Source organism: Mirounga leonina, unplaced genomic scaffold, assembly GCF_011800145.1.
Source record: "Mirounga leonina isolate KUSES-001 unplaced genomic scaffold, KU_Mleo_1.0 Mir_165, whole genome shotgun sequence".
Classification (NCBI taxonomy): domain Eukaryota; kingdom Metazoa; phylum Chordata; class Mammalia; order Carnivora; family Phocidae; genus Mirounga; species Mirounga leonina.
The window spans coordinates 23625135-23769313 of NW_023270415.1; the positions used below are offsets into that span (position 1 = coordinate 23625135).

The 144179-nt window shown below is 42.1% G+C and overlaps 3 protein-coding genes and 1 pseudogene across 4 annotated transcripts; 2 read left to right on the top strand and 2 right to left on the bottom strand.

Annotated features, from left to right (window-relative positions):
- Window positions 1-53354: 53354 nt before the first annotated feature.
- CUNH8orf89 (chromosome unknown C8orf89 homolog) lies at window positions 53355-73960 on the bottom strand. The gene is made up of 6 exons (XM_035011343.1): window positions 73342-73960; window positions 63094-63260; window positions 60946-61099; window positions 58883-58978; window positions 57865-57920; window positions 53355-53545 (listed from the first exon to the last, which is right to left on the bottom strand). The coding sequence occupies exons 1-6, from the start codon at window positions 73398-73400 to the stop codon at window positions 53406-53408; spliced, it is 672 nt and encodes a 223-aa protein (XP_034867234.1). The 5' UTR covers window positions 73401-73960; the 3' UTR covers window positions 53355-53405.
- LOC118014923 lies at window positions 67620-68333 on the top strand (annotated as a pseudogene). The gene has a single exon (XR_004680420.1). The product of XR_004680420.1 is annotated as a peptidyl-prolyl cis-trans isomerase A-like (transcript).
- Window positions 73961-83055: 9095 nt separating the features above from the next.
- RPL7 (ribosomal protein L7) lies at window positions 83056-87250 on the bottom strand. Its single transcript, XM_035011344.1, has 7 exons — window positions 87088-87250; window positions 86201-86309; window positions 85725-85891; window positions 84322-84459; window positions 84092-84201; window positions 83607-83816; window positions 83056-83117 (listed from the first exon to the last, which is right to left on the bottom strand). Exons 1-6 carry the CDS (start codon window positions 87099-87101, stop codon window positions 83608-83610), a joined length of 747 nt encoding a protein of 248 aa, XP_034867235.1. The 5' UTR covers window positions 87102-87250; the 3' UTR covers window positions 83056-83117; window position 83607.
- Window positions 87251-88542: 1292 nt separating this feature from the next.
- On the top strand, window positions 88543-116296 carry RDH10 (retinol dehydrogenase 10). The gene is made up of 6 exons (XM_035011345.1): window positions 88543-89104; window positions 90727-90962; window positions 111408-111506; window positions 112742-112887; window positions 114681-114812; window positions 114916-116296. Exons 1-6 carry the CDS (start codon window positions 88816-88818, stop codon window positions 115037-115039), a joined length of 1026 nt encoding a protein of 341 aa, XP_034867236.1. The 5' UTR covers window positions 88543-88815; the 3' UTR covers window positions 115040-116296.
- The last annotated feature ends 27883 nt before the right edge of the window (window positions 116297-144179 follow it).

The following is a 144179-nucleotide window of genomic DNA, read 5'->3' on the forward strand; positions in this document are numbered from 1 at the left end:
TTGATCTCAGGGTCTTGAGTTCAAGCCCCATGTTGGGCATGGAGCTTACTTACTTCTTTACATACACACATACATGCATACATACATATATAAATAAAATAAAGAGAGAGCAAGCCTCGGGCTCAGTCTTTGGCAAGCAGTAGCTATTAGCTAGAATTTAATTGCATAATTTTGTTTTCATTTTATTTACTTTTGATCTATGGCAAGTCAGGTAGCTTTCCTTATATGGTAAGATAGAAAATACCCTTTAAAATAAATTTATATAATTAAAAATGAGTTCATGTAAAGAAAGACATGAATATAAAAATGCAGGTAGCGTTTGTAGGGTAAAGATATGATATTTAATCACAAATTTGCTGATGTTTAGGAAACACTGCTTTATTCTAATGGCCTGGTTTTATAGAAGGGAACCTGCAACTCTGGAAGCTAGGTGGCTTGTCTTAGATCACACAGTCCCTTGTGATGACAACGGGGCGGGAACACAGACTCGAGAGCTCTCCTGGCTATCGCCCATTCTACCACAGCCCATTGCTGTGTGACTAGAGACACAAGAGTGCCAACCCTACAATAAGAAACACACCTCAAGACACAACACACATAGATACGTTATCTACACATACTCACACCATCCACACAAACTAGGTCGCCATTTTGCAAATTAGGCACTCATAGCAAAAGCAACCCTCACTATTGGCTTAGACCTTTGACATTGAAACAGTCTTGTTTCTTCTTTTCTAATTTCCCAAGTGATCAATGAAGCAGAGTGAGTTGTTCCTATAGAGTTTATAGACAACTTCAAAACACTCTTTAAAAAAAAAACAAAAAAAAAAAACCCTGTACAGGTATGATCCTGGAATCCTGGAAGCTTGAAAGAACAGCTAGTTCAATCTTATTAATAATTTTAGGACTAGTTGAGGGAAGCAAAGCTGGGCATTCATATGTCCTGAGGTGGTGACCTTATATCCCAACTCTCACACTTAAAATTCCTGTAGTCGACAAACTATTTCCTTTTTCTCTAATGTTTTATTTGTCCTTCCACAAAAAATTTGAGCTACCATAGTGAGTGCTAATGTGTATGTCTGATCTAGTCCTTTTGCTACCGTCAGGGAATTCTGATCTCACTAGAAGAGAAGTCCTCTGCTTACCAGGGTGCCAGAGGAGGGCATTTGACAGCTTCCTTAGAATCATTCCAGGCTTTATTGCTCTGACTGGCAGGACTGCCTTCCTCCCACTAACTGAATCCATCTGAGCACGAGTGTGTGTCTGCATCTCCTCGTTAACTCTGTTGTGGAGAGTAAATGACCTCAGTCTTTGCAATATAATCATTGTGTGTTTGAAGATGATTACCAATCCTCCCTTTGACTATCTCTCCCCGATGTGAACTCACCCAGTTTTTCCATTTTCCCATCCACTCATCATCATGGCTCACCTCTGTGCTTTCCTGTTGTTTTTTCCTATCACTCTGAAGTTGTGGAGTCCAGAACAGAGCACAGTATTTTGAGGGTGTGTTCAGTCAGTGCAAAAAAGCCCAACATTCCTGCTTCCTTGGGAGGCCCAAACCTCCAGGGTATGCAGGGAACCCTTGGACTCTCCAGACCCCAACAAATCTATTCTGGGACCCTTGGAGTCCTAAAAGTACCTTTGGTTATTCAAGTTCCATCCACACAACGTTTTAGGTGAAAGGTGGTATGGGAGGAAATTTAGACCTACTCTATAACTTCATACATGGAAAGTTCTGTTTATTACTAGGATCCTGGTCTAAAGGACAACTGAAAGGTTGGCCAGGTCCTAAAGCCCCTGTAGAGAACCAAACTCACTGTTAGGGGAAATCAGGCATACAGGTCAATCTGGGGCTTGTCAAATTCCTACCAAAGTAACCTACTTATCTAAGGCTGCTATGTGGAATGATTCTAGGCACACTAAGAAATCACCGAGAGATGTCTCTCTCCCCAGTACCACGGGAGGAATTCTACACTGTGCCTGAAAATTTCAATTTACCTAATGCATTTGAGCTTCATTTAGCAGTTTTGTGTAATACTCTTGTCCTGCCCATCTTTTTTTTTTTTTTTTTTTTTTTTTACAGAGAGAGAGAGAGCGAGAGCAGGAACACAAGCAGGGGGAGTGGGAGAGGGAGAAGCAGGCTTCCTGCCGAGCAAGGGGCCCGATGTGGGACTCGATCCCAGGACCTGGGATCATGACCTGAGCCGAAGGCAGCCGCTTAACGACTGAGCCACCCAGGCGCCCTTATCCTGCCCATCTTGCAGTAATGTGAGAATACTATCACATATGAATCAATCACTCTGAAAACCATAAAAACAGAAAGACGACACAGGGAACTGGAGGTAGAGGATTTTAAGAGCAAGTTTTCACAAAGTCCTGTTTGAGGCAGTCTCAGAAGTGTCCCAGCACCTAACTGTCATGAGGCTAGTTCAGCACCTCAATAAACCACCTGGCAGATTTAGAATTGGGCCCTAAGTTCTGAGATACCTGCCCCCCGCAACCACCACCACGGGTTGAAGGGGATGGTGGTTGTCAGATGGCTGTATATTGGACAGTCTACCCAAATAACAAGAAAAGTACTCTCTAAACAGTTTTATGCTGATTGTTGGAGGCCAGTGAGTCTAGACTTCCACTATGTATGGGGAAACTGAGGCTCAGACAGGGTGCTTGGTCCATGGTCAGGCAACAAGTAATGGCAAAACCAGGACTAAAATTGACCTCTCTTTCCTTGGCCATTTTGGCCTTCTCTGAAAATACTACAGCATCAAACCACTAAATAGAATGGGAGAAATTCTTTCATCTCTTTATCTGGACATTTGTAATAAATGAGGGTATGTCAAGTGCCATTTTCTGGTTCAGCTCAGATGGCAAATGGAGGGTGGGTAAGTGGGAGGCAGGGTTGAACAGTGAGTGTGTGTAGATTTCAACTTCTTTCTTTGCATTTTGATTATATTTAACAATGTGTTACCTCTTCACAGAGTAGTTTATATCATTTCAGGATGCCAAGAATGACATCAACATCTGTTAAAACCTAATGTTTCACATTCTCAACTGTAAACATTAACATTGCTTCGTTTTCAGATATAAACTCAAAGTCATTCTGAAGTTGCATGGTTTCTTTCCAAGAAAGTTGGTGTTACTGTAATGAAATTTACCTAATTAATCTCCTTAAGGAGGGAAGGAATCCAATGATGACGGTTAATAAAGATCTCCACGTTCTTCTTACAATCAGAGCAAGGCAAGCTGTGGATTCATTTTGGGAGAGACCATAACTTTCCAAATAAATCTTAGTAAAGCTTTGCAGACAGGGCACTTGAGCTATTTCCCCCCTTGGCTGGCTTGCTTTCAGCCTTAACTAGTCCTGTGTAAACTTCTCTAGAACCTCTGGGTGTATTTATATCCCAATGTCCAGGGTCACTGTTCTTGAAGCCAGAGCTCATATAAAAGGTAAATTTGAATGAGCCATTGATGGAAACTCTTGGTCTGCCATATTGCAAAGCCCTTCTTGGGCATTGCCTGCTTGCTGTGTGCACGGGCCTACCCCTTGATAGTTGCATAACATTTTGGTTGCACCAAGCAGTGAGTATGAAGAAAAGCAGCAGTCACCTTCTGCCAGGGCCTCGTCTGAGGAGCTGTCTACATATATGTCACCAATAATTTCACCATTCAAAGGAGCACAGAATGTCACAGCTGGGTATAGGAAACCATACTGGGGAGTAAGGAGAACATTCTTGAGTCTCCTGGTCCTGACTTCAAGAGGGCTGGAGAAATGGCATCCACAAGAGTCTTCTGAGAGATAGCTTTCTGTGAAGATGCTGAGGGAGTAGTTGGGCCTATTAACCCTGGAACTGGGGGGGTCCACAGGTATAAAGGGAATCACTGGGTGGGAACCTTGGGAGGTTGGGTCAAAGTATGGGCATGAGGGTATAGAAGAACATTGAGGGTAATAGAGAAGGCCTAGGAATAGGCAGGAATTAAGTTTTCCAAGTTCGGGCAGCTGGTCATCAAGAGACAAATAGCCAAGGGTAATTTCATCCTCAGTCCCAAACACAGAGCTGGATCTGTTTAAGTCCTTACTGCTTCAGGACATGACTAGACAGGGAAGTGAGATGGGTTTGGGTTTGCAAGTGGCAAGTGGGACAAAAAATGTCAAGATAGGTAACATTTTAGGCCTTCTCAATAAAGAAGGCCATAAGGAGTCCCAGGAAGCCAGTGACCTGAGTAGAATTGTCGAGAACAAACTCTCTCCACCATTTCCCACCCCATCCATGGAAAAGTACTATTTAGGCCTTGATGTGGTAACAGAGCGTTCTATGCTCTGCAGCTTCCACTGCCCTTGAAAGAGGTCTGAAATCTGAGACTGGGCTCCAGCTTTATTGAAATTACTGGCTTTATCATTGGTGTCCCACACTGGATTATAAACTCCATGGGGGCAGGGAACAGATCTAATTCTATAGATCAATTTCCAGTACAATGCTGACACTCAATAAATATTTGACAAAAGAATGAATAACTGTATCCGATGGTATTACTGTGCTCAAGTATTCACTTCCTCCTTTCCTACAACACATCCCTTTGGGCTTGGCCATGTGACCTGCTTTTGCCAATGGAGTGCAAGTGGGCGTGACACAAGCCACTTCTGAACGGGCGATGGAAGTGGGATTGCATGGCTTGGCTCAGCCTTGTGCTTCTGCACTCTGCCACAAGGCTGCATGTTGCAGGTGGGGACTGCTTTTGTGGCCTGAGCCCCAGAAGAAAATGTGAGATGCTAACCCAGAGTCAGCCCACATCCTTGAAAAGAGCCACGGTCAATCCACCGCTCTGGTGTTGCATTATGGAGAAATGAATGTTTGCTGGTGTAAGCCACTTGGATTGGGGAGTTGTCTATTACCATGGCAAAAGCCCTGAGAGTAGAGGAATAGGTATGTCATTTACTTTCACCTAAGTGCTGGCACAGCTGCCTTCGATTTCTCTTTTTTGCCAAAACTGAGAGCAGATGGCAAACCCATTTGCCTTGCCCCCTGTACCATCTAGCAAGTGATCTTTCTGCTTCCGCTTTTCCAAAAGAACACACAGGGTTTCCTCCCTCCTCGAGAAACCTAATGGTTAACCATCAAGGCTACTTTGTAAAAGAAAGTTTACATATCATATTTTAAACATTTACACGGTTTTAAAATAAATACAAGCCTGAAGCCAGCTCCAACCCTCTCCCTTTCTTTACCTGCCATGGAAGCCTGTTCTTCCAGTTCTTCAAAAAGCCAGAGTGCTACTCAGGCTCTGATGCGGAATGCTGTCTAGAATCTGCAGATGATCTGGGTGAAATCTCCAGGGCTTCTCCTTCTGCACCCGTCTTCTATTTATTTTGGGAAGAACTTTGAGTATATAATGTGCATGGGACTTTAGGCACAAGAAAAAGCAGACTGAGGAAAATCCTGGAGACACTGTATTCCTTGCTCAGTTCTGTTATTACCCCCTGAAGCTTTCTCTATGGTATTTAAACTTTTGAAGAAAGGTGAAAAACTGCAGAGAGATCTATGAGATACTGGTCATCAAGAGCCAAATAGCCAAGGCTATTTGTAAACATCTGTAAACAACTTAATGGTTCATCTTTTTATCAGAGTCTGTAATGACATCTACCCTCCACGAATATGCTGAGAATTCCAAATTCTGCATTTCCGACCTCAGCTTTGCTCACAAAGTGCAGGTTCCTGGTAGCCACTTGATGGTGCGTAACACTTCAGATGCCATATGTTTGAAATCAAACGTTGGACAAGCCCCTGAGCGTGGGCTCCTGTCCCTTCATTTCCTGTATTGATGAATTGCCCTCTGTTCACCCCATCATCCAATCCAGAGACTGGGAATCTTATTGGGTGCTTTCTTCTCCCTCAGCCCCTGCACTCATCTGATCATCAAGTCCAGCAGTACAACTTCAAATCCTTTGCAGGAGAAAGTTCTCTATAAATTATTCATACCTACATATATAAATAAAGGTCCTACTTATAGTGTCTCTGAAATGTCCCTAAAACTCCCTTCCTCCACACCCCTTAGCGTGCCCCACCCTAATTGTCTCAGCTCATCTCTACTATTGCCAAAACCTCCTAACCAGGCCCTGCAACCAGTTTAGCTACTGTCCCCCCGACCCACCCACCCACAGTCTGTCCTTCAGACCAGAGTCCACTTCCTAAAACACAAGCCTAATGGTATCATTCCCTTCCTGGAAAGCCCACTGTGACTTTCCATGGGTTACAGAATAAAGTTCCAACTTGACTGACTCAGGAAGAATGTGGTGACCGGCTTCTGGGAATTTTCCATGTTCATCGCCCACAGTGTCCAAACTCTGAACGTCCTTTTTCCCTGGGAACACTGTGTTTACCTAGGGGACCCCTGCTTGTCCATCACGATTCAGCCCAGGGTTCCTATCCCCAGCCCCCGAAGAGCTAGGCAAACCTCTGCCCAACAAGTGTCCAAAGCTCTTCTACAACGCCAACAGCATTGTTGTCCGTGGCGTGTTCACGTGTTTGTCTCCTCTCTCAAAGGTCACTGATGTGAAAGTGGCTAACCTGCCTGAGCTCTCTCTCCAACCTCAGGACCAGGTGCATTGCAGGTGCTCTGTAACGTCACTGAATAAATGGAAGAATAAATTCTCTAGCCATGGCCTTAGTATCCTTAAATGGATAAATGACTTAGCATATGAATTTCCCTATCTGTAAATAAAAATGATAATAAGAATCAGCAGCCTGATATATTCTTCTAAATAGAAGGACAAAAAATTATGGTATCCCAGCATTATTTCTGTAAGGACAATGACATTTGCTGTCGAACTAGAACATGAGAACGTGGATACACGACGTCTAGCATGATGTCTCCCACGCAGTAATGTTAAAAGGGGGGATATTAAGGAGGAAGATGTTTAAAATGTAAGGTTTTTCCTTTGTATTGAGGAAGCAAAAAAAGCTTATTTTGCAGAGTTCCCCAGACCTTTCTTTTGTGGATTGCATAGTCACTAAGAACATGAACTTTGGAGACCAAACTCTAAAGGTTTCCGTCTCAGCTCCAGCACTTAATAGCTCTGGGATTGCAAGCTTTCCTTTCTGTGCCTCAGTTTCCCTGTTTTCAAAATTTATATGTTAATAGCACCTATCTCATAAATTATTCTAAGGATTAAATGAATTAATGCATATAAAGCACTTAAGACAATGTGGCATAATGTAAGAGCTAAGTAAGTCACGTGTTTTCCCCAAAATAGCAGAATGCATTTTCTAAGTATCAGAGATGATTGGATGCACTTGAAAAGACACGTCTCCTACATAATCAAGCAGTTTTGTATTTCTATGGTTCCTCGTCATTAGTTATTGCCCAGGGTTTTACAAAACCCACACAGTTTGCATGACGCGTACATGAAAATTTAGAGAAATAGACCCAAGATATAGAACTTCAGGGAGTTTATCCCCAGCTCCCTGCCTTTACTGTCCTTCAGTTTTCATTCAAGCCAGGAGCAGTGAGTGCAGGAGAACCAGAGCGCGCCATGATGTGTGAGCCCAGTGTCACTGTGCCATCTAGTGGACATAGAGCTCAGCCGCCCTTCGAATCCCTCTCAGAGGAGCTGGATCCCAGTGAAGGGTTTAACCATAACTGTTCTGGTCCATCTGGCCAGCTCCTGGGTGATCTCATCACACAACCCCCTTGATGTGCATCATCAGCACTAATCATCTGGGACGCCGGGAATCTCCTATAAGCTGACAGCCCTACCGATGAATTCAGCTTGTCCATCAGCCATAACAGCCATCTTTGCAAAAAGCAGGCGAGAAGAAAGGGCTGAAAATGGACACATCAGTATTTATACAAGTGAGAAAAAAGCTAGCCAGCATTCCCCTATGTTTTAATAAGGAGCTACCAAACAAACCGGCCAGCAAAGTATGCCAATGCTTAGTAACTTTTTGACCTCCGTTTCTGGCTTCGGTGCATATTGGCACAAGGAAATCTGGGGCTGACGAGGGCTGAACCGACTGAGGGCTGAATCCCACTTTATTGAAATGTTTTTAGGGGAGGCCAACTGCTCTTTGTAGGTGATTAAAAGCTTATCCCCAGAAGGCAAGTAAACACTCCCCCGCCAATAACTCAGCTCTGGCATGCAGAGCAAGGGGTATTGAACACCATAACGGGGAGAGAGTATCCACATAAAAACCCAATCAAAGGCAAGGTTTGCCTTTGAGGTGTGCTTGGGGGCCAATAATCCACCTCGTCTTTATTTTCCATTCAAAGTTCTTGGCCACAGTGACGGGGCGGACCAATATTAAACTTGAAAGACAATGGGTTTGGAATCAACAACTAACTGAAATCACTTGCTTGGGCACATTCGGCACATTCCGGCAACAGAAATATTAACCAGTAAGTTGGCAATGGGTGAATTTAGCTGCATCTTGCCCAGAATGGAAGTTCTTTGGGTAATCCATTTGTTTCATGGTCCTTCAAAAATTTTATACCATTGTTAGAAGAAAGTCTCTGGGACACTATTTGTCCCAGAACACCATTCTGATGAAAAGAAAAAGTCCAAATCAAGAAGATTTAAGTAGGAAAGATTTTTAAATATTTTAAAATAAAAGTTTTTGGTGTGTGTGTGTGTGTGTGTTTTTTTAAAGGGAGCTTGGAGAGGGAGTTATAGTGCAGGGAGAAAGTCTAGACACGTAGGTAGATTCTAATTACATTCTCTTTTGGTTAGTTCCAAATTTATAGAATCAAAGCACTGTCCCTTTTAAATTTATTTTATTTAATTTTAAAGTTTTTTTTTAATTTATTTAGGTAATCTCTACACCCACATGGGGTTCAAAGTCACGACCCCGAGTTCAAGCAAGGCATGGTCTTCTGACTGAGTTAGCCAGGCGCCCCAAAGTATCGTTCTTTTTAAAGATCTATTAGAGAAAATAAACTAAGTCAAAGCACCATTTTTAAAAATGCTAAAGAAACATAAAAAGGCTACTAAACAGTTCTGTAAACTGCAAAGGTTTACAGGAGGGAGGACGTCTTGCCCCATCTCTTTGGTGACTAGCCATCCTGAGCCAGGAAGCCCTGTTTAGGTCCTCTGATGGCACTATGTGGATGCAGGTCCTTAAGAGTCTAGAGCTAAGAAAGCAGAACTTCAGGCCACATACCCTCCAACCCCTAATCCTTCAGCCCACTCAACAAAGAATGCAGGCCCCAGAGAAATCAGGGTCACTCAGCTAGTGAGTGGCAGAGCTGCAGTTCAAGATTCTAAAGTTCATGTAAATAACTTCATTTCATTGCTCCTGCAATCGGAACCCATCCTGGAAGGGGTTCATTCATTCATATATTCTTCATTCATTCAAAAAATTTTGAGCTTCTACAAAATGTAAAGATACCACAGTGAATAAAATATCACCCTTGCTCACAGTAAATGTGTCATCCAGTAGAGAAATAAACAAACAAATCAACAGTTACAAAGCAGTGTGGTGAGCTCTCTAGGTGGGTCATATGCTCTGAGTACAGGACAGAGGTCATCCAAGTCAGCTGTCTAGGGTAGGGGAAGTCTTCATTAAGACACTTGACTCTGAATCCCAAAGGGTGACTAGGAGTCAATTAGAAGAGAGAGGGAATGGTGTTCTAGAAAGGCCTCCAGACTTGGGAGAATATGATAAATGCAGAAGATTGAAAAGTCTGGACATGGTTAGAGCATAGGGTGTCTGTATGCACATTGTGTGTGTGTGTATGTGTTGGTGTGCACTGTGTGGGGAAAGAAGTAATGTGGAATGGAAGAGGAGATGAGATGTTTGCAGCCAGATCATAAGGGTCGTGAATGCCATGCTAAGTAAGGAGTTAAAATTTCAGCCTGAAGGTAATGGAAAGTCACTGAAAGATTTTATCTTGATGTGATTTAATATCTACTTACAGACAACTTTCGCAGTAATGTGGAGCTTGAATTGAAAGGGGAAGGAGTAAAATTCATAGTGATTTCAAAAAAGAAATGGCCTGTTTCTCCAGTTAAAATAGTTTTCATAAATATTGACTTCATTAGACATCCTTTATAGGAAGAAGAAATAAGGTATACTGAGCCAGCAAACCCTCCTGAGACCCACATATCCTCAGGGGGTGCCAAAGGGTTTTCCCTGTAGGTGCCTTACCACTGCCTGGGACCCCTCCCAGGCAGTGGCTGAAGGAGCAGAAGTTGAACCAATTTACAAAAATAAAGACTGAGACTATCCGGTCACGGTTACAGGGCTCCCCTGCTACTGAGGGGGCCCCAGAATAACCTAGCCACTAGACCTTTCCGTTCCCAAACCACTTCCAATCTGGGTGAGCCCCAGCTCTCTAAGGCCGGGCTCTTTGTCCTTGTTTCTATGGCATTCTGACAACAGTGCCCTGTGAAGATGAGCGAGTGTGCCTCCGCTCCTGGTAACCACAGAAGGGCACTGAACACACACTGGTATCAAGGAAGACAGACCCAGGTTGAGATTTGTCGATGCGAAGTCAGACTCGCGAGCAGTGTAGTTAGTGACTGCTATTTAATCTCCCACTGTGCGGTTTCCTGGTCCTGTCTCAAGGAAGACAGTACAGCGTCCACACGTCTATGGAAGGTGTCACAGAAGCACCTCAGCAGGGTCAAGAAAACATGGAGCCAGTACAAGGGGCTAGAAGTCAACCCGTAGGTGCGGAAACAGCAGGCCCCACTCTTGCGGCCCCTCTGCGAAGAGCCAAGCACACAGGCGGTGGCCCGAAAGGTCTCCAGACCTGCACACCTGGAGCTCTTAGAGCATGGGACCCCAAGGCACCCCCAGGCTGTGAGATTCTGCCGGCGCACCAGCCAGCCCTTTCTCCCACTGACATTGCTGTCTGCTGACTGCAGGCGGCCGTGATCAGCACCCGCTAAACAAGAGACTTCTTTGGTGTCCGGGAATAGTACCGTCTACATCGCCTCCTCCCGTCTTCAATAAATATTAAGTTCCTGCTACACCTCGTGGGATTATTTTGAACCATTAAAGGGAGAACTGCCCCCTCCCCGCAAAGTATGAAGGTCTTCGAAAGGACAGATATGACTAATGATCCCAAAACACAGCCCAGGACACTTTATTCTTTAATGAAGTTATTTACCCTCATTCCTTTGGTTCTTGCAGGAAAGATAATCGCAGGAGATTGTTTTCCTCGCCTTTCCTTCTTTTTGCCCCTTTGGATAGCAGACGCCTGTTCTGAATTACCCAAATATGCCTAGAACTCAGAAGCATGCTTCTGATTATGCCCTTTCACACATTTAATGTGGAAAAACCTCACTAACAAGAAGATAGGACGGCGCGGAGATCACGAGCTTCCTTCCCCCCGCGAGCGAGCGAGCGCGGGGTGCGCCACTGTCCCTCCCAGCTCTGCCGCCCAGCTGTTCGGCAGCTGCCTGGGGGTGCCCAGCCCTGCGGGGGTAGTTCTTCCCACGCTGGCAGAGCCCCCCCGCCACCCCCCACCCCCCGAAGGCAAGCCTGGGTTTGTTGACATTTACTCTACAAAGGGTGGAAACGTAAGTCAATCAAGCGAGCAGAATTGACTCAGCTCGAACAGCTATTTTATGACCGGGACCGCACAAAGCTGAAGCCACGCGAGATGAAGCACTTCGAAGGCCACGCGGCCCCTTGGAGGGGCAGGGCTCGGGCGGCTGATGCGGCACCCCGCCCTGTGGTCGCCTCCTCTTCACCCTGCGGGTGAAGGAGGGAGTCCCGCCCTAGGGCTCGGGGGATGGCCACGCGCTCGCCCGCGACCCTAGACGGCTGAGATCGGCCCGCTTGTTGGTCCAGTGTTCTCCTCCGCGCAGGGGAAGACGACTCCGCCTGCCAAACTGAGCCTTGCAGGGGCTGCCTTCAGGCGGTGGACCAGCGGGGGGTGGGGGCGTGGGCCCGTGGAGGCGGGCTTTGTACTATCAAGAGGGTGGGCTGTCCCCGGATCCCAAGGGAGGATGCCATTGGCTTGTTGGCGTAATTCCGTGGGAACCAAAGCCTGGTAGTCAAGGCTAAGCAGGCACTGCGCCTCGCGCGGGCGACGGTGACGGTGACGCACGGGGCTGTTGCGCGAAGGCAGCTTAGCCACAGGAGCGGAGTGGGAAGGGGAACTTGTGGTTGGGCCGTTCAAGGGCCTTCTGGTTTCAGAGGTCAGGACAGCACATAGCAGTGGGCTGACTCTGAGGCCCATAGCACACACCTTCACCTCGTCTCCTTCCCTTCCGTCTTCTGGGTTCGGGAGATGGATTTCTCTGATACCTCTTTCTATATCCTGTTGCTTGTGCGATGTCATTGTTCATGGGCTATACCAGTCACTCTTGTATGAAAATTGTTTCCTAAATGGCAGGATGCCAAGCCCTCGGGGCAGGAGTATTTTCTAGGGGAAACTGAGACAGATGGTACACCCAGAGACCAAAAAAACACCTTTAAGGCAGAATTCCACAAGGGGGCTGCCTGCGTGCTGGAGTTTTGCCAGCTTGAAGCAACAGAATCTTTACTCTAATGTCAGGTAAGGCCCTTGCGAGTCAGAGCTAAATATAGCTTTACGTGGAGGCATTGTGGGAACTTCATTAAGATGCAACACGTTTGATGAGAATGACTTAGTCCTGCTCTATAGTTAGCTCTCATTTAATGTATCGTGCTTTGTTAATTCCAGTGAATTACACAGACACACACGGAACCAAAGGCACACGCGGCGCTATCAATGGCAAGATTTCTGTGCGGTGGAGTTAGGGGATTTCTTCTTTCTTTTACTTGTATTTGGAAATGATTATAGATTCGGAGGAAGTTGCAAAAATGGCACAGAGATGTCCCACGTACCCTTCACTAGGTTTCCCTCAATGGTACCCCCTTCTCTTTGCTTACCTTTCTTTTCTTCCCTTCTCTTTGTCCCCCTTCCCCCCCGCCCCCGCCTTCCTTCCTCCTTTCTCTCCTTTACAATCACCATATATCACCTGCATAACAAGGGAAAGAAATGATTAAGAGCAATGTCAACAACGTTAATCACCCCCACATGGCTGTTAGCTTCCCCCACTAAAGTCTGAACAGGGGCAGGGAGAGGAAAGGTTGGGCTGGGCTCTCACAGCTTCCCTCCACCCTCGGGCTGGGGGGTCTGCCACAGGCTCTGTTTGCACTTGATCTGTCCCCTAAGTGCTGAGTTGAAGGTCATCTCGCCCTTCCATGTGTCCTGCGCTTCTCCAGCTGCCTGCCCTGCTTTCTAGGCATGGTATCATGCTCTAGCTGCTGCATTTCTCTGTGTGTCTAGGTCCCCACCCCCATGGTGGCCAGGGCTCTATCGTCAGGGCAGAGCAGGGCAGGGCAGGAAGGCTCTCAACCCCTTTCAGTGGGATCATTCACTTCCAACCTAGACACTTTCTGTGCAACTTATTAACCAGACACCTCCTCTTGGTCTCCAAGAGCTCAGGGGGAGCTCTGTGCCACGCCAGCGGGATCACTGCCTGCCCCGGACTGCGGGAGTGACCAGAGTGACAGCAAATGACAATTCTCGTTTTCTTCTCTCCGTCGATACTGTGGGTAGTATCACCAGGCCCTCCTGGTGTGAAATTCAGGATGTTCTAGTTACTGTTCGGTCTTAACATTTTTCTATTCTTCCCGACTTTGATAGTTCTCAGGTTTGGGAACAACTTCTTAGGGAATTGTCCAAGAATCCTCTTTTCTAGCAGTCGCTCAGAACAAGACAGATCACCCCCTCTGGGACATCAGGACAGCTGGTGGTCTTGGAGGATGATGCTTCGGCCTTTGCCCTGTGCCCACAACGCCCTGTTGACACCAACACCAGCACCAGGCCGTAGCGCTGCAAAATGAGCCAGAATGTTAGTCTATGGGACACTGCCGGCCAGAGCCTGAAGAGGCTGAGCTCTTCCTTCGCCGCCCCTGCCAGGGCTCCTCTCGCACCCACTAAAACTTAATTTGCAAAAAGGAACTGAGAAAAAGAAAGGGCTTCTCAATTTTATTGTAAAGTGCTACAAAGGGGCTGCGTATGTCATGTGATTGAATCGCTAAGATTTTACAAGACCAAGAGGCTTGCTGTGGAAGGCATCCCGCACAATATCCTGCAGCTGCTCAGAGAGAGCCTGGCATATTGGCTAGGTTTCATCCTTCCAAGAGGATGAAAATCGCAGCCTCGGGATCAGACAGCTGGGTGACCTTGTGGATAGCACTCAAATCTCCAATTCCCCAGCCTTAAAAAGAAGCTGATAAGAATGCCTAGTGAGAGAGATTTGTACAAATCCAGGGAGATAAGCATATACTGGGCTTGATACATGGTGCCAGCACATGGTGGGCCCGCAAAAATGTTAGGTGTCGCCGTCTTAATAAGCACATGCTGATAATGCTGATGAGAGCAAAATCATAGGAAAAACTTCTCTGCCTCTCAGCAGTCACTGTCCTCGGCCCCTCTAGGGTTGGCCAGGAGTGAGGTATTTTGAGCTGGGGGCAGGAGGCAGAACTGAGCCAGGGCAGAAGCAAAGTACTACAGGGCATTCTCGCCAGCTTTCTAGGCTGCACGTGATAAACTCGCTGGATAAAAGGCAAACGTGAGTTGTACCTGCCTTTTCATTATCGATGATGCATCCTGAGAGATTGCAGGGAAAGCAAACTTTACACACAACCATATTTTAAACTCACAAAGGATTTTTCCATTTTTTAAGAGCCTCTTTCCAGTTAGTCTTTTTATAATATATATTATGAATAAGTTTATTAAATGCAAGTGATTGTTCCATTTCTTTAAGAGAGGATGTCCTGAAAGATTTTTTAAATTGCCACTACATTGATAGCATTCTTATAGATGTAACTGAGTGGGGAAAATGATCATCTTAACATCTGGACCCAGTACTCCTACGGAGGAAACATTTTTGCTCAGGAAAACACAATGGAAGCCACTTTGGGACACAAAACTAGACTCAGAAGATTCAACCAAAAAATTTCTGCTTAAAAATAAGCAGGCATAAGGGGCTCCTGGGTGGCTCAGTCGGTTAAGCGTCCGACTCTTGATTTCAGCTCAGGTCATGATCTCAGGGTCGTGAGATCGAGCCCCATGTTGGGCTCCGTGCTGCGTGTGGAGCCTGCTTAAGATTCTCTCTCTCCCTCTCTCTCTGCCTTTCCCGCCGCTCCTGTGCGTGCTCTCTCTCTCTCTCAAAAAAATAAAAAAATAAAAAATAAAAGTAAATAACTAATAAGCAGGCATTTGGAGGTAGGAGAAGAGCAGGGACTCTGGGGTTGTTGAGCAACTCGGTGTAGTAGGAATAGTAGGGGTGATGGTTAATTTTATGTGTCAGCTTGCCTGGGCAATTGGATTCCCAGATAGGTGGTCAAACATTATTCTGGATGTTTCCGTGATGGTGTTTTGGATAGATTAACATTAAAGTCAATGGGCTTTGAGTAAAGTACATTGCCCACGGTAATGTGGGTGGCTCTCTTTTTATCAGTTGAAGATCTGAATAGAACAAAAGACTGACAGTCCCTCCCCCACCCCAGCCAGAGAGAATTCCGCCAGCAGGTGGCCTTTGGACTTGAACTGCAACCTTAGTTCCTTCCTGAATCTCCAGTCTGATGGCCTTCAGCCTTAAACTGCAGATTCTGGACTTGCCAACCTCTGTAATCATATGAGCCAATTCCTTAAAATAAATTTCTCTCGATAGATCAATTGATCCTACTAGTTTTGTTTCTCTGAAGAACCAGATGTATAATATTACATGTGAAGTTGTGCTGCTGTGAAGTCTATCTCCACTCCATTTTCTCAAACACATTCAGTCTGCAACCCACCAACCCACCCGCATGCCTTGTTCAAGTGGTTTTGTGTGTATTTGTGTGTGTGTGCACGTATTTGTGCATGTGTGTGACCCAAAGGAATGATCTAAGTTCTGTGTCTGGGTTGTCGTAGCATAGAACAAAAATAACACCTGACAGATGGCAAGACGACCCTCAACCTGAACCAGTTCAGGAAAAGCAAGAATGTGAAACCAGAAGACTCCATGAGAAAGAGCCTTTCTTTTGTCTCGGCAGGAATTTTCGTACCTTCAGGGAGAGCAATAGGTCCACAATGTTCAGCCAAACTCAAGGAGCTCTTAAAAGATGGCGCAAGAAAATTGCCCCTCCCTCCGCCTCCACCAATCTGGACATCTGTGTTCCATAAAAACCAAAACATTTTTTGCTTTTAAATTCAGATTACTTTCATGTTAATCATCTTCAGCTAACATGCTAAGAAGCAAAGCTAGGTGATAAAACGTCGCTGGTGACCACAGCTTGCTTCTAATTATTCATACTCCTCTCTGAGATTAAGGGGGAAACACACCAGATAAATCAAACAAGTGAAATAAAACACGAAGAAAGGCAATGTGCCAAAAAGAATGAGTAAAGCATCTTGATTCTGTAAAAGAGGAAAGTGAAAAACGCCTCCCACTATGGTCCTGAGCACCTCACTGTGAATGCTGCGTTCCTGCTGGACACCTCAGTGGCCCCCTGGCCCAGGCAGGGATGGAAGGAGAGGAAGAGCCATCTTGGATATTGCTGGTATGGGGGCCACCCACCACAGGGCTAGCATGGGGGCCCATTCCCTGGGGTTAGCAGAGAGGACCAAGGTCCTTAAGGCGGCATGAGACAACAGAGATGCCCAAACTAACTAAAAGTAATTATCTGAAAAAAATGACACTGTAGGTGTCAAGGGGAAGGGCACAGATCAGGATGAACTTCAAATGTATGTATCTTGGGCGCCTTGGTGGCTCAGTTGGTTAAGCGGCTGCCTTTGGCTCAGGTCATGATCCTGGAGTCCCGGGATCGAGTCCCGCATCGGGCTCCCTGCTCGGCGGGGAGTCTGCTTCTCCCTCTGACCCTCCCCCCCTCATGCTCTCTCTCTCATTCTCTCTCTCTCTCTCAAATAAATAAATAAAATCTTTAAAAAAGAATGTATGTATCTTAAGGGAGGAAGAAACAGTCACCTGGGGACTGAACAGTGCTCTCTAGTCCAACAGAATTCATTTCCAAAGTGTGTCTTGACAGGTGCGTGGCTCAGTTTGCAGTATGCCAGGTGCCTACCACAACAGTGGCCTTTTCTAGTTGCTAGGAAACCAAAGTAGAAATGATGGTGTTTGGTGCTCTCAGACAAAAACTCGCCCTCCTCCATACAGCTTGTCGCATCATTCTCTCCATCCGGAAGTTTGAGAGGGGCGGAACACCATTCTTAACTGCCTGAAATTAAATCCAACCTCACACTAATATTTTTTTTTCTTTCTCTAAACCTTGTTACACAGAGTAAGTCTGTATGTGACTCAGAGGCCAAATGAAAGAAATGGGAGATTTATGACTTATTTTTAAAACCCCAAACAGCACATTCTCAGGGTTAAGTAGAAAGGTCACAACCAATAAAAGCATCTAATCAGTCTCATTAGTATGTTCCTTTAGCCACATTTCTCTTACTCAATAGAGCATGTCTCCCCTGAAGAACCGGATTTCACAATAACACATGCAAAGACCCGAGGAAGAATCTCTGTGATGCAGCCAGGAACCATCAGCCCAGGGAGCTTCTGCCTCAGAGGGAGAAGAAGGAGAGGCAAATGTTTAAAAAGGAGCTTCAAGCCTCTGACATGTGCACCTACCCACCAAGCTTAATAAAGTTTCAGCAAGGGGCGCCTGGGGGGCTCAGTCGTTAAGCGTCTGCCTTCGGCTCAGGTCATGATCCCAAGGTCCTGGGATCGAGCCCCGCATCGGGCTCCCTGCTCCGCGGGAAGCCTGCTTCTCCCTCTCCCCCTGCCTCTCCCCCTGCTCATGTTCTCTCTCTCTCTGTATCTCTGTGTCTCAAATGAATAAATAAAATCTTTTAAAAATAAATAAATAAAGTTTCAACAAGGTACCCTTACATGGAACTACAGGTGAGCTTGTACCGAGCTCCAAACGAAGGGCTCATTCTGATCCTGTGGGAGTTGGAGCAGGGTTTCTTTCAAGAACCAACTAGACTTTGTCTACAGTTGGTCTTGGAAAGAGAGAGACTCTGGGCCTCCCCTCAGCGATGGTAGACTTCTGCTTGGTACCATGAAAAGTCCTGCGCCCGAGAGTCCAGAAGCAATTGGCAGTCATTTGCCTAATAATCAAAAGAGTTAATACAGTTTTATTATCTCAAGTTTCTGTGGAATGAAATAGTGTTTTTGTGACTTACAGATTCTTACCAAATCTAAAATCTTCCTCCAAGGGATCACTGAAGTCTTTCCTCTGTGTTCCTGGCCACAGCTTCTCTGTCTTCTTTATGCTCCCTCCACCTCCTCCATCTTATGTCAAATGGGTGACCTCTTCTATCGCCATCCTTTTCCTAGGTAACCCCATCCAGGCCTGAGACCTTAAATATCATTTCTGCACTGTTAACTCCCACAGGTGAATTGTCAGACCAGGACTCTCCTCTGACTTTGGCTGTGAGTATCCAGCTTCTGACTTGATACCTCCACTTGTTGTAGAACTTCACATGTCCAACACAGAACTCTTGACTTTGCCTCCAGATCTGTTCTCCTATCAGGAGGTGACATCAGCATTCATTCCATTGCTCAGACTAAGCCTGGGAGGCATCCTCGAGTCCTCCCTTTCCCTCCCTGTCTTCATCTAGTCCATCCTCAGATCCTCTCGGCTCACTTCTAAAATGTGTCCCAAATCCCTCCTTTCCCTCTGGCGCCACCTGAGTCCAGACCAGCATGCTTTCCTGACTAAACCGCCTTGCTAGCCTCCTCAATGGTCTCCCCACTTCCACTCTTACCCACCCTAAAATGCATTCTCCACAAAGCAGTCGGAGGGAGTTTTTAAACATGTAAATGAGATCATAACACTCTGTTGCTTACAACCCTCCGGGGAAGCTCTGTTCCCACTGAGGTTGTAGAAAGCCACGGGAGAACTGAGGTCCCCTAACAATGCTCACATAGCAGATAATCCACACAATCATAATATTCTTGAACCCATCAAGGAGCTGAGGTCACAAGGCAATCAAATAAACGAAATCCTAAAGAGTGACAAGCCCTGTGAGGAAAGACGAGACACAAATACTGTTTCACATTCGACAGAGCAAGGATGGAGGAGGTGGCTGCCTTATAAGTATGTGGAAAAAAAGATCTAAAATTGTGACATATTCTTAAAAGCCAGTGTGGGCTAGCACGTCAGTTTGGAATAAGTAGGATCACCAGACACAAGGAAAGTTGGCACTCCCTCACAAGGTCTTTACCACTGGTCTCCACACGGGGTTCATGAGGAAAACTGGGGGAAGAGCAAGGGACCAGAAACAGACCCTCTTTGTCGTATGAGAATAGCTGAAGTCCCAACCAAAAAGATAAGAAAACTATATGCTGTCTATAAGAAACCCACTTTAAAAATAGGGAAATACAAACTGATTAAAAGTGAAAGGATGGAAAAAAAGATATACCATAAAATTACTACTCAAAATAATCAGAAGTGGTTACATTACTATTAGAATATCAGTATTTCAGAAGCAAAAGAAACTAACCTGGAATAAGGAAACACATTGCATAATGACAAAGTGGTCAATTCATCAAAAAGATATAACAATCCCACATGTGCATGCACCTCACAAAGCTTCAAAATACATAAGCTGATTGAACAAAAAGAAAAAAATAGGTAAGTATACAATTATACTTGGAGATTTTGACATTCCTCTCTCAATAATTGATAGAAAAAGTAGACAGAAAATCAGTAAGGCTATAACGAATGCTACTAAATAAATTGGCCTAATTACATTTAGAGAACACTTAAACTAACAACATCTGAATGCATATTCACTTGATGTGCTTAGGAAATATTCACCAAGACAGACCATATTCGAAGTCATAAAAAAAGCCTCAACAATTTTTTTTAAATTAAAATCACATAACTGTCTGTTCTCTGACCACAGTGAATTAAAAGTAGAAATCAATAACAGAAACATATTTAGAAAAATCACACAACACATTATATTAAACAATATCCTTCTAAATAATCCTTGGTTAAAAGAGGAATTCACAAGAAATGTTAGAAAATGTTTTAATAAGATTAAAAAGAAAACATATCAAAATTGAAGGGATGCAGTTAAAGTCATTCTTAGAGGGGAATTTATAACATTAAATGCTTACATTAAGAAATAAAAAAGACGGGCGCCTGGGTGGCTCAGTCCATTAAGCAACCGACTCTAGATTTTGGCTCAAGTCATGATCTCAGAGTTGTCAAGTTGAGCCCTGTGTCAGCTCCACACTGAGTGTGGACCCTGCTCAAGATTCTCTCTTTCCCTCTCTCCTGCCCTTCTCCATCCCCCTCTCCGCACCCACGCGCACTCTTTCTAAAAAAAAAAAAAAAAAAAGGTTTAAAAAAAGAAAAGAAAAATGATCTCAAATCAATAATGTAAGTTTTGACCTTGAGAGAGTAAAGAAAGGAGAGCAAATCAAGCTCAAGCAAGCAGAAGAAAGGAAACAATAAGAGCATATATCAAGTAAAATGAAAATCAATACAAATCATCAATGAAACCAACAGCTGGCTTTTTGAGAAGATCAATAAAATTGATAAACTTTGAACCAGTCCAATTAAGAGAAAACAGAGAAATTTTGAAAGACAACACAAACTGCTAATATCAGGAAGGAGAGATCACTGTAGATCTTACATATATTAAAAAGATAATAAAATATTGTGAACTATATATCAAAAAGTCTGATAAAGTCCTTGAGGGGCACCTGGGTGGCTCAGTCTGTTAAGCATCTGCCTTCGTCTCAGGTCATGATCCTGGGGTCCTGGGATCGAGCCCTGCATCGGGCTCCCTGCTCCGCGGGAAGTCTGCTTCTCCCTCTCCTCCTGCTCTCTCTCACGTGCGTTCTCTCAAATAAATAAGTAAAATCTTAAAAAAAAAAAAATGGAAGTGGAAAGAATATTTCCCAAACCATTTTATGAAGCCGGAATTACCCTGATACTAACCTAGACAAAGATATTACAAGAAAAGAAAGCTACAGGCCAGTATCCCTCATGAAGATAAATCCAAAATTTTAGCAAATCAAATCCAAAAATATATAAAAGGGATAATATATCATGATCAACTAAGGTTTATCCTTAGTTAAAGGGAATGGTCCAACAATAAAAACATCAATCAACTTAATCAATGCAATATTAAAAAGAAAACTGAAACTAAAACAAATCTATGATTATCTTAATAGATGCACCCAAAAAAGGGGACGAGCACTTTACAAAATCCAATACTCACTCCTGAGAAAAGATCTCAACAATCCAGGAATAGAAGGGAACTTCCACATTCTGATAAAGGGTATCAGTGAAAGACCTACAGCTAACACCAAAATGGATGATGGAAGACTGAATGCTCTCCCCATAAGGTCAGGAACAGGCAAGAATGTCTTCTCACACCGATGTACTGTAGCCAGTTCAATAAAACAAGACAAAATATAAAAGATTGGAAAAGAAGGAGCAAAGTCCTTTTGCAAAAATGTTATTAGAATAAGTGAGTTTAGCAATGTGGCAGGTGCAAGGTCAATATGCAAAAGTCAATTGTATTTCTATATCCTAGCAACGAATAATCAGAAATCGGAATTATAAAGAACAAAATCATTCATAATCGCATCCCCCAAAATGAAATATTTAAGGATAAAAGTGACAGAACGTGTAAAACTTGTAGCCTCAAAATTACAAAGTATTGCTGAGAGAAATTTCAAAAGATATAAACCAATGGAGAGACATATGTCTATGGATTGAAAAAAAAGTTGATGTCAATTCATCCCAAATTATCTATAGATTTGATGCAATCTCATTCAAAATTCCAGCAGATTTCTTTTGTAGAAATTAACAAGCTGATTCTAAAATCTATATGGAGATTTGAAGTACTTAGAAAACAACTTTGAAAAAGAACGAAGTTGGAGGACTAACACTATCTGACCTCAAGACTTTTTATAAAGCTACAATAATCAAGACAGTGTGGTATCATGTCAACATGGACAAATAGATCAATGAAACTGAATACAAGTTCCAGATATAGGCCGCTATATATGTTTAACTGATTTTTGACAAAAGTGCTAAGGCAATTCTGTGGAGAAAAGATAGTCTTTTCAACAAATGGATATCCATATGCAAAAATGTACTTAGATTCACACCTCAGATCATATACAAAAATTAACTCAAAATGGATTATGGATCAAAATGTAAAACCTAAGACTATAATACTCCTAGAAGAAAACATAGAGGAAAATTTTCACAACCCTGAACTAGGTAAAGAGTTCTTAGATATGATACCAAAATCTCAATCCATAAAAGAAAAAAAAAAAATGGTATGTTGAATGTTATCAAAATTAGGAACGGCTTTTCAAAAGACACTGGGAATAAAAATTAAAAGATAAACCATGGACTGGGAAAAATCTACACCTGATAAAAGAATTGTATGCAGAATATATAAAGAATTCTCAACACCTTATAAAAAGGAAACAATCCAGCTTAAAAAAAAAAAAAATGGGCAAGAGAGTTGAAGACCCAGTTTGCCAAAGAACAAATATGGACATCATAGAAGCACATGAAAATATGCTCAGTAACATTAGTCATTAGAGAAATGCAAGTTAAAAACACAATTAGATACCACTATATACCTATCAGAATGGCTAAAATTAAAAATCTTACACAAAAGATCTTACCAAGTGCATCTAAAATGTTGTGATTATCAACTGCTGGTGAGAATGTGAGCACCTGGAATTTTCTTACTTGCTGGTAGGTATGAAAAATGGTACAGCCACTTTGGAAAAGTTTGGTAGTTTCTTATAAGGTTAAACGAACTCTTACAATATGCCCAAGCAATCCCAGTCGTAGGTATTTATCCTAGAGAATGGAGAGCACATGTTCACGAAAAAATCTGAGTTATGTTATAGCAGCTTTAGTCACAACCAACAAAAACTGAAAGTAACAGAAATGCCCATCAACTGGTGAACAGATAAACAAATTGTGCCCTATCCATACAATGGAATACCACTTGGCAATCAAAAGGGGCAAGCATGCAACAACATGGATGAAAAGCATTATGCTAAGTCAAAGAAGCCAGACACAAAGGGTGACATCCTGTAGGATTCCATTTATAGGACTTTCTGGAAAAAGAAAAACTAAAAAGCCAGATTACAGTGGTTGCAAGGGTGAAGTTGGGGAGAGGGGATTGACTACAAAGGGTCACAAGGGAACTTTTTGTGGCAATGGAAATATATCTCTTAGTTGTGGTGATATATTATGTGACGTATGTACACTCATCAAACTTGTCACATCGTACGCCCCACATTTCCCAAAGAATACGATGGACGAGGGTGGGATTGACTCCAGGTTAGCCGCTTGCAAGGGGTATAAGGGACAAGAGGCTGAGGAACTGGGGATGCTGCAGGAGAAATTCAGTCAGGGCTTCTGAGAACCCAGCCCATAGCTCGTAAGATGACCAGAAGTCCTTACCAGAAGCTTTGTTCCTGTGTTCCCAGTGTAGTTAGAGACACCTCAACCCAAGGGAGGGAGCACTGCCCAGTGAGAGCGAGAATCACATTACTTTCCTCTTGGTCTTTGATTCACAGTTAAATTTAATCCTAATGCTTTGATAATGTTGCTGATAAATGTGTTGCAGCCCTTTCATAAAATAGGGATCTAACTCATCTGAACTTTACTTCCTGATGTGTGGACCAACAAGACAATGGGCAACAGTGAATTGATGTCATTTCTAACCAGGATTTGTGAAATCTAAATAAGTATAAAGGATAAGATGATCTAAAAAGGAAGGCCTCATCATATCTGATGAAATTATTAATGTCTAAAAGACTACCTTTAAAAACTAATGACAACGGAGAGGTAATTTGGTAACAACATTAGGAATCAGACGACTTGGGTTTTAGGTTTGGCTCCATAATTAACAAGCTGTATGACCTTGAGAAAACCACTCATCGATATACGGAGCAAAAGGATCAGGCAAGGTGCTGGTTAAAATTCCTTCCAATTTTACGGATTTATCTTTTTGAGGATTTGTATCAAATCTCAGGCCCATCTCAGTACAGACGTATAACAAGAACTTCATAAATGGTATTGAACCAAACTGAGGTGAACATTAGGAAACCACGCAGAAAATACATAGTTACCCTTGAGAGAAGTCATGGGTCACACCTGTGCACACATGTGAAGCCGGAGACCGTCACAGAGAGAGAGTATCACCAGGCTCCTCAGTGTCTCTCCCCCTCTCCCTTCCTCCCTCTCCCTCCCTCTCCCTCTTTCTCTCTCTGGTCTCTCTCTCTATCTCTCTCAGGTCTCTCTTTAAAAGCCTTCCAACTGATTAGGTCAGACCCACCCAGGATACTCTAACTTGAAGGCAACTGATGAGGTACTTTAATTGCATCTTTAAAACCTCGTCACAGCAGCTCTTTCTGCCCACAGGTCCTATCCCCATGCTGTAGTAAAACCACCTTTGTGCACCAAAAGAAAAATTTTTTTAATTAAATTAAAAAAACAAATCTCTTCACAGTAGCATCTTGATTAGGTTTGGTTGAATAACTGGGGAGCAGTGTGTGTGTGTGTGTGTGTTACAGAAGTTTCCCTTCTATTTTCCAACTCTCGTGAGAGAATATCTCTTGTAACCTGGTCTACTAGAAGCATCCTAGAGAAGGAATTCTGGATATGGTTGTAGTTTAGCCCAGCCAGTCTCTCTCCCACCACAGAGCCATCCCAGTGACTAGGAAAAGGTCACGGAGGAACCTAATAGTCACAGCCACACCACAGCAACCACCAAAAAGCAGCCCAGTGTAGATGTTAAAATACCAGCACTTGAAACCAGGTTGTCTTGGTTCGGAGCTCAGCTTGTGGGTAATATTGTTCTTGGCAAGTTTCTTAATCTCTTTTTGTCTCGGTTTCTTCTTTAGGAAAATGAAAGAGGTAAAATAGCACCTAACTCGTGGAGATGCTGGGGGACTAAATTGAAAAACTGTGTGGACCAGGAAGATGAGATTGCACGCTGGTATCACATCAGCATGCACTATTATTACCATCGTGTGCTTCATACTTTGCATACCTTTCCTCATTTAATAGCTCACTTCATCGTCAATAAATGGTACACATCTACTGTGCAGCCACTGGGAACAGAGCGAAGGACAACAGCCTCGGTCCCTGCCCTCAAGGAGTTTGCAGTGAACAAATAAGTGGAGAAATCAGAAGAAGTCATTCTAACACACGTGATAAGCACTATTAAATTCACCATAACCCAATGGGGTAGGCGATGTTATCACTCTTTTATAGGTGAATGAGCCAAAATGTATTGAAATTAAGGAGTTAGCTCAGAATTATATAATAGACCAGTTTGCCAGGGCTCCCGTAACAAAGTACCACAGACTAGGTGGCCTGAACAACAGAAACCCATTGTCTCACAGTTTTGAAGGCTAGAAGTCCAATGTCAAGGTGTCAGCAGGGTTGGTTACTTCTGAGGGTTTAAGAGAGAATCTGTTCCATGTCTCTGTCTGAGCTTCTGGTTTCCTTGCAATCTATGCAGCCCTTGGCTTGTAGAAACATCACCCCGATCTCTGCCTTCATCTTCATTCACGGGGTGTTCTCTGGGTGGGTGCGTGTCTATGTCCAAATTTCCCTCTTTTATAAGGACACCAGCCATAATGGATTAGGGGCCCACACTACTGCAGTATGACCTCATCTTAAATAATTATATATGCCTGACTCTATTTCCAAATAAGGTCACATTCTGAGGTATGGGGGTTAGGACTTTCACATATACGTTTGGGGGGGACACAATTCAGCCCATAACAAATAGATACAAGGTAGCAAAATCAGGGGCCAACCCCAAGTCTGTCTGATCTGTCTGACTCAGAGGCCACGTAGCACGCCTCTTCACTCTGGGTAACAGATGTATAATGGACTATTGAAAGAAAACTAGGGACCTCGGGGTCCATCCTTGACCTGTGAGAAAGCCCTGTGAACAACAGCCTATCTAATCTCCCAATCAACATTTTGCATGTGCATCAGACTGAATGGCCCACTGGTATTTTTGACTGATACTCTAATTTTTAAAGCAAAATGTCACTCCTCATTTGGTGAAATCTAAAGCTCATGTGTACCAGAAACTTAAGACCCATAAAAGTATCAATGTAACCCATTTCGAATGTGAAGCATCAGGCTAATTTATTCGGCAACTGTTTGCCCAGGTAAAATTAGCCTGATCCTTTGCAAGAAAGATTAAATTGGTCAGTTAAGATGTGGAGAAAATCTAATTTCTAGTTTAGACAAATCCAAAGGTGTTAGCTGAGAATACTTTGATTACATTTCAAGCATACTGGTGGTGTTTGAACCACGCTTCTGCTTCTCTCTTGAAATTGCTTCATGATTTTATTGTTACTCTCTTTTTGCTTGTACTAAATATTGGGGAGGTAGTGCTTAGGCCAGTATTTTTATGTGATTTGTAATATTCCTAACCATAATTTTAAAGCTTCACTTCCATACTTGTGGCACATACGTTTGCCTGACTTGCTATCTACGAGTCCCTAAAGAAAAGCGTTTCCAACATTCATCTCAGAGAATGCCATATGGAGGCTATCGATAAATATGTGGAGAACTGAACCATATTTCCAACATCCTTAAGTACGGAATGTATCTAAAGACTAATGAACAAATTATAATCAATAAAAATTCATTTATTAGTTTCTGTCACTTGAAAACTTTTTAGGGAAGATTTAGGTTCTTTCACTTTGAAAGAACTAAAGTGTACATTTAAAAAAATGAATAAGTAAGATGTATGCACTTTCTATTTTAGCATCAGTGATCATTTCATTAAAGTCTTTTGCTTTCTACAAAAGTATGAATAAAGACAGCTATTCATGTTTCAAAAAAAACCAAGCAGGATCTGGAGTTTTGTTTTATACGAGAATATCAAATTTTATGATTTTGCTAGCAAACCTTTCCTGTCGTAGGTATCACCTAGTGTTTTGTCTTTAACCTTGACCATTCATTCTAACGTGTGCACAAGGGCAGGACAAATGCTCACTAAATGACTACATGAAGGCCAGGCCTCGCCATAGAGAAGGCCAGTAAAAATCTCACCCAATTCAGACACATGGGGAATAAATTTAACCACGGCATGAATACAGTACATCATAGTGGCTAAATGTTTTGGGTTTAGAATCAGAAGGATTCGAATTTGAATCCCAGTTCTACCATTCACCTGCTGTGTGAGCTGGGGCAAGTTACTTAACCTCTCTGAATGTCATCTGCAATGTAAATATCATATTTATACTTGCTTCATAGGGCTGCGAGAAAATTAAATAAGGTAGTGGATATAAACCATTTAGCGTCCTAATAAAATAAGGGTTTAATAAATGATAGCTATGATTAAATACTTCATGAAGGGAGAAGTTTGAATTATAAAATTTTTATTACAGATTTATTACTTTAATATACATTTAGTAATGGGGTGCCTGGGTGGCTCAGTTGGTTAAGTGTCTGCCTTCGGCTTCAGTCATGATTTCAGGGTCCTGGGATAGAGCCCCACATCAGGCTCCCTGCTCAGTGGGGAGTTTGCTTCTCCCTCTTCCCTGGCCTCTTCCCACTGCTTGTGTTCACTCTTGCTCTCTCTAATAAATAAATAAATAATCATCTTAAAAAATATACATTTAGTAACTAAATTACACACCATGTCTAATTAGCATAATTTTTGACATAATTATCAACAGACATTTCTTTTCTTTTTTAAGATTTATTTATTTGAGAGAGAGAGAGCAGGGGAAGGGGCAGAGGGAGAAGAGAGAATCCCCTGCTGAGCAGGAGCCTGACGCAGGGCTGGATCCCAAGACACCAAAATCATGACCTGAGCCGAAACCAAGAGTTAGACGTTCAACCAACTGAGCCACCCAGGTGACCCTCAAAAGACATTTCTGAAAACCTATTTTTTTTTTTTAAAGATTTTATTTATTTATTTGACAGAGAGAGAGAGAGAGAGACAGGAGAGAGGGAACACAAGCAGGCGGAGTGGGAGAGGGAGAAGCAGGCTTCCCATGGAGCAGGGAGCCCGATGCGGGGCTCGATCCCAGGACCCTGGGACCGTGACCTGAGCCGAAGGCAGACGCTTAATGACTGAGCCACCCAGGCACCCCTGAAAACCTATTTAATTCAGGGCACTCAGTGCCCTGGGCTAGAGAAAAGAAGGGGTAAATAATTATTTAGTTGAAGAGATAGGTCTTAGTATAACCTAGTAAAGATCTTGAAAGGATGTCTTTAAATGACTATGTAAAAATGACTTGAATTAACATTTTAGTTGTTTGTATGTCAGCTAGAGCTTATAAGTACCTGGAAAAATATTTTCCTAAGTAAAATAATCTTTTACTTGTACATAAGTATATGCTACTAAAGGTCTATGAAAACTCATTTTATTACAGAGACTACAAAATTAAATTCTAACTAGTATCTGTGTGGATGGCACAAAATTGAAAATGAGCAGTCTGAACTAATGTGGGGTTTTCTCCTTACGTGTGTTTGTAAGCGTGCAGCATGACATTTATCTATAGTACACACAGAGATGTGAACAAGAGTGCTCACAGGAAATCCAAGCATTGGGGTTCAGTCACTTTTAATCAAATTAGTGGAAACTTAGCGCAAGAAAAACCTCCACTAGGTAAAGGCACGTGTGAAAGGCTGGTGGGCCTGTGGGCTACTCAGATTAGAAACATCCTTCATCCATTTTACGACTGGCAACTTCTAAATTCTTTGTTATTTCGCGTTTTAGGAGTGTAGAACTATGTTCTTGTTCCCCCTTCTGACAATTCCGGACATATCTCTGGCGCAGAACATTTCTCTGGTTGACAGGTTGGAGCTGAGCCCTCAAGATATGTCTCTTATTTAGGGCTCAGGAAATGGATCCTTTTCAGAGTTCTGGGTTATCGTTAACTATAGACTGCCCCAGGATGAATAATATGGTGCTGGGCACGATGCTGTTCATTTTGTCAGTCCCCTGACATGATCTCCTCCTTTGGATGCAGTCAGCTATTAAGCATCCAAGTCAGTGCAGAATTCAGTATTCATGAGGATTTGAGCGGGCAGCAGCATAGAGGGGATTCCAACACATTTTCATGACTGAGACACTTTGAGGGAGCCTGGCTGACTAATAGAGAACAGCCTTGACCTTCAACCCTACAAATTCAAATGCAATTTGTCATCCAATATAAAATGAATTTGACCATGTGTAATCCTGCATGATGGAGAGATCTTGTCCCAGAAACACTCACAAACATGAAAGAGGGGCATTGAAAAATAAAATCCACAAAATGCTTGAGAAGACTCATCGATATGCTAATAACAAATTCCTTTTCTAAAATAATGGGCAGCCCTGTGATGCCATGGGTCGTATAGACTCCATCATCACACAAAGCTTGGAAGTGGGAAATTGCTGCTCCTTTTCTTCCCTCTGTGGAATTTGAATTTTGTTTTTATATTTATTGTTCATGCTCTCCTTTAATAATTTAAAATTTATCATTGAAAATTTTGTTACGATTATTGTGTTCTACCTCTCTCTGGGTAACCGAAGAAGAAAGGTTGAATTGGAATAGTCTCTGGTGTTTCAGAAACTTCTTCTCTGAGGACTTTTCTGAGTGGATCAGGAGCCAGGACTGGTTGGAACTCATCCTCTGGGAGAGGCTCAGAGACCCAAACCTGAAATTAAAGCACCAAATCCCTCAAGCTCTGTGAGGAGGTGTCCTGGGGCTTTCAGGAATTCCACCTAGGGAGTTTTGACGGCCTCAGCATTATCTTACAGAGCATTCTCAAAGTAAATTCCCTTTTCACTTCAGTTTCTAACTGGCTTAAGTATCACCATTAATTGTGTAGCAGATGTAAAGACTGGAATGGCCTGGAAGCCCCGTGTGAATCATGATACGCATCAAGTTCTTTAAGTTGGTATTTGGAGTTCATTATCAATGTGCATGTGAAAGCTTACAACAATGAAATAGAGCAATCATATATATTAGAGCAATATTATAAATAGCTACAAATAATTCTCCAGTGGATTATTTGCACTTACACTTGGATGATAAGAGTAAAGAAGAAAACTGCTGTGGGTTTACTCTGTCTTATTTTATCATGAAGTGTTTTTTTTTTTTTAATTTCTTTCCTTGCAAGATCAAGAAAATATTCAAAAGTCCCACCCCCATCTGCCAGAGACATCTCTTAAGGCATAATAAGTTATCCTCAGTCTTGTCCTCTGTAATTATAAGAGGAGTAACTGTACTTTTCTAGAGTTCTACTTGAATGGGAAACTCAGTGGCCAAAAATTGACCATGACCCAAAGGAATTATTATGCTGTTGAATGTGTGAAAATGTGGATCTTTTTCTAAAAAGAGCAATCATGAAAATTATATTGCAAAGCTTTCTTTCCCCCCTTTTATAGATATGAAGCTGGCCCTAAAATATAACAGGAAGAGTTTTGCTGCATATCTTTGTCATAAACCCTATTTATGGGGGTCCTGTCTTCCTCACCTCCCCATACACATCTCATGCCTTTGTCACAAATTCCTCATTCCCCCATAATAACAACGTACACGCTCATACCTCCAAGCCATTGAATAGACCGTTTCCTTGACTTGACCTTCTTTTCTCTCCTCTGCCTGGTAAATCCTCCTCCCAATGTTGAGAATCTCCTGTAGGCTCACAAGCAGAATTAGCCCCTCTAACTTCTGTGCTCATGCAGAACTGTACACACACTTCCATTTCTGCACTTGAAACTCAGTGTTAGAACTGGTGGCTTGTGGGTCTGTATTTTCCTCAGTGAAGAACTAAAGAGACAAATAATCTCTGTGTTCCTAATTTCTATCCCAGTCCCTATCCTTTTCCCTTCCACAACATAGCTAGTGCTAAATCATTCCCTGACAAAAGTAAATCAGTGATAATTAGGGGAACCCGTCTTTCTGTCACACTATGGGCCCAAACTTTGACACTCCTGGAGAAGACTGTACTTTTCATTCAATAAAAATACTGGATTTGGGGGTGCCCTGGTGGCTCAGTCGTTAAGCGGCTGCCTTCGGCTCAGGTCATGATCCCAGGGTCCTGGGATCGAGCCCCGCATCGGGCTCCCTGCTCAGCGGGGAGCCTGCTTCTCCCTCTCCCACTCTGCCTGCTTGTGTTCCCTCTCTCGCTGTGTCTCTCTCTGTCCAATAAATAAATAAAATATTTTTTAAAAAATTATAAAAAAAAAATACTGGATTTGTCTGCAACACTTCATAATCATTGCCAAATCATTCCATCATACTCAGCCCACTCCAGTCCCCAGCCTCATCCTCACCTAGTGGGACTGTACTGAATTTGCCATTTGTGCCTACAGAATAAATATTCACATCTCTATACGATTGGTGCTGGGGAAAGGGAGTCTAAACCACACACTGGGATGCGAATCGATCAGTGTGACTTCCCTCACGTGGCAAAATCAGATGCTCCAATTGTTCTTTTTTTTAAGATTTTATTTATTTATTTGTCAGAAAGAGAGCAAGAGAGAACACAAGCAGGGAGAGTGGCAGGCAGAGGGAGAAGCAGGCTCCCTGCTGAGCAGGGAGCCCGATGCAGGGCTCAATCCCAGGACCCTGGGATCATGACCTGAGCCAAAGGCAGACACTTAACCAACTGAGCCACCCAGGTGTCCCTCCATTTGTCCTTTTTGATAAACAAATAGTGAATATAAGTTCAAATACCGCATCAAGATATAATTACACATGTTGCAGCTCATTCTAGGCTATATGCTGCTTGAGAAGAGCAGCCTGTCTTTTCTACCATCTCACACAGGGTCCCATGTCCTGGAGTGCAGCAGAGTGGTTGAGAGCATGGGCTTTGGCACAGGACAGACATGGGCTCAAATCTCAGTTCTACCATTAACTAGCTATGGGAACTCAAGAAAGTTACTTAAACGCTTGCGCCTCATCAAAACATAGATAGAATAATAATAACAATACCTGGATCATTGGGTCATTGTGAAGAATCAATGAAATAAAATAATGTTTGCTAAGTACTTAGTACAGGACCTGACACAGACTGGGCAGACGACAATGATCGTTACTAACCTGAGCACCCCCTAAACATTCTCTGCTTTGGTCTATCCTCGTCTCACGGGTCTCCATGGAGATGTCATACTCCCTCTTAGCAACCTAACAACTCTTACGATTTAGTGTTCTGACTTTGGGTACTACTTCCTTGACAACTAGGGGGCAGAGGTAGGGAGGGGACAGTGAAAGTTGCTGTTTTCAAGACGGAGGCATGATACAGTAAGCCACTCACTCATGGATGATTTCAAGTGCATGATTCATAAATGTCTTTTCCTGTGCCAGTGTTGAGCATTGGACAATGCGGCTGTGAATAAAGATAAAACCACTGGGAGGGAGGAGAAAACCATTACGGGGCTGACAGGGGTGAGTGTGTGGAAGGGAATCCTAGATTGTGTGCTCTTTTCTTGAATCAAATATTGGATATTGGTGTCCTTCACTTGGAAAGTAAAGGTGGAAAAGAAGGGGCCAGTGTAAAGGTTTATTTAAGAGAATATGCATCAACATTTAAACTCTGATACGAGCATGTACTTATTATCTTTCAAAAACATCCTCATTTTTCCCTAAGTCAGAATTGCCAACTGTCACCAGGTAATTTAAGGAATCAGAGCGTCTACCCTGGTGGAACAGAGTTCAGGAATGCTCAGAAATGTGTAGCTAAACACACTCGCACTCCCACCCCTACCTTAACAACAGCAGTTCTGGGAAAAGGACTCGAGCTGGGTTCCCCTCCCATCCCGTGCCCCCGAGAGGTAATGCTGAGTCTCAGTGGAGGGCATCAGTGTCAGCCCTCCACCTCAGATTCCTTAATCTGATCCTTAAAAGGATGCAGAGAAATCACAGCGGCGGCTTGTGATTTTCTTTGTTGTCAGGAGCCTGCAAGCCTTCTTTCATCTTATTAAAATTACACCCTTTCTGCTAAGATAGAAAAGAAAACCAGGAATTGGTAATTGTATCCCAGTCAACCCCTTCCAGGAGAAGGGTACAGAAGGGGGACGTGGCTGATCTGTCCTTCTCGGGTTACCTTACCATTCACACCATGCTTCCATTTCCCACACCACCCCGACACTCCAAGGGTTTGCTCAACCCCCGAGAGGTGGGAACCATCCTGAAGGATTAAAATAACACAATCAAACACCATGTGGTGGCCACTGTGTTAAAAACTTTACATACGTTATTTTACTTAACTCTCCCCATATTCCCAAAGTAGTAGATGTTGTTATTACTTTGGTGTTTTTACAACTCCAGTTTCTAGATGATACTTGGGGAGGCAAAGAAACCAAACAGTGAAAGAGCTAGCGAGCGTCAGAGTGGGGATTTGGCCCCAGGCAGCTTGCCCACAGGCAAGAACTGTATCCTCCTTACCTTTAAATGTCCGCTGCATTACCTTGCATATGGTTGACTCAGTGGTTGTTGAGTTGATTTAAATAATCTCTCTCTAAAAAAAGAAATCTCTCTATAAGCAGAAACTATAAACTTAGATGGAGATACTCACCCAAGGCCATCTACAACTTCTACTAAAGAATTCAGGGGGGGCCCCTGGGTGGCTCAGTTGGTTAAGTGTCTGCCTTCAGCTCAGGTCATGATCCCAGTGTCCTGGGATCGAGTCCCACATCGGGCTCTCCGCTCAGTGGCAAGTCTGCTTCTCCCTCTCCCTCTGTGATCTCTCTTGCTCTCACTCTCTCTCAAATAAATAAAATCTTAAAAAAAAAAAAAAGAATTTAAGAGTAGGCGTCTCTCTAATTTTGCCAAATTACAAGAAAAACTCCTTGAGCTATTACGGCTTTCATAGGAATTCACAAGAGTTCAACTACATTGTAACAGGAATATCTTTTGTTCCCCACTTAGGGGGCCCCGTGTCCAAAGCATAGGCTTGCCACATCGTACCACTTGGGTTGAATTTTCATTTCAGTATATGACTGGGACTCTATTTGTCCTTAGCCTTATCTAGTCTATACAAGCAATACCAGAGTCCCTATATTTCCCTGAGAGCTTGCAACTCCTTCTCCAAGACCAATTTCCCTGTTGTTGACGTCATGATAATTCTACTCTTTCCACGAGCTGTGGAGTTGAGATAGATGGATCTTCTGGAAACCACCCTTTCTAGGCACCAGCACAAGCATTCACCAGCCCTAAATGTCTTGAGACCTATGCTGACTCTCAGGCGTCTTGTTGGGGCTCAAGCATCTGATCCTCAGGAAACAGAGACCTTTTTTTAATTCCTTCCCACCTGTTTGGATCAGAGTCCTCCACAACACAAACAAGCTCGTTCCTCCTCTGCCACCGTAGAACCTGACAGCCCATCAGCTAGAGTTTAGCAACAGAAGGATCCTGATGCATAAATAGGTCTGGTTGGCCTCCCTAGGATTAAGGAAGACCTGACCTTAGAAACAGAAATTCCTTCCACTCTGTCCTGGGAAGTTAGTATCTTCCCTCCTCTCCACTACTGGCCAGCCCATCACTGTATCCCTGCCCAGAAGAGGGGGCCTCTTACACCATGGCAGTGGAAAATAATACACAAGTAAGGCCTCCACAGCTCACTCCATGACTTGTGGTTTTGCCGCGCCATCCTGCCGTGGGTGCCGTGTGGATCATTCTTTTTCCCCTTTTGTACAAAGCTTCAGAATTTTTTGCTTATGTGTTGAGATGGCAGGAGTCAAGCCAAGAAGAGAAAAGTAAAGTAGGAGAGAAGAAAGGAAGTTAGTCCTGAACAAAACAAGAGAATTTAAGACTGTCAGTGAGAATGTACTTAATGCCACTGAATTGTACACATAAAAATGACTAAGGTGGTAAATGTTCTGTTATGTGTATTTCACCCAACACACAAAAGGATTATACAAACAAAACCTGTAGTGCGGGAGGGATAGTTGTCAGAAATTGTTTCAAGTGTGTGTGGCATTCCTTCTAATGTGTAAATCATCTTGTGAATATATTTAATCCGCTAAAATACATTGACATTGAGTGAAATTGACTTGTCATAAGCCAGAGGTGTCTTGTCTTTTCTTCTTTTTGTTTTTGGTGTCAAAACAACACCCCATAAGCATAGATTTTAAGTCTGTCACCTACCTCAGAAATCATCACTTTTAGGATGAGGTCCCCTGAGGCATTATTTCACCAGATCCAGTTTTTGGAAGATAGGTTTTTGATCTCTGTTCATTGTGCACATTGTCTCAGATTACACCGAGGCTTATAGCGTTGTTGAAAATTACACACTGACATCTCTTTAGTTTCAGATAGAAACATAGCACAAGCAAAACACTCTTAATGTCTCTCATTACTGTCTGTTTTGTGTAGAGATCAACTTGCATTCCCAGAAAAGGAATTGTGCCCACAGCTGGGCACGCACACACACTTTCTGTGTTTCGCCAAATACCTTGGTTAAATCACCAGGTACCAGTGGCCATTTCTATACTTCTTTAAACACAGGCATCAGTCAGAGTACAGACCATAAGCACTTTGAAAAAGACATACATTAAGAGGAAAGAACTGCTCGAGAAATCACAAATATTTATTCTAAAGCAGGTCTTAGTTTAGCTTTCTTCTGACTCAGGCTGTCTGCTGACATCAGCCATTTATTCAACATCCCAAACCCATTCAAACAGGAACCAGCTCCTCCTAAATCCAGTTGGCAGTCCTCTCTTACTTTTTTTTTTTTTAAGATTTTAGTTTAGTTTTAGTTTTTATTTAAATTCCAGTTATTTAATATACAGTGTAATGTTCGTTTCAGGTGTACAATATAGTGATTCAACACTTCCATATATCACCTGATGCTCATCACAAGTGCATTCCTTAATGTCCATCACCCAGTTACCCCATCCCCCCATCCACCTCCCCTCCAGCAACCCTTAGTTTGTTCCTATAGTTAAGAGTCTCTTATGATTTGCCTCCCTCTCTGTTTTTGTCTTATTTTATTTTTCCTCCCTTTCCCCATGTCCATTTGTTTTGTTTCTTAAACTACATGAGTGAAATCATATGGTATTTGTCTTTTTCTGACTTATTTCGCTTAGCATAATACCCTCTAGCTCCATCCACATCATTGCAAATGGCAAGATTTCATTCTTTTTTATGGCTGATTAATATTCCATCATGTGTGTATCTATATATGTATATACCACGTCTTCTTTATCCATTCATCAGTTGATGGACATTGGAGCTCTTTCCATAGTTTGTCTATTGCTGATAATGCTGCTATAAACATCGGGGTGCATGTACCCCTTCGAATCTGTACTTTTGTATCATTTGGGTAAATACTTAGTAGCACAATTGCTGGATGATAGGGTAGTTTTATTTTTAACTTTTTGAGGAACCTCCATACTGTTTTCCAGAGTGGCTGCCCCAGTTCGTATTCCTACCAACTTTGAAACCAAGTTCCCCTTTCTCCACATCCTTGCCAACACCTGTTGTTTCTTGTGTTGTTAATTTTAGCCATTCTGACTGGTGTGAGGTGATATCTCATTGTGGTTCTGATTTGTATTTCCCTGATGATGAGTGATGCTGAGTATCTTTTCATGTGTCTGTTGGCCATCTGTATGTCTTCTTTGGAAAAATGTCTATTCATGTCTTTTGCCTATTTTTTTAACTGGATTATTTGGTTTTGGGGTGTTGAGTTTTATAAGTTTTTAAATATTTTGGATACTAACCCTTTAACGGATATGTCATTTACAAATATCTTCTCCCATTCCATAGGTTGCCTTTTAGTTTTGTTGATTATCTCCTTCACTGAGTGGAAGTTTTTTATTTTGATGAAGTCCCAATAGTTCATTTTTGTTTCGGTTCCCCTTGCCTCAGGAGACATATCTAGTAAGGAGAAGCTATGACTGATCTCAAAGAGGTTACTGCCTGTGTTCTTCTCTGGGATTTTAATGGTTTACTGTCTCACATTTAGGACTTTCAACCATTTTGAACTTATTTTTGTGTATGCTGTAAGAAAGTAGTCCAGTTTCATTCTTCTGCATGTTGCTCTCCAGTTTTCCCGACATCATTTGTTGAAGAGATTGTCTTTTATCCAATGGATATTCTTCCCTGCTTTGTTGAAGTTTAGTTGACCGTATAATTGTGGGTTCATTTCTGGGTTTTCTATTCTGTCCCATTGATTACTACAGCTTTGTAATATAACTTGAAGTCCAGAACTGTGATGTCTCCAGCTTTTGCATTTCTTTTACAAGGTTGCTTTGGCTATTCAGGGTCTTTTGTAGTTCCATACAAATTTTAGGATTGTTTGTTCTAGTTCTGTGAAAAACGCTGGTGGTATTTTGATAGGGATCACATTAAATGTGTAGATTGCTTTGGGTAGTATAGACATTTTGACAATGTTTGCTCTTCCAATCCATGAGCATGGAATGTTTTTCCATTTCTTTGTGTCATCTTCAATTTCTTTCAAAGTGTTTTATAATTTTCAGAGCATAGATCTTTTACCTTTTTAGTTGGGTTTATTCCTAGGTATCTTGTGGCTTTGGGTACAATTGTAAATGGGATTGATTCCTTGATTTCTCTTTCTGCTGTTTCATTATTGGTGTATAGAAATGCACCAGATTCCTGTATGTTGATTTTGTATTCTGCAACTTTACTGAAATCATGTATCAGTTCTAGTAATATCTTGGTGGAGTCTTCTGGGTATCATATCATCTGCAAATAGTGAAAGTTTGATTTCTTCCTTGCTGATTTGGCTGCCTGTTATTTCCTTTTGTTGTCTGATTGCTGCGACTAGGACTTCTAGTACTATGTTAAATAACAGTGGTGAGAGTGGACATCCTTGTCTCGTTCCTCACCACAGAGGAAAAGCTCTCAGTTTTTCCCCCTTGAGGATGATATTAGCTGTGGGCTTTTCACATAAGGCCTTTATGATGTTGAGGTATGTTCCCTCTAACCCTACTTTGTTGAGGATTTTTATCATGAATGGATGTTGTATTTTGTCAAATGTTTTTTCTGCATCTATTGAAAGGATCATATAGTCTTTTCCTTTCTTTTATTAATTAATCGATCATGTTGATCGATTTGTAAATATTGAACCACTCTTGCAGCCCAGGAATAAATCCCACCTGACCATGGTGAATGATTCTTTTAGTGTACTGTTGGATTCAGTTTGCTAGTATTTTATTGAGAATTTTTGCATCCATTTTCATCAGGGATATTGGCTCATAGTTCTCTTTTTTAGTGGAGTCTTTATCTGGTTTTGATATCAGGGTAATGTTGGCCTCATATTATGAATTTGGAATTTTCCCTTCCATTTCTATTTTTTGGAATAGTTTGAGAAGAATAGGTATTAACTGTTCTTCAAATCTTTGGTAGAATTCCCCTGTGAAGCTGTCTGGCTCTGGACTTTTGTTTGTTGGGAGATTTTTGATTACTGATTTAATTTCTTTGCTGGTTATCGGTCTGTTCAAGTTTTCTCTTTCTTCCTGTTTGTTTTGGTAGTTTATGTATTTATATTTATCCATTTCTTACAGATTGTCCAATTTGTTGGCGTATAGTTTTTCATAATATTCATGTAAAATTGTTTGTATTTCTGTGGTGTTAGTTGTTATTTCCCCTCTCTCATTTGTAGTTTTATTTATTTGGGTTTCTTGTTTCTTTTGGATAAGACTGGCTAGGGGTTTATCCATCTTATTAATTGTTTTTGAAGAACCAGCTCCTGGTTTCATTGATCTGTTCTATTGCTTTTTTTTTTTTTTAGTTTCTATATCATTTATTTCTGTTCTAAATTTCATTATTTCCCTTCTTCTGCAGGCTTTAGGTTTCATTTTTTTCTTTTTCTAGCCCCTTTAGGTGTAAAGTTAGGTTGTTTATTTGAGATTTTTCTTGCTTCTTGAGGTAAGCCTGTATTGCTATAGACTTCCATCTGAAGACCACTTTTGCTGCATCCCAGAGGTTTCAGACCATTGTGTTTTCATTTTCATTTGTTTCTATGTATTTTTTTATTTCTTCTTTGATTTCCTAGTTGACCTATTAATTATTTAGTAAGATGTTGTTCAACCTCCATGTATTTGTGATCTTTCCAAATTTTTTCTTGTGGTTGACTTTGAGCTTGATAGTGTTGTGGTCAGAAAATATGCATGGTATGATCTCAATTCTTTTGTACTTGTTGAGGCCTGATTTGTGACCTAGTATGCAATCTATTCTGGAGAATGTCCCAAGTGCACTTGAAAGGAATGTGTATTCTGCTGCTTTAGAAAAATGTTCTTTTTTTTTTTAAGATTTTATTTATTTATTTGAGAGAGGAGAGCAAGCACAAGCAGGTGGAGCAGCAGAGGGAGAGGGAGAATCAGGCTGGGGGAGGACCCTAGGATCATGACCTGAGTCGAAGACAGAAGACTGACTGAGCCACACAGGCACCCTAGGAGAATGTTCTGAATATATCTGTGAAGTCAATCTGGTCCAGTGTGTCTTTCAAAGCCATTGTTTCCTTGTTGATTTTCTGCTTAGATGATCTGTCCATTGATGTAAGTGTGATATTAAAGTCCCCTACTCTTATTGTATTATTATCAATTAGTTCCTTTATGTTTATTATTGTTTTATATATTTGGGTTCTCCCATGTTGGGGGCATGAATATTTACAATTGTTACATCTTCTTGTTGGATAGTCCCTTTTATTATGATATAGTGCCTTTCTTCATCTCTTGTTACAGTCTTTGGCTTAAAGTCTAGTTTGTCTGATATAAGTATTGCTACTCCAGGTTTCTTTTGTCATCCATTTCCATGACAAATGTCTCTCCATCCCCTCATTTTCAAGCTGCAGGTGTCTTTAGGTCTAAAATGAGTCTCCTGTAGGCAGCATATAGATGAGTCTTTTTTTTTTATCCATTCTGACACCACCTGTCTTTTGATTGAAGCATTTAGTCCACTTACCTTCAGAGTAATTATTGATATGTATTTAGTGCCATTTTATTACTTGTTTTGTCATTGTTTCTGGAGATTTTCTCTGTTCCTTCTACTCTTTGTCACTTTTGGTCTTTCCTTTTCATTCAGAGTCCTCTTTAATATTTCTTGCAGGGCTGGTTTAATGGTCACGAACTCCTTCAGTTTTTGTTTGGGAAAATCTTTATCTCTCTTTCTACTTCTCCTCTCTACTTCTACTCTGAATGATAGCCTGGCTGGATAGACTATTCTTGGCTACAGATTTTTCCTATTCAGCAAGTTGAATATATCATGTCACTCCATTCTGGCTTGCCAAGGTTCTATGGAGAGGTCTGCTGCTAAATTTATGGGTCTTTCCTTGTCAGTTAGGGACTTCTTTTGTCTTGCTGCTTCTAAGATTTTTTTCTTTATCGCTATATTTTGCAAATTAAACTACAATATGTCTTGGTGTTGGCCTGCTTTTGTTGATTTTGATGGGAGCACTCTGTACCTCTTGGATCTGGGTGTCTGTTTCTTTCCCCAGATTAGGGAAGTTTTCCCCTATAATTTCCTCAAATAAATTTTCTGCCCCCCCTTTCTCTCTCTTCTTCTGGGACTCCTATAATACAAATGTTATGATGTTTGATGGAGTCACTGAATTCCCTAAGTCTATTCTCGTGTTGCATAATTCTTTTTTCTCTCTTTTGTTCAGCTTCATTATTTTGCATCATTTTATCTTCTATATCACCTGTTTGTCCCTTTGCTTCTTCCATTCTTGTTTTCATTGCATGAAGCCTGTTTGAATCTCAGTTACTATATTTTTCATTTCTGTTTTTTAACTCTTTTATCTCTGCAGTAAGGGCTTCCCTGAAGTCTTCCATTCTTTTCTCAAGCCCAGTGAGTATTGTTATGATTGTTGCTTTAAATTCTCCATCAGGCACATTACTTGTATCTGTTTCACTTAGATCTCTGGCTGTGACCTTATTTTGTTCTTTCATTTCGGATGAATTCCTCCACCTTAGCATATGTCTAAGTCTCTGCCTTTTTTTTTTTTTTAAGATTTTATTTATTTATTTGAGAGAGAGAGAATGAGAGAGAGCACATGAGAGGGGGGAGGGTCAGAGGGAGAAGCAGACTCCCTGCCGAGCAGAGAGCCCGATGCAGGACTCGATCCAGGGACTCCAGGATCATGACCTGAGCCGAAGGCAGTCGCTTAACCAACTGAGCCACCCAGGCGCCCTAAGTCTCTGCCTTCTTCTGTGTGTTGGAAGAGTCCATTGTGTTTCCTGCTCCTGAAAGAAATGGCTTTATGAAAGAGGTCATGTGTCCAGAGCCTGGCCCTTTAGGGAGTGTCTCGGTGTGTGCTGCGTGCACTCTGCTGCTGTGTTTTGACTGCTTTATCCGTCAGACCAGTCATCTGCAGAGGCTCCCCTGGCCTATAGTGGGCAGTGTTTGGTTCTTGGCCAGAGTGTGGCAAGTTTTAATTAGGTGTGCTCTGGTCTGCTTATTAAATGAGACCTGATACTACTTCCACTAGAACTGAAGCCTTGCCGAACTCTCTGGTCAGGAGACATGGTGTGGGCAGGGGTTCCTCCTGGTCTTCTGGGGGAGGGGCCTGACATGCTGGGACTGACGCAGACTTGACCAGAAAGGTCAGCACCACCAGAGTACAGGGGTGTGGGACTTGGTGTAAGCCAGTGTCAGCACTGTGCTGCTTCCCACAGGTGGCTCTACCTTTGCGCTGAGGGACGGGGGAGGGAAATGGCACCTGCTGGCTCCTTTGTCCCTAGAGAGGCATCTCTGTGAACACTACCTCTTAGGGACATGCTCCAAGAAGAGCAAATAATCTCCCCGCTGTGTGCCCCAAGCATTCTTCAGATTGCTGTCTCTACATCATCTGTCCCAGTGTTGCTTGCCTGCCTACCTTCTCTTCAGGAGTAGGGCAGGAGCCCCAGGTCTCTATCCCAGCCAAGCCCACTGACCTTTATTGTTGTTTGTAAGATTTTATTTATTTACTTGACAGAGAGAGAGACAGCGAGAGAGGGAACACAAGCAGGGGGAGTGGGAGAGGGAGAAGCAGGCTTCCCGCGGAGCAGGGAGCTCGATGCGGGGCTCGATCCCAGGACCCTGGGATCATGAGCTGAAGGCAGACACTTAATGACTGAGCCACCCAGGCGCCCCTCCCCGCCACTGACCTTTAGAACTCCAGTTTCTGCTGGTTGCAAGAACTCATGAAAATCAGCCCGTCTCATTTTCCCAGCCAGCGGCTTTGGGGAAATGTTCTCTTTGTGCATTTCCCTGTGCACTCCACTCTCTCTTACCTTTCTCCATGACCAGGGCTCCCTCCTCTCCACAGCACCCATGATCCATTTCTTCCCCAAACCATGTCTCTGCATTTCCTACCTTCTTTGATGTGGCTTCTTCTCTCCCTTTAGTTGTGGAGTTTGTTCTGTCAGTCTTCAGGTTGATTTCCGGCATATTTACAATGATTTTATAGTTATCTAGTTGTGTTTGTGGGACTAGATGAGCCTAGGGTCCTCCTACTACGCTGTCATCTTAGTTCCCCTCCTTCCACAGTGTAGTAAGATTTTATTTTTAAGTAATCTCTACACCCAACATGGAGTTTAAACGTACAACCCTGAGGTCTAGAGTTATATGCTCTACTGACTGAGCCAGCCAGGCAACACCTCCCTTCTTATATTTAAAAGAGAAAAAGCCAGATAGAAAAACTAAATAAATGTTAAGTATTTAAGATTAGATGGCTCATTATATGAATCTATGATGGACCTAAAGGAGATTTATAAAGTGTTCCTGATGACAGAGTACTGTGGTGAGCTGCCTCTCAGTAACTGTGTGGCAGTAAGGGAGCCATTGGCTTGGGAAACCCTCTGTTGTCCTCATCCATGAAATCATCCATATGTAATGTCCCTGTGTGACCTTATCTTCCAAAGCCCTAGTGGAATCGTGTGAGTGAAAGGGCTTTGTAATCCATAAGTCACTGTACAGAAGCCAGTTATTATTAAATTTTTAAATTATTAATTAGGTTTCTACAATATGTCTATTTATTTTCCAAGATGGGGAAGTTAGACTTTCCCTCCCTTAATGCATCAAGCCCTAAATGGAGTGAGGAAGGAGGAATTAGTGATAATCAAATTTGTATCCACAGCTCTAATCCAGTGATCAACACAAATGGCCCATCAATTACATGTTGTTCATGAGTGAGTCTGAGTGGAGGAAACAAGGACCTGCCCATGAGCCAGGAATACAGAAGAGCACTTTTTGAACTGGAGGGACATTAACAAAAATGTTCAAAGAGGAAGTAATATGATGGAGAGAGCAGGGACTTGGGAGTCAGGTGAGCCTAGGTTCAAACCCTAGCTCTGCAATTTATGAGCAGTGGGAACGTGAGTAAGTTACTAACTCACAATTTCTTTGTCTATAAAATGAGAAAACAATACCTTCACTTTGCCAGTCATAGTGGGGATTAGAAATGATGCATATAAAGCATTTGTTCAGATTCCTAGGGCCACTGAAACAAATTACCACAAACTGGGTGACTTAAAACAGCAAGAATTTATCCTTTCAGTTCAGAGGCCAGAAAATTAAAATCAAGGTGTCGGAGGGCCACCTTCCCTCCAAAGGCCCTAGGGGAAAATCCCTCCTTGCTTCCTACAGCTTCCAGGAGTCTTAGGCCATTCTTACTTGTGGGTACACAACTCCAGTCTCTGTTCCTATCTTCACATGGTCTCACACTCTTCTCCTGTGTCTCTCTTTGTGTCTATTATAAGGACACTTGTCATTGGATTTAGGGTCCACCTGGATAATCCAGGATAATCTCATCTGGAGATCCTTAATTTAATGGCATCTGCAAAGACCCTTTTCCCAAATAAGGTCATATTCACAGCTTCCAGGGATTAGAACATGGACTACCTTTAGGAGTGAGGGGGCAGACACCATTTAATCTTTTTTTTTTTTTTTAAGATTTTATTTATTTATTTGAGAGAGAGAGAGAGAGCACATGAGAGGGGGGGAGGGTCAGAGGGAGAAGCAGGCTCCCCGCCGAGCAGGGAGCCCGACGTGGGACTCGATCCAGGGACTCCAGGATCATGACCTGAGCCGAAGGCAGCCGCTTAACCAACTGAGCCACCCAGGCGCCCGGGGGCAGATACCATTTAATCCACCACAACATCTAATATGTACCCAGCACAGAGCAGCCACTCGATATATAAGCCTCTGCTCAATAATTAGCCACTAGAATAATAGTTATTATTACTATTCTCAGCGTGGAAGAACAGGGCTTTCATCACCCTCACCTCATCCTTCCTTCTTTCCTGGACTCTCTTCCAGTGGGAAGAGAGCCTAACCTGAATAACACATCAAAGCAGTGTTATGGGAGTGGCCTTATTTACCAGGAGGGATGTGTTTGTCTTGTAGGTGTTCCACCGTGACAAATCTAAAAGACCAAGTCTACCTCTAAAGAGGACTGTTTATAAGCTACCACCTTCTCATTTTCTCAGGAAAAGTCATCTGCAGAGCCTTGACCTCCCACTACCAAGACGGAGCCAAGATGGGGATGGGAGCAGTAGGGTAGAGGGGCTAAAACAAAGAGTGAGGAGACCAAGCGGGGAGGAATCCCCAGATGCCTGACTCAAGCTGACTGTGCAGGAAAAGGAAAAAATATTTGCTGCCATCATTTGGACTTCATATGCGTTCATTATGAGATGCTGGCAAGTATTTTTATAATGATGGACTGCAGCTGCACCCCCGAGTCCCCTCCCTATCCAGTTAAAGCTTTCCTGTCTCTCTACAGCTTTTCCTTCCCCTCTCTACAGCTCAGATTTTTCAGGCTACATGATATATTCAAGCTTCCCTCTCCAAGTTCACTTGTTCAAATGCATCTGGAAGGTCCTCCATATGATCCCTGTGTTGGAGACCTTAGCTGGAGACCAAACAAAAACAACAGGGCTTGGTGGGAGTGGAGGCAAGGTCAAATGGCCTCTGAATTCTGTGAGGTTTGTTGATTTCTTGGGCTTTACATTACTCTCCATACCTTCTTTCCCTCAGTCCTTCAATCCTTCCACCATCCTTTGTTCAACCCTGCTCCCTTGCTTTAGATCCAATCCTCACATCAGAGAACCCAGCCAAAACTCAGTCCCACTCCCAGACTCTAGGTCAGCCTCAGTCTTCATCAATAGAAAAGTCTGGAAGGCAGGGTGGATGCTTCTCAACCTTTGTCCCTGGTTGTAATCCCTGGTCTGTTTTTAACTTGTGGCCTTTGTTGGTTGTTCCCCATTTGCTTACCCCAAATCCACTCTCTGTCCACCCTGCTCTGTACCAAGAAGCTGACTCCTCTGGAATGCCTCACCTAGGCTCCATTGCCAAATGACTTTCAGCTGGGTTTGACTGATGGGAGGCACTGGCAGGAGGTGGAGAGTGGTAGTAAAAAGAGGTCGAGGACTTACCTGCTCCCATGGCACCCTTCTGACATCCCTCATGACTGTGGTTCCTGCCAGACAGTTGTTCTTCTGCAGCTCAGCTCCCACTGGTCTCAGGTCTACTACTTCCCTCCCTTAGCCCTTCAGCCATAAGGGTGGTAACAGCCTTCCAGGGTTGGTTATCTCTGGGTACTTCATGATCTTATCTGCTTCCTTGACATTGACCATGAAGTCTCTTCATTCGAACATTCTCCTAGGAGGATCCTTACCAGTGTGTGGTCAAGTCATCTCCCTTCTTAGGTGCTCATCTTCATTCTCTACCTGTTACTTTGGTTGTCTCTGGGGAAAGGGGTAGTGGGTACTGGACTGTACCACCCAGAGCTCTCTCTTAGGACTGCGGTATTCACTCCCCTATTGGGGGGGAGGGGTGTTGGTGGTGCTCATGGCTGACGGTGCTCATGGCTATGTCCTTCTTCAGGAGAGCCACTTTGCCCAGGGCCATACCCTTCGCCAAACATGGTTCACATCCAGTGATCCAATGGCTGATCAGTAAGGAGAGGGGTGAGGTTTATAAAGTGAAATCTCCTTGCTTCAGGGTTGTACAACCCTGAAAGGCCTTTCCAGCTCCAGCGCTCCATGTGAGATCGGCTGAAGATTTCAATGACACTGCATTGTTGTTCAACTCCTCTGCCCTTCATTCTGCCTGCTTCCCCTCATCAGTGCTATTCCTGATTCCCCAGTGAACTTCTTGGGCATATATATCCATCACAGTGTCTGTTTCCTAAGAACCTGTCCTGAGACAATGGGTTCCTGACTAAAGACCAGGAAGTGGTCTCTCGGCTCCATGCTGCTAGCCTTTGACAACAGTGCCTGCCAGACTAGACCAAATTTCCCTCTGTCAATCCTAACCACAGTTTGCCACTCACCTGTCTGGATCTCCCACTTGTTCCCCACTCCTCAGAAATTCGATTAATTGGTCCTTTCTCCCTCTGTAACTAGAGAGTCCAGTGTCTCTGGTTTGAACCATCTCATCACGAACTGACCTCTAGCGCTGATGTTCTTTCTCATAAAATAATAAAGTTCACACTATGTGCTGGGTCAGTGCCAGGTACTAGGGACACAGAAATTGATAAGAAGTAGTTTCTGCCTTTGAAGATTCAAATCCCAGATATACCACTTTACTAGATGTATGACTTTGTTAAGGAGACTGAGAAGAAGTGACTAGAAATGCAGGAGGAGGATTCAAAGAGAATGGTGCTCTGGAAACTTTTTCAGGAAGGAGGGAGAGACCAGTTGTATCAAATGCTGCTTGATAGGTCAAACAACATAAAGACTAAGAATTTTCATTGGTTATGGCTATGGCTACATGGAAGTTACCAGAAAGCTTGACAAGAACAGTTTTAGTGGAATGGTGGGGCAACAGCTTAACTGTAGAGTAGTTCAAGAGGGAAAGGGAGTCAGTAATGTGGAGATGGAGTGAATGATGTGGAGATACAGTTTTGCTTTAAAGGGAAGCAAAGCAATGCAGTGGCAGATCATAAGAGGTTTATTTGTACATTTAAGACAGGAGATTTTGCAGCATGTTTTTATACTGGTGAAATGATCAAGAGGAGAAATTTCAATGATTTGGGGATACGGTTGCTGGGGTGAGAGGAGAGAGAGATGTATCTGGTGCACAAGTGAGGATGCTGTTCTTAGGAACATGGAGACCAAACGTAGGAGGACAGAGGCAAGTAGGTTCATAGATGAGAGGCTGCCCTTCTAATTGCTTCCATTTTCTCAATGAAATAAGGAGAATGGTCATAAGCTAAGAGTGAGAGAATTTGGGAAAAGGCACTAGTGATTTGAACAGAAAAGAAGTACATAGTCACTCAGGGGAATGGAGGCCAAAAGAGTTGACTAGGGCTTGTAAATTGGGTTGTTGGGATGATTTGATTAGATAATAAAAGAAAAGTGTTTAGCACAATGCCCTGTACATAGTGAACATATTTAAAAATAGTTATTATTAAGTCAATCTGGTGGGGGATGACCATGATATCCCTCAAAGTACTTTCAGAACATGGAGGAAGTACCCCTCCCAGGGAAGCTGGGGAGCTATCCCCAGAGGCTGTGAATTGAGAGTTGGTCATAATGAGGAAAAAAGGAACAATATAACAAAGAACACTATGTGCCACACATAGTACGGCTACTGAGAATGAACCAGCTGGTGACCTGTTTGTAAATAAAGCCTTATCGGAACCTAATGAGTCCTTTTTTTTTTTTTTTTTTTTTTTTTACAGATTGTCTATAACTGCTTTCATGCTACAACATCAGAGTTAAGTATTTGCAATAGAAACTGAATGGCCTGCTACTAAAATATTTACTATCTAGCTTTTTACCAAAAGAAGTTTGTTGATCCCTGAACAGAATTAGATAATGAGTGACTGTGGACCTAAGAAAACAAATTAGAGACCAAATAATATCATTATAGAATGAATCCATTAGAAACAGTGAGGAAGAAAAGCGATACCATTAGAAACAGAATTGCTGACCTAGAGGAAACTGCTAAAATCATCAATAGCCAATGCAGTTAGGGGAGAAAAAGAACTCACAGGTTAAAGCAATCCGAAGGAAAACAGAAAAATATTGACAAATCTTATTCTCAAACTCTCCAGAAATTTAGAACAGCTGAAGATGATCTCAAGGATATTTGGTGTTCCTGACGTAGAAAATTCAAAAATATGGAACAGAAAGAGTAAGAATTAAGATATAATCCAAGAAATTTCCAAAAATGCAGAAAGAATTGAATGTGTAGAACATACCATGTTCCAGGAAGTCTTGATCTAGGACAACCCATAGTGAGTCATATTCTAATTCAGTTTCAAGAATCAAGAACATCTTCAGACATCCAGGCAGAAATTGCAAATAATCCACAAGGGATGAAAAAAGAATTGTAATGCCAGGACAAGATGGAATGATATTCATAAAGCACTGAAGGGAAGAAAATATTCTTAATATTTTTCATAGTCTTTCAACCTCACAACAGTAGTTCTCAGACCTAGCTGCACATTGGGATCTCTGGAGTTTTGTGTTTTTTTTTTAAGATTTTATTTATTTGAGAGAGAGAGAATGAGAGACAGAGAGCATGAGAGGGAGGAGGGTCAGAGGGAGAAGCAGACTCCCTGCTGAGCAGGGAGCCCGACGCGGGACTCGATCCAGGGACTCCAGGATCATGACCTGAGCCGAAGGCAGTCGCTTAACCAACTGAGCCACCCAGGCGCCCTCTGGAGAGTTTTTTAAATGTTCCATGTTTAGAGCCACCCCCCCTCCCCAAACCAGCTAGATCAGAATCTCTGGGAATAGAGCTTGGACAAGGGTATTTCTCAAAAATTCACCAGGTGACTCTAAGTGCAAGTGATTCTAAGGCAGGATCTAAGTGTGGACCCTGGTTCAGCGGTAACAAACATGGAGCTCGATAGAAATGCCAAGTGTCAACCCCCACCCCTAGACCTATAGAAATAAATACAGATTTATCTGTACTTTAACAAGTTCTCCAGGAAATTTGGATGCCTGCTTAAGTTTTAAAAGCCTTGAAGAAGAATCTCTCTCTCTCATAACATTTTGTTCACTTTATTGTTATAAAGATTCAGTGGTTCTGTGAAAGGGTTCGTTATCTTTTGGTGTGGTGACTTACTGTCTCTTAGAAGACCATGGAATAACTTCTGTGTGATTGACCGAATGAAGCAGAGGCCAACGCTAGTGGAGAATGCCATTCAAGTCCCAAGGTCTCGTTATGACTTATGCTCAAGTTTCCCCTGCAACAAAGATCATATGTGGAAGCTTTTGTTTGTTCACTCGTCTTTAGAAGACTTCATGTAGGTTTTTCTAAGTTGACAAATGTTTTAGATCAGAACCAGAAGTTTCTTGCAGAGGAATTTTTTAGGAAAGAATATCTCTTTTCGGAAAAAAGGTTTAGATCTAGATTCCGAGATGAATCTAAAGATGGATCTAAATATAGATTAATAAAATATTTTTTTTTAATTTAAAAAAAAAATTTTTTTTATTTGAGACAGAGAGAACGAGAGAGAGAGCACATGAGAGGGGGGAGTGTCAGAGGGAGAAGCAGGTTCCTTGCTGAGCAGGGAGCCCGATGCGGGACTCGATCCCGGGACTCCAGGATCATGACCTGAGCCGAAGGCAGTCGCTTAACCAACTGAGCCACCCAGGCGCCCCTAGATTAATAAAATATTTTAAAATTAATAATATTTGGATTTTAGCAATGTCTTCAGTCGCATTTAAGTTTATTTTTCTTATAGCTGAGTAAAATTAAGTTGATTAACTTGGGTATAGCATGCATAGAATGATCCCATTACAATAAAAGTAGTTCTGTATCTATCTGCAAATATACAGAGAAAGATGTTCATTTGATGTTATTTATGACTGGTGAGATTTGAGGTACTTTTTGAATTTTCTTCTCCTGTACTGTTGAAATTCCTGAAAATGTAAATTATTTTTCCAAAAATACTGAAGTGATTTTTTAGTAAACAAAACAAAACAAACCCAAATCCTCAATTCATTAATTTGACCAGGATAATCAGGATCTGTGTACCAGCTCACACCAACCAGGTTCACAGAGACTGTGAATCAGAATTGCAATACATTAATTAACATACCCAATCCTAGATCTAAGATATGTCATCCAGAGATGACTTTTCCAGGACTATATTTACTCAGGATTCTGAACTACGTATTAGAGGGTTGCTTAATAGAAAACCATAGAATTAGAGAAAAGGCAGTAGGTCTGATCTTTTTAGGGAATTTCTTTGAAACTATCATTGGCTAAAGATTTGTCCTTCACTGAAGCAATTATCCTTTGTCAAGAACTGTTTTCTCACCCTAAAATCAAGACTCCATCTTCCCATCCTAAATATTTACTATAAGGTACAGTTTCCCAAGATTATGATTGATATTGCTTACACTGGAGGACTTTCCAAATCACAAATGTAAAAAAGTCATTTCTGACAAGATCATCTTCAACTCAAACCTAAATTTAATATCCATGGTAGCTACGATATCAGAAGTTGGCATTTCATATTTATCTCTGCAACCTTGGGTTTATCTCACTAGGGGGTTGTTTGAGCCTTCTGGGTACTGAATACATCCTGTTCATGAGGAACAAAAAGAGTACATGCAATGTAAGGAAGTAGAGCCTGTGGGGCTTTTTTTCTTTTTAAAAATTTAATGAAAAACATAAGTTAAATTCAATCCAAGGTTTATAAAGTGATTAATTATTGTCAGTATATCTCATATCTTTCTTTATTAAAAAGAAATAAACATTCCACTCCTTTCTTGCATTGACTTGGGTTGAACTCTTTCATGGGGGAGTGAGGAGCAGAGATTTTCCACTCCACTAATATAAATGCTGCCGGATGTGTTAGTGTCATAACTTAGAAATTCAACTCAAGATCGGGGGATATTTTTCTCTGGGCAAGGACTGTCTTCCTCTAATTTTTAAGTAACTAAATCATGATGTATCAAATAAATTTAAGTTTTTAAAAAATTATTATTCCATTAAGTTTATGTATATGGGCTTTGAATCCTAGTAGGATAGAATTCTAGCTCTCCTGTTTTCTAGCTAGAGATCCAGTGTAAAACAAAAACCCTTTATTTACTTCATTTATAAAACAGCAAAAACATCACTTACCTACTTTTTAGGGTTTTCCTAATGCTTGCAAAGTAATATTAAACGTTGAGAGTACATAATAGGAGCTCAATAAATGAAATCCATTTGATAATCAAAGATGTTTAGAAGTGCTCATCCAAATAAGAGTTCATCAAATTTTTGTTGAGAGTAACTTTTCTCCTGTTTCCCATTTCTCAAATCACTGACCACACTTGGAGTAGTTGGTCAGAAGATAGAAAAAGTACAGGTAATATCTAAGTCATTCTCCTTTGAAATTCAGAAGTAAGCACAAACATATCCACATACGTTGACTTGGTTATCTTCCAGGAATGAATGCATTGTGATAATGCATACAAACACATACATATTCATAATGTATTTTACACATTAATATAAAGCATTCAAGGACATGGAACATGTTCATTCTCCTGCATCTATTTTTGCTTTCTTCCTATTTCCTCCCATCCCTTAAGAATTTGGGCTCTCTTCTCTCTCTACTTTTTTTTATCAGGAGAAACACAGGCCTTGCTAGGCAAATGTTTCTCCAAGTTCTAGGTCTTGTCAGTATCTTTTTCTGGAACTACACACCTGCTTCCAACCACCTATTTGGCATCTCCATCCTGATGGCACCCTAAACTGACTATACCCAAAGTTGCATTCATTATCTTATTCCCCCGCCAAATAGGACCTCCTTCAGAGAATCTTATGTTTAAGATTGGAAATGAGATGGTTTTGACTCTTCCTCTCCTGATACCCTATGCTAATCAGTTAATTTGAAGTCCTTTGCCATGATGTCTTAATTACCTAGTCTCTCCTTCCCATTCCCGTTTCTACCTTTCTACTGAGAGATTCTTACCTCAATTTTTATAACAACCTCCTAAATGCTTTCCCTACTCCAGCCCCCTCCCGTTACAACCTGGCCTACCAACACATTATACACAACACATTGTGAAACTTCCTCAATCACAAACGCAATAATTTACTTTCATTCTCAAAATCTGCCATTGTGAAACAGGAAATATAAACTCAGGCTTGGCATCTGAGGTTCCCTACCAGGTGTCATCAGGTTATCTTTTGAGCCCTATCGTCTTTGATTCTTTTTACTCTGAGGGTGTATAAATGAATGGCCCCACAAAGGCAGATCTAGTTTGCACGTGTAATTTTCTTTGACCCACACATGATTCTATACATTTGGAATTAGTTGCTTATTTCACTTAGTTGCTAACTTTACACATTGCCACATGACACAAAGCTAGGCAGTGAGTGGCCTCTTAAATGGAGAAACATGCCCTGGTTCACCATAGCCTTCATCTGATGGGTGCTCTACCACTCGATCTGGTCCTGGCTGGGTGCCTGTAAGCACGTGAATTTATGACACTTGCCCTATACTACCTAGTGCCCCAGCCAAATGCATCATTCCCAAATGCACAGCATGTCTCTGCTTATGTTATTCCATCTTTCTAGAAATGCCCTCTCCCTCCATCTTTCCTGTCTTTAAGGTTCATTTCAAACACTGTTACCTCCTGTGAAGCTTTCTTTGACCACCCCAATGGATGTTACTGCCCTGTTTTTGAAACTCTGTAACACTTTGTGGTTCTCTTATGGCCTATATCCCACTCTTCACTGGATCAGTCATTGGTATCCTTGATTTCTTCCCATATCTCAGGGAGGTGTATTGATGGGTGCTTGTCCCCCACTCCTCAAGGCTTTCTGAAAGAGGGGTTTTCCTCTTGGCCTAGACCTTCCTTCCTCCTCCCTACAGAGATGGAGCAAGTTTCCATCTCTCCCCTCTGGGGATCTTCCTGTCCACACAGTAGAAATGCCTTGCTCTACTTGGCAGGAAAGGCCCTGATGTGGTGGGTGAGCTTGTCAGTAATGACTGAATGTTTACATTTGTCCAATTCTGAAGTTCAGGATTAGGAGGCCCACTGTTGCCACACATCTAAGACAGGATTTTCCTTCCAGGTTTTACCAGCAAACAAAGCTATATTTTTATCTGCTTGAATACTTATCTCACAACTGTTTTCAAACTCAAGCAGGGAAAAGGAGGTGTTCTCATTGGACATCTCTAAGCCCAATAATGATTCACTCTGTCTTGAATCCTCTGCAGCAACTAGCAAAGTCATTCACTATAAAGATAGGCACTCAAAACACATGTATCAAATTGAATCAAAGGGTATAATCAATATGTTTAAAATTCATGGAATGTAATTTCTCCCATGTCATGTCCCCATAAACCATAACTTAAATGTCTTTTTGTAGATGTTAAAGAAATGCAAATGATTCTGTATATTACATAAAATATTTATTTCTTATTTACATTTCCATTTTTATGTAAATCATTGCACATAATATTACATATCAAAAAGAAAGGAAAAGATATATAAACCTTAGACATCAGTGAAGAAAGCACTGCACCATGTGATACTTATCAGCAGTCTCACGGGTCTCGTTTCTTGCTCTTTTTGGATTTTCTAGTAGTTTCTTGACGAATGGTATCATACTCCAATATGGCCATTTTGGAAAGTCTCTGTAAGTATTGAGATGATGCTCCAGCAAGAGGATCGCTGAAGCCAGAACCTGTGAAGAAAAAGAAATCAACTATTAAAATTAAGCACACTGAAATGATATTCTCTAAAATACAGGGCAAACAAAATCTCTCTTCCTCAAATGACCATTAAACACTGCTAGTTCTTGATATATCACATTAGTTGAAGTAAAAATAGAAAATATTTACTTTCTAAACTGATTGTGATGTCAAGTCATCTCAAAAATATTTAACTAGGGGTGCCTGGGTGGCTCAGTCGGTTGGGCGTCTGACTCTTGATTTGGTTCAGATTATGATCTCAGGGTCATGGGATCGAGCCCTGCATAGGGCTCCACTCAGCAGGGGGCAGGAGGGGTCTGCTTGAGATTCTCTCTCCCTCTCCCTCTGCCTCTCCCCCCACTCATGCTCTCTCTCTAATAAATAAATCTTTTTTTAAAATGTAACTAAAAAATCCTATAATACTCATATTTAATTATATAAAACTAAATCTGAATCTATAATGTACTTTTTAAAACATGGGATGGCTGTGGAATTTATTCCAAAGCAAAAGAAACAGTCTCCAAAAATAATTAACTTGTTTCATACCTTATATGTTCATCAAGTTATTTTCTCCAAATATACCATTTCTCATAAATGCTAAGTTTAGTAAAATAGTAAAACTGTAAAGGAAAATGAATCATTCACTAACTGAACAGCATACTCAAGTTTCTATTATAGAGTGGTAGTAATAATAGTAATAGATAACATATATCAAATGATCTCTCTGTGCCAAGTACTTATATTTATTTCACCCACACAACACTATGAAGTAGGCAATTAGTACTCTCTTAGACCACAGATATAAAAAGAAGGTTTAGTGGGGCTAAAAAACTTGCCCAAGGGCAAAGGATTTGAATCCAGATTCATCAAATTCAAACTTCCCATGCAATCACTACATATTGCCCTAAATATGTAAAGATGTATAAATACTTCTATTTTGAAACATATAAAACTTTGAAAATAATGTACTGATTCAAACTGTTTTAAAATATTATTTAATTTCAAAACAGTCAAGTGTCAAAAAAAGCTATCTACAATTCTCCAGTGTGGTTATTTTTGGTTTGTTTTGTTATTTGAGTGCATAACATAAGTAGGAAGTTCAGAGAAAGACAGAGGGTAGAGGGAAAGAATATAATCGGGATACTGGTTCTTAGCAGTACAATGACCCTGATACTTAGAAAAACTCTCTGGCTACAAATTAACTGGATTCTAGATATTAACCAAATGTCAAAAAGTTTCAAAAAACTTCAAACTTTATACAAACCAATACAATTAAGTTGGAAGTTGTTAACAATAAGATAAATTTAAAATCCTCAAATAGTTAGAAATTTATACACACATTTTAGATTATTCATCAGTCAAAAAAGAAATCGTAATAAACATTAAATTATTTGTAACTAAATGATAATGAAAATATTACAAAACTTCTGTGATGCAGCAAAAGTTATACATAGAGAGGTTTATACCCCAAATTCCTATGTTAGAAAAGAAGGCTTAAAAATTAATAAGTTAGGTATAAGATATACATTAGGAAAATAATAAACCCAAAGAACATAGAAGAAAAAGATAATACAGGAAAGAGAAGAAATCAATGAAGTAGAAAACAAATTTACAATAAGAAAGATTTTTTAGAAGATGAGTTCTTCATTGAAGATAAAAATAAAGAAGAAAAGTCTCTGGGGAGATTAATTAAGAAAAAAAGGCAGAAGGCACAAATAAATAACACTAAAAGAAGAGGGACACATAGAGCATGTGACTCTTGATCTCAGGGTTGTGAGTTCTAGCCCCACATTGGGTGTAGAGATTACTTATAAACAAAATCTTTAAAAAAAAGAAGAGGGATAGAAGTACAGATAAAACAAAAACTAAACTTTATGCCAATATATCTGAAAATTTAGACAAAATGCAAAAAATTTTAGAAAATATAACTTACCAAAATTGATTGAAGAATTAGAATGCCTGAAAAATCCTAAAATTAAAATGATTGAATCAATATTAAAATAATAATTCTTGCCTTGCTGTCTGTTTTGTTTGATGTTAGTGTAGCTACACAATCTTTCTTTTATTAATGTTTGCATGATTTGTATTTTTCCAACCTCACACTTTTGATCTTTCTTGCCCTTAAGTTTAAGGTATGCCTCTTGCAAACAACATACAGTTATTTTTCTCTTTCTGATACTTTGTTTTTTCATTGAAATATTTAGTCTGCTTATATCTAATGTAATTGTTGTTATGTTTAATTTTAAATCTTCAATCTTGCTAATTGTTTTCTATTTGTCCTATATGTTTTATGTTTCCTTTTTCCTCCTTTCTTGTCCTCTTCTGAAATGATCAAGTGTTTTCTCACTTTATATTTCCCCTCTATTAGCTTGCTACTTGTATTATTTTATTATTCTTTTATTGGTTACCATACAGATTATCACATGTCTCTGTGACACATTACAATCTACTTTACATTAGTTATTTTACCATTTTTCAAATAATGCGAGTATCTTACAATACTTTAACTCCACGTATGCCCCATCCTACCTGTGTGCTACTATTGTCAAGTATTTTATTTCTACACAGATTTTAAACTTCATAATACTACAGTTACTGCTTCTCATTGTTTTCCAAGTTGTTGTACTTCCTTTTTGTATAATTTCTTCCTTAACATTTTTTAGTGAAGCTCTGCAGACAATAAACTCTCTCAACTTCTACTTGAATGAAAATGTATTTGTTTCACTTTTACTTTTAAGGGTATTTTCACTGGGTATCCAATTCAAGTTTGGCAGTTATCTCTTTTTAGCCCTTGAAAATGCTATTCCACTTTCTTCTTGCTTCCATTGTCTACACTTAAAAAGTCAGTTGTATGTCTTACCATTGCACCTTTGAAGGTAACATATCTTTTCTCTGTTTTCTTGTTTTGTGTGTGTTTTTTTAACTTAGTCTTTTTATTATGATGTGCCTAGCTATGGTTTTCTTTGTTTCTATCCTGCTGAGGGCTCACAGAACTTCTTGTATTGTTGGCTTTGTATTTTTCATCAAAATTGGGAACTTATCAGCCAGTATGTAAATATTGTTTCTGTCCTACCTTGTTTATACTGGAATTAGAATTACACATGTGTGAAGCAGGTTTACCTTGTCACATAATGACTTGCACACTCTCTTCTATATTATCTTTTTTCTCCCTTCACTTTAATTGGGTATTTTCTAATGATCTTTCATTTTACAAATCCTTTCATCTGTTGCTTTCCATTTCTCCCCCAACTTTATTGCAGTATATTTCACAAATAAAAGTTGTATATATTTAAGGTTTACAACACAATGACTTGGTATACGTATATATTATGAAATGATTACCACAATTAAGTTAATTAACACATCCATCACCTCACATAGTTATCTTTTCTGGGAAAGTAACTGGGTTCTCATCTGGGAAGATGAGAACACTTGAGACCTACTCTCTTAGCAGATTTCAGTATACAATTCAGTATTATTAACTATAGTCACCATGCTGTACATTGGATCCCCAGAACTTATTCATCTTAGAACTGTAATTTTGTATCAACATCTCCCCATTTGCCCCACTCAAAACCCTGGTAACCACCATTCTATTCTGTATGTTCGACTTTTTTTTTTTTTTTTAAGATTCCACATATAAGTGATTGATTCCATTAGGAACAAAGTCTCATGCAGCATTCGTCTTTCTCTGTCTGGCTTATTTCACTAAGCATAATGCCCTGTGTGTTTAACCATATTGTCACAAACAACAGATTTCCTTTTTTACTGCTATATAATATAGGTATCCCAGCTTTTCAAAAGTTCATGTTAAGCCATTTTACTTCTATGAAAGATCTACATTAGTATCTGTTTTTGCTAACTGCCAAGAAATCCAATAAAGATTTTTCACTTTGATTTTAAAAAGGTAAAAACTGAAAATAGCGTTCAGTGTTTGTTTTGCAGCGAGCCATTATAGAGGTAGCATGCACCCTGAACAGTGAGGGTGGCACCATCAAGCTCCTTCCTGAACTACACTCAGCATCAAGCTGCCACAGCTTTCAAAAATTTCAAAGGTCAGAAACTCAAAGCAAGACTAGTATGCAGGCCATGCAATGGCCCACATGAGAGATGATGAGGGACTATCCCAAGGTCCTGAGATAATAAAGGTGTGTGTATAGTGAACATAACATGCACTTCGTTTATAAAATAAACAAAGCTTAAAAGAAACTTTAAAAAGAACAAAGCAGTTAAATCAGTGGAAAGAAAGGAAGTTAAAAAGAATAACAACCTCATAAGACATGTGGCAGGAGAAAAAAATGAGCCAACTTACTCTTTGGTTTCTCCTGAAGTGGTACCACAGTACAGGCCTTCTTAGTCTTCCTTATCCTAAAATTACGTATTATCATAAAATCACTTTTACATAAACCCAGGGTACGTTAATTTAAAAAATACAATAAGAGACAAGAAGCTGCTTTCAGCAAAACTCACTTGGTGAAGGACATCACATGGAAAGTAAATAAACATTAAAGTAAACTCATTCCATCATAACCAATCCAATCAGAAGCAGATAGGAACAACTCAACATTTCAGTTTTTGCTAATAAATTTTACCTGTAGGTAAGTGTTATGTCTAACTTTTCCCATATTTATCTTTATCTTAACTTTCTCTAAGATTGATTCAGGGAATGCTAAGAGGAAGGGAATCAAGATTAGATTAAGAGGGTATCTAGATAGGCCAATATCAACTATTGCCTACTTGTGCACATTTTACCTATTAACCACCACAATCTGAACTTTATCTTAATTAACTTCTGTTCCTACTGGAACAGACCTACATAACAAGTGGGCTATTAGAGGAAGTATGTCTTGACCGAACCTGCTATAGGTGAGATAATCTATAAGAATTGCAAATTTCCTGTAACTATATTAAACTTTAGAAGTCAGCCGGAACTCTTAAATGCCCTTCACTTCTAGGATTACTACTATAGTTATATTACCAGAGCGTGCCTTGAGAGTCACTGAAAGTGTATGATTATAATTAAAGAAATTTGAGGGGCGCCTGGATGGCTCAGTTGGTTAAGCGACTGCCTTTGGCTCAGGTCATGATCCCGGGGTCCTGGGATCTCTGCTCTGCAGGGAGCCTGCTTCTCCCTCTCTCTCTGCCTGCCACTCCCCGTGCTTGGGCTCTCTCTCTCTCTCTGTGTCAAATAAATAAATAAAAAATCTTTAAAAAAAAAGAAATTTGAAAAAACAAACTTTTATCAGCATTTTAAAAATAAATATTCACATATGGAGGGAAAAGAGGGGGTAAGGGGTTGTACACAAGACAAACAAAAATGCGTTACTTTCCTGGTTTGCCATGGCTGTTCATTCACGGGGCGCTGTGCAATATGCAGAGGAGAATAAAATACTTGCACGCAATTCGACATGTTCTCACTAGACTGGCTAAAATAAAGACACTTGTTTCAAAAACAGGGAAAAGAACTAACATTTACGTTTGCCAAGCACTTCATAAACATTATGGCACATAGCCACCACTCTTCCACTTTGTATATGAACAACACTTGTCATAACATGAATTTAATATATTCAAATTATCCTTCACTGGCTAGGTAAATTCACACTCAAGTCGATGTAAAATGGCGAGGAATCATTTCACAAACAGCCAAATTGCAAATGAAAAAAACCAAAAAACTGAAATAGAGCGAAAACAGTAGGAAGCAAAAGGAAGATTAAGAGGTAGTTGGGCTAATTTAGGGGGTGCTTTCTGGGTTTCCAGTTTCTTAAAGATAAGCATATGCAATGAAAGAAGGGTAACAAGCCTGATCTGTACTGAGACAAGTCCATTGCCAGACCCATCCCTACACCCTCCTCAGAGAGCCCTGAGACTCCCGATTAAAATGACAAGGGTGAGGGGACTGTTAGGGACAAGGGTGTCTCCGTAAGGATGGAAAGTCACTGTCCTTAAGTAGGTTTTATACTTCATGTTCCCAACTGTCTCTGTTCTTTCTACATCCCTGCCATCCCTCCTCTGTACCTATTACCATCTACTCCACTAGCAACTCGCTCGCTCTCTTCCACCATCCCTGATTCTGCCTTATTTCATTATAATCTCATGGAAGAAAGAGTGATTTTGCTTTTTATATTTTTACAGCTTGGAAATCTGTCCTCAGATAATATTAAGAATGATAGGGTGTGGTTAAGTAAACTATGGATCCATTAATGAGATACAATGTAACCAGTAAAGACTGTTTGAAGATGATGCAGTGACATGAAAAGAATGACTATGTGTAATAATAAGTTAAAAAGGCAAAATAAAAAATTGTAAGTACACTAAAATCATAGTGAAAACAAAAGTCCCCAAAAATGAAGAAGAAAAGAAGAGAATGAACACCTAACAATAAAAATGGATATTTTAGGATGGGTAAATTATCGAAATATTGTTTATCTTTTTTCTCCAAATTTTCTGCGAAGTTCTTATCTATTTTCATAATTTCGTAAATTATGCACAACTTTTCATTTTTAGTGTATTTTCATATGACCAAAACTTATTTCAAGAGTAATTAACAAGAACAATAATACTAGTAGGAAACTCAATAAGTATATTTTAAAACTCCTATATTTGTGTGCTGTGTGTAACTGGCTGACTTTAAAGCTCAGGGAATATGAAAATACCAATTTTCCCCTAAGGAGAGTAGCAACTCAGACTACTATAAATGAATCATCTTTTTTTTTAGGCTGGCAAAGTGAACAAGTCCTGGACATTCGATAAATCCCTGATGGATAAATAGATAAACCAAAGCAGCCACCAAATAGAATATGAGACTGTCTTACTAACTTATAGATCCCTTTGGAGAAAGGGGTTTTCTTTTAACAGTATGTCAGCCAGTCTGATTTATAAAAAGGAAGGTAATTATGATAATGGTTTTAAATGCCAATATTCAAAGTGAGTGGGACTTTTCTTTGACATACTCCTTGTCCAATTGTCAGCGCAATTCTTCATCAGGCTGTCATCTCATTTAGAACCTCCCCTCACACTACGTCAGTCAGACTAGAAACAAAACCCAAGGCACTATATTCAGCATACGGAAATCTGTTAATATTGCAGAGAGTTCATTTATTTTTATTGCTAAAAATTCCAATATTCTCATGGGCAATCCATACTAGGGCAACAAATATTTTTAAAAGGAAGTCCTTAAGTCCTTTCTGGCAATGTCCCTCGAAAACTGAGAAAAGGGCGTACTTGTCAAACCAAATAAAATTGCTACCTAGATTAAAACGTGAGATCCTTTATGAAAAAAATATCAGTGGGCAAGAAAGCCTTCAATTCACTAGGCAGGAAAACCTCTACCTTGAGCAGTATTACTACAGATACGTGTCGAACACAAGAGAACTGAAGAGCAATGGTCTACCTGACTGGAGGCATCTCGGTAGCAGCATGAAGCAGTCTTGGATGAACTTCTAGTGGAGGTGAACTTACACTTTTTGGGCAACTCTGCAGTCCTGGTAAATACGGCATTTTGACACATTCTTTGAACTCTTCTAGACCAAATGCTGTGGTATATTCTAATTAAAAATAGTATCATAATCAATGGTATTAATTCTTTTTTTTTTAAGATTTTTTTTAATTTATTTTTCAACAGAGAGAGAGACAGCGAGAGAGGGAACACAAGCAGGGGGAGTGGGAGAGGGAGAAGCAGGCTTCCTGCTGAGCAGGGAGCCCGATGCGGGACTTGATCCCAGGACCCCGGGATCATATCCTGAGCTGAAGGCAGACGCCTAACGACTGAGACACCCAGGTACCCCAATGGTATTAATTCTTGATGAAATGTATATAACTTCTTTTACCACATACTAAAATGCATAATACAATATACTTAATCAGTCATTAAGTAAAGAAAATAAAGCTACTGTAATTTATCTAGTATCTTTCCCAAGAGAATACCTTTCAATTCCTACCATAGGGATTGTAGGGAAGAGTTGATTCAGGGGCTGATTCAGAAGTAGAACAAGGAAAAAGGACAGCTTCACAGATCTCCCACAGTTGTCACTGTCCTCCACCCTCATTATTTTATATAATTAGAATTTCCAGAATATTAAAGAAATTCACATTGAAAGAGTTTAAAAGCACTTTTAAGAGTCTTGTATTATCTGCTATTTTAAACCTTTCTACCTTCCTGCTTTTATGTAAATAAGAGGTATAAATACTTGATTATTGAGTTAGCAATGAGACATTAAAGAATTTTATTTCAGGCATTGATTTTAATTTTCTCAGGGGTGCCTGGGTGGCTCAGTTGCTTAAGTGTCTGCCTTCAGCTCAGGTCATGATCCCAAGGTCCTGGGATGGAGCCCCGCATTGGGCTCCCTGCTCAGTTGGGAGTTTGCTTCTCCCTCTCTCCTTTTCTCTCTGTTGCTCCCCCTGCTTGTTCTCTCTCTCTGTGAAATAAGTAAATAAATAAAATCTTAAAAAAATAATAATAATTTTCTCTCTGCAAAATTTCACACAAATCTATAAACACTAATATTGAAGCATCAAGATTGCTTCTCCTACTGACCTCACATAAAAGAGATTATCAAATTATTTAAAAACAAAACAAAACTTCAAAATGAAGGCAATAAATGGGCAAAAACAAATTAAGAAATTAAAGGTTCAGGTGATCATTAAACTAATTGTAGAGAATTGTCTCTTAAGCTTTCTCTACTAAGCAAGTCTAACACAGCAATAAAAATAGTATCTAATGGGACTGGAGTTATATTAAATGCTCCAAATGCTATTTTGCAACCTTTAAGTTTTCTTCTTCTGGAAAAAAAAAAAGTTTCTCCTGATCAAAAAACATACAAATTCTCTTTTCCGCAATTGTATTTGGGGGTAAAGGACAGATAAATTTATGTCTTCTGAGTATCTTTAATGGGAATCTAGTGAAAAGTTGAAAAAATAGAGCAACACACTCAAAACCAGGAGCAATGAAATGGGTTGAGGAGTTTGGATTTTACTATTTTCAAGAATTACATCTCTATTTATAAAGCTGAAGGCAGAATTCAGCATAAACAAGAGATACAATTATAATTTGAAATTTGAAATATAAATTGAGATTAAGCTATTAATATATTCATACACATGTCAAAAGTCCTCAGATTAGTCTTCATTGAGCAACGGTAGAATATAAGATACTTTCCACATAATGTTTTGGTTAGAATTATGAATACAAAAAGATGCTGTTAAAGATTTGGCTTTCTTAAAACATAAAAACCAACTTGAGGTATTTAAAAACAAACACAATTTGTGAAAAGTAATATGACCCAACAGAGATAGCACTGCACTGATACCAAGAGAAGTAGTTCTTTAAAATTTGTTTCCATCATGAGCTACAGAATTACATTAAAGTAAATTAATTTTAATTTGCTTCCATTTTTATTTTCCATAAACTTAGGATATTATCCTTCCATAAATGTTACAGAAATTATAAGATGTCTCCTGACTGCTTAAAAAAGTACATGTGTTTGTTTAAGGCACTATTTCTATATTTTCTTCAGTAAAATAATTGTAAAAATGAAGTTACCTTTCTTCATCTTTTGTGTTTCTAAAACTGCTTTCCTCCAACTACTCTCAAAAAGAAAACAACTGTCAAGGGAATTTCTGGTGACGTTAGAAGTAGCAAATTTGATTTCAGGAGAGAGGACTGGCATTTTTTCTTCTTCTTTCAACAGTGCTGATGAAAGTGAGATGCTGCTTCAGATTCAGGACACAAAATGAAAAAAAAAGTATTTCAGAGATAGATATTTTTTCTAATTTGTTTTCCATCATATAGATTAAATACTAACATAGGCTTACATGGAAAGTTCACTTACAACATGTAAATACATATTCTTGGGATTTTAAAGTAAGAGGCCGTTAATAATAGAGCTAAAATTGGTAGTAAGAGTTTTTTCTTTTAAATATTTTAATAAGTTCTTTCAAATCCCTGGTCACAGATATTTAGGAATATAAAAAAAAAAATTAAAGTCCAACAGCAAGTTATGGTGCACAAGACAAGAAAATGTTTAGGATTCTCTCAAATATATTACCGTTGCACACAATGACCAAGTGGGACTTATCTCTGGGATGAAAGGTTAGCTCAACACACAAAAATTAATGTGATATACCACTTTAACAGAATAAAGGATTAAAAAGTCACATGATCATCTCAATAGATGCAGAAAAAGCATTTGATAAAATTCAACACTCTTTCATGATAAAAACTCTCAGCAAACTAGGAATAGAGAGAAATTATCTCAACATAATAAAGGCATGTAAATCCCACAGTTAACGTCATACTCAATGGTAAAGAATCAAAAGTTTTCCCTTTAAGATAAGGAATAAGGCAAGGATGACCACTCTTACCACTTCTATTCAACTATAAGTCCTAGCCAGAGCAATTAGGAAAGAAAAGGAGTCCAGACTGGAAAAGCAGCAGTAAAACTGTCCCTGTTTACAAATGTCATGATCTTAAATATGTGGAAAATCCTACAGACTCCAAAAAATCACTTGCACTTTTATACACTAACAATAAACTACCTGAAAGGGAAATTAGGAAAGCAATCCAATTTACAATAGCATCAGAAAGAATGAAATACTTAGGAATAAACTTAACTAAGCAGTGAAAAACTTATACACTGAAAAACACAATGAAAAATTAAAGAAGACACAAATGGAAAGATAGCCCATGTTCACAAATTAGAAAACTTAATTTTGTCAAAATAACCATACTACCAAAAATGATCTACAGACTCAATGCAACTGAAATCCCAATGGCATTTTTTTTTACAGAAATAGTAAAAAAATTTCAAAAATTCATATGGATTCACAAAGGACCCCAGATAGCCAAAACAATCTTGACAAAGAAGATCAAAGCTGGAAGGCAACAAACTTGCTAATTTCAAAATACATCACAAAGCTAAGGTAACCAAAACAATATGATAATGGTATAAAAACAGACACATAAACAACTGGAAGAATAGAATCCAGAAATAAATAGACATATACACAGTCAACTGACCTTTGACAAGGATGCCAAGGAGAACACAATAGGGGAAGGATAGTCTCTTTAACAAATAGCATTGGAAAAACTAGATATCCAGATGTGAAAGAATGAAACTGAACCCTATCTTACACCACACAAAAATCAACTCAAAATGGATGAAAGACTTAAACCTAAGACCTAAAAGTTAAAACTCCTATAAGAAAACATAGGGGAAAAGCTTCATGACATTGGTCTTGCGATGATTTTATGGATATGATACCAACAGCACAGGAAACAAAAGCAAAAATAGACAAGTGGGACCTGCATCAAACTAAAGAGCTTCTGCACAGCAAAGAAAACAATCAACAGAGTGAAAAGGAAACCTATAGGCTAGGAAAAATATTTGCAAATCATATATCTGATAAGGGGTTAATATCCAAAATATATAACTCCAAAGCAAAAAACAAAACAACAACAAAACAAAACAAAACAAACAAACCGTAATAACCTGGTTTAAAAATAGGCTTAAAGACTTGAATAGACATTTCTCCAAAGAAGACATACAAATGGCCAACAGGTATATGAAAAGATACTCTGGCCAAGGTCAAAGAGGCCTGTGTTCTCCTCTAGGATTTTGAGGTTTCCTGTCTCACACTTAGGTCTTTCATCCATTTTGAATTTCTTTTTGTGTAAGAAAGTGGTCCAGTTTCATTCTTCTGTATGTTGCTCTCCAGTTTTCCCAACATCATTTGTTGAAGAGACTGTCTCTTTTCCATTGGATATTCTTTCCTGCTTTGTTGAAGGTTAGTTGACCATATAGTTGTGGGTTCATTTCTGGGTTTTCTATTCTGTTCCATTGATCTATGCGTCTGTTTTTGTGTCAGTACTATATTGTCTTGATGACTACAGCTTTGTAATTTAGCTTGAAGTCCAGAATTGTGAAGCCTCCAGCTTTGCATTTCTTTTTCAAGGTTGCTTTGGCTATTCAGGGTCTTTTATGGTTCCATACAAATTTTAGGATTGTTTGTTCTAGCTCTGTGAAAAATGCTCACGGTATTTTGATAGAGATTGCTTTAAATGTGTAGATTGTTTTGGGTAGTATAGACATTTTGACGATGTTTGTTCTTCCAATCCATGAGTATGGAATGTTTTTCCATTTCTTTGTGTCCTCTTCAATTTCTTTCATAAGTGTTCTATAGTTTTTACAGTATAAATCTTTTACCTCTTTGGTTAGGTTTATTCCCAGGTATCTTATTATTTTTGGTGCAATTACAAATGGGATTGATTCCTTGATTTCTTTTTCTGCTGCTTCATTATTGGTATACTCCATCTATCCCTACTTTGCTGAGGGTTTTTATCAAGAATGGATGCTGTATTTTGTCAAATGCTTTCTCTGCATGTATTGAGAGGATCATAGGGTTCTTACCTTTTCTTTTATTAATGTGGTGTATCATGTTGATTGATTTGTGAATACTGAACCAACCCTGCAGCCCAGGAATAAATCCCACTTGGTCGTGGTGAAGAATTCTTTTAATGTATTGTTGGATTCAATTTGCTAGTATATTCTTGAGAATTTTTGCATCCATGTTCATCAGGGATATTGGCCTGTGGTTCTCCTTTTTAGTGGGGTCTTTGTCTGGTTTTGGAATCAAAGTAATGCTGGCCTTGTAGAAGGAGTTTGGAAGTTTTCCTTCCATTTCTATCTTTTTGGAATAGTTTGAGAAGAATAGGTATTAACTTTTCTTCAACTTCTTACTAGACTAGTAAGTCTACTTCTAACTGACTAGACACACCACCAGAGGCAAAGAAAACAAAAGCAAAAATGAACTATTGGGATTTCATCAAGATAAAAAGCTTTTGCACAGTGAAGGAAACAATCAACAAAACTAAAAGGCAACTTATGGAATGGGAGAAGATATTTGCAAATGACTTATCTGAAAAAGGGCTAGTAACCAAAATCTATAAAGAACTTATCAAACTCAACACCCAAAAAACAAATAATCTGGGTAAGAAATGGGCAGAAGACATGAATAGGCACTTTTCCAAAGAAGACATCCAGATGGCTAACAGACACCTGAAAAGATGCTCAACATCACTCATCATCAGGAAATACAAACCAAAACCATGATGAGATGCCACCTCACAACTGTCAGAATGGCTAAAATTAACAAAAGAAACAACAGGTGTTGGCAAGGATGTGGAGAAAGGGGAAACCTCTTGCACTGTTGGTGGGAATGCAAACTGGGGCAGCCACTTTGGAAAACAGTATGGAGGTTCCTCAAAAAGTTAAAAATAAAACTACCCTATGCTCCAGCAATTTTACTACTAGGTATTTACCCAAAAGATACAAAATACAGATTCAAAAGGGTACATGCACCCCGATGTTTATAGCAGCATTATCAACGATAGCCAAACTATGGAAAGAGCCCAAATGTCCATCAACTGATGAATGGATAAAGAAGATGTGATGTAGATAGATAGATAGATAGATAGATAGATAGATAGATAGTGTATATATATATATAGAGAGAATATATATATATAATGGAATATATTATAATATATCAAAAAGAATGAAATCTTGCCATTTGTAACAATGTGAATGGAGCTAAAGTGTATTATGCTAAGTGAAATAAGTCAAAGAAAGACAAATACCATATGATTTCACTCATTTGTGGAATTTAAGAAATGAAATAGATGAACATGGGGGGAGAGTAAAAAGAGAGAGGGAAACAACCCATAAGAGATTCTTAATGATAGAGAACAAACTGGGGTGATGGAGGGAAGTGGGTGGGGGGTGGGCTAGATGGGTGATGGGTATTAAGGAGGGCACTTGAAGTAATGAGCACTGGGTGTTGTATGTAAGTGATGAATCACCGAATTCTACTCCTAAAACCAATTATTGCACTATATGTTTAACTAGAATTTAAATAAAAATTTTTTAAAAAGATGTTCAATGTCATTAACCATTGGGGCAATGCAAATCAAAACCACAGTGAGATATCACCTCACACCTGTTATGATGGCTCTTATAAAATTTTTTTTAAAAGACAAGTGTTGGGCAGACGCGGCTGCCCTGGAGCTGCCCACAATGCCCAGCCATGGTCAATCCCACCGTGTTCTTCGACATCACTGTGGACGGCAAGCCCTTGGGCCGCGTCTCCTTCGAGCTGTTTGCAGACAAAGTTCCAAAGACAGCAGAGAACTTCCTGCCCTGAGCACTGGGGAGAAAGGATTTGGTTATAAAGTTTCCTGATTTCACAGGAATATTCCAGGATTTATGTGCCGGGGCGGGGGGTACTTCACATGCCATAAGGGCACTGGAGGCAAGTCCATCTATGGGGAGAAGTTTGATGATGAGAATTTCATCCTGAAGCACATGGGTCCTGGCATCCTGTCCCTGGCCAATGCTGGACCCAACACGAATGGTTCCCAGTTCTTCATCTGCACTGCCAAGACCGAGTGGTTGGATGGCAAGCATGTGGTCTTCGGCAAGGTCAAAGAAGGCATGAACATCGTGGAGGCCTTGGAGTGCTTTGGGTCCAGGAATGGCAAGACCAGCAAGAAGATCACCATTGCTGACTGTGGACAGATCTAATAAATCTGACTTGTGTTTTATCTTAACTACCAGACCATTCCTTCTGTAGCTCGGGAAAGCGCCCCTCTACCCCCACCTGCTCGAAATACCCCAGAATCTCTGTGCTCTTGCTGCAGTTCTGTGGGCTCCAAGGTTCTTTATCCCCAGGTCTAGCTGGATTGCAGAGTTCAGTTTATGATGATGAAATAAAACCTAAACCACACACACACAAAAAAAAGACAAGTGTTGATGAGGGTAGAGAAACTGGAACTCTTGTACACTATTGGTGGAAATACAAAATGGTGCAGCACTATGGAAAAAAGTATGGAGGTTCCTCAAAAAAGTAAAAATAGAACTACCATATGATCCAGCAATCCCACTTCTGGGTATTTATCCAAAAGAACTGAAATCAGAATCTCGAAAAGATACCAGCACACCCATATTCACTGTGGCACTTTTCATGATGGCCAAGATGTGAAAATAATCTAAATGTCCATCAACAGATGAATGAATAAAGAAAATGTGGTATAGATATACAGTGAGATATTAATCATCTATAGAAAAAGAACACAATCCTGAAATATGTAATGACATGGATGCACCTTGAGGACACTATGCTGAGTGAAATAAGCCAATCACAGAAGGACAAATACTGAAGATTCCACTTATATGAGGTATCCAAAACAGTCAAACTCATAGAAGCATAAAATGGTGGTTTCCAGGGGCTGGAGGGAGGAGGAAACAGGGAGTTGCTAATTAGTGAGTATAAAGTTTCAAGACAAGTTCTAGAGATCTGTTCTTCAACATTGTACCTATAGACAACAATACTGGATTGTACACCTAAACATATGTTAAGAGGGTAAATCTCATGGTAAGTGCTCTTGCCACAAAAAAAATTAAAATTTTAAAAATTATTACCATGATAATATGCATGTGCCTAAAAAAAAAAGATAGTTTCTATGTCCCATGGGAAATAAATATGTCCTCATGATAGCCATTACTTTTATTCTAAACATGGACACAGAAGAATAATTATGTATTTTACTTAATTTGCCACTGGTCAAATTAGGTTAAGGTCCACTCTAATGACCTCATATTAACTCGATTACCTCCAAGTAAGGTCACATTCTGAGGTTGGGGTTAGGACTTCAATGTATTAATTGGGGGGGGGGGCAAAATTCAATACATAACACTACATCATAGCCTAAATAAAATATGTGTTGGAGGTAATTTTTTAAATTCCACTTAAATAAGTGGGATAAAAATTTATTCACTCTCTTAAAACCAATTTCTAAAATCAAAAAAAGGATAATATACAACAATTGAGACCTACACAATTCTACAGCACAATAATAACTATTGATATTCTGGGTAATATTTGAGGGAGAAAAATATTCTGAAAAGCCTTCTGTATCAAAGACAATAATAAATTCAGTAAGATTTTGGTATTAAATGCATTTACCATATACTAATCATTTAAAAATTGGAAATCCCTGGTACTTCCCTGTATTATTTGGGCTTCAAAGGACAGAAAATCCAAAATATGTGCTTAAACAAGATTTGCCCTCAAATAAAAGCCTGGCCAGACATCTCAAGTCTGGTTCTAAGCTATCAGAGACCCCACCTACTTCTCTACTCTACTGCTCCATTGCCCTGAACACATACTATCTATAGTTCAAGATAGCTGATTGAGTAAATGAACATTCGTACTGGCATTGATGGAACCAGAGTTTTCACTGAGAGAGAAAAAGATACAGATTTCACAGCAATAAAGAGTAAACAAAGACTTTGAAGTCCTAACGATGAATTGGAAGTATAAGACTTTCATCTAAAAAAGAAAAAAGACCCCCCCCCCAAAAAAAGTGTTTCCTAGCTCTGTTTACTAAACCTAATAACTAAAGTTAAAAAAAAAGAAAGAAAGAAAAAGAAAACCACAAAAACCAACCAGAAATAGCTGATTCCAGGTCTGTCGAAGGAAATGTCCAAGATGAGCCTAGAACATTTTGTCATTCCAGAGATCTAGTAATCTATCAATGAAGACTATAACCATGGTAGTCATCAACTTAAAAAGGCTCCAAGCTGACCAATAATGAGAGTTATAAACATTAATAAAAACATTAACTGCAATGAATTGAAATATATTAAATATATATATATGTATATATATATATATATATGTACAGGCATACCTTGTTTTACTGTGCTTTGCTTTATTGCACTTCACAGATAATTGTTTTGTTGTTGGTGGCTTGGGGGGGTGGTTTGAGGATTTCTTTGTGTGTTTTTTTGGGTTTTTTGTTTTTTTACAAATTGAAGGTTTGTGGCAACCCTGCGTGGAGCAAGTCTCTTAGTGCAATTTTTCTGACAGCATTTGTTCATTTCACATCTGTCACATTTTGCTAATTCTTGCAACATTTCAAACTTTTTCTTTGTCATATTTGTCATGGTGATCTGTGATCAGTAGTCTGTGATGTTACTACTGTAACTGTTTTGATGTGCAATGAAGCGTGCCCATATAAGATAGCGAACTTAATCAGTAAGTGTTGTGTGTATTCTCACTGCTCCACTGACCAGCTGTTCCTCCACCCCTCTCCCTCTCCCCGGGCCTCTCTATTCCCTGAGACACAACAATACCAAAATTAAGCCAATTAATAACCCTACAATGGCCTCTAATTTTTCAAGTGAAGAGTCACATGTCTTTCATTAGAAATGATTACACTTAGTAAGGAAGGCAAGTCAAAAGCTGAGACAGGTTGAAAGCTAGTCCTTGTGTGCCAAACAGCCAAGTTTAAATGCAAGGGGAAGTTCCTGAAGGAAATTAAGAGTGCTAATCCAGTGAACACACTTATGGTAAGAAAGTGAAATAGTCTTATTGCTGACATGGAGAAAGTCTGAGAGGTCTGGATAGAAGATCAAACCAGCCACAATAGTCCCTTAAGCCAAATATAGAGCAAGGCCTTGACTCTCTTCAATTCTATGAAGGCTGAGGGAGGTGAGGAAGCTGCAGAAGAAAAGCCGAAAGCTGGCAGAGGCTGGTTCGTGAGCGCTAAGGAAAGAAGCCATCACCGCAACATGAAAGTGCAAGGTGAAGCAGCAAGTGCTGATATACAAACTGCAGTTAAGTTCTCCAGAAGATCCAGCTAAGGTAATTAACGAGGGTGGCTACACTAAACAACAGATCTTCAGTGGAGATGAAACAGTCTTCTACTGGGAGAAGATGCCATCTAGGACTAGATGAGGTGAGAAGAGAAATCAGTGCCTGGCTTCAAAGCTTCAAAGGACAGGCTGACTCCGTTATCAGGGACTAATGCAGCTGGTGACTTTCATTGGAAGCCAATGCTCATTGACCATCCCCCAAATCCTAGAGCCCTTCAGATTTATGCTAAAATCCACTCTGCCTGTGCTCTGTAAGTGAAACAACAAAGCCTGGATGACAGCACACCTGTGTATAACATGGTTTACTGAATATTTTAAGCCCACTGTTGAGACCTACTGCTCAGGAAAAAGATTCCTTTCAAAATATGACTGCTCGTTGAAAATGCACCTGGTCACCCAAGAGCTCTGATGGAGATGGCCAAGGAGATTAATGTTGTTTTCATGCCTGAGTACAACAGAAATTGCTGGTTTATAGGCCTGTAAGAGAACTGATCTCTGAATTTTTTAATTAAACAACTAAGGTCTAGCAGGGTTATTAAATGGTTTGCCTCTAATGTTATACAACAAGGAACAACAAGAGTATTAATTTATCAAACTCTCTTAATGGAAAGGAGAAATGGACAAAGGAAAGTGATTAAAGAAGTATTAAAATTGAGCTCTAACAAAATTAAAACTAAGCATGTAAAATATTAGGAAAAACAATTTTAAAAGCTATAGACAAATTTCCCATCTGGACAATAGGGGACTTCCCATATCCTAAAATTCATAAGCAGCCAATTTGCCAGTTTGTGTTTATATATTCAATTCACAGGAAGAATTACATGGAAGCAGTCCCTAAGTTAAGAAACCCCAGGCTGTGAATTGAGAAATGAAGAAATATAGGAGCAATGGCACCTACAATACATCCCATCCACCTATATATCCCAGAGCCCTTTGTTACTTCCCCTTTCCTGTCGCCCGTTCCTGGGTGGGACAAAATATTTATTTTCTTGTTAACCTTTCTGTGCCTCAGTCTCCCTACCTAGGGAACTAATAAGCTCTGTCTTACAGAGTTATTATGAAGTTTGAAGGTGATTTAAGACAAACATCTAGCTAAATGCCTAGTATGCTGCTTTAATTCTCAAACAAGAATCTTCAGTTCAGACTGCAGTAAGGTAGCTTTACACACAGAGACAAATGATGGCTGCTATTATTATAATCATCATGATTATTACCCTAGGCCAAGAATCAGCTAATGGCTAGGTACGAGAGGTACAGCTTGACTCAATGCCTTTTCCTCTCTTCCTCTTTTCCTTTCGGGGGAAAGGTGCACCCCTAGAACTCTCCTGTTTTTCTTCATACTGACCTGTTCTTGCCTTTTGCTTTCCATACCCTTCATCTCCTTGCATAGTACAAATTTAAATATTTTCCCATGATGTTCTATTCATTTTTGTGGTACTCATCCCCCACTCACTGCATCTGCCAAGTCTTCTTTGTGTTCATTTCCTCATATAATTTGTACACTTTGACTGTGAGCTCATCTTCAGAGAGATTGCTACCTATGGGAGTCCAGTACTCCCTGAGCTCTGGAAACTTTGCTATACGGACTTTTCTATTGGTCTCTGCTTGGCCCTGGGTTTTGGAGGTGCCAGAGCAGTTGGTATGTCAGTTTCTTGGATGGTGGTCCCCAAAGCATGCAGTCATGTGAATTCAGACCCCAGACTTGAGCTGTATGTGTATGAAGCTGTGCAGAGTCTATGTGCCGGGTTTAACAGCTAACCCTTTTCCTGCCATAGTCCAAGTGGATGGCAAGCTTCCTTGCAGTCTCCTCAGGCCAATGGGGGCATATTTTTCTATTATCACCTCAGTGTCTGTAGCAGGTTGTATTTTTCAAAGAAGGATGCACTAATACATATCCATTCCTACACGTTCTTCCTTCAATGTGATATTGACACTCCTTCAAGAAGTGAGGTCTGTGTTCCCTCTCCCTGAAACTAACTTCCTGAGTAAATAAAGTGCCTTAGAAGTGACACTGTGTGATTTCCAAGGCTAGGGCATAAAAGGCGATACAATTGGCTCTCTCTTGGGATACTCACCTATGAAATCCAGCCACCATTTTGTGAGGAAGCCGGGTGAAAGGAAGAAGCCACCCCATACAAAGGATCCAGCTGACATCCACAGCTAAGGTCTCAGTCCACAGCCAGCATCAACCACCAGACATGGGAATGAATGAGCCTGCAGGTGATTCCAGCCCCAAGCTTGTGATTCTTCCATCCAAGGCCCCAGACATCATGAAGCAGAGCCAAGCTGTCCTTGCTGTGCACTGTCCGAATTCCTGACCCACAGAGCACAATAAATGGTTGTTTGCCACGACTAAGTTTTGGAGAAATTTGTGATGCAGTCATAGTAACTGGAAACAGTACGCCTTTGTGACTTCCAGCTTTCGGCAGATGCTCAACAGTGGCTTCCTATGTGAATGTTCCTTCATTTCTGGCACCTGGGGATTTCCTTCTCTTGGTCCCTAGCTCAGCCACATTTCCATAAATTATCTTATTATATTTTATCCGGCATATGAAATATACCAAAGTAGAATGGAGTCCCATCCATGTCAGCTTCTTCTGCCACACCATCCAGAAGTTCCCATAACTTTTCAAATGAGGACATAAAAAACTGATGCTTTTAATTCCTTTTATATATAAAGATACTTAAAAATAAAAAAGAGAATGAACCCTATAGAAAAATGTATTTATTAAAGGACAGATAATTCATTCCAGAAAAAAAAAACAAATGACCAATAAAAGTTCATCCTCACTAGTTCTCAAATAAAAGCAAAATAATATAATGAGCTATGATTTTGCCAATCAAAATGGCAAGGATTTTTCTTTAATACTAGACAATGTAAGATGAGGTTCAAGGAAAATAGGCACTCTCATAATAAGGTTTCAGTGTATATATCAGTATCATATGTCCAGAAAGCAATTTGGCAATATATATGTCCTAATAATTTTATATACTTTTGACCCAGCAAGTCCACTTCCAGGAATTTATCCCAAAGGAATAATCATTGATACATACAATTATTTATCTTCAGGGATGTCAAATCCTGTATTTTTTTATAATAGAAAAGAAAAAAGGCTGAAAATAACCCAAACATCAAAGAGCAGTTGGTAAGATTATCTTTATTTTTAGCTTTGTTTAAAGCAAAATAGTTATCAAGTGAACAGAAAGACAGGTTGTGGATTCATTGAGAAAGCTAGTTATTTATTTATCCATAATGCAGATCATTGTGCTAGGAGCTGAAATACAAAAATGATGAAGATGCAAAAGCGTACAGTATGTTGGGGGGGAACAAAGTAAACAAATAATTAGAGTTCATTATGATAAATATTAGTGATAAAGGTATGTTTTAATTCTGTGTATAACAGAGGGTTTGCTAACCTAGCCAGATGGGGGAAGTAGGAGTTTTGCTTTTGTTTTTCAGCGACAGATGTTCAAGCCAAGTCCCATGGGTTTTCACAAGTAGAAATTGACTGTGACGGTCAGTAGGCTAAATGTTTACTAAAATTCTTGCTCCTCCAGAGAATACAGTGTTCCTAAGAAATGCCTACCTCCCCGTGATTGGAACGTGAGTGAGTGTAATGTGTAACGCCTTTAAGAAGCAAGTCTGCTTTTTCCGATCTTCTCCTTGCTACAGTAAGATAATAGGGAAGTGTTAATGAATGGTAGAGCCTGGTCCTACAACCAATTGGGAGAAAGCTCCCTGCTGACCAGGACTATCTGCTTTGGAATTGTTATGTGAGCAAGAAAGAAACTGTTACATGTTAAGTCACTAAGATGTTGAGGTCCATTTGTCATTACAGCTAGGAACAGACTAATAGATGCAATTTTTTATTCCCAAGGGTGATTATTAGCTCACTTACTCAAATACATTCACTAAGCATGTACTATGTGCAAATCTTCATATCTGAAGAACTAAACAGAGATTTAGATGAAGATGTCAAGAACTAAACAGAGATTCTGCCTTTACAGAATTTCCAATGCAAAAGGAAAAAGAGCAGCCACTCACACAACTGTAATATAAGGCAAAGTGCGACCTTACAGCCCAAGGAGGGAGCGATGTCTCACATCAGGGGAGTTAAAAGAAGGCAGATGTTATTTTCACAGGGAAGTTCAAAAAAGCCTTGGAAGAAGCCAGAAAATAACGAATAGAATTTAGACAGGCAGAAATGCGGGTATAGGCATTCCAGGAAAAGATACAGATGTGAAAGTTGCCACGGAGAATGGAGCGGGCTTCAGATAAGGGCGCTGTGAGAGATAACGAAATGACAGTTTGGGGCGAGATCACAGACAAATCTGAATGCTAGCCAAAGTGGTTTGCACTTACTTCTTCGAGCAACGGGAAGACACTGACACGGGTTTGGAACCGAGGTGTGGCACATTCACAGGTATGCTTTAGGAAGATTAATCTGGCAGAGATTGGAACCAAGTTAAGAAGCCACTACAATACTAATAGTCCAGAGTGCTTAAATTAGAGTAGCAGCAGTCAGAATACAACAGTTGATTGAATTTAGGAGGTTCAGCAAGGAAAAAGAGTCAAAGATGCCTGAGACTGCGAACTAGGGTGACTAAGAGAATGATGAATTACATTCAAAGGGAAATTGCTAGTCTGGGGGTGGAGAGAAACAAAAAGCTCAGTTTTAGATAAAATGAATGGAGGACATCCAGGTGGAGCTATAGAACCCGGATCTAAGCTGTAGGAATTGAGGACCGTAGCTTCGTTTGGGAGAAGAAATTTTAAGAGTCATCTATTCACTAGTGAGAATTAAGGCCAGAGACTGGATTAAAGTTGCCAAAGAAGACTTGAGAGGGAGAAGAAAGCCAGATTTCCTTAAAATGTCCACAAAGCAGGAAGATAAAGAAGAGGCTGAGAGGTGACTGGAGAGGCAGAGAATACAGAGGAACCAGAATTACGGGAAGCACTGGACCGTGTCCAATTCTATAGAAGTTGGTAGTGGAAGAAACTACTAATAACACAGCAACACCAAAAGCACAATCTCATTTAATCCTCAAAGAACCCAATGAAATACAATTCCCAGTCAATTACTGACCAGGAATTCCCACCCAACAAAGAACACATTTTATTCATCGGAGTAAAATGAGCCTGGATTCTAATCTTGATTCTGCCCTTCAATAGCTGCATAACCATAGGGTCATGAAGAAAATAACAGTGCCTCCGATTCTCACAGGGTTAGTGAGGATTCAATTTCAAAATGCATGTAAAATATTCAGCATGGTGCTGGACATGTAATAAATACTCAGTGAGTGGAAGTTGTTTTAAATAATAATAAAGACAGATTTTTCTCAACACAGCCTGTTGATGGAAATGTAAATCAGTAAAGACTTTTCAGAACACAAGATTCTATCAAATATTTTTCACATACATACACCTGACCCCGCAATTCTGCTTCAAGGAATTCATTTTATAGAACTGTTCCCATGTATAAGAATGTTCATTGTTGCATTGTTTGCAATAAGGAAAAACTGGAACCAATCTTAATGAGGAATGGTTACATAAATTACAATACATCCATACCATATGGTCATACATCTGCATGATACATCTACCATATCAATGCAGACCTAAGTAAACTGATATGAAGTTATTTGTCACATCCTTTTAAGTGAAAAAGACAATTTCTCAAAAGAATCCACATGATTCCAATGATGATTAAAAAAATGAAAAAAGAGTAAAAGGATAAACACTAAATAAACTCTAAGAAGATTTAGAAAGAAAGGAGAAAAAGGTAAAGAGAGGGCTTTCACTTCTAACTCTATATTCTTCTGTTTGAATGAGAACTACTAATGTGTTATAATGTAATTTTAAAAATGTAAAAAAAGAAATGTCAAAAGTATTTTTGAAGAAACATCTCTGTAACAGAGGATTTAAACTCACCATTAGCAATGTAGATAAAAAGCCAATGAAGATGGAAGAGCAGGGATTCTTGTGCTTCAGAGAGTACAATACCCTGAAAATGGTTGCAAAGTTGCATTTCTCTAGACAGAGGCTCCAGTTTTCATGTCTATGGCCCCCCAAAAGCTGTAGGGGTAGAATGACCCATACAATAGAACAGACTACCTGTATTACACAAATCTTTTCTAGTATTTGTAACCCCTCATGAAAAAAGTAATAAACACACAAACTATAGGTAAATCAGAAATGGCACAAAGCTAAATTGGCTGTGAAAACGGAGCCAGAGCTAATTAACACGGTCAGTGTCCCAAATCCTGCTCCACATGGCTGGGTGCAAAAGTGAGGTACAGTGGCAGTCAAAGGTAGAGGGGAAACACCTAGCCCACACCCCGCTTCAGTTTAAACCCTGGGCAGGTTGGAGGGAGACCCTGTAAGGGCGTGTCCACTTGACGCAGGGACGCGCGTGCTAGCCTGACCCAGCTTGAGGAGTGCGGAAACATACAGATCCGGCAGGCAGGTCCTCGAGTCCGGGACTCGTTCCCATCTCTCTGCTTCACCCGACCCCGCCCGGCAGCTCCCCTCGAGTCCGGGACTCGTTCCCATCTCTCTGCTTCACCCGACCCCGCCCGGCAGCTCCCCTCAGAGTCAAGAGAATCCTTGGAGTGACCCATGTGCCTCACTGGGCTAGTTCCCCCTGCCTGGAAGGGGGCCTGACCCGCTGATCTCTCGGCCCCACCTCCCCTTCAGCCCTGCCCCTGCAAGGTCCCCTGGCCTCCGTCCCACCCTACCCCCCTACCCCGCTCCCGCTAGGCCGGGGGTCCTCCGGAGACCACCCGCACTCACTGTCCCCGCAGCTCCACCTCGGAGGAGAGGGTCTTCTTCGAGTGCCTGGACCGTGGCGGTGGTGCCCAGGTCTGAGGCTCCGGCAGCGGGGTCAACGGGGGCAGCGGACAGCGCGGGAGCCAGGGGCGGCCCGCAGCCGAGCCGAGCCCCCGGCCCAGCCTGGCCGGGGCGCGGGGCTGGCCGCGGCGGCAGGGCAGGGCAGGGAGGGCGGCCTGGCGCTCGTACGGGCGCCGCTCTCGGGGCGAACATGCTCGGCTGCCAGCAGCCCGGCGACGCTGGAGAGCGCGGCACGCCCGCCGCTCAGCCCCGCCCGGCCCGGCGACCGGCTCCGGTGGCTGCAGCCCTGCCCGCCCGACGCGCGCGCGTTGCCAGGCGCCGGGAGCTTCCGGAGCTTCCGGACCGCCTTCCGCGCGCGGTCACCTGCCGCAGTCTTCCCACGGCAGGGACCGACGGTTAGGGTGCCGCGCCAGGAAGGCGCCTGGGCGGCTAGAAGGCCGCTTAGGACTCACTCGACAACTAGTATAGGTGCCACCGCCTTTGGGGTCACTGCTACGGGGGGGCGGGGGGGGTGCTGAAATGAGGTTGGGTGTCCGGGAGTCAGACGTGGCACAAGTTCAGTGGGGCACGAAAGTTGCGCCATGCGCCTGTAGGGTGGGTAGTGGGCAGTTAGACAGGGTTGACGTTCAATTCCCTGGATTGCATTTTTAAGATTCAAACTAACCAGGTTCTCCAGAGTACTGATGAGTCTGGAACTTTCAAACAGCCCAGCAATACCTGCCTATCCCAATCTTAGGTTAAGTGACATAGTCATCCCCGAGTTCCCTCACCATGCCCGCCCGAATTCCACGTTCTGTCTCCTTTGTCTAGGTTCTTTGGTGAAAGGTTAGGTGCGTGTCCCCTCCCCAGTAAATAAGCCTAGCACCCTGACTTGTGCGGTAGGACCTTAGCATCTATACTTTTGCCAAATTATGTTCTAAACCCTCTGCCTCCATTTCATGACCCCAAATAGGGCTGCAAGTTTAGCCCTAGGAACGATGGTTTCAGGTCCGACAAAACTGAAGCTGCTCTCAAACACACTTTCTGTTTTCATCAAGCTCCACACTCACATTTCCTAGCTTCTCTGGTTAAGAAAACTCAAATTAGATCTGGAACCTAATACTTGCCCCACCACTTGTGTGATCCTGGGGGACGGAAAGTTAACCCCTCATCTAAAAAATGGAGATAGTGGTATACTTACCTAATAGAATAGGCTGCACATTAAAAATGACATGGAGAATTTAAAGAAAGGCCTGGGACCCATCCCCCCAGTCAATCGGTTCTGGGATTGCTCTCAAAGTGGAGAACCAACCAAGGACTATGTAGATTAAGTGTACACTAGCAGTCAATGCGTGATCAAATGTTTATTATTAAATGGTCTGCTTTTGAGTCTATCATATCCTGAGCTATCACAGCTGCCACTGACACTGCCTCCCAACTCTTGACTCTAGCTGTTCTATCACCAGTTGTCCAAATTCTACCTCCTTTGTGAAATTTCCCAATCTGCACAGCATGAACCATCTCCTATATTCTCCTAACATGCTGTTCTATTTTCACATAATAGATTCCTACACAATAAAACTCATCTTTGAGTCTTTTACAGTAATATGTGTGTATACACACATACATACATACAATCTCCATGAACCCACCACAGTGCTGCCAACTCCTCTCACCATTCACCAAGGACAATGTGCCAACAACTGGAAAATCAAAAATTTAAATTCCTATTGCTCTTAAGAGGCTTGATTCACTCAATCAAAAACATAAGGACTGCAATGCACCACGCATTATTCTAGGGCTAGAACAGAGAAGGCAAACACTCAAACCTTATAGCAGTTTCAGTACATATTCTCAAAACCTTGAGGAGTGGCTGTGAAAAGCAACAAGAACAAATGGAAAAAGTATTTCCAGAAGTAAGAGATGCTGTGAAAAATACAGGGTTATATTAAGAGATGTGTCAGAAAAGACATTTTTCCAGAATTAAGAAGTGAAATACACAGACCCGAGGGCCTTGTGTTTCAGACACAAGATTACAAGGGCCAAGACCCTACATTAGAAGCTTGTCATTTTTGAGAAACAAGAACAAATATAGCTGGGAACTATAAATTAAAGATCAAAGAATGGCCCTCCCTAACATTTCCCTGCCATTATTCCTGGAATATGCTGCCTACAGTAGGGACTACTAGGTAGGAACTTTGCTGATGTACTTAAATTAAGGAATTTGAGATGGAGAGATTATCCTGGATTATCTGGGTGGCTCAATTTGATCACAAGGGTCCTTAAGACTTCAAAGATGGAAGAAGGGGCTATAAGCCAAGAAATACAAGTGGTTTGCAGAAACTGGAAAAAAAAAAAAAAGGATTCTCCTGTAGAGCCTTCAGAGAGCAGGAAGGCAGGCCTGATGACACCCTGACTTAGCTCAGGGAAACCAATTTAGGACTCCTTACCTCTGAAATTGTTAAAGACAATAAATCTGTGTTTTAAGTCACTCAAGTTTGTAATTTGTTAAAACAGCAATAGGAAACAAAAATCTATTGCCTACTCCATATAAAATACTAGGTTGAAAGGATTAAAAGGTTGGCCTTAAAAAGTTTTACCCAAGCAAAGGGAGACAACCATATGAAAGCAATGTTTTGCCTGGTTCGATACCGATCTATAAAGGAAAGCAGTGGGGGCAGAATGTTGTCAGTCTTCCCCTACAGGTGGTTTCCAGACACCCCAAAAAGCTGACACATCCTAGACATCCCTGTAGCACTTATCTCACACTATTTGTGTTATGTCTAGCTTACCAATTAGACCGACACATGAAAGCATAGGCTCTTTTCCTTTGTACGACCCTGCTAGGTGCTCAAGTTACAATATGTAGTAAATAGTATTTACTTGTACTTTGAGCCAGAACTGCTCTAAACACCTAACATCTTCATCAAAATCCTAGATTAGGCATGACAATCTCCCCCATTTTACTGATAAAGATTCACTGGCCCAAGCTATTAAGTGAAGGCTGGATACGAACCCATTTTGGCTCCAGAGTCAGCACTCAATCCAGCCTATGGTAAAGGAACTTCCAAAGATAAGCAATATGAGGTAACACCTGCTAAAGATCAGTGAATGCAGTAACTAAGCTTCATGACTTGAAAACCGGGGTAGTGGCTGCCTGGGTGGCTCAGTTGGTTAAGCGACTGCCTTCGGCTCAGGTCATGATCCTGGAGTCCCGGGATCGAGTCCCACATCAGGGTCCCTGCTCAGCGGGGAGTCTGCTTCTCCCTCTGACCCTCCCCCCTCTCATGCTATCTCTATGTCATTCTCTCTCAAATAAATAAATAAAATCTTTAAAAAAAAAGAAAAAGAAAACCAGGGTAGCTAGTGTAAGATCTTATAATGCTGGAACACTGAAGGGCACAAATGTAAATTTACATGAGGTGAATTTTTGTAGAACCAGTTGGGTGGGGCCCAGACTTTCAAAGGTTGGTTAGCCTTCTAGGGGACAGTACCTTATAGGTGACACCATCTTTTAGGAGGTGGGTTTTCTAAACAAGGTGTTAACCTGCACTTCAGTAGGTTCTAACAGTTCACAAAACCTTTTCACACCCTTTTAGTCCTCACAATCCTGTGAAGGCAGACCAATTACCCTACTTTATTCCCTAGAATCTAACAGCAGAAATTATCACTCTGACATGCCTTCCTCTATTCCCACTCTTTGAAACTGCCTAGGTTCCTTTACTCTGAAGCAAGTGCTTTAGACTTTTCTATGGCAATATTAAATGTCTGCAACTCCTCCCTACCCCCAAACTCTCACCCATTTGTTTCCCCATCCTCTGGGCCCCTGGCCCCACTTGGAAAGTAATTTATATGGAGAACTGAATTTCCCAGACTGAAAACAAACACATCCACAGAGGACATGTATTGTCAATACACTGTTTATCCTACGTATTCCCAAAGATGTTCCTATCCCTCACCAGCTTCAAAAGCTTTGCTTCTTTGGGTAATGTGTCCATTCGTGGGCTATAAACAAATGTACCACTAATTACTGAGAGTGGGCGTTTACTAAAAACAAGTTTCTTGCAAAACACTGGCACACTCAGTGTGTAACATGTAACACTGACTTTATATAAAGAACCTTCTGTATTTCCAGAATTCATTGACCATAAACTCACTAAACCAGAGAGATAGTTTCTAAGACTAGAGAATTTTAAAAAATTATTAAACATATCTGTCTAGCAGCTTTCAAATATTAACTGTAATGATTCTGGTCCAAGTGTCAAAAGAATTAACAGGGCACCTGTTTCATACTGCATCACACCGCTGGCACAATCAATGAGGACTACAAAAACTTTTTATATATACTTCGTATTATGTTCTACCCTGAAAACTATCAGTTCACTAATCTAAGTGAGATACATACAACACATAGGAATGTTATTTATAAAATAACAAAACGTTTCATGTTTTGCTCACTACTGCTATAGGTGCTACAAAACAACTTGCATCTATGGGCACCAGTTTCATTTCCTCCTTTATAACATACACAATGTATAATGGAATAATTAAAATCTCACCTAAATAAGCACAGAAGATGCAAAACAAAAAACCAAAAATGGAAATGCAAGGAAAACATGTTCACACAGTACTTTATAGAAAAGCCAAAGCCTCACAGGATAGAATTTCAGCAACAGTATTTCTATTTGTAAATCATGCACAAAGGCCTATGAAATAGGTTTTCTTAGAACAGACCCATCTTGGCTAACTCAGTGGCACAATTCAAAAGTGAAAAATTAAAGACATATTCTTTGTACAGAAGAGTCTTTAATAAACCCAAGGAATGTTTTCCACCAAGATACAAACTAGACCCTAGTTTTGCACGCAAAGGCTGATGACTTTTATCACACACCAAGATTTGCTTTAATAGTTAAGGGACAGCAGAGTCAGGCTAGCAAAAAGTCACCAAGACAACAACACATTTCCATTTGAGAGTAGCCATTTATTAACTGACCAGATTACAAAAATAATCATGGTAGATACCTGAAAAGGGAAAAAAAAAAAACCACCTTAATAGATTACAATTAACATAAATCAAGAAATTTTAAGAAAGTGCTTCAGTTTCCATTCTTAAGGAAAAAACCACAGGGCGCCCAGGTGACTCAGCTGGTTAAGCGACCGCTTTCAGCTCAGGTCATGATCCCAGAGTCCTGGGATCGAGTCCCACATCGGGCTCCCGGCTCAGCAGGGAGCCTGCTTCTCCCTCTGACCCTCTCCCCCTCATGCTGTTTCTCTCTCTCAAATAAATAAATAAATAAATAAAATCTTAAAACAAAAAAGAAAAAGAAAAAAACCCACAGGTTTTCTTTCCTCCATAAACGCCCTCAAAAGGAGTAATCAAACCAGCTGTAATCAGATGACTGGCTCCCCCGCCAAAAAATATTAGAACCCAACCCCTTATCAATATTTAAAGATTACCACCACTTTTACTCTTATTATGAAGTAAAATTCTATCAAGCCTTAGCCGCTCACCTTAGTTCATCCTTCTAATAAGCCTATTGATCTGGTCTTCCCTGTTACCAGCATCTCCACCTTCTACAAAATGGGTGGTCTTTTTCTTCATTCCCCCTCGTGGAGAAGATAATTTGAAGGGCCATAAAAAGTTGTTTGCTTCTTTGAAACGTTTTCCAACAGTATAGATCTCATGAATCAGATCCTCCATGCAGATGATGCCATATTTACCTGAACATTTTAAGATCATTAAAATCGTTAACTGTTTTTACAGATTTTAGGATATTCAGCAAGGACAATTACAGGCCATGAGACTTTAAATCAAGAGTAAAGCAACAAAGAGGGAAATTCATGGCTGTCTTTACAAAGATGAGGCTTGAGCCATGAAATCATAACTTACATTTTCCATGGGAAAATTCGTAATAGAATGAATATAAGGCCACAAGATGCCAGAAAATGTCAACTTTGTCTAATATCAAATTTCTCCTAAAATAGGCAGAACCTACCAAGAGATCGGGCAATCAATGTGTTATCTGTCAGGGCAATTCGCTTCTTGTTGATTTTGCCATAACCACGCTTGTAGATCAATTCATTCACCGACTTCAGGTTTGGGTACCTGAAATAGGAAAAACCAGACATGAATGACCAAAGAATAGGGTTATCACCATCAGAACACCTAAAATCCATCTTGCTAACAGCCAGTTCAAAAGGAACTCTTAGGAAAGGACAGACTTACCCCCATGCTATATAAGGTTCCACAATCCTTAGCATGTTAACTGAAGCCTTGTTGAGCTTAACAAAGGTGCCATTGAAGATCTGGCGAAGGCGAAGAAGCTGCAACACCTTTCGAACCTTTGGGCTCACACCATTGATACTGCAGTGGGAAAAAAAGACAAAATTTACTTAGCTATCAGAATTTTTATTAAGAATAGGAAACTAACAATTATGAATTTTGGACAACACAAGTCCCACCTAAAACCACCCAAGTCTCACCTAAATAAATAGAAATCATCTCCTGTTACAATGACCACTGGCATTTTTCCTTTAGTTAGCTACTCTGACATTTAAAACTTACAACCCCCCCTTTTTTGATCTCCTGAGCATTTATTTTATAAAGTTTGATTTTCAAAGCAAATGACATGTCTTATCTAATGCTGTCTAGAAATATTTAACTATGTTCTGCAGTTTTCAGCAATGTCCTTTCAGGTTGAAATTTAATTATGAAGTGATACTTTAACTCATTCATTTTTTTTTTAATTTTTTTTTTTTATTTATTTGAGAGAGAGAGAGAGAGAGAGAAACAGCATGAGAGGGGATAGGGTCAGAGGGAGAAGCAGGCTCCCCGCTGAGCCGGGAGCCCGATGTGGGACTCGATCCCAGGACTCTGGGATCATGACCTGAGCCGAAGGCAGTCGCTTAACCAACTGAGCCACCCAGGCGCCCTAACTCATTCATTTTCAATAGGCTGGTTCTGAAATATTTGCACTTCCAAAACTTTTAAGGTTTAAGATTAGATTTAATTTATTTAAGATTAAAAACTACAAAGACTTGATTTTATCCTAGAAAACTCATTGCTTCTGAGTTGGTGCATCACAATATGGCACATTTTCTATAAGGAGTTCTTTCCTAGGGACCAATTTCAATGTATTGTGGTCTGTGTGAATACCTTGTCTAACAGATATTCCGAGTAACAATTCAACGTTGGAACCTATTTCTATTAGCTTAAAGATACAATTTCTGTGGGTTTCTGGCTTGGTTCAGCTGCTCTTGCTTTGACCATAGCTACACCCATGTTCTGTACACTGACAACTTGCTGTCTTATCCCCTGATCCTTTTACCACTTCCTCGTTTTGTATTCATCTTTGTAAGAGCACTTATGAGCCTACACGTCATCTTCTTTTGAAGTTAATCTCCAGGACACTGAATTAAAATTCAAATGCTCAATTAGAGAATGGATAGGGGCTTTAGGCACAGACCTTGCAACTAAACCATTAAGACACCACCGTCCATGTTCAAGCTATACCCAAAATATCTTTATTCCAGCGCTTCAAAACCAAAGCCTTTAGAAGTAATGTGAAGTCTTGCTGAGACCATGTAGCTTTCCCTTCAAAACCAGAGTGCAGTTAAAACTGAACTTACCCTCTGATCCTAATGACAAATGCCAATTTGGGTTCCGCAGGTACGTAGAAGTTGCCAGCTTTTCTTGCCATCCTTGCCATTCGAATCTCAGTTCTGTACATCTGCCTATATTCCTTGTGGTAATGCTTAGCTTTTTCATAGATAAGCTTCCTTCTTGCCTTTCGAAGCTGAAAACCAATACCAGTTATTCATCTGATTTTTAGCTCCCAAACCCAATCAGCAATTCCAGTTTTTTAGCTTATTTATTGCAACACCAATTCTATTAAAAAATGTTCCCTTGAAACTTTTTCCTGGCCACAGCATGCATTAATATTTCAAAGTGCAGATACTACCTTCATTTAATATCACTTTTAAGAGCTAATAACCAAGCTCACTGGTACAGTGGGTGAAGTTAACAAGTCTTGCTGAGAAAGAACACCTGTTTTCAATCCAACCACAAGGCCTTTACATGGAAAGTGCCTCAAAAGTTTACTTACCATCTTCTGAGCAAACTTCTTCCTCAGACGCTTGATCTTCAACTCTGCGAAATTCCTTCGCTTCTTCTTAAGGGTTTCTGGCACAGCAGGAACCTTCTTTTTCTTCTCTCTGGCATCAATGAACAGAACTTTATTAATAGTTCAAAAAGCACACAACACCACATTTCTCCTAATCTGTACTGAGCACGCTTTGTCATTTAGCACTACTACTGTCACTGGCTCTAAAAGTTTGTATCTTTAGCTGCTCTAGCAGATTTTAGGGAGTTTCTATGCCAGGAATCCTCGCCTTTTAATACTGACCCCTTCACTTAAATAGCAGTCGGAGACCACAATAAGTTCACATCTAATGCACGATCAGCCCCGGCCTCCGATAATTAAAACACCTACAGCAAAGTTAACAAAACGTACAGACTCAGAAACGGCTGCAAGACACTATGTCTAGACTCTTAACGAGGCTGAGTGTAAGGGGGCTTAGAATTCTCAGGAAAAGAAATTTTAAAACACCTCCCAACTACCACCCTGATTCAGGTCTGAAGTTCCACATGCTAAAAGCAAAGGCCTGACGACAGGGACGACTGGGCCAAATACCAACTAAGGTTGAACCCAACTGAGACGTTCTGCGCCTCTCTTGAAAGACAGGAATACCCACCGGTCCCGCACACATTCGGCTCTCACACCTCGTTCCGGGTTCATCTCCAAAACCTCCCCCGCCAAGGCCGCCTGCATCCCACCTTAGCCTGGCGCCCCCACTAGTGTCACAGAGCGTCACAAACACACAAACAAATGGGTAAAGATACAGGCTACCGCCGGATCGAGGGAAAGTGAGACAAAAGATCTCTGGTTTCGCGGATGGAGAAAGATTCTCAAGCGGACGAAGAGCAACTTACTCAGCACCCTCCATGGTTCCAGCCGGAAAAAGAGGAAGTCAGCGCATGCGCGCGGTCCACTTAAAGACGACAAGAGCGAAGCCCCATAATTCATAGGTGTCCCAGGATAAGCCAGAAAAGAACTCGGAACTGAGAACTCGTCTTGCAGACGCAAAATTAAGTACTGCCGGATTCTGCCCCTTACGATCAAGTTTCGGGTAAAATTTGTATGAGAAAATGCATGCATTGAATAGACTCTTTAATCAATAGCACAAGAGCAAAGAGTGCTGACACCTTGACCACTCGGGGTCCTAGTCCCTAGGCTGCGTTGACTGGGTACTTCTCGAATTCCACCCAGTAATGTACGCAAATGACACGCCGCACCAGCGCGAACTACAAATCCCGGCATGCAGCACTTTCATTGCCAGCCAGGAGGGAGGGCGACGCTTGACTGGGACTGTGGGCACCCAGCGGTGGTGATTTCAGCCAGGAAAAATGAGAGCCTTTCGGCCCACGTTCCAGAGAGCTAGCTGCGATTCTAAGTTGCTGCCAAGACCCGGCTTTTGACGGCCTTCTCGGCTCTCTGCCAGCCCTAGCCATAAACCGGCACCCTACTGCCGCGCTGCCGAGGTCCTTCTCTTGGCTCCTCCAGCCTGCAGGGCTGTCTTCCTCAGCGCCTGATCGCAGAAGGGGCCGTCCAGAGTCCCATGCTCAACGAAAGTGGCGACATAGGGACTAGCGAGGACTCGACGGCAGGAGGATGGCCCGGACACTGCCGACCGCCAGGCCTGGCAGGCGGAGGCCGGGACACCCCACGGCAAGGGCGTAAGCTGTGAAGGGAGGTGCGACAAGGGCTGGAGGCTGCGGCCGCGGCCATGTGAGAGGGGCTGCCCCGCCGCGGTTCGGCGGACGGCGGGCTGGGGGCTGGGCCGGGGGCGGGGTGCGCCCGGGGGCGGGGAGGGCCGAGCGGAGGGAGGGCCGATGCCGCCGCCGGCTCTTCCCGGTCGAGGGTTATATAGCGCGGAGCGTGGAGCCCGCTCAGAGGCGGCCGGGAGCGCTCCGACTTGCAAGCGGCGCTGCGCTGCGGAGCCCAGTGCCCAAGTGACAGCCGTGGGGAGTGCAGGGCAGGGGACACGAGACCGCGGGGGCAGCTGCAAGCCGTTGGGCAGCGCTCGACTGCACCGAGCGAGGAGTCGCCCCTTCCTGGCGCTCCCGCTGCCCCGCACCCCACTCTCCCACCCTTTCGCAACTTGGGTCAAGTTGACAACTCCCGCGGCGGCCGGCGGGCCCGTGCGGTCTCCGCTGCGCGCCCCTCCCCCGGGGTGAGAGGGAGCCGCCGCGCCGGCTCCGGGGACGCTCGGGCGGCGGCGGCTTGGCCATGAGGGCAGCGCGCGCCGCCTAACTCGCGGCTGTCACCGCCGCTGCAGCGGGACCGACCGACCGACCGGCCGGCCGGCCGGGCGCTGCGGGACGGGCGGGCGGCCGCCGGCAGGAGGCGCCGAGCCGGGCGGCTGCCGCGGCGGGCACAGCCCGGGGCCACCGCGCCGAGCCCGGGCGGGAGTGGCCCCGCGCAAGCAGGGAGCGGCGCCGCGCACTCCAGCCCGGAGGGCACCTCGAGGGAGGGCGCGGGGCGCAGCCCTCTGGTCTCGGCGGCTCTGACAGACGCCCGGGGGGCCGGGAGCCGGGCTGCCCTGAGCGGGGTGGGCGCGGACGCGGACGCTGGACTCGCGCGGGGTTCCGGGCGTCGCGATGAACATCGTGGTCGAGTTCTTCGTGGTCACTTTCAAAGTGCTCTGGGCGTTCGTGCTGGCCGCGGCGCGCTGGCTGGTGCGGCCCAAGGAGAAGAGCGTGGCGGGCCAGGTGTGCCTCATCACGGGCGCCGGCAGCGGCCTGGGCCGCCTCTTCGCGCTCGAGTTCGCCCGGCGCCGGGCGCTGCTGGTGCTCTGGGACATCAACACTCAGAGCAACGAGGAGACCGCGGGCATGGTGCGCCACATCTACCGCGACCTGGAGGCGGCCGACGCCGCGGCGCTGCAAGGTAACTCGGACCTGCGCCGGATCAAGCCTCTCCCCACCCCCGAGCCGACCCCGGGAGGGCCCGAAACCCCACTGCCCGGGTCAGCCCCGCTCTCGAGGAAGAGAACCACCCCCTCGTCTCCTGCGAGTGGAATTTGCCCCGTGAGAAAGGAACACGGTCACCTCTGTTTTAGAACACGGGAAGGTGGGGTGAACCGTCTTTACGGAGGTCCTGTCTCTCTGGGGACGAATGTCGGGTTTCCTAAACGCTTTGAGGATAGGGAAGGCAGAGGGAACTTGCTAGCACAGGTTTGAATCCTAAAGAAATGCCTCACTCCCGTTTGCGGTGGGGAACTGAAGTGTCTGGGAAGTTGTTCTCACACTCCACTGATGCCTGTATCTATGTTACTGTGGTCTGAACCGCTGAGGCTCGGGCAGCATTGATGATTTCACTATAACTTTAGCCACAAGAAAATAATTAACATTGTTTCACCAGAGACAAGTAAGTGCTCTAGTTATATACTCAGCCTGATTGAAAGATGTCCTACCTCTTTCAAAGCGCTTGGAAGATTTAAGCCTCACTGTAAACTTATTTCATGTTTTTGATAACCTCAGGAAATCTGCCTCGCTGTGTATTTATAGAATAATCTGAATCTGAGATTTTTTTTTTTAAAGCCAAAGCGGAGACCATAACCAGCCATAAATATTGGTCTAAGAAATTTGATAATGGCTCTTACTCTTTGATAAAATTTTTCATTTCCAGAGAAAACATATGAACTATACTGAGAAGATTAACTTGGGACACCACCCCTGCCCTGTATCGATCATTTTTCACCAAAACTATTGGCACCTGCCTTTTAGGTCAGAAAATCAAAGGTCAAAAATGTGACATTTTCAACAGTGGTATGGAGGGGTAGCAAATACAGATTTTTGTGCTCCCTTCCAAAACCTAAGAGAGAAAGGTATTCAAAAACCAGGAAAGAGAATTTTGGTTTTTAAATTGAGATCTTATGTGGTAAAATTGCATATTTACCTTTAAGTTTGATTTATGTGAGGTGCTTCTTAGGAGAGCTCAGCTATTCCAGTTAGAACAAACCAGTGATCTCCATTCTTTCATGAGAAACTTTAGGTTCATTTCTTGGCTTTGGATGACTTCAGATTGTCAACTACAGTTTTGATTTGTGAGCCTTAAGGAGAGTTTCCATTTTGAGGGTGCTGGTACTAAGAGTGAAAGCCGGTTCTGGCCACTATTCCTCAAAAGAGAGGAGTGTGTAGTGTTTGTGTTTGGGGCGAGGGGGGGTTGTTACTCTCTGGGCTGAGATCAGTTCTTTCCAGGTGTCTTTAGCTCCAGGAAGCTGATCCCATGAGGTCTGACTTGTATGGGGCTTGTCACAATTACATGATTTTCCCCTAAGCAAAGTTATCTAGTAAATTGCTATAATTCCCAAAGACTTTTGGGGGAGGAAGGCAGCTGTAAGTTCAGTCATTGGCAAGCCTCAGGGTGTTAGAAATGTGAAGCTCACTGTAGTATTTTTGTTTTGTGTGATCTTTGTCCTACTGATTGCCATGTGACTCACATTTTGCACCCCCCACCCCCTTCTCTGTTCCATTTTTTTTCCCCTTCATCTGGACTTCTGAGGACAGCTGGGAATGGTGAGGAAGAAATTCTGCCCCACTGTAACTTGCAGGTTTTTACCTACACCTGTGATGTGGGAAAGAGGGAAAATGTCTACCTAACGGCGGAAAGAGTCCGCAAGGAGGTCGGCGAGGTCTCAGTCCTGGTCAATAATGCCGGCGTGGTCTCTGGGCATCACCTTCTGGAATGTCCCGATGAGCTCATTGAGAGAACCATGATGGTCAATTGCCACGCACACTTCTGGGTAAATATAAACATCCTTGTTTTTATTACTAGGCCCTCCTCAGTGAGAAGGTTGGGAAGGAGCCCGACTTCAGTACCAGCCTGAGAGACAGCCTCCTTCTCATTTGTTACTTCCTCGTGGTAAATTACACTGTATGGCCAGTTACTGTCAAATAATTATTTTCTGCCCTGTCCCATGCAGTCTTTCTGAAGAGGGTAAAGGACTGAACATTTTGAACTAGTTTTGAAAGATTGCCATACAAATAACAAGAGGGAGCATAAAACCCTGGGCTTGTTTATTTTACTTTCCGTTGAGTTTGTAAAACCTTGCTTGTTCTTATGAATTCCTGAAGTCAGAGTTTAGGCTTCCAAATTACTGCTCAGCCACATTTTAGAAAGTGCCAGAGATTCTGAGATCAGCATTTGTGGTCCATTGGGAGTGGTCAGGCCACCCTGGCAGTCACTTAACATCCACTGACCATCCACAGGGTCTGTGGCATTGTCCTGATGGAGTACATCTCAGAATTTTCTCAGCTTACAAGATGCCTCTCTTAGGAGAACAGAGGTCACCCTGATAGGACCACAGAGTCACTATGTAAGGGGCAGGAGGACTGTGAGACTTGGGGAACCAGGGACTTAAACCACATCAGCTTCTAACCATCAGAGCTACTACAACATCTAAGGATGAGAGGGAAGGAGGGCCTTCTTGCTCTGGGGACCCCAATTTTTCAGCTAAACTCCAATAATGGTAGCTGCGAAGTTCTCCCCTATAACTACCCTGTTGACCTTCTTTATTCTCTTCTTCCTCCACAGTAATTCCCCTTTACTGTTGTAGATAGGTAAGAGCCAATAAAGAAAGGGTAAGGAGATAGGATTTTCGTTTTTGTATTTTCCATAGGCGGATTAGCCTTCTAATGGAACACAACAAAGAACTGTTTCTTCTAAATAGGTCACATTAAACCTCATTAATTTTTTAGCAACTGCTTAAAAACTTAATCTGGCTTTAGAAGTACTTACTCAAATGTTGTTCCTTGAACATCAAACCATTTCTCTGATCCTGAAAGAAGCTTAATGTTTTATTTTAAAACATGAGCTTTATTTAATTCATTTCCAAACCTCTAGAAATGAACACACAAGTGATATGAGCTAACTCATATGGATGTTTTAAATGAGTAAGGTGATTACCAAATACAGTTTGGGGGCATTTAAGTGTGCTTGTGCATGTGGGCGTGTGCATAGGTGTGTGAGAGAGAGAAAGAGTGTGTGTGTGTGTGTGTGTGTGTGTTGTGTGCAGTGGGGGTGGGGAACTGAATAGAAGTCCTTGCTGCCATGGGGTCCATAAGAGCAAGTGGCAAGGGGGTGGATCAGGTGAGTAAAGGCCGGTACAAATGAATAAACTTGGCAATATGGTTTATCAAGAATCTTATGTATTTTTAATTCTGAGTAAAACAACCACCATTTGAAATAAGACATATGTGAATTGCAGATGGACTTGGAGTTTTCATAGTGGAATGGTAAGGATGAAGCTGCCTTAGAAACTCCAGTTGATTTTAGTCAACCTGTCATCTTTAAATAGATATACAGCCATTGGCAGGCTAGTTGCGGACCACCAACACCAGGACTGTTTTTTTTCCAATAATCTTTGAGATGACCCTCGGTTTCTGAAATATAAACGATGCTCTAAAGTTTAGCCATCTTGTCTACTTTTTCTGCATGATTATTTTGCTGAATTATAAAATTTCAAATGTAACCACACTTTTAAAGAAACTCATACAATCATCTGCAGTTAAAGACTTTTAAGAGGAAAGCAGCCTCTCTTCACTAGACATTCTGTAAAATGAGAGCTAATTGAGAGTGTGTTAAGCACAGAAAATCCATAGCTTTGGCTTTGAAAATGCACATCAGTTGATAAACTGTATCTTAACATTAGACTACTTTCTAAAACCTAAGGAGAAAATTGAATCAAATCTCCAATAGAAAAATTATTGTGGAATTGAATCTATATACTAAGCAGGAACATACCACCTTCCCAGAGTCCTTACTTTGCTTTGAGATGTTGCTTAACTACACAATTTAGGGAGTTCTTGGAAGCCTTGACAGTAATGACGTCACTTCATATTAAAATATGGGAGGCTCCTGAATTCTCCAGCTGTTTTTCCCCTAAGCATCTAAACTGAAGAATTTATTTTCAATATTGAGTCAGAAAATTCATTTTAGAGTTGGAATTTCTGACTTCTTGCCGAGCCTGACAAACCCTTTAAGAAATTGAGTTCTAGCAACTAAAGGGCGCCTGGTTGGCTCAGATGGTTAAGCGTCTGCCTTCGGCTCAGGTCATGATCTCAGGGTCCTGGGATCGAGTCCCGCATCGGGCTCCCTGCTCCTTGGGAGCCTGCTTCTCCCTCTGCCTTTCTCTCTCGCTCTGTCTCTCATGAATAAAAAAAAAAAAAGAAAAAAAAGAAATTGAGTTCTAGCAACTAAAATTTAGAAGAAGACTTACTATAATTTTTACAGCGATTTGGTGGTTGGGGGGGGGTGTTAAATGATGTAAGAGCTACCTGAATTCATCTTCCCTTCCAGTAGTCCTCTTAGGCAAAAATGTCTGCAACAACTGTCTAAAGATACATTAGCATGTGCTGTTTTCCTTCCAAAGAAAATAACCAGTGTGTCTTTTTACTGTATCTGGGTGGGAAGAAGAAGTTGCCCCATACATTTTATTTAAAAAGTAGATCAGCTGAGCAAAGAGTCATTTAGTCATTTGAATGGGTAGTCTTGAGCCAGACTTGTAAGTAGCAGTTGCTCTCTGTTTTCATAAAATACTGAATGGTATGTTGATCCTGACTCAGCGTTAAAGTCCTGTGCAATGACATAGAAAACCATGTGGACTTCCACTGAAAAGCTGAGGGCGCTCCTACTTCCAAACCCTTCTACTACTGCCTTTGCCTTCAAGACCCTCTTCCTCCACTCCTGTACCTTTTAAGGCCTAGCACATTTCCTAATACAGTCTTCCCTCCCCACTCCAGCCCTTGTCTGGCATTGTTGCATATTAGAGCTACAAGGATCCTTAGAGTTAATTTTGTTGCATCCCTTGTTTTCTGATGAAGCTGCAGTTAAATGGCTTGTCTAAAGCTTTCTCTCTTCTTGCCATTAATCTCTTGCAGCATCTGTTCATTCTCACCCTCTGTGGCATAGTATGTGCTCTTTGGTATAATTTTTTTTATGCATTGTGCCCTGAAATTCCAAAATAGATGGCAAGCTGTCTGAAGGCAGTTTGTTCTATTCTTCCTATTTGTTTTCCCCTGCTTGGAATAGAACTCCACTCCTAAGACTCAATGAACAGTCAATAAACGAGTGTTCAATAGGCTAGACTTCTGCTTAAAGATTCAGAAGATCACCTACTCAGGATGCTCACAGAAGCCTGTCTTCTGAAATATCAAAAGGTAAGCCTTATGGTGAACTAACTCAATGCCGTGCAAGACTGAGGAGATCTCAAAATGGGGCTGGCTCACATTCATAATGGTTTGTATCTCCTTTTGTTTTGCTACACAATTTTTCCATTCTCCCTGCCCCACCCGCGTGCTCACATTTACTGTAGTGTATTAACTCTGCTCATTGATGCGAGGCTAGCGACTTTGAGAAGGCTGGTGTTGATAACCCAGTTGGAATCAAGCTCAAATCGAATGTATGGCAACCATTCATACATCCCAATGGCTGGGCCTCAAGGAGAGGATTCCCACTGCAATTCCCTCCTTGATTCTTAACCTCATACGATTTCTTTCCCTGCACATTGAAAGTTTTGGCTGTGCTCAGCATTGTTCTACACAGCCCTCCAGTCTGCTGTGATGCTTCCACCTTCCAGGATTCCTCTATCACCAGCAGCTCTCCTAGGAGCCTTCTCTTGGTCACCAGTCAAGAAGTGATAGGTTTGGGGTAGGCTCCAGTTAGTATAATCTGTTGTGCAACATTCACGTCAGGGTTAGCACAAGACCAAGAAGAATGTATGCAATGCAATGCACTTTAATGTTGGCATAATCATAGCACCCATTCACTTAGGCGCTCTCTGTGGCTCTGTGTGATACAAAAGCTTGAAAATACCTTGCTCGTCTCCTTTGAAATGTGGCAAGTTGGCCTCCATACAGGAATTGCAAGCCTGTATTTTCCCCAAAACATGAATATTGCTTTGCTTGTTATTTTTTAAGAATCTTACCTTGCTACTTTTACAAGACAGAGTTTATCTGTAGATCCTTTTTGACCAAAGAGCTGCATTTGGCCTTTATACGTGAGCAGCAGATTGATCCCTGATTAACCAAAGGGGGGAAGCCAAAGCATTTAACTCCAGGCCTTTTATGTTCTGAAGAAATTTTGCACGGTAAAGGGCTAAATCTGTCAAATAGCTAGTCGGTAATTTACTTCTATTGATATGGTAGTCAGACAAGATAATTGGTAGTTAATTAATAGACCACTTAACTTAAAAGGTTTCACAGTTTTAAAATACTAATTACTGAATTAGGCATTTATCTATATCCAAATGTCTAAAGTCTCTTTAGTTAAAATCCATCCAGGAAAAGTAAAAGCCCACCAGCTAGATCTGAGTAATGTAGCACTTAAAGACATTAGTGCTATGGTACCTAAGATCTCATGAATGGTCCCTAATCATTAATGTTTAAGTTCCTGTGTGATTTACTGGGTTCTAATCTCAAATGCTGTATTGTTCTCTGGTTAGAGAAACCTAGTTTTGTTCGAGGCCTCTTAGATTTCGAATCTTAAAAAAAAAAAAAAATCATTAGGTATTCCTATAAAACTACTTGGCCAGTACTTCCTCCTTCAAACCATAATATTAAGAACTGTTATACCATATACTTTATGAAGTATTATTTTCCTATCTTAGGATAGCTACTAAAAAGTTGGAATTCACGGCCAGTTTTTAAGTCTACACTAGAACTGGCTTCTGTTGTTAAATAAATATCATGTGCATAATAATCAAGCTTCAGGAAGACTTTCTAGGTCTTGAACTGAACTGTAAATTGACATGGAGTAAGCATGCTTTATCTTATTAATTCTTGTGGTACCATTTAAAAACATCTCTCAGGTAGCAACTACTCGGATACTTGGGACTGTATCCCTGACAGGGTCTTTTCATAGCCTTGTTTCCTAACACAAAATAAGATCACCTGCCCCTTAAACATCGAGTTTCTAAATTTGGTAGGTTACATGGTAGGCCCAAATTGCTTCTATTGCTACTAGAAATCAACATCTATGACATGATAAAATGTCACTTTACGTAACTGGTATGAGCAGGGCACCATCCTATAAAAATCTTTGCAACATCTTTGATGTGTGTTTGAACTTGTGTCCGGTTATCTCAGTTGTTTAGAAAATATTGCTAAGTAGCCAAGATCATATGAAGAAATAGCAGTGCCCCCCTCACTGCCAAACCCAGTGTGCAGCTTCATCTTGCTACAGAATGTGATCCTGTTAACCATCTCTGAAACTCCAGCCTTTAGTTTCCATGATAAGCCCACTTTCTCCTGCTTCTCTTCTGTCTTCCCAGTCCTCTCGGCCTCCCTGCTTCTGAGATGGAATGACTAGTACTACATGCTCAAACTTCTTCTCACTGTGTACCCCTAGCGGGGTAATTTGTTGATTTCAGTGGCTTCGTCTGATTTCTGAGATAGTTCCCAAGTTCACACAACTATCTTGGCTGTTTCACTCATTCCCTAGAATCAACAAGTTTCAGAACTTTTTGCCCCTTCTTGAATCCCCTGGTATGGCCAGGACCAGGCTTGGGAACATCAGCAGTATCTTTAATTCTCCATCCTACCCACATCCATGGGTCCTGACTGTTGTGTTGCTACCATGTACTTGATCCCCTCCTTCCCAGTCCTGTGTCCTCCCCTGTGCTTCCATCACCTCTTGCCTGGACTTTGGAAAGAAAGTTCTCTGAACTTCTTTCCCCGTTCCCAGCTTTTGCTCTTCAACCTATGGTTATCTAAGCAGACTCGAATTTATTACATGCGTGCTTAAGGATTATGCTAAGAACCTACTCCAAACCTTTGGGTAGCCATATTGTTCACAGCATGAAGTCCAAGCTCATTAGCATGGCAGCTTAGATCTTCTAAAGCTGATTTCCACCTGCCTTCCAAATTCATCGCCTATTATATCTCCTGGTCAACCCTAAACTCCGGGTGGGCTGGACACCTCACTGTGCCCTGATGGAGCCCTGTGCACTCGGCTGTTCTGCCACCTGAGACCTGTCTTACTGGGAGACAAAAGAAGTTGAATATTTTAAACATGTATCACTACTTCTGGGAGAGGGAGAAAATATTCAAAATACTTTCATGTTGACTTAATGGTATCTTTATGGATTAAAGGGGCGGTCCTTGTAGAGTAGTTTAAAAGTTTAAAAGTCCCAGTTCGGGGAATGGCCCACTCTTGTTTGATTGTGTGCTATTTATCTCGATTCCTAGAAGCGAAGTTGGTGTTTGTTCTTTTCTCCCTTGTTATTTCTACATCTAGGACTTTATCCATTATCTGTAGGTAGCATAGTAGAAATTAATCTATAGGACACGTCAAAGTGAAAGCATTCTTTAACCTGTGCTAACACTGATTGAATAGTTTTTTCAGAAAGGCTGAATGGAGGAGTGTTCCCCAGGTGGGGTCCTCAGCCATTTATTGCAGGATTGGGTGACCGGGGCCTAGAGAAGAGCTACAAGCCCCATGGCCAAATACTGAACTGTTCACATTCTCCCGATTTATTCTCTGCCCTTAAATTTGTTTTTACCCTAACCATTTTTCAGATTTTTAAAATCTTTGGCAAATTCTAGTGAATTGACTCTAGTTAACTTGAATAAAATTATTTTCAAGAAGTTTAATAACCTCATTTGGGACTTAGAATAATTTTTTGAAGTAGGAAATGCCTTGTATGTTCACTAGCTAAAATTTAAATAAAAAAAATAAAGTAGGAAACCCCTTTTTTTTAAGTTCCTTCAGTTAAGGAATATTAATAGCAGACTCATCTGAACTTTCTGAAACAGAAACTAAAATTAAGCCTCATTCATTTATGATAAATAGCCAGTTTGCCTCCATTTAATCCAGATACCGGCCTATATGGATAGATGTGTAGATGACATGTTTGTTTGCTTGTTTTAGAATGCTCAGTGAATAAAAGCCTCGTTACTATGGTGCAGTTATAGCCAACAGACTGGAAAAAGCCAATTTGAGCCACTGTTTAAGTCCTAAATACCCAGGATGTTTTTGGAACCCCAAATTGTACTATGCTGAATTTCCACTAGGGGGTGTCCTGGCAGGGTGGATTTGTATCTTATTTCCTCCTGCACTCACAAGCAGTAATTTTCCCAAGATAAAGGGCCTTTTGTAGCTAATCTTTGGAGTATGACAAACTCTGATAGTCCTTAAGAAATAAGGAACTACTCCCTGTATCAACTGAATGAGTTAAATCCGATGTTTTGAGCCCGGAATTCTGGGGATCCGATTAAAATGTGTTAATCTCTCTTGGTTTAATTAGTGATTTTTTTATCTCAGAATTTACTATAGGAGTTAGCTATTCACAGAACTAACCCTTTCTTATAGTTTCTATTAACTGACCTAAAAAATTCCTTTTAGGCTGCGACCTCTTGTAAACGTAATGGGAAAATAACCCAGAGAATGGAATCTTGTAATTCTTTCTTTGAAAATACTGGGTGGACAGGTAGAGCATACAGCCAGTCCTTGTGGTAGGGCAGCCTTAGGGAACTTCCCTGTGTTGTGACCTAACACTGTTAAGATACCATTGTGCAGAGTAAAGTTTGTCAGAGCATGGCCTTGGGATTTAATCACGATTACCCTGACACTTTTGGCCAGCCCGTCAGTCCCCGTCCGCCTGGGTTTGCAGGCTTACGCCATCCCAGCACTGGAGGGTATGCCTTTCAACACGAGCAATGCTAACATCGTTTACTTGATTTTACCCAACATGGCCCATTCTTGAATTCCTTTTTCTTTTTACTTTATTTGTCAATTCTCTTAAAACTCAAGTTCACACCTGTCAGGGACCATTTTCCTAAATGCTCTGAAACTAAAATTAAGTGAACCACGGGGAAAAATTGAATATCCTCTCATAATGATCATAAAACTTTCAACACTGCAGCAAATGCTGCTAGAATATTTAACAAGTGAGGGCAATTACTGCCGCAACCTTGAGTGCTGTCAAATTAGCGCAACTGACAAGCCACTTACAATGAATTCACATTTGGAAACAAAACATTACTTGGTCTGTGAAACTCAAAGATCACACAAAGTTATGTGTGAAAAGATGGCAACTGTGTTAACATTGTAAAGGTTGTATTTTGTTGTGTGTGGTTTTTTTGGTTTTGGTTTGGGGAAACCGTGGTGTTTCTCATTTGCTGCTTGCGTAAAATACGAGTTTCTTGCCTTTCTTTCAAATAGCTTAGTACTGGAATTTTTAAATATTAACAAGGTTCAGCTTCTTAGTGTTATTCTAAACAATGGGGCTCAAAATAACACTTCCCAAATCAGTGTAAGTGGGAAAATATTTGTGGTGTAACTTATGTAAGCACATGGGTATTTTGAGGACAAGTGAAACTTAAAATTCAAAGCCTGAATTTTCCCACCTGCAAATTGCACTTAACATACTGCCCCCTACTGATTTCTCAAGGATTTTTAAAAATGGGATAGTTCTACAGTCTCTTGGGAAAAAGAAACATCAGGTATAATAAATTACCTTAAAATAGTTCTGTGCTAACTTTTAGTATTTTTATGTCTGCTGGACTCTTCTCTGTTGAGCGTTATAATTTATATTTTAAAACTGTTGTTGCCTGCTCCTAGTAAAAGAGGACTAAAGGAAAGGATTAGAGAAGAGGTGTTACTGGAAAGCGTTGTTTCCCAGCATCGGCTAGGATTCTGGATGAAAGGGGTTGGGCAGCCGAAGCAGCTGCTCAGCACTATGGTTTTGAGGCTTCTTCTGGTGGTCAGGTAGTGGGTTTCTGCCGGAAGCGTAGTCTGGCACTGCCTGGAGGGCAGGGAGGCCTGGGAGCTGTACAAAAGAAGAACCAGGTATTGCAGAAACTTGAAGAAACAATATAACCAAAAATAGATAGCACTTATAACCAAAAGAGCCTATAAATATATGCTTAATGAGCCTGGAGTGCATTTACCGTACTTTTATATAGCACTTAAATTTTACAGACCCTTTCATAAACACTCTTCTCTCATTTGAGCCTCAAAGCAACTCTGAATTAAGTAAAGCCATTATCCCCATTTTTATGGATGAGGAAACAAACGAGAGAGGTTATAGGAATTGCCTAAGGTCACCCCTGGGGAAAGAAGCTAGGACCCAGTCCCTTATCCTAGGACTGTAGTTTAGAATCTCTACAAATACTCACCTGGGTTACATGTTCAAAGCTCCTAGTAGATTTTCCTATGAGTCACTTATGCTTTTGCTCTTTGGTATAATGAAAGAATCCACCTTCAAATGTTGATTTTTTTTTTTTTTACTAGCATAGTTCATTTAGCAATGACTAATGAACACCTAGCTTAATACCACCAGAAAGTTTGCTCCATAAATTAGACAAGAATGTAAAATTCTAGACTAAAGAGCCAATACCACATTAGAATTTTATTACTACAGGCCAATTCATGTGTTTTTCCATGCTTTTTCTGTAATTTTCCATGGTTCACATCTGAGGTGGTTACTTAATTGAGAAGACTGTAGGATATCCTTGGTCACTTAGCTTCCTTGCTTTTCCTAGTTCACATGTCAACACTGACAAGCTGGACACAAAAAGCGAATAAACAGGGCACTTCAACAAGGATTGGCTGCACAAAGTTCTATAAATACTTGTTACCAAAATGTCAGTAACAGGATGGCTTTAGTTTTTTGTTTTTTGCTGTTGTTATTTTTTTGTAAAAGCTTATCTCCTAGAATGTATAAAACCTTTATTCTGTTACATAATAATCTTATGGGATTAGAATTCCAGGTAACTCCATAAGTTTTTCCTTTGGAAATGCTAATTATGGATTTTCAAAATGATGCACTTTTGCCCAGTTGATGGCGTCCAAACTTAATGGCCCAAGCATCTGATTTGTAAAGGGCTAAGTTTTTCCTACGCATGATTTCCTCGCAGGCTTACCAAAGCATGAAAGCTTCAGAAAGTAAATGAGAAAAACGGAACAGGTAAAGGCTAAGGCTGAAAGCCCTGTCTTGAAAGCTGAGCCTTCAAAGCCTCTATGGATGTGGGGAGAGGACATTGAAGCCTCCTCGATCTGCATCTGTGAGGTTGTTCTAATGGCTCTGGGGTGTCTTAGTCCATTTAGTCCATCTGCACTGCTAGAACAGAATGCTGGACACTGGCTGTGTTACAGACAACAGGAATGTATGTCTCACTATTCTGGAGGTTGGAAGTCCAAGAAGATGAGGGTGCCAGCAGATTCCAAGTCTGGTGAGGACCCACTTGGTTGGTAGACCGCTGTCTGCTAAAACCTCACACGGCAGAAGGGGTGAGAGGCCTCTCTGGGGACTCTATTAGAAGGACACTGGTCCCATTCCTGAGGGGTCCCTAAGGCCCCACCTTCTAACCCATCACAATGAGCATTAGATTTCAACATGAATTTTGGAGACACAAGCATTCAAACCACAGCAGAGGGGCTTGCTAGTGCTAAAAATGGATCCAATGCAAATATACAGAGAATCTGTCCGTAAACTCTCATAGTTGTCCATAGAAGATTCTGGGTGAGCTTGACGTTGGTTTGAACCAGCCCTTAGCTTATAAACATTGTTGGGGAAAGGGTGTGGAGAGTGGGGCTTCCCAACCTCTAATATGCTGGTTCAGAGAACACGGGTAGGCTAGAGGGTAGTGAAATCTTGCCGTTTTGCTGAGTTTCTAGGAGAAATTGATGTGAGGCCACTTAAGGTTTCAAGTAGACAGAGTCCCCAGCCCACCCTAGAACCTTGTGCTCAGCCTGTGGGCCAGGGCAGCGGCATCAACAGCATCACCAGGCAAGCTACACGTTAGAAAAGCAGACCCTCAGGCCCCCTCCCAGACCTACTGGATCAGAATCTAGTTGATTCCAGATCCCAGGTGATTCTTTGGCACATCAGAGTTTGAAGAGGAACTGGTCTTGAATATGCATTTTCCTTTCCACTTTCTCAATATTCTTCTTCCTGCTGCCTTTTTGTTTTTCTTTCCTGAGCTAATCAGCCCTTTAGGAATCTCATAGACAAGAAAAATGCCAGACCACACACTCTGTGTTCCAATCCTAGTCTAGGGTTTTTTTTTTTTTTTTTTTGGATTCCGGTCTGGTATCTAAAAGGAAGAGTGCAGGTGCTATCTTGCTCACTATTCCCCTTGGTGGCTGTCCCCAGGGTGGAGTTTCCAAAGCCATAAACATCATGAAACAAAGTCAAGACCCTGCAGTGAAGAGCTACATTCTTCCCACCCAGGGAGTAAGTTACCACCTTGCCTGTTGTGTATACCCCCTTCCTCCACTCCTGGCCCCTGGCGTATCGTTGGCTTCCAGTATTGGATAACAGAGGGCATGGTGTCTCATACACTTGCGATACCTAAGGGGAAGTCTTCCTTTTTAGTTTTCACAATTTAGTAATGTCTTAGGTGGTTTAGCCAGAATTGTGATTGACAAGTGATTACTGCTGTCTTCTATTCCACTTTAGTACTGTTCTCCCATGAGGAAGCTAGAATATGCCAGACCAGTTGCTGGATCTGCAATTACTGTCCTTGAAGATATTTCTTAATTTAGTAGTGGAGTGGTAGTTCGAAGGTATGGACATATAAACCAAAACTAATAGGCTTTTGAGCCCAAATTTAAGTTGTGAGGTTTTTTTTAAAGCCCAGGATGCCTTCCGAACCTAGAAAAATGTCATTATGCTATGAGAACCAAAGCTTAGAAAAAATCATCACTGGACTGCATGGAACTTGATTTGCTACTGTGCATGTTCTTTCAGAGGTTCACAAAGTTTTCTCTTTAACAGTGCCTAATACAATATAGGTACCCCTCAGACTCTCATATATAATGAGTAAATTCTGTGTTGCTACCGTGCAAGCTTAAGAATCAAATAAGTTTTCAGGAGTGACCTCTTGATTATTTTACCTTTCATTTAGGTAAAGATTTTAATTTTTATTTTTTTTTAAGATGTTATTTATTTGTCAGAGAGAGACAGAGAGTGAGCACGAACAGGGGGAGCGGCAGGCAGAGGGAGAGAAGCAGGCTCCCCGCTGAGCAAGAAGCCCGATGCAGGACTCGATCCCAGGACCCGGGGATCATGACCTAAGCCAAAGGCAGACACTTAACCGACTGAGCCACCCAGGTGCCCCGCAATCTTATAATTTTTTTAAAGACTCCACAGTAAGCAAACTAGGAAGTGAGGGAGAATTTAAACTGTTCAGACATACAAAATACAAAGGATGATGGAAGGTGATCTTGAGGACACTGTTGGGCTATGCTGTTGGAATGGGGGAGAAGGGACAAAGGAGTCCTGCCCCTTCAGATGGCCTGAGCAGTGGCTGAGCTTGTGTGCAGTGTTTATGCCTCATGGAAGTGGTTACTAGTCACTAGAGCAGAACCGGAGCCTCTGCCCTTTGGAAGATCTGTCTTTATTACAGTTTCTGGGATGTGATTTGAGTTTGGGGCAAAGCAAAGGGATTAATGACAACATGTTTAGCAGACTATTTGGCTGCAATTTTGTGGGTTATTTTCATTATTCTATAAAGCGTTATTAAATAGGGAAAGGGGCCTGAGCTTGAAGAAGATCATGGAACACTCCTTTGATGATCTAGGGCTCAGCCAGGGGGAGGGTCCAGGAAAACAGCACTTCAGAAACTGTGTTCAGCATTCAGTTTCTTTTAACATCCTGAACTTCCATGAACTCTAAAACACAGAAAAATGATTATTTTGCAGAGAATGTGTAACTTCGTTAATATGTAAGAGGCATGAATTCAAGTTAATTTATTTTAAAAGGCAGAGTCATGACATCATATAAATGTTTAATGAACAGATTTTTACTGTTCACCAGCTGCTGGCCTCTGCACTAATGGACCTGATACCTTGCTGAGTCATTTACGAGAGTCTTATGCAAGGTACACCTCAGTGTTACAACTTGTATTTCCAATGCGTGGTAGGAATCGAAGAAAGAATTATTGGACGTAAGTCGTCATAACATCTTTGAACAAAGAAACCTTGGAGAACCTCCTCTTTTTGTCTCACAAATGAGTTAAAATCAAGATTCAAAGAGGTCAAGTAACAAGGATGGTTAGTTGATTGGCAGCTGGGACCATGTGGTTTTTGGACTCCAAAGACCAGTATCCTTTCCAGACAGATTGAGTTTTCAGTCACCTCCTTTCTGGTATTTCTGCTTAGCAAACCCTAAAATGCAAGGGAATGTCGATGTCTGAGTGGCTGCGTTGGGCTAGATTCATCCCATGCATTAGCAGTGGGAAGGCAAGTTAATGAAGCATTTATTTTTGCTGATAATTAATGGAGTCATCATCTAGGTGTTCCTTTGAAAAGCCTAGCTCTTTTATTAGCTTCTTGGTTGTAGGGGAACTGTAGGAGTATACCAGTGCATGTGTGTTAAGCATTAACTGCTGATGCCTTCAAGTATTACACTAATCCCTGTAGCCTCAAAATAATAAAAGTATGGTAGATGTCACATTGGTAAGAATTCAATAGTTAGGACATACTCTGTAGTCTCTCCTCTTGGCTAAAGACAGAGCGGTATGTGTCAATCTGATAGGAGATTTTGTGAAGTCTGAGAGAGTAGTTCCAGGCTTCACTGTCTTGGGGCTGTGTTGCACAGTTTGTCGGGAGACTTTTCTGTCTCCACAAACACACCCAACTAGGAAAGAGGGAAAAAAAGCTGTCATTCAGTTACATGAATTTCAGAATTTGTGCTGTCAAATGCAACTAAAAGATTTAAAGTCAGTACATTGCTAGCAAGTATAGATTTAGTTTTTACTTCCTAATTAAAGATAATTTTTTAGTGAAAAATTTCAACTATCACATTCTGTGGTCAAAGTGAAATTTCTTAGTTTGGTGGTCAGTATGTTTACTAAGCAGATAGCCTTTAGATCTACAGAATTAAGAGGATTTATCTAGCCATATGTTCCTTTCCCAGGTTAGCTTGGGGGTATGTCACCATTTTTCCATCTTTAAACACGCTAATGATTTATCCTATTTGTCTTTTTTTTTTTTTTTTTAAGATTTTATTTATTTATTTGACAGAGAGAGACAGCGAGAGAGGGAACACAAGCAGGGGGAGTGGGGGAGGGAGAAGCAGGCTTCCCGCTGAGCAGGGAGCCCAATGTGGGGCTCAATCCCAGGACCCTGGAATCATGACCTGAGCCGAAGGCAGATGCTTAATGACTGAGCCACCCAGGTGCCCCTATCCTATTCGCCTTTTTAACACCGTTCCCTCTATTTGCACAGAGCCTTCAATAGTGTGTACTACTGAATCACAGTTTTCCAGGAGCAGTGACTTGAGTGTTCAGAGAAGAGTGCCACCAGATGTCATTTTAGCCTTGTAAATAAACAGTACGTTCCTTTGTGATTCTGATAAAGATAAGTTACTCTGGTAGCAACAGAGGCAGAAGGAGCAAAACACCAAGTAGAATTATTGAATTACTTGGAGGGGTACTATAAGGATGTCCAGTTAGATGTTCTTTGTTCAGTGGAGTCTTGATTGTCGTTTTTGGGTTTCTTTTTTCTCAGATTGTTTATATACTGCTCTTATTTGGAGATTCTGAAAATACTTACACATCAGAAAACTATTATACATGTGCTGATGGTGTTAATCCTTTTCCCATCATAATATGATTTATGGCCCTCCTTAGAAACAAAAGTCTCCTGTTTCTTGGGTGTTCAAATGAGAATTAAACATTTTAAAAGGATTCTTTTTAAAAGATGCCTTTTCTGGAATTGACCATAAGACAGTTACATGAACACACAAAAGTACGGTATGGGGCCTTTTCCTTCTTCGAGAAATTAACTTGGCTTTTTCCTTGGTGTCCATTAACCTGGAATGGCTTACAAATACAGAGAACACATTCTGGGTGTTTTAGCTACACCTTTAAAATGTCATCAGTCTCAAACATTTCAAAGCCAGACTTTGCCGGATACCACATTTCTTCACATTCTCTTTTGTTTAACTTTAGGCTAATTTGCCCTGACAGTGCAGCTGCAGGCCCTGCATCCCAGTGTGTCATTAAGAGCACCAAGAATGATCTAGAGGGTTAGAACTGTTGGAAGTTAATTTGGCGTAAACCTAACTTTCAAAGATTTCTCGAGATAGGACATGTCATGTCTATGTCCAGTCACACTTCTGTTTAAGAAATTCTTGTTCATATTAGAAATATGACCTTTACATTATCTTTCAAAGTGCCCAGGGCTTTGAAGAGGAACCCTGAGGAGCTATAGCGACATTAGACTTAAGTATGTTTCATAAGAATGTCAGGGTCCATTTCAATGTCCTCCCCCGCCTTCTTTTTTTTCTTTTTAGTCACATAGCAACCCAGTCAGCTGGTGGCCGATTATGGTATTGGGAGTCTTGTGATAAAATTACTCATGGGTGTGCAAAGGTCTATCTCCACACTTTTTAGCCAGAGTTCATTAGTACGAGTGCTCTCTTTTTGCAGATAAAGTGATCCCTAGGTCCATTCCAGCTTTAAATTCTCCCACTGACCATACCAATTAGTGCATATGGGTTGCTGACTCTGAGACCCCCCCCTAGATCAAGAGTCAGCCATTTTTTCCTGATGAAGAACTGTAAGGCCTCCTCTGTTTCACAGACATTTGAACAAAAGGACACAGCGATGGAGTGCAGTTCTCTGGCTTAGGTTAAGCATCTAGCTAACCTTGCCAGCCACCTCTGGCACCAACTAACTCTGTACTTTAGAGGTCATTGTACTAGGTGGTCACTTGTGATCCAAGTAATCCATCCTTCTAGTGAAGATAACACGGCAGTCCAGGCGTTCGGTGAGTGATCTGAGTTGCCCCTCTCAGATTCACTGATGGCAGCACACGCGTGAATTTCTACTTAAGCCATTTGGGTGTGCGCTTAGATTTGCCCTTGATGTTCTTTTAATGACTCTTTGAGACAAAGTTAAAGATCATGAACCTTAGCTTGAACTGACTGGTGTCATGGCAACTAGCACTTCACCTTTTGCTGGTCCCCATCTCGTACATGCTGCAATATTTGTGCGCATTAATAATTCATTGCAAAGTGCCAGATTTCTTTGTGCTGTCAAACTGTGTCAGGGACGGAATATGCTGTATCTCAGATGTCATCTACCAGACTGTTGAGGGCAAGAGTAATTAGAAAAGAAAACTAGTCAGGTTTCTTGGGAAAATTCCTGAAAATGTGATGCTTTTCTAGCCACCTATTTATAGCATTTTTCCTGTAAAGTAAGGGATAGAATGAGTGTTGATCAAAGTTTATTTGGTAATGTGCCCCAGACATAAGGCAGGACTTGGGGTTGTGGAGATACAGCGGGAGCAGTAATTGCTCGCCTGCATTCAGGCAGCAAAGGAAATGATTAACAGCCTTCGTGCTCAGTCACGTGGATCCGGCTCCAGGGTGAGCCCTGAAAACCCAAGTTTAAAAAGAAACCCGAATGTCCTAATGTGAATGCTCTTATCCCAGGCTTGCCTGGCACACAGTAGGAGCTGAGTGTTTGACCCCAGCCTTAGAAGACAATGAGTCTGCGTTCCCAGGCTGACCCTGGCCTTGGATGGCTTTTTTCAGCTCCTAGTTTCCTGAACCTTGTTTGTTGTGCTCAACATGGGTAGCCGTTGTTGTAATTGTAGTATTAGACCTATGATCGGCGCACTTCCTAAACAAAGAATATAGGCCTTTGTCTTAGGATGTAGAAAATGCAGTGACACGTTGGATTTCATTTATACAGAAAGCTGTGTTTGTCCCTTATTAGGCAAAGAAATCACATTTTAAACTAGACACTGCCCTGCCACTGCCTTTTTTTTTTTTTTTAACTCTCCCTCTCTAAAGAAAGCTTTATATTAAAACAAAACTGTGTCACACTTTACTTAGTTACTCAAAGTGAAGCATATTTCCTGGAAAAATGTTTACAGCCCACAACTGGAGAAGATTTTGGTCACTAAGCCATATTTGGATTCTTTTGTTTCCCTTCTCTTTGTTTCTTTTTTCCTTTAAATACAAAACCAGTAGCTTAAATGTTCCTCCAAACTAATTGGAGGGAGGGCAGGGAGTGAGGAAAGCAGACCCAAGTCACATTTTTTAGAATATGCAGCCAGAGTACCCTGTGCATAAACTAGAACTATTATACTTGATATACTGATTTAACACAATTAAGTGCTGGTAAATGTAAATTCTGCTTAGAGACAAGCACAGAATCAGCTCCCATTTTAGCCGTCATTGCTTGGCCAGATCATAAAACAGTACCTGCATGTAATAGATGTTCAAGAAATAATCGTTGAAGGAGTAAGTTAATACCACAAACTAATTTCAGGAAAACGGGAGGGGTCATTAATCAGTTTCAGAACCGTGCAACAAATTAAACTTAAAAAACAGTTAAGAACTTGTTAATCTTCTATCACCTACCTTTATGTAGTACTGGGGATCTGGATTAGTCATTTAACACCTGCAGGCAGCAGCATCGCACATGAGTCCGGGGAAGTCATTAGCACCAACCTGCTCGGTGCCCATGTGTTTCCAGCCAGGGCCAGCCACCAGCTAGAGCGAGTGGTCACTGGCGATGTGAAAAAACAGGATCAGGGATGCGGACTCGCCAGGTAATTAAGCAGCAAGTTCTTATTGGTGTTCTATATTGTGTGTAATTTCTTGGGATTTAATATTGAGACTCCCCACTTAAGAACTTAACGGTAGGATCCTTTGTACTAAATCTATCCCTGTCTTTCAAGACTAGGCAAACTTTTAATACTGAGAAATGATCTCTGAGTCGCATCAAGAATACATTTTATACTTTTTTTTAGCTAACCTGGGAACAGTTAACCAGATACTTAAAAGAGGACTTACAGACTTGATTACTTAAGGATATGTTTTCTTATTTAAATTGGAATATATATCCTTCTTTATGATGTTACTTTATTGCAGTTTTGTGATATGATGGCCATATATAAGATGTAGAGCTTAAAATTGAACATATAATGGGAGGGTATGTGCTCTGGTAAGCGCTGTGAATTGTGCAAGACTGTTGAATCTCAGATCTGTACCTCTGAAACAAATAATGCAATATATGTTAAGAAAGAAAAAAAAAGAAGAAGAATGTAGCAGGAGGGGAAGAATGAAGGGGCGGAAATCAGAGGGGTAGACGAACCATGAGAGACTATGGACTCTGAAAAACAAACTGAGGGTTCTAGAGGGGAGGGGGGTGGGAGGATGGGTTAGCCTGGTGATGGGTATTGAGGAGGGCACGTTCTGCATGGAGCACTGGGTGTTATGCACAAACAATGAATCATGGAACACTACATCTAAAACTAATGATATAATGTATGGGGGTTAACATAACAATAAAAAATTTTTTTTTTTTTAAATTGAACATATAATTACCTAAAGTACCAGTTCTTGCCTTTTTTGGCTAACAAGCACACCAAAATAATAATTACTATCCTAATTACCCTAACCATTCCCACTTCTGCAAAGAAGTAAAATCCAGCTGAAACATATGTCTCTTGGAAGAAAGACACTCCAGCAGTAAGCCAGGTCTCCAAAGTTCACAAGGAATGTTATTCACATTCTCTCCTCCACAGTGCCCATCACAGGGTAGTAGTCCTCCCATAATCTTTGAAAAAATAGTCAATATCTTCCAGCTTAGTCTGAGGCAGCTGGGCAAATAAATATAAACAATTAAAATCAAAATACCACAAAACGTATAATTGCAAATGGTACTGACCATGTCTTAAAGAAATACAAAGTCAAGGTGGTGTAGAATTACATAAAGGCTCAACACCTTCAGTAAAGAATTATTTGGAAGCCCCTGTAACATAAGCACATTGAAAAGTGTAAGAGGCTTTGTAAACATGTGATTAATATTATACTTTGAATTACGTATGAGGGCATTGGGAGTAGATTGTCAGAGAAGAGAAGAGTTCATGGGTAAAACCTCACAGGTGAGAATAAGTGTGCCCTGGATAACCACAGTGAGGAGGCCCAGACAGATGGGGTATGAGTCGGTGGTGAGGGGGATTGCGTGATGATCAGGAGTCGGACTGGGAAAGACCTTGGGACACGTCACAGACATTCATCTGGCAACTGTGTGCATCATGGATTGGAATGCGGAGAAACTTCAAAATAAATGGAGTGACTGTTTTTGATCTTGTACATGCATAAGTTATTGTAACAAATCAGATATTTATGCAAAACTTCAGTGATCCCTTAGCCAGGAAGTCCTTAGAGAAGGGCATGCAAGTCTTCTTTAAGTCCACTGTGTATTGTTTGGGTTTTTTTAACTTCATAAATCATGGGGAAGCTGTGTTGGCAATGGGATATAACTCAACAGTAGACAGATTGCTCTTTGCTGCTTTCTTTTAAGAAGCAGGTTATAAAACTGTTGGGAGCCTGGTAGAGTAGTTAATAGATCATCTTAAGCAATTTGAAGTAATTTTTTTTTTATTTTTAAATACAGCCTTGTGTCTTGAAGGTGAAAGAGCCAGAGGGGGAAGAAAGAGTTTAGTGAATAAGAAATAAGGGTCTATTGCCCTGGAACTGCCACGTGCTCAGCTACACTGAGTGGCCGGGTACCTGCTTCTGTGGGAAAGTCACTGCCCTGTAAGCCCCCCAGGGGAGTGTGGTCATTCAGAATGCTGGAAGCTCCTGTCTGTTAGCATAGGACACATTTCTCATTATAATGATCCTGTACTTTTATCCTGCATTTTTACATCCTGAAATACTCTACCTCCTGTTAGTACACTTCGGTAAAACTTCGGATGCTGGAAGATGATGCTGGACGATCTCTTCATTCGGGGGTCTCTTCCTGTTTAGACATAGCCATAAGGGAGACATTAATACAAGGCACTTATTCGTGGGTAAGCTGGAGGCCCCTCACAGACCGTGAGATAGCTGTGTTAAAGTGTCATGAGCATAAAAAGATCCCTGACCTGGGAGTAGTTTAGATTAGCAGATAACTATCACTTGAAAGGTGATAAAGAGCCTTCGACTAATGGCTTTCTTTTCATCTCTGGCGATTGTCCCCCAAAACTCTTGTGTTACGGGTCTTGTTGGTCACGGCTTCTAATAGGCCTGCCACACCAATGATATGGTGTTATGCTAACCAGACAATCAAAGGATCGTCTCTTTTAGTAGATGTGTAAGATCTTGAAACAAATTGGAAAATGTACCATTATGTGGGTAAAACTGATTTCGTTATGTCGCTAAAACATTAGGTAGGATTGGCTTTTAAATGAAATTCACAGTGTCTGTTCTAAAGCTTTACTCTTACTTTTCTTTCAGACCACAAAGGCTTTTCTTCCTACCATGCTGGAGATTAATCATGGTCATATTGTGACAGTTGCAAGTTCCTTGGGATTGTTCAGTACTGCTGGAGTTGAGGTTTGTGAGATATAAAGCATTTCCTTCCTTCAATCGGTTTATCTTGTGTCGAGTGTACCAAAGTCCTCCGAAGAGTGCCTGCTGCCCATACATTCATGAGAGCACTCTGCTCGACCTGTGTGCTGTGTGTGGAATGTTCTGCAGTAGCCCAGGGCCAGCTGCTGAAGCGTACCTCTAATACCTGCTGCCATAAAATCACTTACCCTAGTTTGACAAAGCCTCAGCAGCAGGAAAAGTAGTAGAACTGCTAGTCCTCGGTATGCCCCACTTTCCTTAGCAGTTTTGCTTGATGATGGCGGGGAGGCACAGGGTCAAGAATGAAACCGTGGAGGGCAGTGGCAGTACCCCGGGAAACAGATACGTGAGGCCAAAGGTTGACGTCCTGTTTGGGTCAACTTGCCAAAAGTGAACTATCTTGTATCAGTCCATCGGAGGAGATGGTTATGGTGGATGTGAGGTGTCTTGCATTGTTAAGTTTGCAGAACTGGGCTTAATCAAACCCCACTCTTTACCATATTCCAATAGTAAAGCATGTGTATGTATATCGTTCTGTGTTGTTTGTCCTCTGGGTGCTTCTAGCATAAAATTGAAAACCTCACCCCCATGCAAATAGGTAAAAGGACACAGAATAGATGGCTTCCACATTCTACATTGCCATTCCTACATTTAAGGTGGGGTAAGGGATAAGAACTTTCTATACCATGTGCTCTTAGATTAAGGTCTGGCTTAAGTTTACAAGGTATACTTACCATTTCCATTTTTACTTTACCCTAAAGAGAAAATCAGATCATAATAACTTATAACCTAAGCTAGATTTGCCTTTCTCTCCTAGCGATAATGAAGCAAACTGGATTTTCATTCTCCTTTACTGAACAAGAGACCATTTGTAAATTTTCCAGACACTTCAAAGTGAACCTCTCTCCATTTTTAGCTCCAGCTTGTTAGCTTTTATAAAATCCTTTATGGTAACTTCCCCAAAGTAATACGATACTTGGTCGATGTGGCAAAAAGTGTTCGTCTGTTTCTGCTGTTGCTTTGAAAATATTATTTCTGCACTGAACCACATCAGATATCTGTCTTTGAAAATGCTTTCCTTTTCTTTGCTTAGTCACCTGTAACCTTCTGTATCAAACATGCAACCAAAGTAATAGGATCAGGGAAGCTTGGGTTTGGTCGGTTTGGTGGGAGATCTGTGCACATACTCAGTGTTTCTCTTCTCTCCCCCTCTAACTCAGGATTATTGTGCCAGTAAATTTGGAGTGGTGGGTTTTCACGAATCCCTGAGCCATGAGTTAAAGGCTGCTGAAAAGGATGGAATTAAAACAACGTTGGTTTGCCCTTACCTTGTAGACACGGGCATGTTCCGAGGCTGCCGAATCAGGTCAGTGAGAACCTGTCTTATTACTGATAAAAAGCTGTTTTAGAAACCATCTTTCCATATTGGGAGAATACGTAGAATTGGATCTTGCACTTTATCATTTGACAATTAAACCTGTTACAAACCTCATTGATCAAGGTTTGTAAAATTCAGGTGAATAAGATTAACGAGTGAGGGTCTGGTACCATGCTGATACTAATGTGAGGAAGTCAATCTGGAAGCATCAGTCAGGAATTGGCCTCTTTGTACCTTCAAGGAGGAAACATAAATATCCAGGGTTTCCCTTAGAAGCTACTTCCTTAGGAGTTATTTTGTTTCTTTAGTATTAGTGTTGGTAAATGAATGTGACTTTGATTTGGATATGAAACAATGTGACTGTCACAAAAGAGTAAGCCTTTCTTCTAAAAAGCCCTTTGAATATTGCCCTCCAGATTTGGGAGCTTTCTTTTCACAGAGAGTATATGTAGGTAGATTCACTGTAACAGAATGAGAAGAACTATTTAGATTTACTAAAAACGAAATAAAATACCCACACACTTTGAAAGGAGGCATATGGGAATATAAATGTCAGGTCACGTCTGACTTGAACTAGCAGAGTAAACAAAACCACGAATCATTAAAAGGATACTTGTAAAGACATGCTTACTTGAGATCTTTGCTTGGATGAATTTGCAAGGCAAGGGTAGATAACCGAACCAGTTCCCCGTTGGTCAGGGCCGTTCTTAACACATCCTGAAGCTGGCCACACTGTGAAGTAGGTGGAGCTCCATTTGAGTCATTCCAATCTCTGGCTGACTCCAAGTCTGGACTGGGAACGGACTTGAGCTCTGCCGCTTTTCCCAAGCGCACGCACATGTGTGTGTGTGTTGGTTTGTCTCTTCATCTTGTATACTTAAGAGCCAATTGCCTAGGGTCTAAGGAGCCCTGTTTCCTATTTAGTTGCTTCCTATTTAGCATATGACAGGTGTCCAAAGCTGTGGTGGGACAATGAAAAGTGAAAGGAATAAATTATACTATTAGGTTATTTCAACGTGTCATGTAATGAATTCAGCTGAAGGTAGGATGTCTATATGCACTTTATTTCAGAGACCCCTGAGAGAAAATACCTTGGTTTTCCCTCTTGGGGCATCCAGGAAGGTATATCGCTGACTTACTTCACTCAGAAAAGTTACGCCAGTGTTACACGCCATCATTCTAACAACACTCAGCACTAAAAGTTTGGTATCGTGTTTGGGTTTAGTGTTTGTTATGCCAGACACCCTCTTCTTTTTCTACTGAAAAAAATAGAAAAATAATATGAAATACATTTTAAGGCATTTTAAAAATATTGTCTCGGGGCGCCTGGGTGGCTCAGTCGTTAAGCGTCTGCCTTCGGCTCAGGTCATGGTCCCAGGGTCCTGGGATCGAGCCCCACATCGGGCTCCCTGCTCGGCGGGAAGCCTGCTTCTCCCTTTCCCCCCCCCCCCCCCACTTGTGTTCCCTCTCTCGCTGTGTCTCTGTCTGTCAAATAAATAAATAAAATCTTAAAAAAAAATAAAATAAAAACATTGTCTCACCTTACAGAAAAGCAGACCAATTTTGCTTTTTTTTTTTTAACCCCTTTTCTAGACTATGCAAATAAAATATATTCATAGTAGGAAAATTTGGAAAATACAGAAAAATACAATGCAGAAAACAAAATGGACCTAAGATCCTGACACTTAGATAACCTCACTGTTAATGTTTGGATGTGTATTTCCAGTCTTCCCTGCTTTGTGTTTACGCTTAATTTCATTTTTTTAATATTTAACTTTCAGGAAAGAAATTGAGCCTTTTCTGCCCCCTCTGAAGCCTGATTACTGTGTGAAGCAGGCCATGAAGGCCATCCTCACCGACCAGCCCATGATCTGCACCCCCCGCCTCATGTACATCGTGACTTTCATGAAGAGGTAACTCTGTGGGTTCCCTCCTGGGTCAGGTCTCCCCGTGCCCACCCCCAGAACCTACCAAGAGCCGGAGTGCACTCACTAACAGACCCCTTTCTTTTTTCAGCATCCTCCCTTTTGAAGCAGTTGTGTGCATGTATCGGTTCCTAGGAGCAGACAAGTGTATGTACCCGTTTATTGCTCAAAGAAAACAAGCCACAAACAATAATGAAGCGAAAAATGGCATCTAAGGATCTTTTTTGTACGGAATATCATTTCTACCAGAAGACGATCAAGGTGTTTGTCTCATCCACATCAGCATTACTGACATTCTCTGGATTCTAAACCCATGTTGACTTTTTTTTTTAATCAACTTTAAAAAAATAAATAAAGTGCAAATTAACCGACTAGAATACTTGGAAAATGTGATCAGCAAAAGTGAGCTTACGTTGTTGCCAACAGGGTCCTTTGAGGCAGAACCCTAAAACGAGTCAAATCTTTTAGACAAGCACTGTGTGACGTCTCCAGGCTACCATTATTTTTCTTAAAGAGCAGAAAGTCTAGAGATGATAACGACAGTGTGTTTCACCTGTGTGGTGTTTTTTTTTTTAATCTCCATAGAGTTTATTAATTCCTGTAATTAAACTCTAGCCAATTGACACCCTTGCAACTTCAAGGACTGATAGTGCTATATTTTCTCATGTTTTCGAAGTTTCAGTTTTGCAAAGCCCGTGTGGCTGTTTGTGGTGTTTGTGGGTACAGCTCTTTTAAAAAGGAATTTTGAAATCTCCATCAATTCGAAGTAAATGATGTTTGATTGTTACATTAACAGGGATCAGGTTTCTTTTTTAAAGTCATAAGGACTAAAGTGTTAGCCAAATTTTTAATTTTGTCTCTGAAATCTTTCCTTAAGGCTCTATTCCTCTGGAGACCTAGTTATCCACAAAGGTCATACATTTTCTACCTGTGAATTTTGCTGCATCCAGAAAGTGCCCTTTCCTCAGGAAGTTGCTGTGCTTCATTTATTTGAATGGACTTTTATCTAGAATACATAGCAGCTCTGCAAAGGAACAGTTTCTAAAAATGGGAGCTTCTGCATTAAAAAAAAGTCCCCATTTTTGTGCCAACTATGATTAGTGAGGGGGAAAAAATCATATTCTATGGAGTACGTATGGAAGGTTGTAAAGATTCTTTTGAAAGTTTTATTCACATTGTAGAACAGCAATTGACATTTTTACAGTATTTTTTTGTAAAGCAAACTATTTTGTGCCTTGAATTTGGTAAATGTGTTTTAGTGAAATGTTGTTAAAGTGGACTTCTACCTCTGTATCTAAATGTATACCATCCACTTGTAAATTACTATAAACTATTATGTGATTGCTTTTTTTTTTTTTTAGAATGTCTTGTTTAAATAGCGACCGATGTTTAAGGCTATTAAAATAAGCCACCTTTTACTAATTAATTGGGAAGTTTTATAAAGGACTGATTAAATTTAAAGAATTAACTTACATGCCACTGACAGTGTGATTCTTAGTGATCACCAATATTGTAGAGAAAAGCATTGTGTTCCCTTTTTTTCATATTACACCTTAAAGAAAAAAAATGTTTAAATGGGGTAATGTTCGGGAACAGCCATTAACAACTTAGGGTGCCATACACTCAAATTCCCATTGTTACCATCTACTTAGATGAGATGCTGTATCAGGGGCTTGTTTATCCTGAAAGTGGGAAAATACCGTCTCATTACCTCGGTTAGTTTGCCCCACAGAGCAAATCAGCACTGTAACCACATACAGGAAAGTCCTGCTCACTGCGAGTGTCCCCAAAGCTGGTCTTAAGGAATAGCTTCATTTATGTTTGAATTTCTCTAAAAAGTATCACATTCTAAATATAATGCTACTTTGACGATGATTGCTGTTTTCTCTAAACATGAACTCTCCCCTCGTCAAACCTACATACTAGTGTTGATCACATAAGTAATTGCCGAAGTTACTTTTCTTGCTGATTAATAAACTACGCCCCCTGCCCCCCGCCCCACCTCGTCATTCATGCTGACTCTCTGTTCTCTTTTTTGTCATCTGGCCCCTTCAGGCCAACATTCAGGGCCACTGTGCTAGCACCCAGGGAGCACTTCTGTCCCTCACCTATAACTGATTTGTGCCCTCCTTCCCACCCCCCCCAACCTTTCAACCAGTTTAATGATAATCATATTGAGTGGAATCAAAAGTTGTGAAGCCAGCAAAGATAAATTCCAACTATTTTTTCCCCCTTGATCTACCAGGTCTGCCACTCTGTCACAAAAGATTAGATTAGCTTGACAGGATTGAACTACATAAAGCCAGCCTTGGGGGGTGGGGGGGGGGGTGGATGTGGATGTGTGTGTGTGTGTGTGTGTATCCTGTTTCCTTGAAAGACTATAGCTTTCAAATTTTTTCCAAGTTAAAAAAGTCAAATGTCGTTTTCAAAGTTTTCTTTTCCAACTGGCAGAAATAATTCTAAATTGGTGTTGATCTGAATCTTGGAAATTTGCTTTTGCCTCCAACAAAATTTAAAATCAGTGGGGTTTGGGGGAGGAGGGTAGTTCTTCCCATGCCAAATGTATTGCCTGTGTCTGATTAAAAAGAGGAGGAGGGAAAGCGAGGCTGTGTTGAGCCAGAAAGGCTGGGACACGGGGCCAGGGGGCCAGGAGCATAGTCAGCAGCCACCCACAGTTAAGAGGCATCTACTAAGCCTGAGGGCCTAGCTGAGGGACTCGAGTAGCTTGCTGTTGACTCACCCATTCGAATACCAGTAACTATGTGAGTACGCTACAAATGAAGCCTCAGCGTGTGACGAGTTCTCAGCAAGGTGGCATTTGAGAGAAGCCTTGAAGACTGAGGATGTAGCAGATGGAGATGAGAATGGGAGCTTGTGCGTTCCAAGGAACTGAAGGTCAGGAAAGGCTCAGAGGGTGAAAAAGAAAGATTATACTCATTGTGCCTGACATAGGACACACGAGGAGAATGCCATGCGTTCCCTAAGTGGATCCCATCTTGAGGATAGCCTCCATTCCAGGCTGAGGGTGGAGAAGAGAGAAGCCCTAGGAAAGGACATGTGCAGAGTTGTGAAGTTAACAGAATCAATTCAGTTGCTATCAAGACTTTTGGAATACAGGAAAGCTGGGAGACGAGGTAGGAGGGAGGCTATTGCAAAAGTCAGGCGTAAGAAGCGATGAGCATGAAAAGGAAGAGATGGCTGCTAGAGTCCCACTTTGGAGCCTAATGACTTCATAACGACTCATGAGCCGGCTTGTATTTAAGTGGCAGCAGCAGAACAGTGAACCTGATCTGAGAAGCATCTTGGAGATGCTGGGTGACGATCTCTGGCCCACAGGTGGACATCTAGATCTGGTCCTCGGGAAGGAGGCTGGTGCTAAGATTCTGGAGACATCTGCAAAGAGGCTGTGCCATGCAGTAGAGCTGGTGGGGGAGGGGGAAGCATAGGATAAGAAGGGCCAGGGACCACAACTTGGGGAACATGAGGGAGCTGCCGAAGGAAAAGGCTTAAGAGGTGACGTTGGAGAAAAGTTAGAAGAATCCAGACTAGAAACAATTATCTCCTCTGCCTGGACCTAATCTCCAGCCTGAGTCACACTTAAGAAACCTCAGTCTGGCCCAAGGAAAAGCGTCTGTGTGGCCAGCCCTGGGGCAGAGACGCAAAAGGTGAAGGGCAGTGTTAACAGATAGCACATGGAGTCTTTAAACGAGCACTCGGGTTTCTAGTAACTGAATCCATTGTTTAAATGACCAAAGGGAAATTTCTTCCTCGGTGAAACCTAGAAACCGTTGTTGGGCAGTTTTGTTTGCTTGGCCTCGGAAGCATGACTTGCTTAAATGTGCAGGCAGCGTTTCATGAGAACCCTAGAGGAAAAACAAAGTACATTTCCAGTATCATCGAATGGATACATGTTAGCTCGAATGAACTCTTTTTACTTGCCAAAAAGATGGGACAGGACCTGCCTCCATCTGAGAGCTCAACGGGACAGTCTCCTATGTCTCCTAGGGGCTTCCCTCGAGTACTGAACTCAGCACAAGCCAAGCCTGCTCCGGGCACGTCCCTAGGTCAGGATGGACACCCTCTGCTCTCCCCGGCTCTCCCTGGGAAGGTCGAGACAGTTGTGTGGGCGACCACGGTTCTAGGTGTTCTTTGGGACGACTCCGGGTGCTCGCGGTTCCTGCGTCACACTCAGATATTTCAGAGCACTGAACCGCTTTCCTGACTATCTTTTTGGGAACTGTTGGGAATGTGCACTTGCGTCGTCCAGAATCCTACTTGCTGAGTAATCATTTCTATCTCACTCGCTCTGTTTCTGTAGAGCATGTATATAGTGTCTTCCAGGAGCTTCCAACAAGCTTTTTAGCTGTAATTATTGAAACCTTTCTAACCTACTAGCCAAAAGCAAGAGCATTGATTAGCAAGAAAAACAAAGCATCTTCAGCCCAGATTCTAAGTTTGAGGTTTTCCTGACAAGGTGATTTAAACCATGCTGAATGTTCAGAGCAGCCATGAAAAATGCCCCCTCACCTTGCCCGCACGTCCTGGGTGGTCCACGTGGACGCCACCCGGCAGGCCTCCCCTCCCTCACGGCGGGGGCGCCGGGCTCCTCTCACCCTGGCCCCGGCCAGCCTGGCTCTGTGCACGGCCTGCCTGGTCCAAGAGACTAGCGGGCAGGTGGGGGTCTTGGCCCCGACACCCTCACATAGTGTCCCCCAGTTGTAGAGTTCCCGTTTGAGAGCTCAGTGTTGTGGATTGAATCACGTCCTCCTCAAAGAGATAACACTGATGTCCTAACCCCTGGTTCCTGGCAGTATGACCATATTTGGAAATAGGGTCTTTGCTGTGTAATCACGATGAGGTCATTTTGAATTAGGATGGGCCCTGCGTCCAGCGCCGGCATCTGTCTCTAAGAGAGACGGACACACACAGGGAGAACACCATGTAAAGAGAGAGGCAGAGACTGGAGTGATGCAGCTACAAGCCAAGGGGAACCAAGGGGTGCCCGCAAGGAGGAAGCAAAGAGCAGATTCTCCCTCGGGGCCTCTGAAAAGGAATCAACCCTGTGGAAGCCTTGATTCCAGATTTCCAGCCTCTGGGACTGTGAGAGAGTAAGTTTCTGTTGCTTTAAGCCCCCAGTTTGCCATACTTCGTGAGGGCAGCCCCAGGCAATACACACACCCGGGGCCTGCAGCCTTGCCTCCAGAAGTCTCTGGTGTGTAACTGGGCAATGATGATAGCAGGCCCCATCTCAAGGTTATTGTGAGGGCTATCCCTGGGAAACTCGTCCTGTGAGAGGACGCACAGAAAGCACAAAGAGATGGCATGGGGTGGAATCACACGAACCTGCTGTTATTCAGCCATCTTGGACCTAAACAAGAGCCATACCCCACTGAACAGTTGAGCCCAACAGCAATGAGGGCCATGGCGGTGGTGGGGGGCAGTGCTGCTATCCGAGTCCTTGTGGATGGTCCTGCTTGGTTTTTCCAATGGTCCTCAATTCGCTGACACTGGCTGGGTGTCCACCAATTCAATTCAATTCTGGCACTACTCAGAGTCAGCACAGACCCCGCAGGTTAAGGGCTCAGTCCTGTAAGACTGCCCCCACCTCATATGCCAACTGCTAATGGGGGCCCCAGGCTTCCCACACATCTGCCCAGCTGACTATAAATTGGGGGCTTTCCACCACCCCCACCTCAGGTTTGATAATTTGCTAGAACAACTCAGAACTCAGGTAAACCTATTCTTATGATTACAGTTTGTTATAGAGGATACACATGACTAGCCAGATGAAGAGGTATGTAGGTCAAGGCACACATCTTCCATGCCTTCTGGGGACACACTACCCTCCCAGCACCTTAATGTCTTCACCCACCCACAGGCTCTCCAAATCTCAGAGGTCAAGAGTTGTTATGGTGGTTTTATTACCCAGGCTTGTTTGATTGGCCACCATTGGCCACTGGTGAATGAACTCATAATCTCCATCCCCTCTTCCTACCCTGGAGGTTGGGAAGAGGGGTGGTCGAAAATCCCAACCCTCTAAGTGTGGCCAGCCCCTCCCTTGAAACTAACTACATGCCCACCCTGTGTCATCTCAGTAGCAGGAACTCAGGTATGGTAGAAAAAGGCTTTTATGAATAACAAAAGACACTCCCATCACTTAGGAAATTCCGAGGGTTTTAGGAGCTCTGTGCCAGGAACTGGGGGTAAAGACCAGTTATACATATTTTTTATTACACCACAAGCACCTACTGTGTTGCAATGACTTATTTGTACATCTGAGGACAAGTGTCCTATTTCATTCATCCCATGTGGTTCCAGTCCTACTCCTCATATAATACTAAGCACACAATAGATGCTTAATAAATGTTGACCTGCATGACCTTTGTGCTCATCACATAATACCTGCTGGTCTCAGCTGGGAAATAGAAAGGGACTTTCCCAAGTCTTCTGTGTTCGAAAGGATTTTTTTTTCCCTGTTCTGTTGCTTCTGAAGGAACTGCGAGGACAGAAGAAATTTCTATTTATGTGCCCTTCGAATCTTTTCTCTGACCAACCTCACCGGTATGCAGAGGTGACTGAAGACCAGAAAAAACTGTGAGGCAGCCCTACAGATGCTGGTCCTCCAGCCCTTCAGGACATCTGGCCAGTCTTGGAGAGAAGGAGCGAGAGAGACAACAAAAATTAGCTGGGTCCTGAAAAGGATGAGCGTTGACGCAGACACAGAGAACTTTAATCTGACCCCTATAACACCATTTTCTTCTGGCTCAATTGACAATGGAAAGCTTGTCCTTTGGGGAAAATAAAATAAAATAAAAATAAATACATAGAAGTCTCTATTGTCCAGAAGCTGCCCTTTATTTTTTTATTTAAGATTTTATTTATTTATCTGACAGAGAGAGACAGAGCAAGAGAGGGAACACAAGCTGGGGGAGTGGGAGAGAGAGAAGCATGCTTCCCACTGAGCAGGGAGCCCGATGTGGGGCTCAGTCCCAGGACCCTGGGATCATGACCTGAGCTGAAGGCAGACGCCCAACGACTGAGCCACCCAGGTGCCCCCAGAAGCTGCCTTTTAATTTCTACCCCTTTGCTCTGACTTTGGCAATGGCATTGTCAGGTTTTAGGGGATTTATTGCAGGATGGATACTGAAGGGTCTTTGCAATAATCCCGGAAGTGGACCTAAGATGTCTTTCTCATGACGGCCTCTGGAGCCCAGTGCTCTGCCCTCAGCATTCCTGAAGCAGAGGGAGGCCCTCGAGGACTGCGAGCTGGGAAACGCAGAGCCTGGCCAGGGAGTAAAGAAATGAATACGGCTGTCACGGAAGGAACTAGATGGAGCAAAAGCTGCAGCCCCGGGGGAGATTCCCTAACCACAGTTCCTCCAGCTGCTCGGACTTCCTGCTCCACCACCGCCTGGAGTCTGTCCCCAAAGACATTCCCGCGGCCAGCTGAAAGCCCAGGAACCATTCCCCCTTACCTGCTACAGATGCAGGAGAGTATGTTCTGGAGAAGAGGGATTGGCCAGGCTTCCCTCTCGGGGACCCAGCGTTTGGGAGCAAGTTTCATGCTTGCCTCTAGGCTTTAGCTCAGTGAGCCACGCAAGAAGAAGTTTGTGCAGTTTGGGCACTTTGGGTCTATTTTCCATGAAGAGCTATCCATTCGAAATGATTTCTCTTAGAAGGGAAGAAGTAGTATTTTATGTATGAGAGGGAAGGAAAAATCACGTAATTTTAAAGATCAGTTCAGTGTCAGCTAAAGAGGAAAGGATGAGGTTATGGAAGAGGACTAGAGAAAAATGCGCAAAATGTCAGGATTTACCGGGCTCTCCCCGGCAGCGGAGGCCAGTAGGCTGACGTCGATGTCTTAATGAGCCTAGGGTTTCTAGTGTTTTCTTATTGCTTCTGACCCCTAAAATCAGATTCATTTGAAATCAAACCAGTTACACACTGGAGAATTTGGGAGGTATGCTTAAAAATCGTCAAGATGATAAATTTTATGTTATGTGTATTTTACCACAATTAAAAAAAAAAAGCCTAGAGGGGTGCCTGGGTGGCTCAGTCGGTTAAGCGTCTGCCTTCAGCTCAGGTCTTGACCCCGGGGTCCTAGGATTGAGCCCCATGTCGAGATGTCACTAGAAAAGTGCTCCGTGGCCACAGACTGTTCCCAGTCAGTATTAACACTCCTCAGTCCCGAGGCGTACTCCATTCTGGGCAACCCTGGGAACGCAGCTGCTGTTTATGCCTCATGGTGTGTTTGATCCTGGCTAGACCAGGTGCTCTCCTTGAATCAGGCTTGCATCTTGGTTTTTTCCCTCCTCCTGGAGTGCTTGGCGCCCAGAGGCAGTCAGGGCACATGAGTGAATGCACTGGACACTTGTCTTCCTGCCAGAGCAAAAGAAGGAGTTGATCCAGTGGGGAACCAGCTCTCTAACTGGATTGGGGTAGAGAGTAATGGAGATCAGAATGACTTTTCCCAAAAGTCATCTGATCCTTCACCTCCGTTGTAGATGACTGAGGTAAAGCCAGAAACCACGAGGCTGAGGTCCTGGGGGGTGGGGGGGAGGGGGGGGACTGACAGCCCATGAGCAGTCCACATTGCTGGCTGTCGGCTCAGATAAACTGAATGGAGACCCCAGTGGCAGAGGGCAAATGACTGATAGTCCCAGGCTCTGGGGCCAACACAGATGTTATCTAGTAAGGAACAGGCTGGCCCTGGGCTCCCCCGTCTTCAGGCTGCCTTTTCTCAGCCACTCACACACCCGAGTCATAGCCTGACGACAGATTGCGACAACCACCTGTTGCTGCATCCAGGGACGATTCTAGCCAGATCGCTCCTGTGGTTCTGCACACTGAGAACCTCTGGGCGAAACTTCCCATTCTTCCTCCTCCTCCTCCTCGTCCTCTTGCTTGGCCTTGTCCATTTTTGATTGTGCATCATTTCATTCCTGCATTTTTCTCACACTCACATGCCTTCCCCACCTCCATTCCCAACGTTGTTCTGGATTTACTATCTCCCTGGAGATCTTTGACCTCTGGCCGGGCCATTCCTACTATTTTCCCACCCCTAACATCAGCTCCTGAGCTCACTCACCCCCCTTTCTCCTGGGCCTGCCTTGGGTCTTACTCCCCCCAGGGGCCCCATCATTGCCCCACCAGAAATGCAGTCTCTTTTCTGCCACTGAGGTCTCAAAGGCCCGAGTTCTTGCTAGGGGCACTCACCATTCACATCCCTCCTGAGAGCAATTGGAGAGCGAGGATCTTACCTTATCCATCTTTGTATTTCTCTTCCTAAATGCCATTACCTCACACCTGGTGCACAATTTGTGCTCAGAAAGTGTTTATTGAAAGAATGCATGCAACTCAATAATAAAAAGCCAAACAGTCCAATTAAAAAATGAACAATATTCCATTGTGTATGTGTATAAATATATATATATCACATCTTCTTTATCCATTCATCAGTTGATGGACATTGGGGTTCCTTCCATAATTTGGCTATTGTTGCTAATTCACATGGGGGTGCATGTACCCCTTAGAATTAGTATTTTTGTATTCTCTGGGTAAATACCTAGTAGTGCAATTGCTGGATTATAGGGTAAAGTTGTGAGATACACACACATGCACACGCGCGCGCACACACACACACAGAGACACACACACACTGGAATATTACTCAGCCACAGTGGGGATGGAGCTAGAGAGTATTATGCTAAGTGAAATAAGTCAGTCAGAGAAAGGCAAATATCATATGGTTTCACTCATATGTGGAATTTAAGAAACAAAACAAACTATCATGGAAGAAAAAGGGGAGAGGAAGACCAAGAAGCAGACTCTTTTTTGTTGTTTAAAGATTTTATTCATTTATTTGAGAGAGAGAGAGAGCGCGCACACAAGCAGGGGGAACTGCAGGCAGAGGGAGAAGCAGGCTCCCCGCTGAGCAGGGAGCCCGATGCGGGGCTCGATCCCAGGACCCTTAGATCATGACCTGAGCCAAAGGCAGCCGGCTTAACCGACTGAACCACCCAGGCACCTTCTATGATTTTATTTCTATGAAATGTCCAGAATAGACAAATCTGTAAAGACGGAAAGTTGATCAGTAGTTACTTAAGACGGGGTAGGGGTGGGAAATGGGGGTGTGATAGCTAAAGGGTACAGGGTTTCTTTTTGGGATGATGAAAATGTTCTAAAATTGACTGTGGTGATGGTTGCACAACTCTGAATATACTAAAAACCATTGAATTACACATTTTAAATGGGTCAGTTGTATGCTATATAAATTATATTTTTAAAAAAAGAATAAATGAATGTCTTTAATAAGCTTTTAACATCCAAGTTTTCCATTCTTGTTTGCAAAATTCATGCACTATCCCAGTGGTCCATGACATACCATCATTTCAAATTTGCTGGGGCCCAATTTCAATTCCACAAGCCAAGAAGCTGGCTGGGACACCTGATGGAGTCCTTGGGCCTACTGGGAGACCGGAGGCTAGCCCGATTCCTTCGCTCATGTGGCATTAGTGTTCTTTATACATGAAGATAAAAGAGAAATAGTAGAAATTCTAATACCATTCTGTTTCTTTGTGAACAAAATGGTCCTGCTCAAGGGGGAGGGGAAGCCATAAAGTCAATAGGTATGAAAATGTGATGGTGCCTACTAATTAGACTTATGAGGAAGTCTGAGTTTCCTCAGGAAATACTGAGAGTCTGGTGAGTTTGGAATCCTGGCTTTTAGAGGGAGGAAGTCACCACAAATCTAGAAGCAGAGGGTCTAGATTTGGAGTGTTCATTCCACCAAGGCAGCCCCGGCCTGGTATCCGTACCCAAACAAAACACACTGGCTGGACATAAAAGGACCTTCCATACAAGTACCAAGCCTTCAGGGTCAAGGATTGCCCAGGTGAGTGGGCCTCACCTAAGGCTCCCAGGCTGGCGATGGAGGATCAGGAGAATGAAGCTTTGCTGGTGGGGACAGTGCAGGGCTAGTAGGGTGGGGATAGATGTAAGGGGCAACATGATGTCAGTGGTGATAGGATCTTCCTGCAGCCACAGGGGAAGGAGGCCACAGACTAGACTACCTTGCCATCCAGGGTCTGTAAACAAATGCTCAGTCTCACTGGTAATCAGGGAAAAGTGATTTAAACCGCAAAGTGATACCATTTCTTTTCTTTTTTTAAATAATTTTTTTTAAAGATTTTAATGTATTTATTTGGGGGAGAGAGAGAGAACACAAGTAGGGTGAGGGGCAGAGGGAGAAGCAGACTCCCTGCTGAGCAGGGAGCCCGATGCAGAGCTCGATCCCTGGACTCCAAGAATCATGACCTGAGCTGAAGGCAGATGCTTAATCAACTGAGCCACCCAGGCACCCCAGAGATATCATTTCATGTCTATCAGATTGGCAAAAAGGGAACAAATCTGACACTACAAGTGGTTGTCCAGGGTGTGGAGCAACAGGAACTCTCAAAACCGCTGGTGGGCATGTACAAACTCTGATACATCCGGCAAAACTGAAGTCATACCTGCTGCGTTACCCCACAACCCCCACCCTCGATAGAAAGCCTAGAGAAATTCTCACAGGTGCTCACAAGAGAATCAGAACAAGAATGCCCTTGTAGGATGTTTGTATGACCAAATTAGAAGCAACCAAAATGTCCATCAAGAGGAGAATGGACACAGTGTGATGTGTTCATTCAATGGATTATTACAAAGCAGTGGAAAAAAAAAAAAAGAATGAACTACTGCTATCTGCACCCACAAGGATAAATCTCAAAATGTACTGGTGAGGGGCACCTGGGTGGCTCAGTTGGTTAAGCGACTGCCTTTGGCTCAGGTCATGATCCTGGAGTCCCTGGATCGAGTCCCGCATCGGGCTCCCTGCTCAGCAGGGAGTCTGCTTCTCCCTCTGACCCTCCTCCCTCTCATATGCTCTCTCTCTCTCTCATTCTCACTCTCTCAAATAAATAAATAAAATCTTTAAAAAAAAATGTACTGGTGAATACAAAAAGTAAATTGCAGAAAGATACATTATATGACGTAATTTGCAGTTCAAAAACAGGCAAAACTATTTTAGGTTCCTTCCTGGGTGCACATATTAAATAAAGGTGTAAAAACATACGTGAAATGTTAAGCACCAAATTCAAGATGGTGGTCATTTCAGAGAAGGAAAAAGAATAGGGTCTGAGGATACAGGGGCTTAAATTGTATCATGTTTTCGTTTCCTTCTAAGGCTCTGTATCTGAATGAAGTATAGAAAAGTGCTAAGCTCTAACAAACAGGCAGTAGATACCTGGGTGTTCTCTATTTTGCCTTTTATTCTTTTCTCCATGCTTAAAATACTTTAGTTTTCTAAAAGTCCAAGGTGAATAAAAGAGAAGAGAAAAGAAACGCATGGATCTCTTTCCGTATTTGCCTTCTAAAACCCTGCAAACCTAAAAAAAATTCCTTAGAGGAACAGAGAGGCATAGACTAAGTCTTTGGGACCAGGGGGTTTAAGAGGGTAAAGTGATCCCACTTACCCTTACACCAGGAAAATACTCCCAGGGCTGGGGGACACATAGGAGAAAGATGGATGAGAAGCCATGACAGAGAATGTAGATTCTGTGGTCCCTGGATAAAGAATCCCTCTTCCTCCTCCCCCATGCAGAGTCCTGGGGAAGTGGTAACAGTTAAGACAGTGTTTTAGGATTTAAGTGCAGAAGAGGCCTGTGTCCCTCTCCCAGGGACGTTGTATGGCTTCCCACCGCCTTACCCGTGGCTGTAAGTGGGGACAGGGCCCCAGTCAGTCTCCACCAGGACCCCTGTGGGCCGCCCATGGAGCTAGACAATGCCATTGAAGAAGCATAGAATCCAATTAGGCGTCATGAAATAGCTCTAAGGGCAAAAGAATATACAGGGGTGGGGGGTTCTGAACAGAATCAGGCATTAAATAAATAAGGTGGAACAACCTGGGCAGGGGGCATTGCAGAATCAGATCAGGTGGGATACTGGGGCAACCACTTACCTTCAACCCCAGAGATTCCAACCTCTCTAAAAGCATGGAGTTCCTGCTGACCGTAGTTCAACTTGAGGTGCGTGTCATAAGGAAAACTGGATGCTGTGTCCACAGAAAAATCCCTTTTTGCTGTGTCATCTCAGGCTGCTGGAATGCAAACTACAACTTGCTTAGTTCAACTTTACTGCTTCTTTTGACCTTGTCTTTTGACCTTGGGAAGGGTTCAAATTAAGTATTAATACTTTCCTGTTACATTTTGCAACAACTTGTGTATACTGGGCATTCTGAGTGTTTGTAATGGTTAAGAGGAACTGGCATTAAAGAATCTAATCTATCAGCCTCATGATTCTGACTTAAAATGGGGAATTGAGTAATTGTTTAGATTTGTGATTTTACTAGGTTTGTAAACAATATTGGAATGTTTATGAGAACTTGAGATGCACTATATATTTTTTTTAAAGGTTTTATTTATTTATTTGAGAGAGAGAATGAGAGAGAGCACATGAGAGGGGGGAGGGTCAGAGGGAGAAGCAGACTCCCCGCCGAACAGGGAGCCCGATGCGGGACTCGATCCAGGGACTCCAGGATCATGACCTGAGCCGAAGGCAGTTGCTTAACCAACTGAGCCACCCAGGCGCCCGAGATGCACTATATTTTTAAGTTCAATTTATTATACTTATTAGAATTGTTTTAGCATTTGGGAATGTTCTGATTGTTAGGTATTTGAAGTGCTTATAAATAAAACCAAATATATTAAATTTATAAATCCACTTTAAAGTATGTAAGGGGATTTAATTAACCAAATGAAAAAAAAAGCCCCTTTAAGAGTGATTGTTAAAATTTACTAGATTTATAAGTAAAATAATGAAAGTTGCAGGTTGAACTCAAAAACTTAAGGAAAATTAGGGGTTTTTTTCAATATATTGCTTAAATAAATTAAGTATAATTTTTTAAATGTATCTACAGATGGTGTCTCTTCTACACACAAAGCTCCCCTCGAGGACATTACAAAGAGCAACTCACACTAGCTATAGCGCTTTACAGAAGTGGCAAAGGGGCTGCCCAGGGCCACGCAGTGAGAGGGACAACATGTAGAGACACCAGAACATGCTGACGTCAAGGGCAAAATGTTCCTCTCCACAACGCCTGCCACTGCATAAGCACAGAATCTCCATAGAATCTTTTTTCTACCTTTTTATTATGAAAAATTGCAAATACACAAAAAGTTGAAAAACATATAGTACATTGAACATCCATATACCCAGTTTCAACAGTTGTAACCTTTTTTTATACTGGTTTTATTTACATCTATCTGTCTGTCTATCTATCCATCTGTCTGTCCTACAGAACCATTTCAACCATGACACTTTATCTCAAGATGCCATTGGCCCTAAAGCTCTGACCTTTTGACCTCCAAATCTGTGCCCACCTCCCTTGGCTTTCTGTGACATGGTGTTCTCTTCCTTCTTTTCCTCTTTGATCATCATGTGGGAGAATCACACTCTGTGATTGGACCTCAGGGGACCCTTTGGTTGGCAAGAGGGACACACAAATGCATCTACAGGTGTTTGAGTGGAGACCCACACATGGACTACTAAAGAAGCAAAGGAATATATTTATATATCTACATATCTGTCCATTGAATAGCTGTGATGGGGCACCTCTGTTGGATAAGCTCAGGGTTGGGGGCTGGAGGGTCTATTCCTCAATATTCCTCAAATATGTCTACCATCCATCCCCCTTAGGGCCTTTGTACTGGCTCTTTCCTTTGTTTAGAACACTCTACTGCCCAGATTTATACATGGATCAATCTCTCACCTCCTGCAAGTCTTTGGTGAAAAGTCACCTTCTCATTCAGCTCAGGTCATGATCTCGTGGGTCGTGGGATCAATCCCTGTGTCAGGCTCTGCACTTAATAGGGAGTTGGCTTGAGATTCTCTCCCTCTGACCCTCTCCCTGCTTGAGAATGCACTCTCTCTCTCTCCCTCTCTCAAATAAAACAAAATAAATCCAAAAGTCAGCTTCTCAGTTGGACCCACCCCATCCCCCTGGTGCTGCTTTATTTTCCTCCAAATAATGTAATATGTTCGATGATTTTACTTACTGCTTGTGTTTACTGCCCATCTCACTGTGCTACAGTGTAAGCTCCCTGAGGATTTGCTTTGTCACCGACATATCTCCAGTACCTGGGACAGGGCCTGAACATCTCATAGTACGATTTCGTTAATTATTTGCTGAATGAACTAATAAGAGAATGAATGACTTGTAAGGTACCTTTTAGCTCTAAGAAGCTGGGAATTTAGATAGTAGAGGGAAAGAAGACTGGATCTGGAATCAGAGGGCCTGGGTTTGAGTCCCAGTTTTGTCACTCATAAGCGAGGTTATCTGAGAATGTTAGCCGAAAATGTATGAGCCTCAGTTTCCTCACCTGTAAAATGGGGTTATAAAACACAATATTTGTTTTGTGCTTGCTCTGTTCCGGGCAGTTACCAAGCACATTGCCACCTTAACCAAATTATAATGGGACCACCTGATATTACATGTCTCCTAATGTGATAAGCATATTCAGTATACAGCATCACCTATGAAGCATTTTTGTCCAGAATATTTAACTTGAACTTAAATAAGTGTTTTGACCTAACTTCTTTTTTATAAGAAAACCAGGGAGAAGCAAACAGATTAAAACAATGTCTTGAAGAAAAAAATAGACAAATTCAGAATTTGGGACATTCTTCAAGACAACCGGCCTAGCCACTGGAAGTATATTAGCTTATGAAAGTCATGATAAAGGTGAAGGGCTATTCTAGATTAAGATAATATAAAGAGATGTGCAACACATGATTCTTGCTTGGAATGTGGTTCAAGAAAGCATCAGTTGGATAGGCAAAAACTAGAAACAACAATAATACCTATAACCAGTTGAATGAATAAACATATTTATAAAATATATATAATGGCATATTATACAGCAGTACAATATTCTGTACTGAAGCCCCTCAGTGATGGTATCTACCTGTCCCACCTCTGCCTGCAGCCTCTCACAGGTAATTTTTGTAGACAACGTGAGAAGAGCAGTGACTAGCAGCCTGAATAATCCGTTTGTTTGAACCAGTAAGTAGCTGGAGGTGAGGCCTAGTAGAAGAACTTGAATTTACAGCTCTGGGAAACTAGGGTTTCCAGTCTTTGCAAACCCCACCCTCGATTTACCAAACTGGAGATGCATAGACACTGCGGAACATCCCAGGAAGAAGTTCTGGAACTTCTCAGAGAGTAGAGTAGGGGGTACCATGCAAATCTTGAGCCTGCCCTAGATGTGCCAAGTATCTTCCTACCTTGAGCTTGGGTTCTCCAGGCTGGATTTCCACACCTATCCATTGAATTAAGAACTTGGGCTGGACTCTCTTGGGTCAGTGTTGGCACAGGCTGCTTCAGGATCTTGTGAAGCCAGTCAAAGCCGGGGTGGTGCCATGCTGATCACAGAATGCATTCATTCATCCACGGTGCAGATGAGGGCTCAGCCCCAAGTATGCAGCGGGGATTCGGACCCGAGCCCTTGCTCTCAGGACCTGCCTAGAGTTCCTACAGCTGGATGAAGGGGTTATCCCTAAGTGGGGAAGCTGTCCCACCATGAGCATGAATGGCTCCTATGGAGGGCCCAGATGCGCCCTTTAGACCAGGACAGGGGACACTCTCCCGGGGGCTCCCGCTGCCCTCCAGCCCACCCTGCACTCAGGCCCCCACTCCCCAGGTGAGAATTGTCTTCCACCATCTAAAACAGCTTTTGCTCAGTGGTGCTGGAAGAAAGGCTTTAAAATGGATAAAGTCATTCAAGGTGACTTTCTTCTCACCCCCAAAGTAAGATTTCTTGCCAAGATTTCACGCTTTTTCAGACTTGAAGTGAGAGCATGAGAAAATCAAGGGAGCTGAAGGGATCGAAGATAAGGCAGAAGAAGCCATTCTGAGGAAAGGTTCCAGGGGAATTTCCCTGGGAGGATTTTCTGGAGTGTTGGGGTTAGGTTGGCCAAGTCTCATGCCAAAAGGACTGAGGTCCCCCGGTGGGACAGGGTGGGATTCAGAGGTGTGGGGAGGCCACGGTGGAAGAAGAGGCTGGTCTTCCTTTCTGCCCACAGTGCCCAGGCAGCTGTGGTCCGGGGGACTAAACTGCCTTTTCAGATTCTCCTTCTTCCATTCCTGGCCCCGAGTCTGGTGATCAGAGATACACAGATTGTAAAGTGTTTCAGCCAAGTGTTGCTTGAACCCAAGAGGAGCTATTAACTGAGACCATTCTCCTTTTGCTTTGAAGGCTGAGGCGGACAAATAACAGATGAGAAAGTTCTTATGTAGTTCAAATGGAAGACGGTCCATAAAGAACTCCGAGGAGGCTGGTGAGCAGAGCAGAACAAACATGAGCTTGATAGCCCGTGTCCGGCTAAAGCCGAAATACAGAACGCTAAGGATAATAATAGCAGACACTTACTGCATGCTGGCTTTCATTTATTAACTCATCTAATCTTCACAGCTACCCTGTGAGGCAGTTACTATTAATAAACTCAGTTACAGATGAGAAACGAAGGCACAGAGACATTGACTCATTTAGCCCAAGGTCACATCCACCGAGGCGCAGAGCCAGGACTGAAACACCTGGAAGCGAGTTTCAGAGTCGACACTGCCAGCCACTCCCCTTCCTCACTTGCTGTCACTCTGAGTCAGGGACTGATGTCTCTGTTTAACAGAGGAAGGTGGGCTCCGATTCCTCAGCCACACAGGGATGTAAAACAGGATGCAGGAAGCCAACCCCGTGCCCTGGGGAGGGAACCACAGTCCCAAGGGGAGGAACCACATTCTCTGGATGCATCTTCCTGTGAAGTACAACCCCAGACGAAGTGATCCAACCAAGTCCTGCCTCTGGTTCAATAACATCCAGGGAAGGAAAAGATGCTCAATGTCATTAGTCATTGGGGCAATGCAAACCAAAACCACAAAGAGATACCACTTCACACCCTGTAGGACGGCTAGAATCAGAAAGACAGAAAATAAGTGTTGGCGAGGCTGTGGGGAAATGAGAACCCTCGTACACTGATGGTGGGGATGTACAATGGTGCGGCTGCGATGAAAAACAGTCTGGCAATCCGTCAAAAAGTTAGATATAAAGTTACCATATGACCCAGGAAGTCCTCTCGTAGGTATACACCCAAAAGCATTGAATCCCAGCTCTGCCCTTTTATAGTGATTCGAACGGATACTTGCACATGAATGTTCACAGTTGTACATGAATGTTCACAGAAGCTCTGTCTAGGACAGCCAAAAGGTGGAAACAACTTAATGTCCATCAACAGATGAACAAACAAAATGCTTATATTCTTACAATGGAATATTATTCAGCTATTAAAAACAAATAAACCACTGATAATGTGGTTGATACAATGTGGGCGAACCTTGAAGGCACTAAATGAAAGAGGCTAAAATGCAAAAGTTCCTATATTCTCTGATTCCATTTATACGCTATCTCCAGAATAGGTCAAACTATAGAAAGAGAAAAGAGATGAGTGGTTTCTAGGGACAAGGCTGGAGAGAGGTCTGGGGAGGGATTACTTAACGGATTACAGGGTTTCTTTTTGGGCTGATGAAACTATTTTCAAACTATATAGAGGTGACACTTGCACAATTTTGTGAATATACTAAGTCCCACTGAATTGTTCACTTTAAAACGGTTGATTTTAAATTACTGGAACTTTACCTCAGTTTTTTGAAAAAGCAAAAACAAAGCATAAAGTGCAGAAGAGGGGAGAAATGTAATTTGGCATCCGCTCGTCTGAAAACCTAAGTGCTTTGGTGGATTATGGCTAAGTGTGAGCCACGGATGCCATCATAATGATGACTAACACGTACATGGTGGGCTTCCTCTGTCCGGGCGCGGCCCTAGCGCTTCCCACGGATCGACCCATTGGCTCCTCACCACCGTGAAGGCGAGGCCCGGGGGCTGCATGGTACACTTACATGCTACACTGGAAACAGGCAAGGCTGGGATTCAAACCCAGGCACTCTACTTTGGAGTCCACACCCTCACCCGAATAACTCTGTCTTTCCACAGCAATAATGATAATGTTGAGAGTCACAAGAGCCCCAACATTTACTGGGTCCTGAGAGTGTCAGGTATGTGCTAAGAAATTTGCTTACTCTCTCATTCCATGAAGATTTGTTATATTCTGTGCTGGTTGTTTTCGTAGGCGATGGGTCACATCAGTGAGCGAGACAGGAGAGGTCCCTGTGCTCATGAGGCTTACATTCCAGGAGCGAGAGACAATGCACAGATAAATGTGAATATTACATCAGGCAAGGGCTGATCAAGAAAACAAAGTAAGGAATAGGGCTGGAGGGAAGCTAGTGTAGCAGGGAGATCCGGGGAGACTGCTCTGAGGAGGTGACGTTGAGCAGTCCTGAATGAAGGGAGGGAGAAAGATTGGCAAAGACCCAAAGGGAAAACGGCTCTGGCCAAGGGGCCAGCAGTGCACAGGCCCCGAGATGAGAGCAAGCTCAGAGAGCAACCGGAGTACTCGGGTGGGGATGGGGGTGGGGCTGGAGCGGGGGTGGTGACCATCGGATTGGAGCAAAGAAGTCAGAGCACATGGTGACTCGCAGGCCATGATGAGCAATTCGGAAGTTACTGTGTCTAATGAGAAGCCACATCCCATCTCACTTAACTCTCACAAATAACCCTATGAGACACCCACAGTGTTATTATTATCACTGTTTTATAGGAGAAGAGTCTGGAGCACAGAGGGGTTAGGCAAGAAATTCAAGATTCCACAGCTAGTAAGTTTGGAGCTAGTAAGTCTGACGCAGGTCCTGTGACCCCAGAGCCCAAAACCTTAAACAAGCAAACCGAAACTCTGCTACAGATCGCTTACCTATCCCAGCTCAGCTTCAGGCTGCGCTGGTTCAGGCTCCCAGGAGAAGTGCACACACGGTTCACACTCTGCATTTGAGGCAGAGCCTTGAAGAAGCTAAGAGATGCCCAGAGAAAGAGGGGGACAGTGACGTTAGCCTTGGCACACTGAAGCTCAGCTTCATCCTCAGCCTTCGAGCTTGGTCGGACTCAGAGCCCCATTTTACCAGCGAGGAAAACTGAGCCACTGTTCTTTATGTTGCCACAGGTTCTAAGGGGGTCAGGTGGTGGAGCTGGAATTTGGACCCAGACAGTCTCACACCAGAGCCAAGGTCACCTTTAGCACCGGCCCTGCCAGCATTATACTCTGAATTAAAAATGCCATGTCTTCTCCCTACTCCCTGCCCACCCCCTTTCCTGTGGGAAGGGAGAGACCACTGCTTCTCCTCTCGCACCCAGCACCTCTTCCCAGTCAGGCTAAATCCTCTGAGTTTTCTTTCCTCCCTGCCCTCAGCCCCATCACCTGCTGCCAAATCCTGCCAGGCTGCCTCGAACCTATTCATGCCCTCTCCTCCACACCCAGTGCCCCATTGCCTCTCATTCTCTCACTCACAAACTGGGAATGCAAAGACAGTCAGACGTGGCCCCACCCACAAGGCTCTTTCCGTCCAGCAGAAACTAATGAGTAGACAATTCATATACAATGAATAATTCCACGGGAAAGGAGGGCACAGGGTCACGCCTGCAAGTGGGAGTCAGTGAGGGTGGACATCGAGGTGACTAGAGGAAGTCAGGGAAGTCTTCCTGGGGGAGGTGACGCCTGAATTGAAACCTGCAGGATGGTAGAGACAGTAGTTGCTACCCAGCTCATTCACAGCTCTTTGCTATTTGGCCCTGTATACCAGTCCTGCCTCCCCAGCCCCAAGCCCCCAAGAATCCTGGGCTCTGCATACTCTCTACCCTACAACTTGTGCTCAGACAGTGACTGGAAGGCAAGAAGCAACTGTCCACAGACCTGGGTTCAAATCCCCATTCTGACAAACCCTGGTAGTCTTGGGCTGGTTGTTCGACCTCACTAAGCTTTCCTTTCCTCAGCTGTAAAGTAGTGTTGGAAGAATTAGCACTAACAGATGTCAGCCTGGCGCATGTTACTTACTAAGGAGTTGCTCTTTTTAAAAAATTTTATTTAAATTCAAGTTGGTTAACATATAGTGTATTATTAGTCTCAGGGGTAGTATTTATTTATATATTTTTAAAGATTTTATTTATTTACTTGACAGAGAGAGAGAGCGCACGCACACAAGCAGGGGGAATGGTACAGGCAGAGGGAGAGGGAGAGACAGGCTCCCCACTGAGCAAGGAGCCTGATGCGGGGCTCGATCCCAGGACTCTGGGATCATGACCTGAGCTGAAGGAGCCACCCAGGTGTCCCGATATTGAATTGCCCTTCTCTGACTGATACTGTTCGTTCTGCCTGAAATACCTATCCCTTTCAAACCTCAATTTCTTTAAAAAAATCATCTGAGATCCAAGAGTTGGAATTATTATCTCCTCCTCCAGACCCATTTCACTTCCATTAGTGTGTATGTCAGAGTCTGTCTTGCATGAGCGACTAATGGTATGTCCAAGTCTACTACTAGATAGGTGCTCAGCTCTGGACAACAGTAATTGTGTTTTGTTTATTTTTAACCTCTCAGATCTCAGCCCAGTCTCTGGCTCATTGCCGGTGTTTATAAGATGGAAATATGGACCAAATCCTGTCCTGAGGAATGTCTGCAGCAACTGGGGGTGGGAGTGTCATGCTGACCACAAGCCACAGCAGGAAGAGGCCAGGGGACCAGAACCCAATGGTTGAATGTGCAATGGTGAGGGTTGAGTGGGGGGAACATAGGTCAGATCCAGAAAGGGTGGAAAAGATGGAAAAGAGATGGTAGAAAGTAATAAAACGAACATGCTTCAAATTGTTTGAATTTGTGAATCGAAGTTATTTTGCTTCATGTTAAAAAGAAAATCTCCCACAAATGGGTAATCCCAAAAGAAGAAATTTAAAGAGACGTTAAATATACATTTTTTAAATGGCCAAAATGGGGGCACCTGGGTGACACAGTTGGTTGGGCGTCTGGCTCTTGGTTTCAGCTCAGGTCATGATCTCAGAATTGTGAGATTGAGCCCCGTGTTGGGCTCCATGCTCAGCGCAGCGTCTGCTTGGGATTCTCTCTCTCCCTTTGCCCTCCCCCCTGCTCTTGTGTGCTCTCTCTCTCTCAAATAAATAAAACTTTTAAAAAATGGCCAAAATGACTAGAAATCAAAAATTAAATTACTGAGGGTTGCTGGAGGGGAGGTGGATGGGGGGTGGGGTAACCGGGTGATGAGCATTAAAGAGGGTACATGATGTGATGAACGCTGGACGTTATACGCAACTGATGATTTATTGAACTCTACATCTGAAACTAATGATGTGCTATATGTTGGTTAATTGAATTTAAATGAAAAAAAAGTAAAATTAAAATAAGACACAAGATCTCAGAGTGCTAAAGACAAAAAACAATGCATGTACCCCATTGGAAACCCACCCACTGCTGATAGGATGTAAATTGATCCAACATTAAGATGTATATACCCTTTGATTCTATAATCTTACTTCTAGGAACTTCTCTTAAGGAAATTATCAAATAAGTGTGTGATAGTATGTACAAAAAGCTTTTATTATAGTGTGGCCTATAATAATAGCAAAAAGTGGCAAACAGTGAATGCTTAATGATAGGATGCTGTTGAATAAATTATGGCACAATATTATGTAGCCATAAAGATAAATGCGGCTAATTTGTATTTCTTAACATTGAAAGATGTTCATGATATAGTAAAAGTGAAAAAGCAGGTGACAGAATCCTAATATGATCCTATTTTTGTATTTGTACATATATCTATAAATGGATAGAGAATTTTAAGTCTGGAAGAGTATCTTCTATATCCAGTGCATACTTTATTTTTTTTCTTAAGATTTATTTATTTATTTGAGAGAGAGAGAGAGAGAGATAGTGGGGGGGAGAGGCAGCGGGGGAGACTCTTCAAGCAGACTCTGTGCTCAAAGCCCCACACGGGCTCAGTCTCACGACCCGTGAGACCATGATCTGAGCTGCACCCAAGAGTCCGACGCCTAACCAACTGAGCCACGCAGGCACCCCTGCCCAGTGCACACTTTCTAACTTTTCTGTAGTAACATGAAATAAACTTTGTATTCCGTGTGGGAGATAAGTAGTGAGCCAGGTAGTTGCTTGCCTCTGTGCTGTGGCTATCCTGAGCTCCCTGGAGATCCCAGGTACACGGCCGCATCTGGACATGAGGCTAAAGCCACCAGAAGAGACACCCCTCCCAGACCAGAGCAGGTGAGGCCCGGCAGAGCGCCCTTTTCCCTCTCTCGCCCATGAGGACAGAAGAGGGAGTCTCTCCTCAGATGAACAGGTTTGTGAGAACAGAGGTGGGGTTGTCCCACAGATCTGCTCTGGAATTAGGATCACACACTCAAATGAGCAGTCAGGGCAGCCCACGGTTCTACTCCACAAAGCAGGGGGGGGGGGGGGCCACGGGGGAGAACAGAATGTAAGACCTCTTCCCCTAGGAGGTCACCAAGTCAAGACCTAATCGTCATGACCAGTCATTACAATGTCAGGCTTCCCCAAGCTCAGACAAGAGAAACCTGCTATCAGCTTTGGTATTAACTGACCAGCCAGTGTTAGAATTCCTCCCTGCCGCAGGCACATCTCTGAGCAAGGAAGTCCCTAGGAAGCCGGCTCCAGGCACCAGCTTGCATTTGAAGTAAGTCCTTGGGTTTGAACTTGCTTCGGGCTGCAGGAAAGTGGAGACGTCTCTGGATGAATGGAGAAGCAAAAAGGATGGAGTTCAGAGGAAAGGGCAGGAAGCCTATCCTAGAGTTAGGTTCTGCTTCCTCTAAGAGTCCCCCAGAACTTTTTCTTCTATTATTCATCGACAGTTAACACCTCCTGCTCAGTACTATTGTCTTTTCCTGTCTTTTCAGGCATCTCTTAGCTTACTATCTTATTACATTGATCACGTCCGCTTTCACTGGTCTCCTTACCTCACTCCTTCGGGACCAAGTGTGATGCCTTGTGCATTGCAATCATTCCTTCAGCATGTAATTACTGAGAGCCCTCTCTGTGCCAAGCATGGTCATAGGTACCGGAGAGTCTGCAGCCAGGCTTCCTAACTCTCCGAATACACATTCTAGTAGTTGAATACCAGAATATACAATAAATACATATGAGAATATGACGCGAGAGAGTTGATATATACAGTTTCAACTATATTTGTTCAACAATTCTTAGTAATAGAAAGATAATAAGTCCACCTGCCAAGCAATTGCACCCACCGTTCCCCCTCAATGCGCCTGAGACGAGAGAGGGGAATCTGCCCCCTCGTCCTGAGCATCTCTCCACGCTGAATGGATTCTGATGTTAATGCAGTTTTTCACAAAGCGTCACTCTTAAATGAAACCAACTGCTTCATCTGGTGTCTGACCAAAGGAAACAGTGATATGTTCCAACTTGGAGGAAAAACGGTTCTGTCAAACGTCCTGAGAGATGGTATGTGGTTTTTCAACATGGTGTCTCCCTGGGGAGGTTTCAAGGGTTATATTGATTACATGAGATTTCTGCAGTACATGTGGACTTTAGACCTAATCCCTGATCAAGTTTGACTTCCCTGAGTGTATGCTATCCACTACCTCAGTACCATTTTTACGAAGTCCCTATTACGTCAGTAACGCCTCTGTACACCGAAACTAGGGAGATGAATCCAAAGAAGTACCATCTCAAGGAGGAATGATCAACACCTTATATTCACAAGTTGTTTTCCATCTACAAAGTATTTTGTGATGCCGGTCTAATGCTTTCTCTGCTCAGCCTCTCTCCTCCTTTTCTGGTAATTGTATCTCCTTGCACTCTTACTTTCAGGAAATGTGCTTTCCCACACTACAACCCTGAGTTTTGGACCGGAGCTACGGCTGAAGAGGGGCCACCAGGCCCATATGGGGCCAATCACAGTATCTCGGTCCTTGCCCCTATTGACAAGGAAGAGCGCCCTGCTCCAGCTCGGTCAGGCAAAGTTCCAGGATTTGTCCAACAGGAAGGAAAAGAAGAAGAGATGCCGACGTTTCTGCTGGGGAATTCTGCGATCTGGGATACGGGGCAGCAGCTGCCCATGTGTGCGTGGCCACACGGGGGGAGGTAAGTTGAGGAACGCGCGTGTTCGGATGGGAGCGGAAATGAGAGGAACGGAGAGACAGCCTCCAGCAGCAAGTATTCCTGCCCTGAGGATACACGAGAGGTCCTATAAATTCTTTTTAACCTGAGCTAGTTCAAGGAGGCTTTCGGTCATTTGCAACCTGTGTGGAAGATACTCTTTCTTAGGTATCTTATCAATTGTGTCCCCCCCGCCCTGAGGAAGTTGCTTGGCAAGGTTAAGTGAGCTGTGCAATATCCCTAGAGAGAGCAGCAAGAATTTAAACACGGCTTCAGACCCTGCTTTGCGTCTACGACTCTGCTTGTGAGCTCGTCCCCTCTCACAGGTGTTTTGCGCTCTCTGGTCAGTGCCTCTTGCACAACACCAAGCCACACTTGTTACACGCATGATCCAACCTTCCAGTGACACACAGTCGCAGCAGAGCCTCCTCCACAGGGCTCTGACCCCCCTTCCCAGCACCCCCTCCTGCCCTCTTTTTCTTCTAAGTTGCTGCGTGCCCCCCTGCAAGTCCCCGCGTGAGTCACGCGCTCCCCCAGCTCTGTGAGCACAGGGCCCTGGTGCCAGGACCGCCTGCCTGCCTGCCTGCCCACCTCGGAGGCCTGGCACGGTCCTCCAGGGCCCACGCAACGGGGAAGACTTCCTGCCACCCGCCAGCCTGGGCAGAGCCACACCTTGTTCTGGGCTTCTTCCTCAAATCTCCTCCGATAAAGGCAAACAAGGCACCAGGCTCGTTTCTAATTCTCATCCTCTGCCTTCCAAAAATAGAGGTTCACGGGGACAGGGACAGTAATAAATAGCGGCTGTCTCTAGCCCCGGGCACAATGCCTGGCCCATGGCAGGTACTCAGTGAATGTCTGCTGAGGGGACAAACAAGAGTATTGGGTGGATGAGGGCTGATGCGAATATGGAGGATTCGTACTTTGCAAAGAATCAGCATCAGTTTGGGGGCCGACAGAAGTGATGCTGTGAAGCCAGTGATAGCTGAATGGGCAAATCTGAAACACGTTTTCAGAGATTCACCTTCACTCTTTGTACCCAATTAACGCGGAGCCATTAGTCCTTCTGAAGCTGCCAGGATCTATTAAGCCATTTAACTTCTCCTCAGGCACTTCAGGATCAGTCCCAAGGGCATTTTTTCAAGGCCTGGAAGCCAAAGTTTAAATGACTTAAGTGGTGAGCTTTCTATCACTCCCACTGGGAACCCATCCACCCAAGCGAAGCTTTAACACGGCTAAAGCTCTGTGAAGGGAGAAAGCTCCTCAAGCTCAGACTGTAATCAGTCTCAACCCTTAAAGAAATCAAAGTCTGGTGCCCTTCCGACGGGCTGACCTTCTGAGTAACTGGAACAGGAAACCACCCTCCATGGGGTGATTGGAATGGTCCTAGGAAAGTCCCCAGGCCCAAAGGATGTCCCTGAGCAATCCACTACAATGCCTGAAATTCCCTCCATTAATCATTTAAATATTTATTGAGCACCTACTAGGTGCCAGGCGCTTGGAGATTCTGATTCGAAACATAGGTTTGTTATTTGGAGCTTTATGCTGAGCTCAGAAGCAAACGTCCCTTTGAGGGAAATCCGCTAAGCAGTATCAGGCATTAATAACCATTCTTCAAGGAGACGGCTGAGGCAGAGGACAGCTACATGGGTGGGGTTTCAAGACAGAGAGGGATGCCTGCTGCTGGAGAAGCAGAACCCCCATCTCCCAGCCTTCTTCAGAGGGTTACAAGCCCTGCCAAACCCCTCCTCAGGAATCCAGGGCCTTTGAGCTGGCTCTGGCCTGCCTGCCTGCATGCGTTCTTTTTTTTTAAAATTTTTTATTTATTTATTTATTTTTTATTGTTATGTTAATCCCCATACATTACATCATTAGTTTTAGATGAAGTGTTCCATGATTCATTGTTTGTGCACAACACCCAGTGCTCCATGCAGAATGTGCCCTCCTCAATACCCACCACCAGGCTAACCCATCCTCCCACCCCCCGCCCCTCTAGAACCCTGTTTGTTTTTCAGAGTCCATCGTCTCTCATGGTTCATCCACCCCTCCGATTTCGCCCGCCTCATTCTTCCCCTCCCGCTACCTTCTTCTTCTTCTTTTTTTTTTTCCTTAACATATATTGCATTATTTGTTTCAGAGGTACAGATCTGAGATTCAACAGTCCTGCACAATTCACAGCGCTTACCAGAGCACATACCCTCCCCAGTGTCCATCACCCAGTCACCCCATCCCTCCCACCCCACCCCTGCATGTGTTCTTCACAGGAAGTCCAGGGACCACCTGTTACCCACAGGAGTGGGTGTGCCTCTTGTCAGGCTTCTTTCCATTCCCTTTGGACTCTGCCTTCTAAGATTTCACGCACCTTCACCTAATAAGCCAGTCGTGTGTTACCTTCCCCAGGCATTAAAAATAAAAACAGTTTCTGAGGCAGTAAAAATCATTATAATTTTTATTATACAATAATATATCATACATTTATATCTGTGTTATTCAATATAGTATTGTATAGTATTTATAGATACGTTATAAATAAATATTATATAGTTATCTTTCAATTCTAGAACTTCTCGACATTTAAAAAAGGGAGAATATCATGAACTCCCAATCCTCATTGCCTAGTTTCAACAATTATCAACATTTTGCTGATCTGGTTTCATCTATCCCTCACACTTTTTTACTCAGCATTTTTAGAGCAAATACCACAGGACATATGACTTCACCCACAAAAACTTGAGTATGCGTCCCTCACAGGTAAGCACATTTTAAAAGACATAACCATAATGCCGTTATTAACAAAGATAACAAAAGATCTGGTAGAATTTCCCCACATTCCGGACTTGGCTGATTGTTTGCTCTTGGTGTTATTAGCTAGTTCCATTATAGCCGGTATGTTCCGTAAACTGCTAAGTAAGATTTAGAGCAATGTGATGGCTAATGGAAATAAAATGCCAGCCACATATGTAATTTCATATGTTCTAGCCACATTTAAAAAGTTTAAAAAAATAGGTGAAGGGGATTAAGAGTATGCTTATCTTGATGAGCACTGAATAATAGATGGAAGTGTTGAATCACCATTTTGTAACACCTGAAACTAATATAACACTGTATGTTAACTACACTGGAACAAAATAAAAGTTAAAAGAAATAGGTGAAATTATTTTTAATAACTTAATGTGAAATAGCCAAAATATTATCATTTCAAAATGCGGTTAGTGTAAAAAATTATGAGATATTTTATATTCTTTTTTATACTGCATTTTCAAAATCGGATGTGGATTGGACAGTTAAAGTACATCTCAATTCAGAATAGCTACAATTCAAGTGTTCGAGGGCCACGTGTGGCTGCCATATTGGATAGGGCAGATGTAGAGGCTTGCTTAGGTTCAGGTTTAGATATTTTATGGGACAAGAATACTTGGTAGGTGTTCTGTAGTTGTAGATTCCTGTTTTGAAATTCCCAGATAGTTTAGCATCCACCCATGGTCATTTCTAAATCCCTTATATTACTAGGGGTTGCAAAAGTCATGATTTTCTAATTCCATTATTCCTTCTGCATTCACTGGGAAGAATTCTTACATAAAGATGAACTCTACCTTATCAGCTCTTTGGTTTCTCTGAAATATAGTTCATACAGGGAAGGTGGGTTGCATGCTTATTCTTCTTTTTATCAGTTTTCAGAGAAATGAACTGGTACCCAAACTACCTCGAATGGAGACCAGGAAGTGTCCTCTTTTATCATTATGAACTCATAGTTTTCTGTATTTCTACCTTTCAATATATTGCAGCCATTATTCTTTTCGATGCTAAAAATGTCCCATGTTTGGCCAGTAGGACTCTCAAGCTGGCTCATGGGCACTTGTTGATTGTGCTTTCTGGTACAATCATGTAGGCTCATCTTGGACATTTCTGCCCTAATCAGTAATCAGCTATTTCTCCAAGAAGCCCTGGTTCCTTTCAGTGTTCCAGGCATCTTTAAAGGATTCCCCTTGGGATGATGACATAACCTAGAAGAATGGAATCAGATTGGGAATTGGAAGCACCAAGAAATAGCACAAAGGTTTTCTTCTTTTTGGACGAAGAAGGGTAAGATGAGAGGAAAAAGGAAGATTTCAGAGGTTCTTGCACAGCTCTACCTGCCCTGCTCATCCCTTTCTCTGAATTTCTACTCTCCATACCCTCTACTCTTAGGACTAGAATTTTCTACTGCTGTTTGGTGCAGGTGAAAGCCC

Bases quoted from the DNA above. Each gene is read 5' to 3' on its own strand.
- RPL7 (XM_035011344.1), bottom strand. The intron at 85,892-86,200 runs GTAAGTAAACTT...ATTGGTTTTCAG, and splicing joins AGAAGTTTGCTCAGAAGATG to CTTCGAAAGGCAAGAAGGAA. The intron at 83,817-84,091 runs GTAGGTTCTGCC...TAAAATGTTCAG, and splicing joins ATTGATTGCCCGATCTCTTG to GTAAATATGGCATCATCTGC.
- RDH10 (XM_035011345.1), top strand. From the start codon at position 88,816: ATGAACATCGTGGTCGAGTTCTTCGTGGTCACTTTCAAAGTGCTCTGG. The intron at 90,963-111,407 runs GTAAATATAAAC...CTTTTCTTTCAG, and splicing joins ATTGCCACGCACACTTCTGG to ACCACAAAGGCTTTTCTTCC. The intron at 112,888-114,680 runs GTCAGTGAGAAC...TTTAACTTTCAG, and splicing joins TTCCGAGGCTGCCGAATCAG to GAAAGAAATTGAGCCTTTTC.
- CUNH8orf89 (XM_035011343.1), bottom strand. From the start codon at position 73,400: ATGGGGTGGCTTCTTCCTTTCACCCGGCTTCCTCACAAAATGGTGGCT. The intron at 63,261-73,341 runs GTGAGTATCCCA...AATCTGAAGCAG, and splicing joins ATGGTGGCTGGATTTCATAG to CATCTCACTTTCATCAGCAC. The intron at 58,979-60,945 runs GTAGACCATTGC...TCTTTATTTTAG, and splicing joins ACCGAGATGCCTCCAGTCAG to CCAGTCTAGTGAGAACATGT.